The following is a 144179-nucleotide window of genomic DNA, read 5'->3' as shown; positions in this document are numbered from 1 at the left end:
CAAAATTATAGTTTTTTCCAGTAACTATTACTCTATACTATAACTCAATGTTTGCTTGCGTTAAAGCATCGATTATTTTCTAATACCTCCCATTTATAATGTTTATAACAATGTTTGTATCCCATTTATAACAATGTTTATTTATATATGTTTGAGGAACAAATACTTTTTAACTTTAACTTTCAAAAGAGCGATACAAGTTAGGAGTCGATTAGTGCATGATTATGGGCGATTACTTGCCCTGGAAAATGAATACTAAATTCTAAATTTTTTCAACTCTTTTAAAATCATTGATATCATTGATGGAATGATATGTTAGAGTGACACCAAAGAACATAGACTGTCCGATTATGTCGAGAGAATACGTTATTTAAAACCGTTTGCATTTTTGTGTCTGATTTTATGTATTCATCCGTAGTTGTGATGATGATCAATTCAGTGATATCAATTCATATAACTCAATGTCCAAAATAATCGCTTAATACTTGTTACAGAATGTTTTCTAAATTCCGTTTAACCCCTTAGACTAATGCATAGCACTGACCAGGAGGTCGTTTTCTTAGAATTAAATACCTTATTTATTGCTTGTTATGAGATAATATGTTTTCATGAGGTTATACCTCAATTAACACTAGATGATAAAGTGAGAAATGCACTCCTCTGTGCGAGGAGTCAACATTTCCTTGTGTCCATATAGCTATACTAGGCTGTTACTCTAACATATAGCCATAAACCCTAAACTCTCACTCAGGGTTGATCACTCTGGCGACTAAACCTGGGATTGATTCTGTCTCTCCTTTGTTTAAATAAAACTAAATACAAAACTCTAAATGAGAAAATAGATCATTTACAGTGGTTATGCAATTTATTGTTAAAGTGTTCACATTATTAGAGCCAACATTTTAAATTTTATTCGAAAGATATTAGGTATTGCATTATTTACAGAATGTATTACAAAACTAGCGTGCGCGTCTTATCTAAAACTGAAACTATTTATAGAGTTGGATAAATCTAATTTAAGTATTACACATTTTGGGGATTAAGACACAATTTAACACTGTTAATACCGGTTTTAATTTTACGGTTAGAATATTAAAAGTCATTAAAGTATATTTTTGACTGTAGTAAAATTTTTTAATGTTTAAATTTGAATTTTCCGATTATTTCTTTATTATTAACAGTTTTATTCATAGAAAATATATTGAAATACTCTTACTCTATACACAGACATTTTACAATATTACTGACACTGTGATTGCAACAATGTTGTATTACATTTATTACAATTACGATAATGGTCGGTAACGGATAGGGAGCTAACTCTATAGTTTTAATTTAATTATCCAATTTCACGAACAATATAGTTATTGGTGTAATAATTCGTTTTGAAACTCAGCAACACGACTACAATTATGTAAATAATTGTTGCGCAAACTCAAGAACGTAGCCAGGAAAACATTTGGGGCGGGTGTCCAGGCAACTGATATTTCCCGTATTGGACAGAGAGTAAGGCTCTATTTTGTTCCTTAAAAATTTTTGACCCGTTTCTTTATTGGGAACGATCCTTCAGCAGTACATGTCAGTAATATTGAATTATTTTAAATTATAATATGGGGGGGTGGGGGGGGGGGGGGGTGGGGGGGGGGGGGGGTGGGGGGGGGGGGGGGTGGGGGGGGGGGGGGGTGGGGGGGGGGGGGGGTGGGGGGGGGGGGTTAGTAGCTACAAGAAAAAACAAAGAGCCAAAGAGTGATCACTGAAGGACGCCACACTTGATAGCTTGAATACAGAAATGTTTCTCCAAACATCGTATATATACTTATAATACAGTTCAGTTGCCGTTAACTGTAAAGTAATCTTATAGGTAGAACCAGTTCTCGGCGCTTAGCTCAGAAGGTGTTATAATTACAATTTCAAGTGATACGTGAAAAAAGATGTTGTACATACAAATTAAGACTGGTATAGAGTGGTCTTGCTCAAAATGGTCAGATCCCATATGTATGAGATTACGTAGGTAGGCAGTGAGGTTAGGTAAGATTCGTGATGAATCAACAGTAACACAGGGACACAAAGCTTTTGCTGGTTAACTTTTATAGGAAATTGGGGTCGCTTTATCGTCCGAACTTTTTGCCGTAATGTGAAGACGAACTATTGTACGAGAAGAAATAATATTCTTCAGTAATAGCTGTCATGCAAACAGTAAACTACGAACTATATTAACACTTATTAACCCGTATAATACCTTATGACTCTACGGAGGATAAAAGAAGAAAATCTATCACTGTTTAATGGTAAAAGACTAAGATCAAATTTGTGATTGCTTTTAACTAAAAAAAGTAGCTATCACTAACCTAATAGCAAAACTTCACACCTACTAAGCCTCCAGAGAAAATATTACAAATTTATCAGTCAGGTGAAAAAAATTACCCATGGTTTTGATTGCTTCTGCTTCCTAATATGCACTGTAATAAACAGAAAAAAAACATTGAAGCGAAAGGCCAGACTGAACGTAAGTTTACGCATGTCTTCACTGAGTTAGTTGTAGCTTTGGTGCCATTTTCACTCCACAATCAATAGGGTTCTTCAATAGATCAATAAGAACTTAAACACTAAGTTCCAAGGTGTTTAGGACCGTTCTATCAAGAGTTATCACATTGACTACGAACTGGCAGACAGACAAGGACATGACTTTAAGTAGGATCTATAACTATACTTAAGGTCTCACAAATCGAACGCCAATGGCAGATCCGGATGTGAAGTTGGGGAAAAGATGATTGAGCGGGTGGATTGATGGATATCCCGCATAAGAACCAAGAATTCCACTATTTAGCCATGTCACTGAGTTAATGATATCTATAAGTTAAGCTCTCCTTTATATGTCCAGTTTGTAATGTCCATTTTCAAAGAGTCGTTTTTAGAATTGGTAGGACCCTTACGCTGTCCTATCGATATAATACTTCATCGACGCAATACAAATGTCTCAAATCATGCCTTCTCGGGGAAATGGGGTAGCCTCCGCCTACGCCCCGGATGTGACGACAAAAGTTACACCCCTAGGCGGACTGTGGTGAGAGGCCGTGATTGATACTGGTGATTGTCGTGGACGTGGGAACCTAACCGGACACATACACAGGCCGTAGTTTGGCCAAAACACCTGCGAACATAAACCCCACAATGCCGCGGGTGATATTGCACGCCTGCCCCCTGCCCGCCCCTTCCCGCCCCTTCATTCATAACTGATTTAATCCGGTGACAAATAGCTCCGTTTATTTCTCAATATAGTATTGTTGACACTTCCTGAAGCGGTAGTCGCTGGTTTTTGCTCACCAACACCACGCCGGACTGTGTCCTGCACTGGTCACGTTTTATTCCACATCACCAGATCGCCAAAAGAGGGTTATATTTAAAGTTTACTTTACTACTACTTTAATAGCAACCAAAAGAATAAACCTCAATTATCTGGTTATTACATTTATCAACAACAAGGATTCCTAATTGAAAAAGTAAATTACACAGATAACAAAACTGTGTAATACAGTGTCCATCGCCAAAATACGGAATCCATAAAATATTCTTATTTAATCATACAATTAGTCTAATTACACATTTCATCAAATAATGAAATGATCGCGTATATTTTTCTTAGAATACGTGGGTACATTAAATCTATGCGGTGTACGTGTTTTATTAAATTCACTGGTTAGTTCAAGATGTAATGTTTGCAATATACCCAATAGTGTAAATAATGTTATCCACAGAAGTGCAATCATTGGGAACGTGAAATAATTGAATTAAGATTTAAATTTGTTTCTGAATAAATACAATTCCTTAGTACTTTTAGGATTTTTAGAGTATAACCAAACTTCTTATCGCGATGATACCCAGTAAGAATGAATCCGATTGGACATTTTAAATGAGTGGTACGAATACAATAATAAATAAATCGATTACAATAACAGAAACCAGAATCTGAGAGAGAGTTACACATCTCCGAACGTTGAACTAATATAATGTTTACATCATTCGTTGAAACATATAAAGTAATTTCTTCACTAACTTCAACGTACTAAAAGAGAAATGTATTTTCAAATAAACTAAATTGGATCATGTATAATGATTATTATCAAACTTAATAGATTTCAGTGTTGTCAGGGGAACATAGACATATCCAGGATTCATACAGAATCAAACAAATTTAGAGTATATTGCTACTAATGATTTTGTTGTTGCAAATTCTAAAGTAACGCTCTGAAATAGCATACTGTTTTTTCCGGAAATCAATCCTCTTCTGATAATTAACAATGAATAAAACAGAATATGCTCCTTGCAGGTTTTCCCAAGTACCCATATATGTAAACTAGGATAAGTGGTCAAAGACCGTCGTATACCAATAAAACAGTTTCAAATATTACTCTTAATGTAGAATAATGTTAACGACTTTTAACAATGCGTTATAGCTGCGTTTAAAATGGCAAGACGTTGCGCAAGTTTTGTGTGCGACAGTAAGAATTGCAGTTTAAACGGGTAAAGAGACGCAAGTGCTGTCGCAGCCAGTGTCGAACAGTTGCACACACGAATTGGAGAGCACAGGAGTTTTCCCCTCACTCCTAAAAATATCAAAAGTAATCCCCAATTTTCAATAAAAGACGGCCCCACACGCATCAATAGTTATCGGCCTGTCTCGATTTTACCAGTAATAAACTAAATATTCGAAAATCTATTTTTATTACGAATGCTTCAGTTTCAACAAATACAGTCGGTTCTCAAACGAAAAATTTTGATTCAGAAAGGAAAAATCGACGACAGACGCAGTTGACATTAAATTGCCCAGTATAAACAGATTCGTTCTGCGAGCGATGTCACAACCAGTGTCGGACAGTTGCACACAAGAATTGGAGAGCAGTGGCTGACAGGAAAACCGCCCAGTATAAACAGATTCGTTCTGCGAGCGATGTCACAACCAGTGTCGGACAGTTGCACACAAGAATTGGAGAGCAGTGGCTGACAGTAAAACCGCCCAGTATAAACAGATTCGTTCTGCGAGCGATGTCACAACCAGTGTCGGACAGTTGCACACAAGAATTGGAGAGCAGTGGCTGACAGGAAAACCGCCCAGTATAAACAGATTCGTTCTGCGAGCGATGTCACAACCAGTGTCGGACAGTTGCACACAAGAATTGGAGAGCAGTGGCTGACAGGAAAACCGCCCAGTATAAACAGATTCGTTCTGCGAGCGATGTCGCAACCAGTGTCGGACATTTATCTGTGAGAAAAACTGTCGTGTGTGAACACGATTTGTATTGTACTTATGATAGTGCTCGGAGATAAAATTACTAATCCTGGTTTACATTATGCTACAGCAGTTGTGAAGTTTCTTCGCAACTTTACTCTCAGTGTAAACGGAGATTTACAGCGTTAACAGTGAAACTAGCCGAGTGAAAAGTCTTATCTTATCAAAATAACGGATTTGCAACTGGTCAGTCACTCATTCGAGAGCAAAACAAATTTATTAGTTTTGTTAAAACAGCTATAAAATATTTCGAAACCTGGATACATTTTTATTTACACATTGTGCAATTGTTATTAAACATGTTAATGTCTTAAGGAACTAAAATATAATTTAGATTGAATTTATTGTGTCACAATCTAGCTTGCAATAAAACCAATATGACAATATACAGTTTTTCCAAAAACCACTTCGTAAACTTTGAGTGAAGACTACAAAGTAACAAACGAGTAATGTTTTGGTATTCTGATTAGGTGTGAGAAAATTGCAGGAAGGTCTGTCACTGATAAAGGGGTCAGTATCAGAGGTCGGTAGTTAATGTGATAAGCGATAAACTTACTACAGTAGTTATACCCGAGTTGTATTATTGATAGTTGTCATAGCCACGATACACAGTTGACATACGTGACTCCCTGCATATACCCAGTGTGACTGTGGTGCAATGTCTGACTGACATTTCATCGTTTATGTGATAAATAGAAAGTCACATAACCAGTTAGATCGCAGTGTTAGACAGTGTGTTCCTTGCATCACCTTTATCGGCAAACAGTTGCTCGTTAAATATTGAAGTATGTAAAGTATGCAATTCAACAATGTTTTTATTTCATTCCGTTATAGTCTTTTGAATTTTAACTCAAATAACACTTATTGAGTAATTGTTACTTCAGATACGTTCATTCTTCCTGAACATGCCAGAGCGTTTAGTCTGATTAAAGTTTATTATTGACTGTTGATAATTTCAAAGAAATACAGGATTTTTTGTTTGAAGGTTATTTTTGACGATGGAAGGATTGTGAAGGAAACAGGATTTTTCCGGACATTTGCCATCGTTCAGTGAAACAATAAATCAGTAACACGACGTTACGTATTAGGTATTAGTTTTTATGTATTATGTATTAGGTTAGTTCTTTACCTGAAGAAGAGATCAGATTGCAGATCTCGAAACGTCGTGTTACTGATTTATTGTTTCACTGAACGATGGCAAATGTCCGGAAAAATCCTATTTCCTTCAAATACAGGATTTCGGAAATTGACCGGTGCGGTGTGTGTTACAAAAATAGAATGCAGTACAACGTTTCTAGGACTGGACTTCACTCTCTTCTTCGAGTGAAAAAATGCTTAAGTTAAACGTGCACAAAAAATTTAAACGTGCCCTGACATTTTAGACTCCTGAAGAAGGCGATAGATTCCAATCCTCGAAATGTAGTGTTCTATTTTTAAAACAGAACGATTGCATGTCCGAGATTCTATTACAAAAATTCGATGCAGTTTCTAACATTTAGGACGTTCTAATGAATTTAGTACTGGTAGTAAAAGACGCGTGGATACAGGAAAAAAATTACAGTTGTGGAGCTCTGTAAAGTGGCAGTGAGATTTAGATGCCTCTATAAAATCATATGTGGTTTTAGCGTAAATATTCCAATATTAAACCTCTATTTTGTCCCATAAACCTCTTTTCAGTGTTATATACCCAGAAAAGGGATAGATTTGAATTTTTCATGGTCTTCTTATGGACATCTTCCTGGGGATGCGGGAATGTGGACATACACGATTTCCTCTATCACCAGAGTTCGTGACTGAGAGTTAGAATTGCAACAAATCCGGTTTAGTTTCATATATTAAATTAGAGGCTATTTTTTATAAATGTTTAATCCCTTTAATTTATGTATTATTAGGAGGACATAACAGAGGTGTCACACATCCATGTGGAAAAAAATATACTTTGCAAACGACCTGTAAAAAAAGTTAAAAACGTTTCAAAATCCACATTGAGCAACAGCACTTACTTTGTCAATGTGCTGAAATGTACAATTGTTGTACCTTTAGAAACAGTTAGCCGCGGTAATGTTTTTGCAACTTTTCACGTTCGAACGCACTAAAGCAGTTAGCAATCAAACTGAAATGATTAACCAATTTAGCCTAAAGAGATCAGCGTCAAGCGTGGGGCGGGTAGGCACTTAGGCCTACATACGAATGCAACTTTTAATCAACTGGCTTTGATGCGAGTAATTGGATCTATCTGAACAATGACTAATGAAGAAGGGGCGGTATTTGCCAGATTTGTTGACAGAGGCTTGGGCCTGAGGCCTGCGAGGCTTATTGCCCCCCTCCCCCACCCCGCAATATAGAGGCGCCAACCATCATTGCCCTAATCAAACGAAATCCGCGCGCCCCCACCCGCCCGGAGGAAGCGACGGGTTATTGAGTAGGCTATATGTGCCCAATTATTAGTCTGGAGAGGTCCTGAATTTGAGAGTTTTTGGAGATCCCAGCAATATTGCGGTACAATTTGATGTAAAACTTTGTTTGTTATTTCTAGCCTCTAAGTGGTTTCGATGTAGGCTACGTTGAAAGTATCTGACGAATTAATATTTTTAAAGCTCTGTCAAGGATTAAAGTTGCATAATATTACAAACGTAACAATAAAAAGTTTTCTATGTGAGTACCAGATCATAACGGAATCCTAGCAATATTTTGGTACTATTTATGTAAAACGTTGTTTGTTATTTCAAGCTTCTAAATGGTTTCAATGTACTTTAAAAGTATGTACGAATTAACATTTGTAAATCTCAGTGAAGGATTAAAATTGTATACTGTAACAAACTTAATAGTAAAAAGTCCTCTTTGTGACTACAAGATATTACATCAACGAAATCATTAGTTTAATATTAGTATAATATCATATTTTACGAAAATAACAATATTATTTCATAGTAAACACCTCTTCAGTAGTAAACGTGAGGGGCGACAATAATGGTTGTTTTACATTACTTAAATTACTAAAACTAATCTTATCTCGGTATATATACAGTGTAATAAGAGATCAAAATGTTGCTTTAACGCACATTCCCCATATTGAGAAAGTATGTATTTAATTATTTTGAAAATATTGGTAAATACTATATCCACATTACACTTATTCTGAACCAGTTCACATTTCGGCAGTATTTTTGTATAAGATTACCTATGAGTATACCTGATAGAAAAAACAAATAGAAATTGCGGGACATGTTCACGAAGTCACAGACACCATTTGATCCTTGACTGTACAACTCAAACCCAATGTCGATGGCTGGACCGCGCGACAACGGCTCTCCAAGTGGGATAGAGAAAGGTAAAAATAACCAACCATTTCGATACTTCATGAAGATGTAAATTAAATTAAGTTAATGGCAAATGTAAAAACTATATTTTATTTTGATAATGGACATTACAAACTGCTGTTGATTAAGAACACTGTAACGTAGTCTTGTTCATTACTGAAGGTCCAGAATAAATCAAGAACTGTAAACATAACGCCCCAAACGCCTTGAAAGGTCTACACATCCAGAATGAACTAAAGGAGATAGCGATTGCCCGTGAAATGGTGGTCAAACAGTGCCGTCCCTACAATGGAACAATGGGGGTCCCCAGCTGGGCCCCCGGCCGCCACCGGATGTCGCACAACTGGGGACAAACAACTCATGTTCCGGCCTTTGCGATTTCACGCAACATTGTTCAGAGTAGCCTTTGATGGCCGCAGGAAGATCCAGAAGTCGGCTTTGTTGAAAGTGACTCGGAAATAGAACCGCCGCCCGACACAATGGTGAACAATGTTGAGGGACAAATTGGAGAGGACGGATCTAACGTAAACATTCCGAACTTTTACACAAACACCTGGCTTGAACAGTGTGTTTTTGTAAAAAAAAGAAACTCTAACACTATGTATAGCAAATAAACTATCAAAACCAATGCTAATGCTACTGGAGTACAAATCCCGTATCCTTATAGAATGATGTAGGCTATTGTTTTCAAATCTTCACTCAGGCTACAATAGTTAATCCTATGAGTACGCAAATTCAAATGAATGATTTAAAACTCTGATTATTGAACTTTGTGGGTGTTTATATGTCTTGTACAAAATTGAAATTTATTAAAATAAACTCGTTGCTTGATAGTTGAATAGTCCATCTTATAATAAATCAGTTACTTATGTTATAACTTGTAACTACAGTTATCTATGATCTCTTTCATCCACAAAGAAAGATGAGGAGTACCAGTAGTACCAGACAGGCCACTTTTGAGGTCTAGATGTCTGATTTCAGAACGTTGCACAGAGCTCGATTTCAACGTCTTTTAGATCTCTTCAGACGGACTTGGACTCTAGATTTCATGAGTCAAGTCTGTTACAGTGTCGGATTTCTGACGCTGCACTGAGCGAAAGGTGAATTGAACTCGACATAGTCTGGAACATAAGGTTAGAAGTATGAGGACCACAAATCAACGATCTGTCAGCTGTGATTTTCCTTTGAAGTTTTTAAGTTAAGTGATAATTTAAATTTTTTTAGTATATACACGTTTTACTTTACACAAGGTGGGACTAAATTAGTCAGCGATGCAGTTACGAACTTGTCCTGTAAAACAAATAAGGTAATACATATAAGAAGACAATAAAACATCAGCACCATAACTGTTTCACACATAACCTTTGCCAATGAAATATGCTTATTGAAAATGCTTTATTATGAGCAGGGCGTGCCTGGGGCAGAAAGGAGCGTGGAGGGTGACTATTAGATATATTGGGATGGGACAGTTTGGGGAGGGCCCTCTCAATTCTAACTGAGAGAGGAAAACTCCCGGTGTTAGACGAGTGCACAATGACGTATCAATTATTATTTACACATTTATAGATGATAGGAATAAAAATAACTAAAGTTTATAGCTCATTTCATGGAATATTACGTAATATTAAAGTTGTTCTTAGTTCAATTAAAATTTATTGCTAAATTATCAATACATTATTGGTAAATATTTATTTGAACCTATAATCTTATTTTGGGATAAATTGGAGTAAAAATGATGAAGCAAATAGTTGGAAAGCTGTCTTTTTCAGTTGTGATAGCTTTTTATTTCAATTAATCTTACACCACTGTACAACACTTTTTCTGAAGTGTTTTTTTATTATTCTATATGGAATGTAGGTGCTTGAGGTAGTATTCAGGGACGGCTGGAGACAAGAATATGAAGATTTTACATTATGTATACAGTAAATATCTGAATGGAATGACATTTTACTTATATAACTTTAATGTTCGTAATATAATAAATTTGCCATCGTTATGTGTTACAAAAGGTTATAACACAACGTTTCGAGGATTGGAATCTATTCTCTTCGACAGGTGGGGGGGGGGGGGTATTAATACAAAAATAAAGAACGGAAAGAGGAAAAGATGGGAAAGAAAAGGAATCAAACATACCCGAAAGCTGCTTGGAGTCCAGCCTCCAGTCTCCTGGCATTGTCACTATACAGGATGCAGTGAATGCAGTGAATTCGGGTATGTTTGAAACCTTTTCATTCCCTTCTCTTTTTCTTTCTGTTGTTTAATTGTGTATGTATTATTAATAACCTCCCCCTCCCATCTAACGAAGAGGATAGATTCCAAAACTCGAAACGTTGTGTTTTACCTTTTGTAATATACAGGGTGAATAAAAATTCAGGACACTCCCCCCTCCTGTATTTTGTTCTAAAGTTTATATAAGGAGAGTAGTGGCCTAATGTGAAAAGAAAGGTTTATTTCGTGACTTTGAAATGTTGTTATATGGGATACGGGATTTTGGGGCAACTGAAAACTTTTAAATGTAAACCCCTCGCAAGTGACCCCTCATTTTGAAGAGCATTACAAACCTTAAAGGTGGTTGAAAACCAAAGGTCGCTATCTCTCCCATACACTATATAAAAAGTGTCATTTACACTTTCATTTTTGTTGTTGTAAAGTTACTGTCTTCGTAGAAACAGGTTTATTGGTACATATGTGTTGTGTTCTGAATCAGTTAGGAATGCAATGGACGAAGGATCCAAAGCAAATGAGAAAGTACAATGAAAAGAAGTTTATTTGGAAAGAGTGACCAGTTCGAACTACGGTTTAGTACTAACTAGCCCCCTCTTTGCTTCAATCCGTCAGAATATGTCATACTTTTAAAGTGGTTACTATCAAGTGGTATCATTATTGTGTGGTTACTGTTTCGTGAAGAGTTTTGAAACATTTTTGTGTGTTTTAGTGTTATTACAATTAATTATTGATTTTGAATCGCTTTATCATTCGTGCTTTCAAATAATATTCTCAAATTATTTCTACCTACGAGTAATATACGAGTAATGCTCCGTAGTCACGACGATAAAGCAGAAATGGTATTTATTTTCGGGGCTCAAATAAAAATTATCATGAGGCAGTAAAGGCGGTTTAATGTTGTACATCCTAATAGAACTGTGACAAGGAAATACTTAAGAACTTTAGTAAATAAGTTTCGAGTATCTGGATCCATTTCAAAAGCTCCGCGCTCAGGTCGGCTTCTTTTAGGGGAAGACAAACAGTTTGAAATTGTATCACAATTTATTGAAGATCCGCAGCAGTCCACCAAATCAGTAGCAAATCTCTGTGAGGTTTCCCAAGGGTCTGTGGTACGCTTACTGAAAATAAAATAAACTTCACTCTTATAAAATTCAACATGTACTGTATATGAGTTAAATGAAGACGATCCAAACCGTTGCCGTCTACAGTTTTCTGAGGAATGGAAGTACTAATTTATGCTCACCTATTCTTTGTTCGTAACGTTGTGTTCAGTGATGAATGCATTTTTTACCAATGGGGCTGTAAAAAACACAACTGCAGGTACTGGGACACAGAAAATCCCTGTCTTCAGTGGATCCTGCCTCCAATACCCAAAAAAAGTAAATGTGTAGGCCGGGATTTTTGGGAATCACATTATAGGACCATTTTTTATTAATGGGAATCTTAATGGAGCACTGTATTTGCAAATGTAACAAGAATCAATTTTTCTCGCAATAACGGAAAATGAACATGAATTTGATGAATACATCATTCACTTCCAGCAGCAATTTGCCTGAGCACTTTTCCACCTTGATGCACACACACTAACTTAGATACGTGATCAGTGAATTGGTAGGCGTGGCCTAATAGAATGGCTTGAGCGGTCTTTGGACCTTACACCCATGATCTTATTCTATGGGTTCACATTAAATCCATAATTTACAAATCACAAGTGAAAACGTTAAAGATTTAAGAAACAGGATTGTTGAGGCCTGCAACCAAATACCATTTTAGACTTTTAAAACGTGAGAGAGAAGCTCACCCTAGGCTTGTCTCACTGTCAAATAGTAGGATGACTTCAGTTTGAAAATCTGTTTTTATTTAGCAACGTAGTGAATTATTAAAAATGTTTTTCTGGTAACTCTGGCTATTATTTTAGGTGGGAAAGATATATTGTTCTATAGTTTTCGCAATTCCTTTATGCTATTCATAATGAGAGATCACTTGCGAGGGGTTTACATTTACAAATTTTGAGTTGCCCCCCAAATCCCGCATTTAAAATCCCGAAATCCGGTGGGGGGGGGGGGTGGAGACACAAAATGTTCACAATCTCCAAATGAAACTTCCTTTCCTCATTGCACCTCTACCCAAAGCATGTCTGCTTATATAAACTTTAGAACGAAATAGTGGGAGAGGTCCTGACTTTTTATTCACCATCTATGTTACAAAAAGTATAAACACAACGTTTCCAGGATTGGACTCTATCATTATTTACCCTGTATAACGATGACAAATGTCCGAAATTCTTGTTATCCTTTTAAACCTTCCATCGTCAATAGCAAACTTTGAACAAATAATATAAAAAATACCATTTTCTGGAATGTAGTGTATTTAAGTTACAAATCATAAGGGAATAATCAAATCATAATCAGTTATAAGTTATTACATATTGAAAAAATATCGTGTTATCTTCAGTCGTTTTTATTTGGGGCTGGATGTATAACAACCCAAATGTTCCACTTTGAATCTTTTTTAATTCGTCGTGGAAAGATTAAAATGTGTTTTAAATTTTTTGTCTCTATGAGAAGTTATATTAAAAAGCTGATAGGTACTAGAGTGTATTTAAAAAAATCATCCCAATAAAAACAGTTTGCACCACCTTCATGTATCTCGGATTTGTTGAGCCGTGAGTAACATTAAGTATTAAGACCATTATTAAAGTTATGTAATACTAATAGCAACATTATCATTGACAAAACCTTAACATTTAAAAATTAGTAACATACTAGCAACATTTCATTTAATTCTTCGTGAACACGCAAGGTGCAAATTGAGTTCTCACAGAAGCTTCACTCGCGAACTTTAGCCCAAAAAACTGCAAACTGTTTGACATATTTGAACAGAGCTTTCGAGGTCCAGAAAATAAAGAAGCTACGACCACAACAAAGGAAGAGATCCAGGTCGGACCGGCTCCTTTACCGAGTGCTCGCTGAAGGTATTGTGTCCTAACAAGATTACACGTTCTGTGGTCACGCTAGCGTTAGCGTAGGGGCTGCCAAAGGCTGTAGCGTAGTTGCCAGTGGCGCGTTGCTGCGGCCGCTCGGTAAAAACCTGCCGCCGTACTCGCGCGCGGTCGGCAAACAGCGACCACAATTCCCTGAATAGACTTTTTATTTGTTTTGCGTAGTGAATGGGGCCTCTGGGGACTCTGGGCCGCAAGGAGAGTATGCAAACACCCCCACCAGCCCCACCCCCCCGTCTGCACCCTCGCACATCCCCTCTGCTTGGTGAGAAGTGACGAGCAGCGATACGTGGTTTCCGCCACGATGATAAGTAGAAAACGAAGTTTTTCTCGAACCAAATAACTGACAGGGAATCTCTTACGTGTTTTTTGTGCTAAATCATTACTTTTCATTTATGTTTTTGTATTTCATAATGTAATCGTTAAAAATTTAATATACGTACAAACCTTTATTTGAGATACTTGAAGCCCCATTCCTGAAGTCCTCGAGCTGCAGTCTTCGGTGTTCAGTAGCTGGTTCTGGCCTCTACAAACTCTAGGTCTCTCGAAGATCACTTTCAGACCCTAGACTTACCAGAATCTTGTATCTCTGTTTCTGGTTTCATGTTACTTTTCATTACTTCTGGCCACAAGTTTCTCCTTTTTTTTTGCCGCCTTTCGTATCTCCTGATCTCCACCTTGTTTCGATCCAACCTAGCAGAAGTAATTTAAAATAAAACATGTATCCTAAAAATGTATTTATATAATTAGAGCAACATCCCTTTTCTTTGCGCATCCTCTTTATCTATAATGGATTAATAGTACAGAAATGGGGAAGAATTGAGACTACCGTGATAGCGACTTTACTGAACAGACGGTCTTGGGTTCTGCAAGTTTTTACTAAAATTCTGTGCCAGTAGCGCAGTTCAAAATCTAAAAGATTTGATTATACAAAATTGTCTGAAATGTAATGACAATTTGATTGAATTAAAAACAGCAGGAATTAGATTTGATGTGATTAGTAAATTTATACAAATCCATGTAAAGTTAGTAAAGATTAGTAAAGTTACCCATCATGATGATTTCCTTTGACTCTTGTTCTCAGTAAATATTAATTAAATGGATTTTTGTAATTTTAAAGTTATAGCCTGCTTCTAGTTACATTAAACTAGATTAGTACAGTTCGTAATTTAAAATCCTTAAACATTGAACTAAAGGTTCTCCTAGGTAACACATGACATAATCGACACAATTCACAATTATAATGTATCGTGGGTGACAGTCCAGATTTTCCGGTCATGTCCAAACAAACCTTGTTCCAATACTCGAACACAGTTTGGAACTGGAACAAATGACAACTTAATCAAACCCAGTGTAAAATCCCTAAACAATATGTTTCCGGCAGACAGTTTGGTTTAGAGCAATAAACGACCAGCACAAAGTGATGATTGTCGTATTGTTGGCCGGATGCAATATGCAGCCATGCAAATAGACCGGCCGTGGTGCGTGTGCGAGTGCGCGCGAGTGCTTCTGTTCGGTCCTCAATCACCACAGGCATCTGAGTATTACAGATAACTGAATATAGGTTATCGCGTCACAGCATCGCGTCTTTCGGTAACAGGCAATTAAATGTTCGCTGTTGTTATTTCGCGTTACGCTCTATTTATTGTAAGATTGGAGACACGTGATGGATTAAAAATGAATGTGTAAATTTAAACGTTCAATAGGGTGTCCCATAACTCTCTGGACAAAGGTACACACGTTATTGCTCAAGTCAAGACCAACACTTTTCACCATAAGAACATGGGTCTCCGATGTTTTGTTTCCCATCTGGCTGTCTGTATGTTTTTTTTTTTTTATTAAACAATTAATATATCAAAAACCAATATATTAAATTATACCAAATGTGGCCCAAATGTTTATGATAACAAGGCCAGTTACTGAACAAATCATGAAATTACCTTTGGTATTTTCAAAATGGCCCCATAAGACCTTTTAAACATTGAGTATCTTAAAAACCAACTGTTTTCCTCAAGAACTACAAGAATAACAGTTCTTAGAGGATATTATTACAAATATAATTAAACCAAAATTATTTAAATCGAATAAAAATAAATGATTCAGAACATATTTACTATGCAAGACATAGCCTACATTGAGAGCTGCCTTTCATTGAGTGTTTGTATTGTTGGATATTCCCTGAGAACTCTTAGTATACCTTAGTCCAGAGAGTTACGGGACACTCTGTATATTTTATTTATTTGTATACAGAGAGGAAATTAAGTTTTGTTGACAATTTTGAATATTCAACTTAACCGATTTCTGTCATTCCTTCTTCAAATTAAAGCTAATTAATTTTAAACGTGATTTGTAGAAAAAAAAGGCTAACTCTCCTTCGAAAACAAATTTTTACATCGCATTTATGGGTTTATATATAGAAACCAATCAACAATTCTATAACGTAAACAAACATTTTAACTAAAATAAAATCCGTTTTAATAGAAGATAATACCGGTACAGGTGGAGTGGCAGAAACGAAATTCATCTCAAATTCAATGCCACTCGTATGGGAAATTTACATCCAGATCCAAGGCTTTTAAAATCACTTGAAGACAAAAACTGTTATTTAATTTCCAAGTATTGCAAAGTAACGATTGGTATCTAGGTTCATTAAACTGTAATGTAAACAAAATAAAATTATTACAGTTAGGAAAATAAAACATACAAAAAATAAGTTAATTTACTACCAAAGGTTTTAAAAGATGGTTTCTCAGTGATTAACCCGTTGTGTGTCATGTTGGAAAGTGTTGGAAAATCTCCAGACTCATCTTCATGATATATAAAATAAGCCTACTATCTGAAACTTAAATTATAATATGACATTGCCTGACCTTTAGATTTCCAGTGTTTATCTTATGGCAATAACTGTATTAGTGTTTCGGCGCTTGTATTCTGCGCGGCAAGGTAGCCAGCCAACTGTCCTGATTTTTTCGAGACAGTCCTGACTTGTCAAAAGCGTCCTGGGTCCCGACATAATTCCCATCGCTAATAGTTCCGATTTTTCAAATATTTGAGTAAGCAATGCTGCAAGCATTCGTACATTGAACTAAATGTCTGGATCAAAAGCATTCCCAGCGTTATGTATTGGACTGTACCGCGACCGTGGTGCGGAAATAGAATTACAGTTAATCTGTAAACCATTTATTTAATTGTCCCACTTCTCAAGTTTCAAGTTTTAAAAGTTCATAATGTTATAAGTTTTTAGTGGATGTTTTATATATAATATAACATAATTATAAAGAAACATTCGAAGTAAACTTTCCATTACCTGGATTCTATTCCATCATAACAAGTTAGCTGTAAAACAATGTGTAGCCTGAGTTATCCTCTGGAAAAATTAGTGTTTTTTTTCACTTGTATGTTTATTTAAATGCATCCTTACATTTCAAAATTCTATTTAAATCGAATATGGACAATTTTAATTAATTTGTAATTTGTTATTTACTTTACTCTAGAAAGAGAATGAGAAAAAAAATAAAAAGGCAACTAACAAAACACATGTAGATGTAAAAAAACTCGTAGTATTCAATAACTAGATTGATTGTCTGGTAACACTGCACAGAGCCTTACTAAAGAAGGCCTGATTCCACATTGGGAATATAGTAAGACTAAGAGAGGAGTAAAACTTTACTACTATAAAACTAAAGTAAGAATAAAACTCTTCTGATAACATCAAAAGAGCAAAGAAGCTTTTCTTTTTTTAATGCAAGAGATTTAACTAAATGAGTTCAATAATAACTGCAATTTTCTTGTACAACAGTTAAGATAAGTATTGCTATAAATATTTTTATAATATTCTATAGAAATATACGTTATGTTTTAAGTGTTTTGTAAAACGTTTAACAAAAGAGTTGCAGTTTTTGTTAAAAGGTATTCTTTACATTTCTTAATTTAATATTAATAATTATCAATGAATGGACACAACAATTTGGCGACGAGGTATAATTTTTTTGTAACTATAGTTTTTATTCTATGTGTCATTAATTCTTTTTATTTGTTGTTGAGCCATTAATTGTAGCAACATCACGGCGGAAGAAAATGTTTTAGTTTTGACTAAAGCAATTGTTACTCTTGTAAACAAACTTGATGCTGTACAAAAGCACAAGCTAGGACTAGCTCTACTTAAAGAATGAGCGATACAGGATTGTTTCATTTTTAAAACGTAAACTCTGGAGCTTTCAATGATTCAAAAGAAACGTACACGTGTTAAAAAAGGTTAGAATACTTTTTTGAACTTAAACTTAGTTCTGGGATAGGAAAATAATGGCGAACTGAAGGCTCGCATACTAGTTAACTCTATTGAAATTAAGCATTATCTACTTCTTTCTAGTCTGACAGCAAATATCCCACTTGCTACTAAATCATACTCTGAATTGCTGGAAAACTATTTATGTCCTGCCACAAATGTTCATAGATAATTTTACTTTAGATCTGGAAGGGACATCTGCTTATTTTTATCACATAATAATCCAAGGATAAACATTACAAGAGTGCAAGAACAGACTCATAAAGTGTTTGCAGCGAATGAGGGAATTAAATCTTCATTTAAATCTCGAAATGTAAGTTCTTTGAACAAGAGATAACTTATATTGATCATGCAATTAGTGCTGATATTCTGAAGAAATCTCCAGTTAAGGTGAAAGCTACAACAGAGGCTCCTTGCTCCAGGAATATCGAGGAGCTTAGGAACCTTTTGGTCTTACAGAATACTACTCAATAGCTAATTCCTAATGCATCTACACTCCTACTTAAAACAATTTTTAGAAGAAGAACTCCAAATGTATATGGAATTCAGATTGTGAGATTGCATTCAATAATGTGAAACAGGAAATAGCAAGTGATAAGGTGCTTGTTCTATTTGAACCAAATATTCTTCTTACTCTGGCTACAGATGCAAATTCAATTTGATTATCTGGAGTGTTATCACACATCATAGACGGAACAGAACATCCTACTGCATTTATATCAAGATCACTGTCATCAGCTGGAAGGGGCTATTCACAGTTGGCCAAGGAAGTTATGGAAGTTCTGGTCCTTACAAAAGTGTTAAGAGTATTTGTTTGGGAGGAAGTTGTGAATAACGAAGCATTACAATCTATGTTTCGTCCAAACAAGGCTCTGCCAGCAACAACAGCTTCACGTATACTCCGCTATGCAACATTCATAAATGGTTCCAATTATAGAATTTTACACAGGGGTTAAGATGATTAAAAAAAATGCTGACTATTTCTCTAGACCACCTATGATTGCTAAATATTAAAAGATCAATGAAGAAATCCTAGTGAATGAACAGAATTTAAATGCTATTTCAACGACAACAATTACCCATGAAGTTATTGTACAATTTACAGACGATGGATTTTCTAGTCGATTCTATTACGATTGGAAAGATACTTGTAATCTGGTGCAGAATGGAGCACCGAGTTTAATGTTCACAAAGGAGCAATTTTTCGTGGACAACGAGTAGTCTTCCTTTAAACGTTGCAACCAGAAACACTTTCTGAATTACTCGCACATATTACTCATCCTGGAATTGTAAAAATAAAGGCCCTTGCTCGGAGATATTGTTATTGGAAAAATATTGAGCGTACAATTAAAAGTGGTGAAGCATGTTGTGCAATCAAGAAAACCCCAAAGAAGGTGCCTTGCCGTGTGTGGGGCCAGCCAGAGAAGAACTGCCAGCACGTTCACATAGACTATGCAGGTCCGTACAAGGGACATCACTACGATCCTTGTAGATGCTAAATTAAAGTAGCCAGAAAACACAAGTAGTTATTGTGATGGGAATGGAAATAAACAAAGATTTATTGCTCCTGGTCATCCTAGTACCAATGGACAAGCTGAACGTTACTCTAATACTAAAACAGAAATTATCATCAACGGAAAGTGAGAAAGAACCTCTCCATCAGAAACTCGAATTGCTACTCTTCAAGTATTGAGCTCCTCCTCTGACGTGTGGAAAAACTCCATCACAACCATATTTTGGACGTAATGTTTGAACAAGACCTAACTTACTGAAACCACAGACTTCTGATAGAAATAAAACATTTTAACCCTATTTTTCAAATTCATTAGACGTGGGAGAACGGGTGCAGGCACGAAATAATTCTCCATTAGGTTCTTTGCTCTATGGCATAGTTGGTACAAAACTGAGAGAATTCCACTATATTGTCGAGCTTGACATAGTTAACACTATAAAAACACGCGTAGAGCAATTTCGAAAGTGAAAGTGTGGTGTAGAATATCAGAAAAGAAACTTAGACTCAGCTATTACTCCTACAAGGAGTTATCGACTTTTTCTACACCTTCAGCAACGTTTTCCTTTAAAAAAAAAAAAACCAAGAGAATGTTAGCGCCATGTTTCAATGAACGACCTTGCACTCCTTCAGAAGCGACATAAGAGGCACTAAGTACAAAATCAAAAGACCTACCTAATTCGACTACAAAACCAAACCAGGCATCACAGGTGATGAGCCAACTTCACAGTTCACAACGAGGGAAACGTCCAGTCAACGAAATGTCTAGCAAGGGAGAATTGTTATAAATAAGTTTATACTACTCTATGGAAACATATGTTACGATTATCTCATGACTGCTATAAGGTGATGTGTTTTGTAATATATTCAACAATAAAGAGTGAGAGTTTTGTGTTAGAAGTCATTCCTTATGTTTCTTTATTTAATATTGATAATTATCAAGTAGTAGTATGCGTATGTGTTTTAGTTTTACTAAAATTAAAATTGTATTAATTATGAAACGCGGCCGTTAAAGTAAGATGGTTTGATGGTAAATGTAGAAGGCCTGTAGTACATGAAACAAAGCCGTTGCTTCGCGCTGTCTCTCGACGATACGACAGGCGTTGAGGACGAAAGATAAAGAATGTGGGATCGATCAGTGAGGGGAGACAGACCGTCATGTTGACAGAGTGAATCACAAACTACACAACGCTGGAGGGTGGACGTCTGCCGTTACACATTTACAGTCGGAGACAATTAACAACTAGTGAGGACAGAGCGCAGGAAGGATAACTGGTACGGGTACCTTATGTGGAAGGCTGTATCCTTTGTGAGTTAAATCCTCACTATACTGATCGCGAAAATATCACAAACTACACAACGCTGGGAGGGTGGACGTCTGCCGTTACACATTTACAGTCGGAGACAATTAACAACTAGTGAGGAGAGAGCGCAGGAAGGATAACTGGTACCGGGTACCTTATGTAGAGGGCTGTATCCTTAGTGAGTTAAATCCTCACTATACTGATCGCGAATATATCACAAACTACACAACGCTGGGAGGGTGGACGTCTGCCGTTACACATTTACAGTCGGAGACAATTAACAACTAGTGAGGACAGAGCGCAGGAAGGATAACTGGTACTGGGTACCTTATGTTGAGGGCTGTATCCTTAGTGAGTTAAATCCTCACTATACTGATCGCGAATATATCGCAATACTACCATTCGCTGGTCGAATTTTAGTAGAAATCTTAGAAGTTTGTTTCAGAAACCATTTCTTACTAAATACTGCCTTTTAGTAAGTATTATTGGAATATTAAAACAAATTTGAGAATTGTGAAAAATTTTACTTTGATTTGGTGTGGGTGTTATATCATGTATTTTTCTAAAATGTGTGTACATTACCTTATTGAAAAATATAATTTCCGTATTGAAATAAAAATAATTTATTATAACATTATCGAACCAGAATATTTTTGTGAAATAAAATATACAAGTCATATTTTTTATAATTTTACCTAAATTAATAAAATTTTAACCTATAAGAAAATTGTTCCGTTTCTAAAATGTGACTATGTCATTCAATTTGGATAAAATCAATACTGATAAATTAATAAAATTTAGTTACGATACAGGCTACTAAAGTAAACATTAACTTGCTTCCCTAATAGAGTATGCAATTCAGAATAGTGCTAAACATATTTTTAGTTTGTCGTTTGAAGTTCAGGGAATGTATAAACGTGGAAGCTCCAGCACCTCAAGACGCTTTAGAAACGTTGAAAGCCAAATAGTAAAATTACACCCGGTAGCTTGTTATTGTCAATAGAAAGCGAAGTCTGAGCTCGTTTCTTTCACTTGGCTGGATTTCTGCTAAGGATGGTAAACTGACGTTTTTTTAACTGCCCACTTCTGTTTTAAAAGTACATTATTTTAAAAATCTTTCTCTCATAAAACAAAAAACGTCCAATGTTTATCTTTGGTTTCGATTATGTATTATTGCTGCAATATTTTTAAGAAAAGCTATGATGGCATTCTGGCATACGTAATAATAAACTTGCTTTATATTTTCGTTTTTACCTTAAAAAAGCACAGCATTTCACAGTTGCGCCCATAAATGTTGTTAAACATTGGTAAACAAAACCCATCTCTCAAGTTCAGCGCAGTTGCTTTTGACAATGTCACACAGAGTGCATTAAATAAATAAGAGAGAAGTACGGCAGACCAAATGTCGCAAAACGGGTTTCGCTGAAGTTTCATTCAAATTTCAAGTCTATTGGCCATCAATGACCAGGTTAAGATCCTGCCATTAAGGGGTGCTACAAAAACCTCACAAACATTTGTATACAGGTATGTTCAAACAGTTTCAAAAACATATTTTTGACGACTTTAAAGTCATCAGTTTTCCAGGAGATTCTCGGAGCACTCGAACAGTCAAATGTGTCAAGCCTTCGAAATAATCAATACACGCTACTGTTTGATTTTCGTATGATCGGAAATTATATTTCTTTTTGTAAAACCAGGAAATCGTGTCAACATGTTACCCCGACTGTTATGTATGAAAATCGGTTAGTCCGTTGTAGTCTGCGGCTGTCTCAGATTATGTGCGTTCGTGGGAGATTAGTTAAAGAGAGAATCGCCAAGCAAGAATACAACAAGGGTTAATAACAGGTTAATAACATTAGCAAGGGTTGCCACATTTATTCTTATGACGCGCTTTGGTAAAGGTGTAGTCATAAAATACCAAAGATTCATTTGCAAGTAAAAAGGTAAATTGATTCATGATACGTACATATATATTTATTAAATTTTTACTAGTGGCAATAGCATAATTTAATTTCAATAATCATTGTATTACAAAAAGGACTTGCTACGCCGGGACTCGAACCCGGATCTCTCACTTGCCGGGTGATTCTTGTTCATTGAAATTAAATTAGGCTATTGCCACTCATAAATATTAATGAATGTAAGTAAAAATTGTTTGCCAGATATTTGGTCTTCCAATCAAATGTTAGTTTGTTTATTTTAACACGCATGTGGCGGAAATAGCCAAATACAAAATAAATGAATCGTAATAAGTAAGGTCTGTGTGATTTAGTGGTAGCGCACTCAACCGGCAAATGAGAGATTCGGGTTCGAGTCTCAGCGGAGCAAGTTACTTTTTGTGATTCAATGTTAATTAAATACATATTGTTCTTAGAGGTCCTTTGCGCCTCCGTTACTTTACTTTTTGGCTCTCAGAATCTGAGGCTTTTACAGAAGAACCCCCTTTAAAGATTTGAGGGTTCGTGTTCTCGCATATCCTTACGAGTTGCTAAAGCCACTGAAGCATCATTGTACCAAACCCCGAAGTTTACTCAAGTTCAAAAAGTTGCCAAAACAGGAACAGCAAAGACTGTACTGGCTTCATCAATAAATGGCCGTGCAAAGTAAGTCACTGCACGGATTTATAGGGAGAAAAAGAGTTGACAAAGTGGTGGAGTCTCTTGATTGAGTCAAACATTATAAAAAGCTCTTGACTTCTACTAAGCCTTGTTTAGCTATCGGGTTCTTCAACACTCTCACCCTACGTCAACACTGTACGCCATTTTTACTCGTATAGCTGATCAGCTGTGTACATCTACAGCTACAACTACAGTGTGCAACTGTCATGGACGGAATCAACTAATCATTATGGCAGCGTCACGTGGCGCGGCGTCGTTGCTAGGAAACGCCGTGCTAGTACCCCGAACTGCCACCAGGCCTCGCGACGTCTGCTCCTGCCCCTACTTACCGGCGCAGCGGAGACATTCGATCCTGCAGGAGCGTAACGCTTTCATTACAGAAAATTTTTTTTAGAATTGTTCAACAATAAAATTCAAGCTTTACTTATCTTAATCTATCGCACTTTATCCTGGCCCTAGATATTTTATTTACAATTAATTATCATTACTAAGTGTAAGCTTCCCGTAATATATGTGAGTGAAAAAATTTTTCAACTTAAAAAAAAAAAAAAAACATTAAAGTACGATTCCGCCGAATTTGATGGCACCAATATATATTTAATTACACGAAATAAATTGTCCCTTTTGTAATGAAAAAACGTAGTAAGCATTAAGTGCTATTTATGTATGTATTGGAGATACATTAAGCTTTCTCTCTGAGTACATTTTATCGTAAGGTCGTTATTTTATTTATTTAGAAGAGAAATACTAAAAGTTCCTTTCTTGTTCAGAATAGATTTGGCTAATAGATAATAACATACCAGTTAATTGCTCTAGTGCATATAGCCTAAAGTATAATATTCCACATTTATTAAATATTTACGGAACGAAAACTTTAATATTTATAGTCTGATAAAGTAGCCTACTACCGCTAATAATAATAATAACAATGATAAGTTGTTTGGGCGAGCACAAGTGAAACAAAATTTACAGAACTACGAACCCGTGTTGACAAAATTCAAAATTTTATTTCAAGTTGGTTAAAGGTATTAAAGGTATCATTAGTTGCTCATATCACCACATATTAGTCTTATTTGTCTAAATAGAGCAATTTTAGCCGTAGTGTACTGCTGCAGCCCGTACTGACTGCCTGAGGCATTCATCATGAACTCCTCTGAAATTTGGTCTGTTACCTGATATACTGTATGTATTTTCTCGAAATAAGTTTTTCACACGTCGCCGCACAACGGGGCAGCAACGTAAGGTGTAACCACAGACAGACTACACTAATAGCTGATTCCTGAACAGACTGTGCCGTAGAGAAAATATTTTACCAACAATTGGCCCATTACTAGGTTCCTTTGTATGAATAAAGAAAATTTGTGTCTACTGTTTGTCAGCGGCCGATGCTAGCGAACGAACCTGCTCGTTTGTTTCTTAATTCATGTTTGATACAGTCCTATAATATAATAGAATAGAATAGAATAAATCCACGCATTTCATGTGACTTTAATTTTCATTACAAATTCCACAATTTTTGATTAAATTCAAATAACTGTGTATCGTAAATTATCATGTTTATGGTACAAGACCCTAAAACATTTATTTAATACAATTTAATACAAACTAAGTACTATCTGGATGGTTCCACCGCCAGCAGTGGTGGTAGATTTGGTAAAGCTAATACACTAAGAATCGTATTGAAAAAGGTGTAAAAATCCAAAAAATCCATTAAAGAGCCATTCTTCCCGTACTTGGACAATCAAAATGTCAGCTGTACTTACATTAACCCATAAATTGTATTCTTGTCATTGAATGTTTATTTACAATACTAGTAATTATTATTAAGTTTTATACTTTAGTTACATAATCCTTCAATTTGCCAATATGCGGTTTTGGAAAGATTACAGTAGTAATGTGTTCACAGTTAATATAAAATTTAAATAGAAAAAAGGAGTAGAATTAAAAATAAAATGGATTAGAACGATCATTAAACTAAGTTTAGCAGTTACGAGTTTCTAGCACTTGCACATCTGTTTCAGTTTCAGTTACTTTACTTAATGATCTATTTAGTACTACCTTTCATAACGTAGTCTATAGGCGGTAGAAAAATTTGTTTCATAGCACAGGCAGTATTTAACGTCAAACATTCATCTGAGATAGTCTCTAGAGATTTGCGGTTTAGAGCCACCAGTATTATGAAGATATTCCTTTCGTGATTGGTTGGAAGTTTCGTGAGGCGGTTGTCCATTTGGTCTTTTGATTAAAAAACATCTTGGTCTACTTTAATTTGAAACAACTAATAATACTTACATATCATTTTATCTTTATAAAAATAAAACGTTTTTATTTCTGATGCAATATGTAGATGTTTTGAATTTCAGTAGGCCTAATAAAATAATAATCCCCGACTTTCAAGCAATAGAATTTGTTTTGTGTAAAGAGACTAAAAGCAATACTTGTTTCCTTAAAGATTCTCAACAAATCTTGATTATATTTTTAAATCAAATAATTTATCTGATACCTTACGATAAGGCAAAGTGGTAGTGAAGACAAAGTGGTAGTGAAGACAAAGTGGTAGTGAAGACAAAGTGGTAGTGAAGACAGTGGTAGTGAAGACAAAGCCATGGTTTTTAAAGCCTCCCCTCTAAATGTGCTGATTTTCAGTTAACTAAATACCTTAAAATAATAATTTCACTTTAAAAGTGGGTATCAACGCAAACAATCTTTTGCAGTTAAAAACACTACGTCTTCCGCTATAAACTGGAAGTTTAAAAACACCCCTGCTGTAACAACATTAAAACCGCAAGGTCTAAAACTACCCCTACTAGCAGTCAAGTGGTGAACGCTCCCTGTAGTAGGTACTGAAATAAATTAGCGAAAGTCACATGTAACAAAGCTAAATCACACCAAAGAGGTGGGTGCGGGCATAAAAACAACAACAAAAAGGTCATTGTTAACGTTAACCGGCATAAACAACGGGACGGTGTTGATTCTGTTAATAAATGATAGCGTAAACACCACCAAGGTCGTCACTTTGTTGCCGGTTTATCAAAGATCTCTCATTCATACTGCTGCTTGCGACCCAGTCGCAGTCGCTAGCTGCCGTTCTTTGGCAAATACCAATATTTGTCCTCCCCCCTGCCCCCCCTCGCGCGCACAGTAGAACCTCGCAATCGCACGCACATCGCCCCGACTTCATTCTTAGCGCAATATTTTCATTAGCTACCCAAACACCAAACATGTCCCCTTGCTACTAATCGACCCTCGGTGTTGATTTGTAGGTTTGACACCGCCAGTGTGTGTATTGGGTGCGTTGGTCAAGACAGAGTGTATGCGTCCCTAAGTTTTTAAAACTTGGCGTCAAATTTATTATTTGTTCACCTATTATCGATTTGTTTATGGAACGTTATACCTAATTTCAATATTGAAGTAAGCACAAACTGTCTCACAGAGCCTGTCTGTAGAACTGTCTCTGTTTACATAGAGCGCTCGTTTACTCAGTAATGTCAAATTAAAACGGAAATGAGTTCTTGTTTGAATTGATTACTAACTCCAAAGTAACATTTTTACCGTTAGACACGAAAAGTTGTTAGATTGAAGTAGCCTACTTTTTTAACTTTGCTAATATTTTCTTTTATAATACTTTTATGCTCTCCTACAATATGCATCTTTTACGTGTAATGGAATATTTAGCACCTAATAACGATTACTGTTAATTATTAAGTGATAATTATTTCCTTACACCTAACAGATGGAAAAAATAAAAGTTGCTTATTAAGGCCAGGCTTAACAACGCTACGACATACACAACACCCCTATTAAATCAAAATACGAAGGAACGATAAAAATATTCTTCATTTATGATCGATTCATCCTCGTTATCGGCCTTGATTACACAAGCTCTAGTGTCAGTCACTATGAATTAAAACATTTGGCTCGAAGTAGTACGCAAAGGAAATTTTGTATTTACAAATTGCACAGGTATTAAACAAGTTTGATGACATTAGCCTGCTGACATTTTTTAAATTATAATTTCATTGAATTAATTTACTGCATTAGTACTATTGGTTACCAAGTAACCACATTCTGATTCTAGGAATTCTTTATTTCCATTTAACAAAAACGCATCGAACAAATTTAGAATTGAGAAAAGCTTTTTAAATAAAGATTAATTTTTCAGAAACAAACTTATTGGCACTGTAAAAGGGATTCCTATATAGAAATTCATTGCTATTTTCACGAAAATAGTGTAGTATTTCTTGAGGTCGGTTGGGAGAGAATTGAAAAGTCTTAAGCAGTTAGAAATTATATTTATCTGAAACGTTATTTGTTGTATTTGTACGATAATATTTAAGCTATTGTGAAGTAAAAAAGTCTAATTACCCATCAGACGTTCAAAGTGATGTGAATATTCTAATTGAATGGATAGAAGTGATAGAAGTGATGAATGAAAATAGTCTTCACCCCCTGGAAGAGGTCGGTGCGGTGGTTTGAATGACGTAGAATCGAGTATTCCTGTACAACTTACAAATAAATCTTCCTCAAAGCTTCCCACCCCAGCCACGAACGAGACTATGCCCAGTGCTAATACATAGTTAAATTATTTCACATAAGTTTCCATGAAATAAATCCAACATTCTGAAGGTATGGTTTGAGAAACACGTTTAAATCCACGGTACGAATATATTCTGTTTTAAACCCCTCCGTGTGCCCATTATATTTTCTTAAATGCCCACCTGTTTTGATGGGTTTTACAGACTTCTTTGTGTAACTAAACATTTCCAAGGTAATGTTATTTTTTACCATATGCTGTCCTAATGTGTGTTGCATTAGAGAAATCTGCTGAAACATAAACACATTAGCTGAAGAGGTGAATTAAAGTTGAAACAGAAAGTCATCGCAAAAATGTCGGAGCGTAAGCATAAAGAATAAGTTTGCTTTGACGTACTCTCGAATTTGCGTTTTGGCCGTCACTTTGAGCAACGAATCCCAAAAGGGTAACCGAACTCTTTGCGACAAAGGCTTTTCGCTTGAGAGCCTGTCTTTACGAAATGGGAAATAATTTTAGACCCTGTTTGCGACTGATCCTTGTTTTCGTTCTTTTTCGGAATTCATTAGCATGGTGAATAAGCCATGAAATTTCGATATTTGCATTACAGCTGGTACTGTTTGTTTTCCTCAAAATGGCAAAGTGAAAAGACAAAGTCTAAAGGACAAAATCAAAAGACGAAGTCTGAGGATCGACTTCAATTCATCTCTTCAGCTAAGGAGTTCGTATGTAGAAGCAGCAGATGTCCGTTGCAACACACATACACATTACAATAGGATGTGGTAAATGATAACATTACCTTTGTCAAAATACCGCATTTTGCAAATCTCAGATTTTGTCTTTTGACTTTTTCGTTTTGAGGTAAAAATTTCAGTTATAATTTTGTTATAAAGTGTTGTATATAATGTTACTTGTAAAGAGACAGAGAATCAGATTGTATAAATATAAAATATAACGTATTCCATTAATTAGAAATTGTAAGGCTATGGTTTCAAAATGTTACATGGAGTATAAAGAAGTACTTGGAAAAAAGTATCCATACATAATTAAAAACTACATCCATTCGAAATCCAGAATAACCAAATTGTAGCATACGTTTTAATGAACACATAACTACAATTATCAGATTTTGTAAGTAACCTTTTCTATGTGTAAATGTGAAAGTCCAAAATTGGAAACTTTTGCCTGGTTGCAGTTGCTAAGCATTATCACAATATATAATAAATTTCAATCAATAATGTGTTTTTACCTTTTGTTTTGAAGATACTTTGTACATAAGCTATGCAAATGTAAACTAAGATGTGCCTGTAGAGTGTTGTGATCATGATGATCGAATACCGTTAATACAACACACCGAGGTGTCCTATATAGGCACAAGGTGGATAATAAGGGCTAATGAGATAAATCTGGTCTAACAGAAAAATACTCTTTCCTTTCATACAGTATTGAACAAAGCTGAGAAAGGTTACTAGAAAGAGAAGCTGGTAAAAACAAGATAAGCCGATACCTGAATAGAAACTATGACAAAACAAAACAAACACGAACATGGAAACTTATGAGCAATAATTGTGGTTTGAAAGGAGGACAGGATTTCGGACATTTTCCATTGTTATAGGTTATAAAAGGTATAACACAACGTTTCGAGGATTGGATCTATCCTCTTCGTCAGGTGGGGGAAGTGTATACAAAAATAACGAACAAAAAGAAGTAAGGAAGGGAAAGAAAAGGGTTCAAACATACCCAAAAGCTGTTTGGAGTCCAGTCCAGGCGTTGTCACTGCACAGGACGTAAGTTCCAAGCACAAATGAAACGTTGTGTTATACCTTTTATAACCTATAACGATGGCAAGTGTCTGAAATCCTGTTATCATTTCAACCCTTCCATCCTCAATAACAAACTTTAAACGAAGAATTGTGGTTTATTGTATCACCGTTGGGTTTTTTCCCAGGCATTGTCTATTGTCGCTATTTCTAGTTTTTCTATATTTTGTGTGAATGGTTCCCTTAAATATGACGATGGACGGGAGAAAGGTTCAAACATATTACAAAAAATTTACATGACAAAAAGATAGTAAAATTATTTCACTCCAAAACGGAATTGATTGTATATTATATGCAGTGGGACAGACACGTGTAAAGCGGCCCATACACTAGACGTGAAATGCACGCCGTGCAAGCACGACGTGCCAAAATTGGACGAAACGTGCCATTGTGTGGAGGTCTCCGTGCTAAGCACGCCGTGCATTGCATGGCACGATGGCAATCAAGATAGGTTTGATTTTCGGCGTGCCGTGCCACCTGCCGCCGTGCCATCCTGCAAGTTTGTGGACCAGTCCCGCGCTACGTGCTGAGAGTGGAGTGTCTTTTGAGGTTATTTTTCGTTCTCTCGCGGCAAATACTCTCCTATATTTATCACGTCGACTGCTGTCACAAAAATTTTTCGTGACACTAACCGTTGTTCCGCCGTTATTATAGCTTTTCTCAGATTAGTGTCTTGTCTTTCGATGCGTGGCCTAACCTTTTCAACACATAACTAAATGTTTCGTCATCCATTCGCAAGTAGATCCTGTAATCATTTTTATGATTTTCACGTAAGTCTTTCAGTAGTCTCATATCAGAATACATTTCTCTCTCTTTTTAACCAATTTTTCGTCCATAATTGTCTTTTTCTCTTCTTCACTTTGCTATCGTCATGAATCGCACCAATCAATAATACTGTTAACGCTTTATGTTTAGTAGTAAAATATAAGAAGCATAGTAGTAAAATATCACAGCACGACAATACTTCACAATATCACAATACCACAACCAACTTCTAGCACGTCACGGGACTGACTAAACTGTCAGTGTGTGGGGCACAAAGTGCCATGCCAAGCACGGCGTGCCAGTATAAAAAACTGCACGGCGTGCAATGCACGTCTAGTGTATGGGCCCGCTTAAGGGAATCGAACAGCTGATCACTGCAGACAGACAGATAGACAGATAGACAGACAGACCGACACAGAGACGGACTCAGCGTGTCTGGTCGTCTGTGCCAGTTTTAATCCTAGTCCCTGAACTCGCATTTGTTGCTAAATAATATAAAATAAACATGAACCGATTTAACTGATGCATTTTCACTTCACCTCGCTGTGGTTCCACTCACATCCTGTCTCTCCAAGGCTTAATTTAAAAATTTCCATTTGCTTTTTCCATTTTGATTTTTAGAATTATAGAGTAACGTGGGGCAAGAGTGCGCACGGGGCAAAAGTTCGCATTGAGGGTATTTTAGTTTTTAGAGATGAACAGTTAGGTATCACTGACCGTCCATTTTATTCATCTACCTAGTAGTGTCAGTCACGTGAAGTTTCGTTGATCTCTGCATTTTACCTAGGATAATATGAGGTAAGTTTACTTTTAACCTATTTTGATGTAAATATTGAGAATCGTAGAATCGTGTTTTTCATATATCACATAGTAAATAGGGAGGTTGTGTTAGGCATTAGTTTTCAACTAGCATTTTGACTAGTTATCAAAGATATGCTTGAAATAGTTTGCAGTCTGGCTCACCGACAGCAGCACCATGCAGGGAACGTAAAATGTACAATTGGGATAAAAGTTCGCCAATGCACAGTGGGGCAAAAGTCCGCGTGCGTACTCTTACCCCATGCATTTTACAACAAATATTTTAATGTTTTTAGTTTCATTTTAAACAAATATAATGATGTTTTGTTTACTTTAAAAAACAGGTAAAATAGTTCATGTAAATTATTTTGTCAGTGAAAAACTTTTAATTAAATACTGGTGTATAAAAATTAATACCTATTAAAAATAATCATTTCAGTTGTCGACCTAATATCATGGTTGAATATAGTAATTGTTAGCAATATTTGTTATTTTATTTCACTAATACTTATGTTTTCACTTTTTTATGAATTATAAAGAGAAAAACGGAACGAAACCCATGCACTCCAGAAATGCTAGAATCAGCCAAACAAATGCTCGAGGCTGGACAGTCAAAACGTAGTATAGCTCGTGATTTGGGAATAAACGGAAGGAGCATTGAGAAAAGAGACTAAAAAATGGTAAAGCCATCATATCACGTTTTAGTCTATGTTTAAAAACTGCTAATTCAGTATTTTAACGCTTAAAAAACAGGAATCACTTAATTAGCTACTATTTGGGCAATAAAGGTCCTGAATTTTGCTGTTAATAACTTGATTTCGTTTTCAACTATTTTTTTTGTACTAAACAAATTTTAAGGTCTCGTGTGATGTTTCAGGGAGCTGGAGTTACCAAGCTCGGGCGGTTTGTCTCAGTATTCACAAGTGAAGAAGAAAACACAACTGAAAGAACACGTTCATCGATTTGGACTCCCATTTTTATGGTTTGACATTCAAGGATTTTCGAAAATTAGCTTTTGAATTTGCAGAAACTAATCAAGTTAGTAATCCCTTTGATAGAGACACTAAAATGGCTGGAAAAGAGTGGGCCTTAAGTTTAAAAAAAAACACAAGTTATCTCTTCGTGTACCTACAAAAACAAGTCTTACACGAATCATGGGCTTTTCAACAAACCTCAAGTTGACTTATTCCTTTCAAAATCTAGAAGAATTGATGACAAAACATAAGTTCCCCCCTTCAAGAATGTTCAACATGGACGAGTCGGGAATTTCTACTGTGCCAAACAGAGCCCCAAGGGTGGTATCAGTTCAAGGTAAAAAAGCTGTCGGAAAAGTTTCATCGGCAGAAAGGGGTCAGTTGACAACAGTAATTTGTGCAATGAGTGCGAGTGGGTAATTTCATTCTCACCTGCTAACGTTTTTTGCCAGGAAAAGACTGAAACAAGAATTGTTAAATGGTACTCCTAACAGAAGCTGTCATGTTTTGTTCAGAATTCAGGCTATAGCAATTTAGAAATATTCCTAGAATGGCTAAAGCACTTCCAAACACACATTTATTCTTCTAAGGACAACCCGGTGCTCTTGGTAATAGATAACCATGCATCTCACATCAGCATTAACGCTGTAAACTTTTGCAGGGACCATGAAATTTACTTATTAACAATTCCCCCACATAGTAGCCACAAGCTACAACGTCTGGACAAATGTTTTTTCAAACCTTTAAAGGACTTCTTTGCTCAAATGTGCGACCAATGGATGATGAACAATCCAGGTCGTGTTATATACTCAATTTCAAATATCAGACTGTTGGGTGAAGCATACCCAACAAGCTGCTACAATGGGTAGAGGAATCAATGGCTTTAAAGAATGCGGGATTTATCCGATCAATAAATACATATTCAGTGAAGAGGACCTTCCTTCCAAGCTCAGTAACCGATCAAGGTTTTCCAGTTGACCCAATTATAGAGGACGATATGCAAACTCTTCAGACACCAGCACAAAACGGAGGTGAGACACCCACAACATCAATGCCGAACGCACCATCTTCGTCAGCTCAATCAACAAGAAAAACATGGGTTTCTCCAGCAGACATTAAGCCGCGCTCCCAAAGAGATATTAACGAGCTCACCATTTAAGTTGAAGCTTGAAGAAAAGGAAAATGAAAAGAACGAAGGGGAAGAGAAACGCTTGAAAAAAATAGATAATAAGAAAAATCCAGCAAAAAAGCTGTTCCCTTCTGACTCCGCTACCAAATCAAAAGTAAATAGGCCTACTGGATCATCACAGAATAAGGTCCAAGCAGGCTCATCAAAAGAGAAAATTATTTGTCCAGCCTGTGAGGAAGAATATACTGACCCACCAGAAGAAGACTGGCTCCAGTGTTCTTTGTGTATAGAATGGTGGCATGAAGATTGCTCAAAACTATGAAGGTGTAGGAGGTTTTGTGTGCGATTATTGTTGACTTCCATTGTGACACTTTACCAATTTTAAGTATCATTTTGTCAAATGGTTTGTTTGTAGATTGATAAAAAATAAAAAAATTTCAACCAAAAAAGTGCGAACTTCTACCCCACTACCTGCGAACTTTTGCCCCACTTATGGGGGCAAAAAGTTCGTTTTTGCAATGTTTTGTAATTTGATGCTTATTGCAAAAAATATATTTTAAAAGTAAATTGTATTAATGTTGATCGAAAACTATATAAATGTAGCTATTATTTTAAATTTTTTTATTTATTTTTAAAGAATGCCTTTTATAGCTAAGCTTTGCTTGAAGCTTAGGTGCGCACTCTTGCCCCCACTCTACTCTGATATATATAATTATATATATACATATATATATATATACATATATATATATATATATATATTGTTTACTATGTATGTATGTATGTTTATATATATATATATATATAATATATATGTACGTACTGTATGTATGTTATAACGCACACCACATATATGTAAATGATACATGTTCAAATGTTTTGTTGTTATTCTGCAGATTAATTTTCAATAGCCTTTAATTTGATACATAATTTTCTGCTTGGTTATGGATTAGGTTTTTTTACTTAAAATCGCATGATTTTCCCTTTGTATTGTACCGCAATGCGATTACTCCCTTTTCAAAAAGTATATTACGTGTAACGGTGTGTTGCATATAATATTATTCAAGTACTGTAAGTATAATCGTTCCTTGAGTAATGAGCTGGAGTGAAAATAGTAGTAGTAACGGATTTATAAATCATTAAAAGTATTTGTATAATCTACAACACTACATAATAAGCTGTTTATTTGTGGGTTCTTAAAACCCCAGTGCACGTATAAAAGCAATGTGTAAATTTCCTTTAAACATTTTTTACACTATCACCTATTAAAATATTATTGTTATCTATTAAGGTCTTTTAATATTGAAATTCACCTTAAATTTCCTTTGTTTGCCCCGCACCACAGGTATATCCATGTTTAGAGTTTTTATTGGGAACACTTAGTAGATGTAGCTGTTAGTAGTAGAAAAGGGGTGGGGGGGGTGGGGGGGTGAATTAGCTCTACAATCTTCTAATTAGACATTATATCAACATTCTCGGTCACATGAAGAACCGTAAAACCAATTTATGTATTAGAGTTCTGTTACGGGACAAAGTGGTGGGGGGGGGGGGGGGTGGGGGGGGGGGGGGGTGGGGGGGGGGGGGGGTGGGGGGGGGGGGGGGTGGGGGGGGGGGGGGGTGGGGGGGGGGGGGGGTGATTATAAATAATTAAAGAAAAAACATTTTTAAACTATGGAACTATAACAATAATTTAAATAAAAAACACAAAAAATCCAAATAAATACATAAACAGAAAAACACAAATTAATATGTTGCAGTTGTATAAATAACTCAGCTCGACCCAGAATTACAAAAACTCTAATGAATATAGAAATAAAGAAATGAAGTATCACTCAATTTTTTTGTAAACTTAAATTTAAAATTAAAAAAAAATATTTTTCTCTGCAGTTATTGTTAATGGTATTTTAGTTTAAACAAATTTTCCACGTAATTAAGAGTTTTTTCTCATAAAACTGCAGTCTATGTTTGTCCATAATTACACTGGTAATACCACATCTTGTTAGTGTTTGTTTTTATCATTGAACACTAGATTGTTCTAATCACAGTAATGTTGTGCCATGTGCAAAGCAGTAGGTACCTAGGTACAATGGCAGGTCAATTGTAAATAATAGAAAGTGAGCAGGACGTAATATAGAACCCTGAGGGACTCTCCTTCAATCTCTAGTTTGGATCTTGTTGTATATACAACTCGATCTTCTGTTTGCTTTGATCTCAACAGAATAGTTACGATCTTTCTTTTGATCTTGCTGCACAATTATGTATTCCAAATAGGTTAAGTTCTGAATTCATCTGATCATGGTCAAGGCAGTCAAACACTTTAAGTAAGTCTAGGATGGTGCTTGATACAGTGTTCCCAGCTTCTAAATTGTTGCAACAATCCAAAATACCACAGAACTATAGAAAACCCAAACATGCAACACAACACCTACTCCCGCGCTGATAAGTACACCTCTACTCTTGGATATAACTCAGCTGAAAAAGAGGCAGGATGAAATGGAGCACAGAATAAAGGAGCTCACTGTTCACTTCGACCATAACACCTTACCTAAACATGTCAATTACTTAATAAATCATAGTCCTTACTGCAGTAAAACAAAGGCACAGACTCAAGGACCAAACTACTACCAGCTTTATAAAACCAAAAAAAATTTCTGGTTAGAAAAGAGAATATTTTTAGCGGTATCTCTGCAAAGTGGCCAAAATAAAAAATACACAAAATAAAGAATTAAGGCTGAACAAAGGAAACAGTCATATTTCAACTAAAACATTACCTACAAACAGCACTTTCAGGTGAATCCAACGGAGCGGACAACTTCACAGGGCAACAAGCTCAACAGGGGAATCAGCCAAACCCCGCCAGAAAAACTGTCTGTAACAGCACTGACAGGGGAACTCAGCCAACTGACAACTTCACAGGCAAACAAGTTCAAACAGGTGGGAATCAGCCAAACCCCCGCCAGAAAAAACTGTCTGTAACAGCACTGACAGGGGAAACTCAAGCCAACTGACAACTTCACAGGCAACAAGTTCAACAGGGGGAATCAGCCAAAACCCCGCCAGAAAAACTGTCTGTAACAGCACTGACAGGGGAAACTCAGCCAACTGACAAACTTCACAGGCAACAAGTTCAACAGGGGGAATCAGCCAAACCCCGCCAGAAAAACTGTCTGTAACAGCACTGACAGGGGAACTCAGCCAACTGACAACTTCACAGGCAACAAGTTCAACAGGGGGAATCAGCCAAACCCCGCCAGAAAAACTGGTCTTGTAAAACTGCACTGGACAGGGGAAACCCAGCCAACCGACCAAATATTTAACAGAGGGAATCAGCCAAACCCCACCAGAAAAACTGTCTATAACAGCATTAAGCGACGATGAAGATTTTAATATCATAGAGGTGGAAGCTGATATTCACTTTCCCGGATCCCTCATCTGTATTGGACAAACCAATTTCTCAGCTCAGAACTTTATCATCTGCTAGATGTAGCCGTGAAAAATCTTCTGTAACTGCAAAAAAACTGGATCCATCTGAATCCATTGAAGAATTTTTTAATAAAAACATTGACTGCTACAGGGAAAAACCAACGACAATTAACTAAATCCTCTGACAACAGTAATAAAAGCACTCATTTTTTTAGACATGGGACAAAAACAAAAAGACAAAGAGAAAATACACTACAAAACCAGGACTTTTGTAAACAAAAAATATATCCAAGCCAAAAACAGTAAAAGATTAGTAGTGGCACACCAAAAATGTAGATGGACTACAGAATAAAATTGAGGAGAGTAACACACTTTCTTCACTACACTAAGCCCGACATAGTAATACTATCAGAACATGGCCTAATGTTTGAAAAGTTAGAACATACCAGACTTACAGGGTATAGCTTAATTGGAGGGTTCAGCAGACAGAATCACAAAAAAAGGAGGTGTTGCTGTATTTGCAAAATCCAATGTGCAAAATGACATAACATTTGTCTCAACATCCAACCCAAGCCTCAGAATGTATATGTGAAACAACCCTTCTTAAAATAAAACTGAAAAAAACAGCAAACTGTATATTTCTAGGGGTATACAGATCACCTAGCAGTAATCTTGACCAAGCCATTGAAGTACTCATGGCTCAACTAGACAACGCTCTTACAACAAATAATCCTATGATTGTAATGGGTGATATAAATGTAGATGCCATGACAGTGAATGAAAACACACTGAAACTGGAAGAAGAAGCACTCCTAGGATATGACTTGAGAAGACTTAAACTGCCCCCCACAAGAATAACGCATAGTAGCCAAACCTCCATCGACTTTATATGTACAAACATGAGTGTGAAGCTGACATATCTACCCAAGTCCTCGACACAGGAATATCCGACCACTGTGCCCAGTTATGTAAAATCAATACAGACAAAAGACTCATCCCAGCACAGACACTGACAAGAAAAAATAAACAAATATACAATGGAGGACTTAAGACTTTTACTGGAAGTAAAGGACTGGAGTAAGGTATTACAAACAAGCAATGTTGATGACGCATTTGAAATGTTCCACAAAACACTTCAACAAGCATTAGACATCTCCTGTCCTCTCTCTATTATAAAACTAAAAAAAGAACAACCTCAAAAAAATATGTGATGCAGAAAGCAATGAGCTCAAGGACAATTACCTAGAAGCCATAAACCGAGCAATTCTCACAGGGAAACCAGAGGATAAGATGGAAGCAGCACAAAAGAAGAAAGCCTATGATCTGAAATTAAAAACACTTAAGAAAGAAGAGATCGCAAACAGATTTGAGGAAGCAGACAACAAGACCAAAGTTTTATGGAATATAATTAACCAGGAAAGAAAGTCTCGTACCTCAAACATGCAGCTAGACACTCTCATCGTCAACAGGGAAACCATCTCTTCACCAACAGAAATAGCAAATCATCTCAATGAATTTTTTGCAACCACAGCTGAAAGAACACTCATGAACAGTACGCAGAATAACAAGCACACGAAAACAATAACCCAAGACACCTCAAAATGCAATTTGTACTTCTATAAAACAAACTGTGATGAAATTGGCAAAATTATCAATGGACTAAAACAAAAGTCCTCAGCAGGAGAAGATGATTTTTCATCAAAATTGGTTAAATATTGCAAAAATGAAATTCTCATCCCACTAACAAATTTAATTAATAAATCTCTTTCCCAAGGAATATTTCCAAATTGTTTAAAAAAAAACTTCAAAAATATATCCTAAATATAAAGACGGTCAAACGAATGAACCATGCAACTATACCGCCCCCATTTCACTAATATCAACCTTCTCAAAGATTCTAGAACGTGTCATCTTGAAAAGACTTCTAGGCCACCTGAATCAAAATGAACTTCTTACTCCAAGACAGCATGGCTTCAAGAAGAATAAATCAACAACCACAGCAATAACTCAGCTAGTTGAATCTATTATCGACAAACTAGAAGAAGGTTGTATAGCCACAAGTATCTTCCTAGACTTCAGTAAGGCCTTTGACTGCCTAGAGCATGGCTTAGTAATTGAAAAACTCAGATCATTAGGAATTGAAGACAAAGAGGCAGACTGGTTCAAGAGCTACTTGAGCAACAGGAAACAACTCGTAGAGCTTACATCATCAAGCAACGGAATAATTCATAAAATAAAGTCGGAACTGTTACCAGTAACAAGAGGCGTACCTCAAGGATCTGTGCTTGGTCCAGTGCTTTACACTCTTTTGACAAATGACTTCCCACAATATCTGGAGAAATACTGCAAGGTTGTGATGTATGCTGATGACACTGCCCTTATTATTACTGAGAAAGACAAAGAACAACTTGACATCAATTCGTATATAGCTTTTGATATGGCAAAGCAATACTGCCATATCAATGATCTGGTACTAAATGAGAAGAAAACACAGCAGCTAATTTTCACTGCCTCCCGAAACCATCACAGGGGTCTCCCAGAGCTAGAGGTAACAACATCAACAAAATACCTAGGTCTGACTCTAGACAACAAACTATCCTGGGAGCCTCATGTGGATAAACTCTGCAAAAAACTTAGCTCCTGCCTTTATGTAGTACGACGAATTAAACAAATTAGCAATATAGATATGGGTAAATCAGCCTACCATTCTCTCTTTGAGTCCCACCTTAGATATGGATTAATTGTATGGGGAAGTACAACAGCAACAAATTTACAAAGAGTATTAGTAATACAAAAGAGAACCATCAGAGCTCTTACTGGACTGAGACCACGAGACAGTTGCAGGGAAGCCTTCAGAGAACTGAGGATTTTAACAGTAGTAGCTCTTTATATAATTGATACTATTTTGCACTCTGTAACAACTGGACAGACTAGAACTGGAGACCATCACAGCTACAACACAAGAAATAGACACCACTTTGCTCTTGAAACACACCACCTAAGTTTATATGAGAGGAAACCATCATACAAAGGAGCAATCTATTTCAACATTCTACCAGACTCACTGAAGAAAACACCAGCCAAACACCTGAAGAACTCACTCAAAAGTTGGTTTCTCCAGCAACCCTTCTACACTATTCAAGAGTTCATAAACTGGAAATCAATTGCATCATGAACTGATATTTTTAATTTTATGTTCTGTATGTCCTTTATTGTATTGACAAAAATTCTAAACTCAACGTTTATGAATAAAGAATATTGTCTATTGTGAATGATTTTTTCATCAAATCTGTAAGAGTTTTTTATGTAGATTTTCCAGTTAAAAAACAATTTTGTCTTTTTTATATAAGCCTCTTAAGTGATTAATAAGTTGTAATAAAATCACTTTCTCAATACATTTGGACAGAGGGAAATAGGGATACAGGCCTGTAGTTGTGGACTTCTTCTTTATTTCCCTGTTTATGAAGTATTATTATTTTATAAATTTTCAGTTTAGAGAGAAAGGCATCCTGCATTAAAGATTTGTTGGTTATGTCTGTTAAGAAACTCAAGTAAAACACATCAGAAATCTAATATTAAAGTAAAAAAAAATCAAAGCTTACCTTTTTCCCTCCAAAATGTTTATACAAGAGAGCTTACTATAGTAAAAACATATTGTGTATTGTCTTTATAATGATTTTTTACTATATTATAACTTAACCAGTGTATAAGCTACACTTAACCCTTTTAGTGCCACAGCGCCGCGTAAGACGAAAAGGTGACAATGTCCTTGAGTCCTGGGATTGCGTTACACGGTCCACTATATTTGTACAAGAAGTGCCAGAGTCGCGTAACAAGACTTTTGGAATAATATATTTTAAATTTTTTGCTGAAACCATGGAAACTGCGGTACAAAAGTCCAAATTAGAAAAATTTTGGTCCATTTGCTTTTGTACTGTTTGTGATGACGTAAATACGCATCTGAAAACATCTATCTCAAACCTCTGTCTGTTATGTAAATGGCGTTGTATTGTTTACGTTGTGAATTAGTAAACTATAAACATTTTTTATGTTGTGATTGGAAAGTTATAAAATGACCGGCAGTCAAATGATGTGACCTAGATGAGGTTAGTGCCGAAGAAACCACTGCTTATCCAACTGTTCACGAGGAAAGTGCTGATTTTGTCGAGGAAGGCATAGGCTTATTTGGTGTCCAGTTATTGAAAAATCTTTGGAAACTCCTAGTTTAGAGCCGATTGTTTGAGAAAATATTACATCAGATATAGACATTGAAATGCCTGGACCTAGTAGCCGTGTTTTCCCAAGAGACCTATTTAAAATGTTTCACCTGTGGCATTAAAAGCGTTAATGGTGGAAAAACTGGTAACAATCGTATTTTCTTAACAAATGTTTTCTTCAAATACTACAACCATAAGTACAGTAAGTTGAATGTGATGCATTAAATTTTAAGTAATTTACCAAAGCATACAAAATTCTTTGAATTAGTAAATTGTATTGTCAGTAAAATATTATTGTATTGTTAATTATACATAAAATAGAAGTTTGTTAACTTGTCTAAGTACAGATTTCAGTATGGCTATTGTTACAGAGAATTCAGTGCGGGAGCAGAGTCAGTGGTGATTTGTCACACACCTGCGTATGAAGAACCCTTCTCTTCCATATCTTCTGACTCATCTTGCCCTTCTGGGTAGGTATTCAACAATCTCTATTTTTAAGGAATTTCATTGACATTCCCCCCAAATTTTATTTTTAATTTTTCACAAAAATAATAAAATTATCAATCAATTTTCAACAAAAAAAATAAATTTAGATTAAAAAATAAAAGTTTATTTTCATTATAAGAATGAGTATAATAAATTACTTTACTGATCAAGTACTGTATTAAATATACATTAATTGCAGTATGAATAATTAAATTGATTACATTTTGTTGGCAGAATTGATGGATGGACGCCTGCAAAGTCAGACCTTGCTGGAAATCCAGTGGATATTCAGGGAATAATTTATTCAGATCAAAAGGAGAACGTGACAGCTAGGAGTATTAATTCTCACAGGCCATCACTGGTACATAATCAGTTTCCCCCGTGGAGTAATCCGTACTGTTCAGAGACTGGCCAACTTGAACAAGATTCAAGACGACATTCAAGGTCACGCATGTCAGAATTGTATAATGCTACTTCTGCATCCTGTGATTCAACTCTGAGTGAAATGGAATTCACAAGTTGTGTTAGTATGCAAGAAAGAAAAGCAAGAAATTCAACAAGATACTCTGTTGGAATGGATTTAACAAATTGTACAAATGTACATCAAGGAACAGTGAGAAATTCAACTAGGTTTTCCTCAGGAATGGATATGACTTCAATTGTTGGACAGTCTATGGAAAGTACACACTATTCATCTGGAGGCATGGATTTAACTAAAGCTGCAATTTCTCAGCAGCACTTAAACAATCAATATTTGTCACTGCACAATATTTCAAATGCTACTGGTATTAGTTTGAATGATTCAGATTGTTTGGAACTTACTGAAGCTATTGATAATCCAAAGCTGGCTGCCATGTCAACAGTATATCAAGACAACATGGAATTGACAGGGAATGTTATCTATTCTGGGAACAATACTAAGTTCTCATCATCAGGAATGGATCTTACCAATGCTGCAATGCCTCGTCGTGCCTCCGCTATCAGAAGATCAACAAGATATTCCCTTAACAATATGGATTTGACAGAAGCTGTTGGTGACGTTGATAGCAGCATTTTGGATTTCACTGAGGTTGTTGGAGAGCCAGTTATTGCTGAAATAGATCCAACTGAAAAAGAAAACCATAAAGTTTACACAAGATTTTCCACAAATCTTGAGAATACCAATATTTTGGGAGATCGTCTGGAATACTCTGCTGATTCAGAAACCAGCATGGACTTCACAAGGCCGATACACAATATCTACCAATCTTGTAGTAATAGAGCTAGTATGGTACCGAACAGTCACATGGAGTTTACTGCACCCGCGGATTGTCAACTTTTAGAGGATAGGAAGTCAAGCTGTTTGATAGAATCTCATGAAGGATGTCATGATAAATCAGCAAATAAAACCAAGTCGATTGAAAGATTGTTGAAAGACCATGAATCTGAGATGAATTTTACCAAACTCATCCATGACATCAAGAATGCTAGTAGTTGGGTGAGTATGCTGCCAAGTAGTGAGATGGAATTCACTGCAGTGGTAGAGAATGAACCTTTAGATGCGAAAAAATCATCAACTTTGATAAGTGGTGATCGTGACTTTACATTGTCGGTAGAAAAATCTATAAATAACATTCACATGATAAAAAATATAGAAACCAGTATGGACTTGACTAAACCCATCCACAATATGCAAATTGCCAATAATAGGCCAAGTATGTTGCCAGATGGTCAGATGGAGTTCATCTCAAGAGTAAAAAATAACCCTTTAGAAAGAAATTCATCTTTAATAGAAGAATCTGATGGCCATGTGCTAACTTCTAACATATCTACAAATAAAACATATATAAGGGAAAATTTAGAAGCTGATACGAAATTGAATAAATCCATAGCCAGTATTCAAACTGCTAATAATAGGAATAGTATGATGCCAAATAGTCAGATGGAGTTTGCCTCCATGGTAGAGAACCAGCCTTTAGACACAAGGAAATCAACCAACGTTTCAACTTTAATAGAAGAGTCTGAAAGCCATGTGTTACCTTCCAACAGATCAACAAATAAAACCTATCTATTGGAAAATCCAGAAACCAGCGTTGATTTATCTAAGCCTGTAAATAATATTCCAACTTCTAGTAGAGCTAGTATATTACCAAATAATCAAATGGAATTCGCCTCTATGGTAGAAAATCAGCCTTTACACAAAGAGGAATCAACTCACAGTTCAAACTTGGTAGAAGATGATTGTATTTTACTCTCCAACAAATACACAAATAAAATTCACTTAGTGCAAAATCCAGAAACAAACATGAACATCACTATGCCCATACATAACATAGAACATGTGGACAATAAAATCAGTGTTTTATCAAATAGTAGCATTGAATTCACTAACGTAATGGAAACTCATTCTTCAGAAGGAAATCAATTTTCTTCAAATACAACAGAAGCTAATGATAATTGTAAGATGTATAACAACTCAGGTGATAAGGCTACCTCTGCCACACTCAAAACAACTGATAATAGCATGACTTTGCCACAACAAATGACTGAAGAGATGTCCATAGTAGAGGCTGAAAATAAGACTTTAGATGCATCCAGAAGCAAAGTCAATAAAAATCAAAATGACATAGAAAATGATAGTTTGTTGTATAAATGTATTAAACCAACTTCAAACATTTCACCAGAATTCATAGCATCAGTACATGCTGAAACAAAAAATGCTAGTAAAGAAGATCTTGGCATTGGAGGGCAGATTTCTATAACTCAAAAGCAAAATGAATGTTCTTTCACTTCTAAAAGTGTGGTTTTTGACACGCAACAAGCTACCAATATATTGGCTGAGACAATGAATGTGTGTGAATCTCCTGTTTCAAGTTCTTCTAATCCAGATAAGAAAAGTTTAGAAATGGCAGATTTAGAAAACACATTTCAGGTAGTAGATAGTACTTTAAGAGAAGAAGTGTCAGAAATGGATATATCACTTCAAAGTCTACGTGTTAATGATGAAAGCGATGACTCTACAGATGATGATGACGAACCAAAATTGAGAAATGAAAATTTGGCCTCAGAAATTGCCCCACATATCAATTCTGAAGAGTCTGATCTTGATCTTGTTAAAAATGTAGATGGTATAGAAATTATGGAAACTTCTCTTACACAAGATACTATAAATAGTAATCAATATGAAGTATCAGAAAACATCATCACTGAAAATAAAGAAATTGCAGCAGTAAAGTTAAGTGAAATACAAAGTGATGTTTTGGGTTCGAACATTGAAAACAAAAATGAGGAAGCAAACTTAGATCTGCTTAGTATTGATTACAAACTAAAAGAACCGATTCAAGAAGTTCAATCTAATGAGAATACATCACTTGATTCAGAAGATTTCTGTCAAGATGCAGTCAATGAGACTAATATAAATGAAACGGTCTCTAGCAAAAACATTACGTTTACTCGTGGCAGTGCTATTAAGTACAATGTAGCTCCAACACTTTCTTATGATTCCTTCACCAAAAGCAACAATGATAATAGTGTGAATTACCCTCAGGTTGAGCACACGAGCATGTTGGAATCAATGCCATTGATTCAGCGCATTGAAATGACAAAAGACACTCAGGACTGTACCAGCGATACAGTGAAATTAACTAATTCAGTATGTTCAAGACAGGATAAAGGTAAGTGTGTTTTCTTTTTTATGTATTTTATATATGTATAAAAGATTAAATATCTGCTCTCACTCATTCATTGCTAATATAACTAATTGTAGTACTTCAAAATAATGTAGAGGTATAGTTTGACTTATATATTGGTAGTGGGATGAATGTCTTATTACCTTGTATAAACTCTGATACATCAGCTTACAAAACTACTGAACATAAATATTTACTAACAAGAAATCCTTATAATAAGCGTGAAGTATAAAATGAGTAAAATAATTGAAAAAAAAAAAAAATAGCTGTGTTAAGGTTATTAATAATACCAACTTTAAGATGAATAGTTAGTCCTTACTTCAAAACACCAAACCAGTCGAGACAAACTTTAGAAGTTTGTAAATAAAGTTACAAATTTTTTCCTTAAACGGCTAATTTAATGAACGTTGGTGGTTTTAGCCTGAACCTCGGCAGTCCGATCAATCAGGCATTAGTGTCCAAAGATTTAACGCTACAAGTGGCAGTTGGAATTTCCCTGGATGACGGGCCAATTTTTATTGTGCAGTGGTTCGCCAAATGTTTTAGATTGTGCATAATATATTAAAACTTGGAGTTATATATATTTTTGCAATGTGTATATTCCATACATTTTTAATCTGGCACCAAACTATTTTTAGAATACTTTTTATCACTGTTTAAACCGAAGAAAATAATTCTGTTTTTCAAATGTCAAAATCAGATGGTAATAAAGAATAGTAAAACATGTTTCTAATTAATTTCAGTTTTAAAATTTATTTGTTTCTATAGAAACGTTTTGTTTTTTAATGCTCATATCAGTTTTATTAATATTTTGATATTAATTGAAATGTTACAAGATTACTAAAAATTTTATTTTAATCACCTATAGAAAATCTTAAATCATGTATATTGCTCATAAATAATTTATTTTTATGCAGAAATTAAAGAGGACAACACGTTTTTGATGGTTTGAATTGTTATAAATTGCAAAACCTTAAAAAAATGTGTTTAAAAGCCATATTTAGTTCTCAGCTGAGAAGTAGTCAATTCAACTATGATATAAATTTTCAAAACAACCATACTATAGTTTCAAGATATAATTTTTTTAAGACAATATTCTACTAAAAACAAAAATTATATATATTATATTTATTCCAACCAAAAAGTACTACTACAAAATAAAATCTGAAAAAGTGATTTTATCAACACCTTACAAGTATGAAGAAAATATTAATTACTTTACTTATTTTAAAATGTAGATTAGTACTTTACTGGTCATTCTAAAGCTAAATTAAATTGATGAATTATGATGAATGAAAATATAAACCTCAACACTTGAAAACTCAAAAAGTATTAGTTTGTTTTTCTAAAGAAGGTTCCTGACGGAGCCAGGTCCCGGAGACCTCTCTCACACAATGTCTGTCACATTAAATTACACTTATTACAGTTAACATTTATATTACCTCGGAAACAATTTGAAAATTACTCTATGATACTAAACGTTCTGCATGTGAATACTGATTTGGATTTATACCCATTAGAAGTTGTATTTATGTAATGGTAATGCAAAACTCAATAAAATAGTTGCTTTTGAAATAGCTGTATCACACAACTATTATTAAGATAGTCAAACGAAAGTACAGATCTTAGGCTTTTGTGTAGTATAAATAAAATTACTAAAAACTGTTTTATATATGTAAAAATACAAAAAAAATGTATTTTTTTAAATAAAGACAATTTCAAAAATTTGTTGCACAAACTCTTACATACAAATTACATAATTAGTTGCTCCAGAAAATGGAATTCTTCATTGGTGCGACTTTGAAGTTTCTACAAACAGTAATAGCGCATATGGAATTTTTCAAATTTACTGATTTCGTTAATCCAATTGGTCATTTGCTGTGAATCATGACTTTTACAAACTATATTTGTACTTTTTCTTTTACTATTCCTAGACAAATAAAAAAGGTGTTTTATATGTGAAAGTTCAGAATCTCGTCTTTTCATAGATATAATGCTGTGTTTGGATTTAATGTAGCTATACACTTTGAAGGAAAATAATGCACAACTGTTGGAAAACCGATGGCTGCCACCTCACAAACAAAAACATAGCCGGAAATCTGATGAATGCCACTTATATGAAGCCTTATGTCTTTTTTAGAAAGAGCACTAAATAATACCAAAAATATATAACACTTACCATAATTTCCGTCACATGTAGACTTGAAACACTTGAGGAAAGTAAAATGAAATGTTTTTATTCACTTTTTTGTTTCAGTCCGCAAACACATGTCAAAGAATTTAAGGTTAATCACATGTAAAAGATGCTCAACTTAATACTGAAAAAGTATATACAACTCTTGGGATAATTGCTCCAAAATAATAATTAAAAATATGTTTGCATATGGTTTTTCTGGTTGTAGCTGTATGTTAATGTGATTTTAGTGGATTGCCAACATAACATTTTAGTGTAAGTTTTTTAGAATTTGTTCTAGAATGTTTATAGTATTGAACAGAAAAGTCTATACTATTACCATATTTTATTCACTCTTTTGCTAAAACAAATTTTAAAGGTGGAAAAAAAAATGATTTTGTTTGCTTGCTTGAACATCAGTACATAAAAGTGAAAATGTTACAAATGTTTTCAATTATATTTCTTCTAGGTTACAATTAATATTAGTATGCTCTAAAATATACAAAATGTTTATAAATAATTTATTTGAGTATAATATTAAACATTGAAATTGATGTACTATAGTTAATCTTGAAGAAGAAATAATTGCAGGCCTAACTAAGTGAAAAAAATTAAACTTGTCACTTGCTTGAACCAATTTGTTCTTCAATCACATTGTAGTAAACACAAAATATTTACTTGCAAAATAATAGCATAATGTGTAGTGCAAGTTGTCAACTGTAATAACCAAAACAATTGGAGTAATATCGCAGCTGCAGGTCCAAACATAACGAAAATGCTATTGGAAAACTCCTGCTGTACCAGGTAGAGGCAGGAAAGAATAAAAAACCTATATTGGAACATTTGGATTATAACCGTAATACTGAAAAAGAAAGAGAAAAAAGTGTGCTATTACAAATTTGTAGTGTTAGTGTCAGGGACTGTAGGACTTTTACACTAGTACGGATTATCGCTCTTAGCCATCCTTCAGCATTAAAAGAGTTAATGATGGCTTAAAATAAAACCGTGCCAAGGATTAGTACTGAAACATTTTACCTCATGTTCATGCAGAATTTCATAAAAGTCTAAAATATTCATTTGGTTTTTATCATAGTTAAAATTAACCAAACAAATTGAATGAATTTTTATTTTGAACACAAATTTTCTTTGAAGGCAATTTCATGTCTAGTTGTTTCTTGAAAAAACCTTACTAAATGTATAATTGTGAAATGGAAACAGTTTTTTGAAATGACTACCCATTTTAAACTGACTTACAAGAGTTATTTATCTCCGTCAGTATAGTATTTATTTTAAAATTAAACTATTTATGTGTAACATATAAAGATTATAGAGTATGTCAGCAAAGTTTAGACGGCTAATCTGTAGGCAGAGATGCAGAAAACACAGCAACTGCTATCAGCTGTTGTGTAAACTGCAATAGTGAACGTGTTAATATTAACACTAGCTATATTATACTATGTTAACACCTTGATTATTATGTAGTGTCTGATGTGGAGAGCATAGGAACTGTCAGTTTTTGTGTAAGCTGAGGTAGCGAATGTGTTAATAACACTTCTCTAGCCATTTTATACCTTGGTCAATCAAATTACTAAAAATAAAAAGAAAATCAATCCGTCAATTTAAAAAAAGAAATATTCTTCTTTTTTTTAATACAGTAACTTAAAATGTAATGAAAAACACTTTGTTGATTATTATTATTATGTAAGTAATATTTAATAAATAAAATAAATTTCAATTGATATTAAGTATAAAGTAATAAGAATTATATGTAGCATAGCTCTAATTTCTCTATCATACTGTTTGCAGGAGGTAAAAGAAGTTTTGAGGCAGCATTGGAGCCTGAAAATGATACAGAAGAAAGTCCTGTCAAGCAGATTTGTTTATCGAAATCAAGCACAAATTTCCCTGAATGTGACTTTGTGGCTAACACAACTGCACCTTCTTTTCTTATGGACACATTGGTTGCTACAGATGAAAATATTCAAAATCTATAATCAGTCTGATGTTATGTCTACTAGAGGAGACAAACCAATACAAAGCCTATCACATACTCAGGCTGTAGATGAAAGAAAAGGCTTGTTTGAAAAAAGAGAAGAGATTGTAAGTTTAGTAGACAAAAAAGGATTGCTTGATAATGACTGTAGGAGTAACTTTAGTCTGAGAGTGGACATTTCAACTGACCGTGATGTCTCGTCAGTTTCCATTAATGATGATATGCGGCATATCAGTATGGAAATAAACAAAGAACCTGATGGGTCTAAACTTTACAACCAAAGAGTTGGCATCTTGACTGATGATACTTGTCCATTGACGCATGATCATTTACAAAAAATCAGTGTAGTAGTTACAGACAATAAAAACCATATAAGTTCAGATTATTGTGAAAAGTTAACAATAAATAAAGAACCTATGGGAACACCATTAAATTACTCTTCAATGGAAAATACGCTGACTCAAAATATTCATATCACTTCGTCAGTTCAATCTTCCATAAAGACTCCAGCTACCAACATCCCTGTGAGAAGTTTCACCAATCCAGAAAACATTAACTGTGAAATAAGTACTGAACAAGCAAAACAATCAAAGTGGTTAATCGAGAAGAAAAATTTGGTGTTTGGAAATGAGAAAGGAATGAAAATATCATCAGAACATCCAGACTATAAAAGTATTTTTAGGTTAGTATATTATAAAATAAAGTAAAACATAATTTAATTAAATATTACTTTAGGTGTACTAATAATTTTAAATGTATTTTTAATTAATATTTTTACTCAACTATTGTGATTTGTAACAACAGAAAAACCCCTGTTGGAATAAATAAATCTTGTAGTTTTCCACCTAGGAGAGTTTCAAAAGTACCTTACAATGAAAAATTTAAGTAAAAATAATATAATTTTTAATGTAAATGGGCATGTTGTGTTAGCTTTGTATATAGGCCAGTGACCCATGAGGACTGAAAGAATAAGGCTTAAAAAGGGACCAATCTCTCTTTAATTTAAATAAAATCAAATTTTGAAAATTTAGTTCACAGTGGTTACAACTCTAAAATCACAGAATGCAAATGTATAGGTACATTTTGAACATTGATAAACGTATAAGTACATTTTGAATATTTATATGTAGACCATCATCTTGTTGATTTTAAATCTGTCACCAAGATGCCTTCATTAGAAATGTTGTAAATGAATGAGCATTGTAATAATATTCTTTAACAGTTATTTCATAGTTGTTATTATTCTTTTTAGATAGTGGCAGAAATAGTGTCAATGTCGTTTAATTTTTTCCAATACCTAGTATTTTAATACCCATGGAGAAATTGGAGAAATTTTAAGGTTGATGACTAAACAAGATTTGTATTTTGTTGTAAAATAATAAATCTTAAATACATAAAAAGGCTATGGTAATCATCTTATTAAAAAATAACATAAGTAAATAAATTAGACAGTTTGGAGTATCCTTGAGCAAAAGAACAAAATTCAAAACTTGAATTTGCTAATGATGTTATGGCCGTAATCACGGAGGCAACTCAATTACAGTAATGGTGTATATACACAAATGAACGTGTGATAAATTCATGATAAAAAAATGTATTTGTTTATTGTTTTCTACCATAAGTAGTTTTATATAGACTATTTTTAGAAGGGTTCAAGGAACTGATTGAAAAATTGTTATTAATGTTTGAGCTATCAGTGTACGACTGTATCAATTTTAATATTATTTGTTGAAGCAGACCCTTTACAAACTTTTTAGAAAAAATGTACTGCTTTTTAGAGCATAATACAGATTAAAATGAAACATTATTATCCAAAATTATAATGCAGCATGTTACAGGTTGTTATATTAATAATAATGACCTATCCTAAATTCCTCAAATTTTATAGAACATTTGTAAAGGTTATTATACAATAATAATAATAGTTTTCATTTGAATTTATGATTTGCTGAATGAAGTGGGCCTGAAAGTACTTGTGGGGATATGAAGTACAAAGAGGACAAGATCAGATGTGTCTGTTTATTATTACAGTATCTGTGTTATCATAGCATAATAATTTATTATATTCTTAGTTAAAAATTCAGAAGTAAAAATTCTATTTATTCTAATTCTATTTAACTGTTGTTTCCCTCATCATTTCAAAATATTATATCTACACAGAACAACCACGTTCTAATTTTATCTCAGCTTTCAAATAAAACTATTGCAAATCTCTAAATAAATACACAGTACTTTATAAATAAAAATTTTTAGTTTCATTTTAATCTTAAAACTTTTTTAGATCTTGAACACAATACTAATATACAGTTATTATTAAATCAGGTTAAATACAGATGAATTTTTCTACTTGTACCTTGTGTGATAATATCAAATAATTGTGTAAGTTTTAAAATCTAGTATATTTTAAGATTTACAACATGGAGGTAGTTGATAGCAATGCAATAAAAATCTACTAATAAATGTAGTTGATATCTTTGTACAGGGTACAAGTAGAAATATTCAACTTGAGTTCAAAATTCACGAGGGGCAGTATATTAAGGTCTTCAACCGTTCTATAATCCCTTCTAAGTCTCTGCTTCTCACTGGATGGTTTTTCATCCCTTTTTTCAGTTGTTGAAGCGAGCGGCAAGGTGCAGGGGTGTGTGGAAGCCCTGCAAAAAGCAAAATATTTAGAGCATTTAATCTGACTATCTGCAAATGAAAAATTATTTTTACAAATTAAACAATATGGATGTCTACAACCATACAGTAGAGTGAAAATTATCTGGCTAGTTCTAATTGCTCAATTTAAATTTTCTACTAACCAAGAAACGTTTTTATCTTGAGATTTTACCTTACGTATAATATAACTTTTCCTCCTAGGTGTTTTATTCTTGTAGGTCTTAGCACGAGTAAAACAATGTTCTCATCTATAAATGGTTTGTTTTTTTTTTCTAGCAACACTAAGAAAATAAAACACATTGGAGAAGGTGTGTTTGCTTGCGAGCTCATCCCCAAATGGATTGAACTTCAGTTTGGGTTGGAGTCCAACATCAGCATCGCCAACACGGTGTACAACTTAGTGTGTTCAGGTGATTGTTTTCACACAACACAATCAATTATGCTTTAAATGTGTGAATTGCTGAATGAAAGTGGACACAGAAGTATTGGTGAAAGAAATGTATGAAGGAAAAGTATTTTAAAAGTTATAAAATGGATAAGTAGCACTATTTTCTAATCTTAAAATAATTCTGTTTTTAAGTGATTTTGTACAGTTGATATAAAAAAAATAGTTTTGAATACATAGTAGGAATGGCCATATTTGATATAATTTGTCCTGTTTTAAAATTTCAATTTCAAATCTCTTTTTTCATACATTGTATAAAGTTATACATTGAATAGTGTTGTATTGTACATGATTTATTACAAAGGTATACAGATCGGTGTATGTATATTGTACCAGATCAGTAATTAGGCCCCACTGATTAGTGCAGCCATTTATGTAAGATTGGTTTTGTCCCTCGCTAATTGTGCTACTTGTGTAAGATCGTTGTTGTTGCACGTTGATTACCTGGTGTAAGATCGGTGTTGAGTTGTGATATATGTTGGTAGCCACATGTTGGTTACAGCACTGAACGGGATCAGTGTGTCACAGTCTATCCCATTGTGGTTGTAGTAGTTAGAATGTGACCGGTTATATGTCGTGGACACAAATAGTTGTAGCCACTTGCAATGTGTCGATTCTGTGAGATATTGTTATTGCCTCATATTGTCTGTGCGATCTGTGTGTGATTGGTCATATGTTCGTTGTTTGTCACATTAATTAAATTTAGATAATTTCACTTTGATCTGATAAGTTTACAATAAGTCACTCTGTCAAAAAGTTAACGTTGTATTTGCTTGTGATAGATAATGTTTAAAAGTCTCAAATGTGGCTAAGATTTGAATTATTCACCTATTATACTCACAACTTGATGGATATGTTTTCGGAATATTAACCCTTAGCGAGCCACAAATAAATAACCAAAACTACTCCTAAGAGCCATACACCTTAAAAATAAAAAAATTCCCACATACAAAACCAATTTTTTTTATATAATTCTTATAACATAAGAGGTACGAAAAACGACAAAATATATTTTTTTTTTACTCTTTATTGTTAATTTACAGCCAAAAAATGGTAAAATCATAATTTCACTGAAAAAAATTAAATTTTGACATTCTATGTGTCCATATATATAAAATTAACAATAGTTGAACACAATATATGTAATATTTTACAAAAAAAAACAAGCATATGGTAATTTTTATTTAGAGAAAATATAAAGAATATAGTAAAAATTTATATATACAAATTAAATAAAAGCAATGAAACTACAAAAAATTTCAATTTTCCAAGTATAAAATAAAGAACACACTACATTTTACAATATTATAACATTAGAAAACTTATAAATGATACTTATTGAAAATGAGCTACATATATGTGATCCTTAGGCGTAGGTTTGTTCTGTGTGGTACAGTTCAAAACACAGGTCAGGATGCAAGGCAGGCTTCGACGCGCACGTTGCGCACAATAAAGCCCTACATCACGATAATAATACATAAACTACACTGTACATTGTTTAAAAATATTGATTAACATCAAAATTGAAAAGATAAATACGCGGATCGAAAATAGAAGGGCGAATAAACATCTACCTCACGGAAGGCTACAGGCAGACTGAGCGCTCGTCAGTAGATCGTTGGCTCTGCGGGAGACTGTGAACATCCAGCCACCTGCCATTTTGTCGCTCGAACAAGAGCCGTGACCTTCAAAATAGACACAAACGGTTGTCCCTTGTTTAAATAAACCTTGTTTAACAGTTTTTACTAATTGTGTTACCCAGAAATGCTTTTAAATAATATATTTAAAAAAATTGATTTTGCGTCAGTGGACGTCGTTGGCTTTTAGCGCTAGTTTAGGCATGACGTCTAGTAACGTCATTGGCTCGGAAAGGGTTAACACTCATTCCACTTTCAAATAAATTAATTTTCTTCAACTGAATATGTTGAACCACCAATTTTACTTTATAATTACTCTGAGTTACAAGTGTTCACAAGAAAATGTTTCATTATACATTTCGATAAACATACTTTAAGATCACTACAAAGAATAAATTTTGAAGAAATTGAGCTATTCCTGTATACTCATATAATCATGGTAGATGCTTCTACCTCGAAAGCCAATGAAGAAAGGAAAGCGATGGGGCAGAGCGTGGACACTGGAAGTAGGTCCCTGCACTTTTAATCTCCAATCGTTTAAATTTTAATATCTTGTAAATGCTGTTCATAAAATATGAATTTCTTGTGTAGACAATAGACAACAATTCTTTATTAACATGCTCATTGAGAACAGTATTAGCGTCATAGTAAACAATACAAGTGTTTTTTTACAAAATATAAAGTTTTGTAATGATATAAAAGGTTACATTGTAAAATTTAAATGTCAAATGCTCTTTGAAAGAATTCTTCTATGGAGTAGAAGGGGCGGTCAGCAAGTCATTTGTGTAGTGCTGGTTTGAGTTCATTCTCTCCTTTGTCTCTCAGCTCTGATGGCAGGTGGTTGGTTGTGAAGCTTCCTCCCGATGTATGTAGGCTTCTTTTCGAACTGTGACAGTCGGTGGGCTGGAAGGTCATACAAAGTAGTGTCCCTGAGGTTGTACTGATGAACTTCACCCCGCTTTGGTAGGCCCTCTCTTACTGCGTGCATCACAGGTTCTTGAATGTATAGTGATACAATAGTGAGGATCTTATGGGTTCTAAAGGCTTCTCTACAGCTGTTTGGTGGTTACAGTCCTGCAAGTGTTCTGACTGCGGTTTTTTGTTTTTTGAGAACCCTTTGAATCTGACCAGCTGATGTTCCTCCCCATGCTACTAAACCATATCTTATGTGAGCCTCAAACAAAGCGAAATAAGCAGCTCTTGTAGTTGTTTCATCAGTAGAAGCTTTGATGTTTTTAATTGCATAGAGGCTGGAACTTAACTTCCCACAGAGTTTGTCTACATGAGAAGTCCAGGATAAGTTTTTATCCAGAGTTATGCCCAAAAACTTGACTTTGTCATTCATTGCAACCTCTGGTATACCTGGCACACATTCAGATCTCCTTCCAAAAGCTATTTGGGCAGTTTTGGTAGTGTTTACTGCTAAGTCATTGTTATGACAGTACTGATAGGTCATGTTGAGGGATAGGTAGGATGTGATTGCCATATTTTCAGTTGAGGTTTCACTAAACACCAAGGTTGTGTCGTCAGCATACATCAAGGTTAAGCATGCATCTCCAATGTATTGAGGCAAGTCGTTAGTGAAAAGGATGAAGAGTACTGGTCCAAGAACAGATCCTTGGGGGACACCTCGGTTTACAGGTAGGAGACTAGATCTTACATAATTGGATATTCCATTTTCTGTTTTGCTTAGCTCAACCAGTTGTTTTCGTCCTCCAAGGTAACTTTGGTAATTGTTCCTGCTACTTCCAAGTTTTCTAGTTTCCGGATGATGAGATCATGGCTAAGACAGTCAAACGCTTTACTAAAGTCTAGGAAAATTCCAGTTGTTAAATTCCCTTCTTCAATACTATCTATAAGAGACTCTACCATTTTTATTATTGCAGTGGTGGTAGACCTGCCTTTAGTAAAGCCATGTTGACAGTTTGTCAGTAGATTATGTTTTTCACAGTGGTCCAGTAGCCTTCTGAGAACAATTCTTTTGCACAGTTTTGAGAAAGTGGATACAAGAGAGATAGGTCTATAATTACTGGGATCTAAGTAGCTTCCATTTTTATATTTTGGATACACTTTTGATAGTTTTAGAGCTGAAGGAAATTTACCACTTCTGAAAGACTTATTGAATATGTCGACGAGGGACAGTGCAAGTTCTTCAGAGCAAAATTTGAGTATTTTTGAAGAAATCTCATCTAAACCTGATGAGTTTTTTGATTTGAGGTTGTTAATGATTGTTCTGACTTCATTTTAATTTTTTTCTCGAAGGTTTATGAGCTGTTGAAGTGTTGGCTGTACAGGTGGTAAAAAAGTTCTTATTATTCCATTATTTTTTTCTAACGTTTTTTCAGCTATGTGTAAAAAGTGAGAGTTTAGATGGTCTGCTACTTCTACAGAGTTGTCAATGATTTTTCCATTAACTTCTAGCTTTATTTCGTTCACTGACTTTCCTTTCTTGGACCATGTTGTGTTTATAACTTCCCACATAGTCTTGGATTTATTGTCGGCACGGGCAATGTGGTCTGATGCTGCTTGTTTTCTGAGGAGTTTCAGTCATAGGTCATAGTTTTTTTTTACATCTTATTGATTCTTCCTTGTCATCAATAGATTCTGTCACTTCATATTTACTAAGGGCTATCAGGTATCTGTCCTTTAGTCTATTGGCTTCCTGGTCAGCAAAATATTTAGGTTTTAGTTCATGGCGTGTTTTAAATTTCCTCTGAGGGCATGCTGCATCCATGGCAAGTCTTACAGTATAACTCAATCTTTCAAAAGCTTCGTCAGCATCTTCAGTTTGCAGAATGTTTGACCAGTTCTCTTCCCCAAGTATGCATTTGAGCTCTTGAAGATTTTTTCTTCTGAGGCAGCGACTCATTCTGAGTGGATTATCCTGTATTACTGCGAAGTTGACCTCACAGCTTTGGGCAGTATGGTCTGAGATGCCAGCATGGATAACCTTTGTGTCGAGCTTCTCAGTGTCAATATTAGAACAAATCCAGTCGATAGAGGATTGTGTAGTTGGGGTAATTCTGGTCGCTGGAAGTTGTACCCTCTTGCTATTATGAGAGGCCAGAGTCTGACCATGCTCTGTCAGAATCAGTACGTTTGGCTTAATTTTTTCAACTAGATGTTGAAGTCTATTAATTTTATTTGAAATTTCTTGTGTGTTTTGATGCAGATTGAGACTTGATGGATTTTTTAAAATATTTTTATTGTGTGATGATCCTGGATCTCTCTGCTGTGCTACACTGATATTTTGTTCCAAAATATTTTTGTTTTGTATCTTTTCTTTTTTTGATGATTCTCTTCTAAAAAATGAGAGTTTGGAAGATAAAAAAAGGTGATCCTGCAATGTTGCTGGAGTCACTGTCATAATTGTCATATTCAGTAGTATTGGACAGTTTTTCAGTTGGAGTTTGACTTTGATTGAGCAGTTTTTTTGACGGAGTTTGTCTGATTCTCCCTGTTGTTGCATTAGTCGAGAGTGTAACTGTTACAATTTAATGATTTGAATTTACTTCAATATAAACTTAATTTATCTTTTCTCTATTAATTTATTTTAACCTTCAAATGTAATTTAGCATCACATTCAACGACAAGACTATATTATCAGAATTGATTTGACTTTATCCGCCCGACAATTTGCCACGAACTCGTTTGAAATTTGAACTGTGTAATTACCATTGTGTTACAATATTTTGAGTGTTTTTAAAAATTTTTCACTCACTGAAATTGATTGAAATGTTAATAAAGATTAATTGAATCAAATTATATTTTCTATTGCAATTGGCCGTAAATTGTCCTAAATATCTTATTATATAAGTAAAAAAACTAAAAATAAGTCAAAATGTTTTTTAGTTAGTTTTTAGTCAGTGCATCTTGGAACTTTATTCACTAGCTAGTTATCATAACTAACTAATGTTTCAAAGTGCAGTCCATGTATGTATGAGTCATTAAACATATTAAATGGTTGGTAAGAAGGTAAAAACACAACACTAATTTATAGTCAAATGCAAAGATTTTAGATGTTTAGAAATTTATTTAACTTATTTATTTAATTATTATAGTTGAGTATAACATTATTCTAATGTTGAAATTACAAATATTATTGCATAATGTTTCAGAAAGGGAGCAAGACGTGGGAGCATATTTGTTGACACAAGTGAAGCAATTTGCAATGCCTGAATTAGTATCAGATCTGCTCCTTCATGTGGAAGAACCTGACCAGTTTTTGGTTCATTTGGCTTCCAACCTCAGCCTTATATGTAAATATCACAATGGGAAATTGAAAGGCAACACGTAAGTTTCATAATCCCTCTCTTTTTTATCACAAGAGTACTTTCACCCAATTAATTTGTTTACCTTTGATATTACCTTTTTTCCAATTAAAAGCTCTTGATTTTGAATGCATCAAGTTGCTCTTGATTTTCACATTGGTTGCTTACATAATCAATTTAAATCATCATTACTAAAATCTCAATTGTGTCTCAAAATTTCAAGTAGGAGTAGGCATGGTAGTAGTATGTAAATTATTAGAGGTTGATCATTGTTGGAAGTTGTCAGGAGGATTAGATTACCCTATTGCCAATGGCACTCCACAGAGATGTACTGGTGGTTGTCGTATTATCTAATGGAATACATTAAAAAAAAAACAAACTAAAATTATTATTCACCTATAAAGCTTTGTGAAAACCGTCTAAAATTGCACTTCAATAATTTTGGTACACTTTTGAGTTGTTAAGTAAAAATGTGTTTGAATTCACCTTTTTAAGAGGACAACCCATCCAGTGAAGATTACATAATTACAATTACTCTTGGTAGTTGTGATGAGTATTGGATTTACATTGGAAAAACAAAATCTAAATACAGTATATTATGTTCAGAAACAGATATGGAAAGGCTATTACAAATATGATGACTGCTATTCCTCCTCATGGGATCTCGACAGAACGTGGTCCCTACCCCCCACAATACCTATCCTGTCACTTCGGGAACAATCACAGTTTCAAATATCCTTTTAGGACCGAGTGCAATGAGATGAAGTTAAAAAAAAGGCTTTTTGACATAGATCATTCTCTTATTACTGAACACAGTCAATTCAGGAAACACTTTAATACATTAGAACATACTACTGAAAATCCTAGGTGTAGATTATGTAATCAGCTGGAGAACACTGTTAAATTTATTTTAGATTGTGAACTCTAATACAAAATACGAGAACCTTATTTGGAACCTCACAATCAGGTGATGAATTCAATGTCAGCTTTTGGACGAAACTTTTGAATCTTGGTGAAGGTATAGGTAGACAGGCTCTACTAGGAACTTGGGGTGTGTAATAGGCTTAGGTTGACATGTTGGGGTCCTTTATACCCTCTTTTTAATCTAATCTAAGTGCAATGATAAGTTTCTGAGCTTCTTGTTTAAAGTGAACAACAAGTATAATTAAAACTGGTATAAACCAGTTAAAAGATAAAACCACCAGTAAAAGATTTTTCATGTGGATAATGAATATTTGCTTCAGACACTGCTTATGACATGTCAAGCAGCAAATTTAAGCACTGGTGTTCAAAGGGTTACATAAAGAATTAATTATTAACTTGGATATAAAATTGAGAAATGTAAAAATTTTAATTACAATATTTATTTGGTACTATAGAACTATTTTGTGTTACAGACTCACAATTGAGATTATGAACTGCAGGGATCATTATTGGGCATTTGTTGATGTCAATATCAAATATCCCCAAAATCTATGTGCTACTGACATTACTATTTCTGAACAGAGAATTGGGAAACTCGAGTAAGTATAAAACCAACATATACCTTTTCTACATTTTATACTTTAATTATCCTATATTTTGAGGTTTCATAAAGGTTAAATAAAATTGTATTTATCTGATATTATGTTCATGTCCCAAAACACTCAATGTAAGTCTAATATCCAAAAAGTAAACATACCAATTATGTAAGAATTCAGTAGACTCCTTCTTGGCACAAAACTGTTATCTGGACGAACCTAAGATATTCTGTAAATGTAGAATACTGCTCTATAATTTCATACATTTACCTGAAACTCAGTAAGTGTAACCAATCACATGGTTTACATTGTTTATGGTTTAATCATTTGAAACTTCAATATAAAATGGGATTCCTATATAAATATCATATTATCAACATATTTATATGGACTAAACATCTCAACTCAGTAAAATTTTCCATGAGATGTATATCAACTTTTGCCTCAAGGGAGACTCTGAGACTGGGTTATAATGATTTGTTTGAGTCAAAGGTTAGTTACTGTATTATTTCTGAGGCTTCTGTAATGCCCCAAAATTTCTTTAACAGAATTTTGTGCATCCAGAAGAGGGCCCAAAACCTTGAGGATCATCTGGTAGCTGTTATCCATTTGAGTAATCATGCTGTCCTATTCATAGACACTGGGTTATAAATATAGTATATAGACAATGCAGATGCCAGGATTAAACATACTAAACAAACAGGTTGACCCCTGTCAATTTCTGTCATGTACTGTTCTGTGGATGACAATGTAAGGTTTTTAAAGGATAACAGAATTTCTTATATTTGCTATCTTTATATGTTACAAAATGTATAACACTACTTTTAAAGGATTGACATCTACCCTCTTAGGTGTAAAGAGGATTAATACATTAAAATAAAACTTGCCACAATAGACTGCAACTAAAAAAAAATTCCTTTTTTTTAGTAGCAGTCCATCGCCTCACATTGTAGGTTAGTACGTCTTTATGTATTAATCCTCATTACGCCTGACAAAGAGAGTAGATGTCAACCCTTGAAACGTAGTTATTCATTTTAAAATATATAACGACTCATTTCCATTGCCAGATCAGTCGGACAGGAATGGATTAGTCCACTGTGTTAGATTTCTGCCTGTACTCAATTAGTGTATATAATGATCTAAATTATGATCTTTACTTTTTACAGGCTTTCCCAGGTGCGAAAAATCTTTGACAGCTCTGAAAAGGGTCCTGATCAACTGTTTAACTTCGCTGAAGCATTAACAAAGTTGCAATATTAAATGGGCAAAGTCTACTTCTTCAAGTTTACATTTAGTGAAGTTTTAATATCCAGAAATATATAATTTGTCTCTCATTGTACAAAATAATATGTGCCTATTGTTTAGTATTAAGATTTACAGAGAGAGCTTTTTATTACATTTGTTATTATTTCATTATGTTTTGTTATTAACCCTAGGAATGCCTATATTGTTTACTCACTGATAATTACTATCACAGTAAATTTTGTTTATATTGTATTTTTAAAATTGAAGAAAATTACTTTCTGATAGTAAATATATCTATATAGTCACTAATTTAGTAATGTTTAAGATGATAACAAGCCTCTTGCTGTATACTCCTGAGAACAAAACCGGGACAAAGTAGAATGTTATTTGATCAAAAGGAGTAAAACACATTGCATTACACATGAATAGTAACACCAATAGATTTAATGTTGGTGTGTTAAATTTCCCATCAACTTTTATAGTGCAACTTGGATAATTTGAACATCAAGGGATCAGTGGTAAATTTGAATTATCCACACATTTTAATCTGAATTATCTACATCTGTGGTGAAAACACTAAATCTTCATTAATAAAAACCAGGACTAAAACTTAAAAGTTCAGCTGAAATAATCTTGGGTTGCTGTTACTCACCAAGTAATCACACTAATATGAATAAAAAACAATATCAACAGAAGAATACCTTTCTAGAAGTATAGGGTCAGTAAATGCCAAGAAGAATATTTTTATAGATGAACCAATGAGCAAATGATTGTATAGAACTGAGACAGGTAAAAGAAAGCTAGTTTAAAATTGAATAAAGGTTAAACAGATTTTAAAGACAAAGACTAATTATAATTTCTTTGTATTACACAAATAAACATTGATAGTCCTCACAAGAAAATTGAGAGACTATCTCATCACCTTGAGACCCTAACACTTAGTCTCTTACACAGCACGATTTAAAGGCAATACTAATCTTTATGGACAGCTTTCTATAAGAAAAATTATACTGTGGGAGTTGTAGCAATCTTTATGGGAAGTGACTTAAAAATGAAAGAATACAAATATTTCATTCTTCTGTAAAGAGTTAATTTGTAAGCTTATATTGTGCCATGCAAGTCAACAATCTTCAATTATACATCATAGGCACATATAGATCCCAAAGTGTAAAGCTTGGAAGAGTTTTAAAGCGTTGTCTCAAATGTCTTACTGGATAAAAAAGTATAAGTTTCGGTACTTTGGTATTATCTGGAGGGCAATGTTTTTGGAAGTTTCTCATCATGGAGATGTAATAAAACTACATTATTAGAAAGAACAGACTTTATTTGACTTAATTTAAAATGACATGCTATTATGACGATTGGTTCTTGTTTTCTGCTTCCCAAAAGGAAGCGATATCGGCGAGAAGGAGGCGACTCTGTCCTTGTTTCAGCTTGATTGTAGCCCCATAAGAACATTGTTAAACGTCATGCACTTTTACAACCTTATTTTTTAGTCTTAGAATTGTGGTAGCTGCCACACTGAAAATATATCATTAAAACGTATCCTAAAGCTGTAACCTTCCAATAGCCAGGCTAGCTCAGGTTATGGAGTGGTTCCACTAGAGATATTTATGATAGGAAGGTTGAATATAAATAATAATTATTTTTTTACACTTTTTTTTAGTATAAAGCAAATTAAAATGTTTTCTTAAATATTAATGAATTTAGATTGTGATAATATTTGAGATTTAGAGAACTATGCTCATATAAAGAAAATACTGGAGTGTTCAGAGATAATGATTTAAGTCTTAAACAAGAAAGGAAATTTATTACTTTATCCACAAAAATTAGGCTATACACAGTTTAAGAAGTAAAGTTCTATATAATTTTTTGTATCGATACCAACATTAATATTATTGATGTGAGTAGATATATATTTAGTGCTTCTACGCCACTTTATGAGCAGAATGGACTAATTGAAAAACGAAACAAATTAAATACAATTACCATGTAAAAGCTATAAAAAAACTCTTTAAGTCAAACATTTAAACACTTTATTGAACAATCAAAAATTCATTGAGAGCCATGAACAAATTGAATAAAATTTTCATGTCAGAGCTATAAAAAACTACAAAGTCAAACGTTAAACAATTTCGGAGACAATAAAAAATTCAAATAAAAATAACTACAAGTTCAGAATTATTTTCATACCAGTCCATCCAGTACTGAGTAGTGCAAGTGATTATGGTAGCTTGTAGGGGAAGCGTTGTAGTAGTGAAGCTTAAAAGTGTCATTAGTAAGATTGTTAGTGGTCGGCTTAAAGCTTTTCAACATTTATGTCCCCCATAATGATAAAAAAACTTAAATACTTCGGTATTATCAGGACGTCACTATTTTTGCAAATTGTTCTTACCTCTTTTAGGTCTTACAAACAAAGCCTACGTCAGCTACATCGCTTTTGTAAAGAATTTGATACTGCTTTCTTTTACAGAACAGATAGATACTGTTTTTGTATTTCATCATTTAGGTTTGGTCCTCGATTTGATTAGTTTAACTGCTTCACTTCGGTCGATGCCAAATCTATGTATTCTTGCAATCGACAAATTTAATTTACGTGAGAGCCAATACAAACCCTAAGTGTAATAATAATAATAGACTAAAATGCGAAGGAAGGGTGGGTATAGCTTTGTCAATTATTAAATGATGTATTCAAGTTGTAATTATAATTACTTTTTATTGTAAAGTAGAATCTCAGTTAAATAATACGATTTGTAGGAAAAATTAAAAAGAAGAAATTTTTAGTTATTTTTGAGAATTCCTTAACTTATATTTTACCTTCATAGTAACCGTATTTGTACTAGACAAATACATGCTATTTTTCGTATGCTTCCTAGAACTCTAATAAACAAGGTAGGAGTACGCACGCCAATCTTAATTTTTATGCAAAACTGAGGTTATTTTATACTAACGCTTGGCCAACTGCTCACAAAAAATGTTCTTGATAAAGAGGAGTTTCAACAAAACAAACGTCAAATGGGTGAAGGTTAAGTCCAACTCATGCATATAAGGATAGGGAGTTCGGATACCTGGCCTTAACATGAAATGTGCTCTTGGTTGGGTTAAACTTTTGTATGTGCCTCTAATAAGAAATAGTTATTTCTGATTTTCTATTTGCTATATCAGTGTTTAGGAAAATATATTGGCTGGGTCAGCTGAAGGTAAATAACACAGTATTTATAGGTCAGTAGAGTTTGTCTAGTGTCTAAGAACATGCAACTAATAATCATTAATTCAATGAAACATTGTGATTTTGTGTTGTTCACTTATGCCGTTTTAATCAATTAAATATGGAGATTAACTTCCTAAGCAAACTATATATTGTTCTTTTTTCCTCGTTTTTAACACAAACAAAAATTATTTAATACAAAAAAGATATCTTTGAACACTGTCCCCTCTTTTAGAAATATAGTTACTGTACTTTTTCTGTATTGACATTTTGTTGTTCATCATGGGCGATCCCCATTCAAATATCCAATTGAACATAAATTCGAGATTGTTTTCTTTTTTATTAAGTAGGTAGTAATTAGCATGAAGTAGTGTAACTTTTTTTAAATATTTACCCTGGAGAGGTAGTCAATAGAAAATAATTAAGGCAAACTGAGACAAAATTTATGATCAACTTTTTCTGTCAGACTCCCCAAGATGAGGAATACCTGAACAAGACACAGTTAGGTGTTTTACTTCTCGTCACAAAATCACCGCAGCAATAGCACTTGTACAAGAACACATTTTCTATGGACTTATGCAGAAATAAATAAATAAATTTCATTCCTACAGAATCAAACTGTTAGGTGAATTGAATGAGGATCCTAATTACGCAAATAAAACATGTTTTGGTGATGAATTCACTTTATTGCTGTGCTCTAAATATGAACAACTGCAGGTACTGGTGCTGAGAATGAATACCGTGAGAATCACACAGGGGTGGATTAAGGGTGCCATTGTGTGGGGGGGGGGGTTTAGCTTAGTATATCAGGGGTTTGTGGTGGGGGTTAAAACACTCCAATCAATTTGGAGATCAAGGGGTCTTTCCCCGGTAATATTTTGAAAATTAGACACCAACATGATTTTAAAGTATTAACCCATTCGCTGCTGAAAAATTATATCAAGACGTACCTAGGTGCTAAAAAATGTTATGTTACTAAATCCTACCTTATGTGTTGAAATGTCTGGAAATGGCATTAGAGCCACAAATCCGAACTCCTGGGCGTTCTGGCCCATTAGAGTCATCAGTCGCCGGCGGACCCCGCAGCACCTGGCGTTGTCACTCCTGTACTCCCGCGCACAAGCTGCACTGCCGAACGCGCTCAAGAGCGTCAACAGCGACCGCATTTCATCACTACGCACTTTTATTGTACATTGTGTCCTAAATTTAAAAAAATTAAACTATTTACACTATATACAATCCTCCCACTTATGTTCAAATTTAGTAAATTGTATAGCTCTCATTCCTGAATTTTTTTATTGTCCATTGTGGAGCTGTAGTGTATATGTAGGGGTCCTCATCAGCATCATTTACCGACGACCCATCATCTGATTCCTCATTCGATACGTCATCCACAGCGCCTTGAACATCTACGTCAACATAGTCTAGATTTTCAGGTTGTAACTCAATGCGGGTAGCTTCTGAGGCGTTTCCAGACGGTCCAGGGATTGAATGATCGTTTGTACTCATCGTACAACAATTGTACACACTAAAATAACAGTGAACACTCTAAAATTGAACAGACAGTAATAAAAACTAGGGGTCGCGGGCGGACCCCGTAGGGTGGCGGCGAGACGCGAACGAACCACGTTTCAAGACCGACACGAACCACTAGCCAACTGCTGTTGCGTACCAACTTACTCCAGCGATTGGCTGAACCACACTAAGCCTTTACACAATGCGAGGCGCGGTAGTCCGCCCGCGCACCCTCCGCACTCAGGCTATGACGCGCGGGTCCCGCCGGCGGGCCAGCCGCACCGAATGTGTTAAACAATGATTTTGAAAAATAGATTAGTTAAGTTTTTTTCTAATTTGATAAACATACAATACATGTACATATTAATCAATGAAACTCCTCGCTAAATTATAACTTTTCAAAATAGCAGACATTGCATAAGATCAATTAAACTACATAAATATCAAAATAAAGCTTTTAACAATGTCATAATTGCATAAGATAGCATAATAGTAACTAAACATGAAGTAACATTTTCTTTTTATTAACGCTTACTAGCGCAAAAAATTTTTGATTCGGGGAAAAATGTTTGTAATCCATCAGAAACAGTACTACTTTTCCTTTGAAACAGGTCTTGTGGATGAAGACATCTTAAAAGGTCTTATTAAGAAGTATGAGAGTCCAAAAAAAAATAAAGATTTACAAATCAGAATCAGATTTTATTCACTGTTAAATAATATCTCGTATTACAATAGGTTTCGTCATTGGTACATAAAAGTACTAAAACTAGGTTAAAATATCTAAACAATCAGAATTTAAAAATTCATCAGTAGTATAAAAGGCTTTAGAGGTAAGCCACTTAGAAATAGCAATTTTAGACTTATTAATAGGCTGATTCTTAACTAACATTGGTAACTTGTTAAACATCTTAAACTGTTGGTAGCTAAAGCTCTTATGGTTTTAAAAAGTCTTATTCTAGGCAAGACCAAGTTATGTGTCATATTCATTTATTGAACTCTGACTGTCAAATTTATTTATATTTTCTCTAACATGAATTAAATTGTTAGAAATATATAGGGAAGCAAGGGTCACAATATTCAAGTTTGTCAAACTGACTCGACATGAATCATTGTAACCAAGTCAAGCTATAATTCTTACTGCTTTTTTCTGCCATAGAAAGAGCTTTTTTTGCAGAACTTCAGTTACCCCATAGAAGAAGAAGAAGAAAAAGTGCTTTATTTGTACAATAAACATAAACAAAATATTACCCTCACTAATCTTAATAGGAACTAGCTTTAGCTCTCTAAAAAAATAAGTATTTATTTATCCTAAGTAAGGAACAAAAATTTGCACTAAATACAATGGTCATTTCGACCGTCTGTCTGGTTGGCACTTCTGTACACTTCTTATAACTACAATTAATACAAAAAATGGAATTAACCAAAACTATAGTCATTTTAAGTTTGGCGATTCAAATAAGGTTCAAAATATCAGAAAAAAGAAAAGGAAAGTGTAATATTTCACGCGCGCGCACAAACACACACACACAATAATATAATACAGTATTTGTTTTTATTTTATTTTGGGATAATTACAACTGTCATATAAAAGTTTTTCATCTATATTTTAATATTTAAAAATTAAATTCATAGACTAAATCCCATCGCATTTTCCACGCATCTCTCATATATTTTCCAAATTGAAGCCAATCCTTTCCATCAAGGTAGTCAAAAAAAATTCTTTTTCGCTTAGCACGTTACTCCCAAACCATTTTCTCCGAATCGTTGCCAGAATAGGACAAATACTCACAAAGTGAAAGACCGTCTCATACTCATTCCGGTTACACAAAGAACATACGTGATTTTTATCAGGAAACCAAGGTTTGTAATTTCCCTTTTATGCATGACTTTTTCTTTTAGGCCAGAAAATTTTTAAATGTTGTAAAACATTAGTACAAGACATGGAAAAATAATTAAAAAAAATCATAATTCACTTAATCCCTAAATAGTTAATTTTTTTTAATGTCCCTTTTTTGAGTGACATCATGCGTTATAGGCTAAATATACAAAAATATTGTATGTTCCAGTTGGGTGACATTATGAAATAAAGTAAACACATTCTGTACTTAATTTCAAGTTGTATTTAAAAGCACACTGAATACATTTAAAACAATTCTCTAAGGATATATTCTAAAAAAACTAACAAAATAAGGTGAATGGTAAATTTAAAAAAAACACACTTTTCACCATGTGAAATAGTCTGAAAACAATTTTTTGTTGCATGGAAGCATAAGTTCAGTTTACATTTGCTGCAAACAACGTTTAGCTTTCCCCTTGCAGTTTTCCACTTTGCACCGATTCCTCTTCTCCTTCCACACTGGCCAATGATCAGTTTTGTCTTTTGTAACTATGTGAGGTGGTCTTACCGCAGCTGATTTCTTCGGTCTTTTTTCCTCTGGTTGTGGAGTGTTGAATGGTCTTCCACGTTTTGGAGTATCATTCTTTCCCAGTTGCATTAGAGCCAATGCTACCTGAGTTCTGAACTCTTTTTTGGCTAAGAGAAGTATTTGATACAGTTTTATGTAGTATCCACGAGTTCACAACGGCCATATCAATCATATGGTAAAAGAGGCGAAAGTACCACTTTTTACTCTTAATTTTTTTATGTGGTGCCTCCCTATGCGAGTCCATCAGGTCCGCACCTCCCATGTGCTTGTTGTAGATTTTGACAATTTTGGGGCATTATATCACAATATATTGCTTTTTCTTTTCTGTCATACCTTTGAATGGTTTCCATCGGCAAGGCACCACAAAACGTTGATCCAATTGTCACAACGTCATTGTCATGCCATGTTACAATGGAAATGCAAGAGTCGTTTTCTGTGGTAGTGTATTCTCAGTAGAACCCCTGTTTGTTTTTCTCATCTCTTTTTTAGGCGGTAAGGGAAAATCAGGTAATCTGTCTTGACGAAAGGTTCCGAGCATCAAAATACCTTCTTTATTTAAATACCCAAACAATGGGATACTTGAGTAATAATTGTCACAATATATGGTGTAGTTTAGATTTCTAGGCACTTCTCTTGCCAATCTGACTACTATATTTCCCGTAGTACCAAGTTGGGGTTCGTTCTGAAGTTTAGGAGGCTCTTGGCCACAATAAATTTCAAATTTATAGGCATACCCGTTATCGTCGCAAATAACGAACAACTTATAACCCCATTTATGTGGTTTCCTGGGATTGTACTGCCGCATGTGATGCCTGGTTTTAGTGGCGCATATTTGTTCATCCACAGATAAAGTTGGGCGCATTGGGACTGACAGAAATCTTTGATTTAGGTATTCAATCAACGGCCTTATTTTGAACAGGCGATCCCTATCTGGGTCAGTTGGCTCTTTGGCCGTAGAATTATCATTGAAATGAATTACTGAGCGCAACGCCTCAAATTTATTGACGCCCATGCAGTCTTTGACAACTTCATATCCTAGTACAGGATGCCACATATCTCTTAAACTACTGCAGCTAGTTATAGATGAAAAGATCAAAACTCCTAAAAATCTTTCAACATCTCTTGCGGTTACTACTTTTGGTTTATCTGGATTTTGTTGTGTCGAGTACAATGCACTTTCCATAGCAATTTTTTCAATTAATTTCATTTCCAAAGAAATATTTAAAATACTCATATGGGCTATCGAGGCTCATTATCTCTGATGAAAGAAAAAAACTCCCCTTGAATCGTATTTTCTCTTCGTCAAATAACAACTGATTGTGCTCCCATTTTCGTGGGGCCTTTTTAGGCTTTCCCCCCTTTTTTGGCATTTTTTTATTTAGGCCTTCTTTTAACAATTTTCCCCCTTTTTATTTTAGTTTCAGAAAGAGAAGAAATAGGCTTATTCTTGCTAAGTTGAAGGTTCATTAGTAGTAGGTATGGGTTGGTCACCATCATTACTATCTCCAGACAATGTTTCATTTCCTTCATTGCTTTTCTGGTAAATAATTTATTAGAACTTCATCTAGTTGTGAGAAAAGTTGCTCGTCACTAATATCTACATCGAATTCATTCTCGTCAATTACTTGACCAACTTCATCTTCACTTTCATATGGCATGTCAATGAGATGCAAAATCTGTTCATCCTTTCCTGCATAATTATCTTCCTTTTCAATCGGATCCATTTTTCTGGAAAAAAAAAACTCAATGTAGGATACTGGATTAGTAACCTAATGTTTTTGTGCTTTTATGTACATAATAGTATCTGCACAGTAAACAATGATAAACAAATTTGGAAATATAAATGTAAGGGTAAAATGGCACTAAAACTGTAATATTTGATTATTTAGGTTAGTTCATTAGGTTATCTTAAAAATTGGTTAATTTTGGCTTTATTAGTTTCATTTGTAACTTTGAATGTTGTAAAACCACACAGTCATAATGGTTATTAAAGGACATTTAAAATACAATATTTAATTTTTAAATGTCTACCCTAAAAGGTTATATTTACTTTCCTTTCCTCATGATGTCACTCCTGAGGGTCACAGCTAAAATTACGAATAACTCACAAACGAAATATAAATAATAGTTACCTGTAGGTTATTTTTGAAGATAAACAACTAATAGTCACTGCTGTATTATTCAATTAGATAACTCATCTCTAAAACACACAACAAAGACACTAAATCTATGGTAACAGCACAAACTTCACAAACATTGTACTCCAACCACATGTTTCAATCCAACTGTCGAAATAAATGTAATATAGGTTAGGAACCACATCTAAGCCACTACTGCATTATGTCCCAGCTGAGATACACGAATTAGTTCCATGAACAACCAACAGAATGCGTCAGAATGCTAAAAAACAATTATGTTCCTCCTGAGTGACACTATGCATCAAAGGGATCAACCAGGCCTGCCCGCGCCTTAATTGCCCAAGACATAATATTTACATCATAACAATCTTTCAGGAATGTCTTATCTTCAAGGTCAAGTTTTATTGTTAAATAATGTGGATGATAGACAGACGTACAAGCACGGCCTGTACGTTCCACTCGCCAATCGTTAATAAATAAAGAAAATAATAAGGGAATCATTGCACAGCCCTGCCTTAAACCCATTTCAGTTTTTTCTCAATTACCCCATAGTCTTATTCCATAAAGTAAATGAGTATTAAAAAGGCCAAAATATGTCATTAACAAGGTTCATCTAGACTTACAATAGGTTTTAACTTACGCAACAGGTAGTTTATCCTTGCTAATGTCTTACAAATATTATTTACATGTACATCCCACTTTAATGTGGTGTCAATATGTATACTACCTAAAAGTTTGACATGTTTGGCAAATTCGCTATCAATAGACAGATTTTTATTTAAAGAAAAAATATATTTTCTATTTTGCTTTCATTAATAACTAAACTATTACCGGTAGCTAAAAACTAAGTTTTTGACAGTTCAATTGCATTAGATAATTTACCTTTAACGTTATCTGCATTGTTACCCTAACAGAGTAACGTTGTGTCATCAGCGTACATTACAGAATAGGTACAGTAGGTACATTAAAACTAAAATCATTCACAAAGACTACAAAAAGAAAGGTCCAAATACTGAGCCCTGAGGTACACCAGCAGAGACATTTAGAAATTCAGATTTACATTTATTTACTAGTACCATCTGTTTTCTATTGGAGAGGTAGCTTTGGATTAGTTGCAGTTCTAAGCCTGTAACTCCATACAATTTTAACTTATCAAATAAAATAGTATGATTGACTAGATCAAAGGCTTTACTTAAATCTAATAAACTAGATCCAACAGTTTTTTTTTTATTTTCGAACTCACTTAAAATATACTTAACAACAGTTTCCAGAACAAGAGAGGTGGAATGCTTAGGCCTAAAACCATGAATGAATTGAATGTGTTAGGGTTTATATATCAAAGTTCGATTGTACCATTTAAAAAGAAATAAATCGTAATACCATTTTACAAGTTTTAGTTTAGCCTTTTCAATGATAAGACTAGGCCTCCTGATATATATTTTTAAATAAATTTAATTAACAAATAATAAAAAAATTATGGTTGCCTGTAAAGTCGGTTTTACGGGCGAAGATTTTACGTGACAACGTCTTTTTCTCGGTAGAATATTTATTGATATGAATATTATTAAATTGCACAATAGGAACAAGGAATTGAATAAAAATAAGAATTGCACAAATTTTAACTATAGAAATATATTTTTTTTTACTAAAACATTGTACATAATTTGAAATTAATTAAAATTTGTTATTGTAAATGGTAAAGTTGAATAAAACATTTAATAAAATTGGAATTTGAAATTCTTGCTAAACACAGTTAAATTCTAACTCCGCGCGTGGTGATTGGTCGGTTTAGTTCGTTTGTTTGGTCGCACTGTTATGACAGGTTAGAGGTTATAATTTGTTATTTTAAAATGTTTGACTAGCAATACGCGCTGTTTCTTCTCAATCGACTGAATTACGATTGATTGCAGAGTGATTTAAACTAATAATTTACTTAACACTATTAACATTTGTCAATAGTATGACATAACCTATAAACTCAGTTTCTCAACTTTTGTGTCAATCTAACAATTAATCAATCAATCATAGTTTACGATAATGAAATATCAGTGTACAATTATTTACCTTTATTGTTGTAGTTGTTGTAAATGACGAATCTAAGCACTCCACATTTTCACGAATAAACATAGTTATCTGCTTTATCCCGTGCGGCGGACCCACAGTTATCTGCTTTATCCCGTGCGGATCCCGTGCGGCAAACCTACTGGACGGGCATCGTAACGTTACCGGGCGTTACACTTTTTCATGAGTGACTCCGAGCCGCAACCTAATTTAAGACGTTGTCACGTCAAAAAGGGAGAAAAGACATACAACAATATTTTAGAATATAAGTAGAATTGTTAATGCACAAGTAAATTAAAAATGTAATCTCAAGAAACGGTCCGTGAAGGTAAGGTAATGGTACGGAAAGACACCTTATTCTCTGGGAGTCTACTACGATAACTGATTACAACAGGTTAAGAGAGTTGACAATTAATTTTTCAATCCTTATAATTAAATAGTTGGAGGCCTATTAAGGGCGTCGGCTATGAGGTACCTAATTTAGGTTTGGAAAGGAGGCCGGTATATAAGGCTCTTGTTTAGCTCACAATGTTTGCAGCTGTAGTCTTTGTTATATTATTTTGTTGTGTTTCATATTTGTACTGTCCAAAAACCGTTATGCGTGGGATTTTGCCTAAGTAGAATTTTATATTCGAATTACGATTTTCGTAAGAGAAGTTGTCAATGAATTATGTTTTACTAGGGACAGGAAAAATTTTTAAACTATTTTTATTTCAATTGAATAACAGATGTTTCAAGCTAAATTATTAAAGCTTGCAAGATATTACCAGTTCAAAAACAAGATTTTGTTTAGATAAAGTTTTAAAATTAAACATTATTGAAAGGTTGTTTGCAATAGAAGTTTAATATTCAATAATAAGAAAAAAATAGGTATTATATCAAGATTTCGAGGTTTGTGCAGAAAATCATTTTGAAAGGAATAGTATAATTACAGTTGAATCTGTATCTGAACTGTGAATCTATGCCAATTGAATAAGGAAGTTGAACACTGTCACAACGAAGTTTTTAATAACATTTTATTTGGTTAGTGTCATAAGAGAGAATGAGTTGATTTCTTCTGAATTAAATAATTTAGAAAGGTGTTATTTTATTTTAATTTAGTTCGATTTTTAATTTTGAGTCTAGAAGGGTGCATAAACTCCAAGCTCGTTTTTACAGGTACACAAGATCGATTCGGTACAATCACAGAACCTTTCATCTAACAATATTTTAATCCCTTAACGAAATGTTACTAAAATTAAAACCACTTATAATCACGATAAAATACTTTAAATTATAAACCTACATTTAATTTTATAAATAAAGTATTTATATACGACTAAATCAAGTACGTAAAATAATTTAATGCGCCGAGCAGATGGACATCCGGGTATAAAGCCATACAGGCTGGCACTGCAATATCATAGGCATAAAAATACAAAGTTCAAATGAGTAAAATGTAATTTTAAAATCACGAAATTTTCATGCTTTGATAATCTACAAGTTTTTGCAGAAATTAAAATATGTTGATAAATAAATGTTAATAAATTATTATGTAACTACCGATATACTGGAATTTAATCTTTCTGATACAATTAGGTCCTACCAACGTCTAAAGTTTGCTACCTAAGTAATGAATTACATATATACATTTCGGTAAATATCATTAGACGCATGGGGAAATAAATAATTTAATGGAAACTTGTGTATGATAATTCAATTTGTCACATTTTAAAATCGTATTGCAAGTATTAGGAGTGCATTTTAGTAGGAACCTATAACTAACTTAGAGTTTTGATAATTGCTCTTTCGCGGTTGAATTGTAGTCGCCAGTTTACACGTATAATAAAAAAAACTGGACGCAGATCTATATTAATGTAATAGTACGTTATATTTAATTTTAAACATAATATAATTAATCGATTGGATTTATTATCGCCTTTACTACATAATGTGATCAATGTACTTCGTTTGTTGCAATAAATGTATAAACATTAATATTACAAACTCCATACCTAATCTCAGTTTTTAATTTATTATAAAAGGCCACCATTTTAAATATATTGTTGTACTTAGTTTGAAATAAAACTGAATAAGTTCATCAACACGATAACCATAAAAATCCGGTATTTTAGTTGTGATACCGTAGAAGTACCGTGGATCCAAATGTCACAGCGATTGCCGATTGATATAAGAAAAATAGGTACATCAGAAAGCTATTTGATATGGAAATAAATTAAGACCGGCCTCAAACAGGTCGAATTGTTTCGACTCAAAAAACAAATTGCTTCAAAACAAAACATTTTAACTAGTTATGCCATTTGCACAAAGGTCGAAACATAAAGTGTTTCGATAAACAGTCTCAGTTGCACAAGAGGCAACGGACTGAAGAGTGAATTTATGTGTGTGTATGTTTTACAATGAACGAGGATAAAAAGACATTGGCGTTCTGTAGTGGGAATTATAAAACTTTTGTCAAACCTACAACTGGAAAGAAAATATTTGGTTCATCCTATACAACAGAAGAGAAATATTGTACACTAACCATTTGCTGTCAACAATCTGGTGACATCATCACCTCCATGTCGTAAACCTTCATGTACGGGATTCATCAAATCCGAATCAAAATCTGTTAAGATTATTTCCTGTTTTCATAAAATATTTGAGACAAAACTATTGATATTTAGATTTTTCCGGTCCTACAACGAGATTCCCGGCCAATTCAGTGTTTTCCTCAGGGTGTTAAATTTCCAATTTTCCCGATCAGTTTATCACCCTTTCTCAATGTTACGGGATTATGGAGACCTGTCATTCTCTCAACCCCCTCTTAATCTACCATCGAATTCATACAGAATATTAGGTGCTAAAAGATGACTGTTTAGACGGGCATTTTAAGAGATCACATCGTCGTACTCTTTGTAATTCACGCAAATTCAACGGGTTTAATATATGGAGCACTGATAGACGACGCCATAATTCCGTGCATTTGGGATTAATGGTTGTGAAGAAACCTAAAACTACACTTTCCAGCAGGATGGTGCGCCCCACATTTTGTTACCAACTCAAGAGCTCTCATAGTAGAAAATGAGTTTCCAGGATAATGGGCTGGCTGCTGTAGGCGCCTTGAATGGGCAGCGTAATCACCCGTTATGTTACCTTGTGATTTTTCCTGTTGCACCATATAAAAAGAAAAGACTCGTCTCTGTTTTGGACGATATGCAGCTTCGTATCACCAAAGCGAGCAGGAAGATTACTTCTGAAATCAAAGAAATGTTGAAAAATTAGTGAGCAGAGTATGTGAAGAAGCTATACATACTACTGCCAGGTTAAAAATGGAGGACGTTTAGAGCAAAATCCCAAGAGAATTTTCAGTAAGAAATTTAAATTACTGCAATCTTAATGGTTTATAACTTCAGCGCAATTCACTGTTTTTATTCCATAAGTTTGATTTAATTATCATCCAGTCATCTTAAAAAAACTCATCCTGGTTCATTTAATTGCAGAATGTTCATTTTTTATATATGTGATATATACTTGAATAGGTGTAAGAGGGAACACTTAAAAACTTGGAGTTGTTATTAAAAATGTGCTGCACTCTTTTTTTAACAGTGCTCTTTATACAGGAAAGTTTGCACCCATTGTTTGGGTAAATTTTTAAATTGATTTATAAACTAAGACAAATATTGGTACATTTAGCTTTAATTCTGAATATCTTAAAAAGCAATAAACGTTAAGACATGGTTTGCACCGAAATCCTCCATTTTATACCTTTTATATAAATGGATTATAAAAGGGGGTTACAATTTAAAAAGTTTGAGTGGAAAGACCCTCTCCTTGGAACAATTAATTATCAAAGATTTGAAATACTCTAAAAAATAGTTTTTATAAACATACCTGTTATACTCATTTATTTTTTTTCTATCGGATGTTGTTGTGAATGAATAAGAAGAATGAATGAATGGAATTGTAAACAAGGAATGTTCCGAGTGGTGCAGGTGCTATGTCGGTGTGTTTAAAATTAGCAACAATAGCTCAGTTTAACGTTAGGATTAGAATTTTGGCTCAATTATTTATGATGTGATTTGTTGTCAGATTAGTATGTCATTGTTCGTAGCTTGTATTAATCTCTTAATAAATATTAGAATGACATGAAATTATAGGTTATTGTAGGTAATGTAAATGCTTTGCGATGGCTCCAACAAATGAACAACAGGTAAGGTACCTACTATTTCTAACCTATTGGTGATACAGAGAAGCAAACCTTAATTTATTGTATTTGAACCCTAAAAGGTTCTATAAGATATTCTAAAATGGCCACTATTTTGTTAATAATTTACAGTCTCATGTTCTATAGTAAAGATGAATGTAAAACCTTACAAACATGAATTGTTAGCCTATGCACAATTTGCTCATGTACAGAACAAAAGGGGCAGAGTGAAGTGGACTGGTTTTTATATTGCTTCTTATTATTATTATCATCATCATCATCATCATCATCATCATCATCATCATCATCATCGATATTTTGTATATTGAATAATAGAACTATCAGTCAATATCAACATGTCTAAAATTCTAAATAAAAGTCATACGTTTGAAATTAAAAGTGTTAATTTAATATATAAAATGTCTCCACATCATCAATCATAAAGGAACCATAACCATCAAACAAACAGTTAAGATAGGTAGGCCTAATTATAGGAATAATCTCATTTAACACATTCATGACGTCATTGTTTTTCCCGACTTTTTTATTTGCCGTTGAATTTTTCAATAATAAAGGCAAAAAAACCTATATCTGTTATCTGTTTTTTTACATCTAATGTCTAAGTATAATGAGAATGGTTTGTAGGCTACGCAGTTTTGCACAAAAACAATTATTTCATTATGTTTCTTCAATTTTCCTCTTGTGTACCCCAAGAGGTATGTAAAAATCAACTTACCTTAAAAAATTATGCAATCATGCGCCAGATGGGGTACACGATAGTTTGAGATATGTATTTAAGCGCAGAACAAATTTTACAAAACACCATGACAGACAAACAATAAAAACGCCATAACTTTAAAAACCAAAATAGTAATTACGTTTTAGTTAACTCAATGAGTATAGTTTAGAGATCTTCACAAAATGTGGAAATTAAATAGAATTGCTGAATGGTTTTAATTTTTGTAGGGAACTGTGTTTTGTTTGGTTAGATGTCAGATTATAAAATGAAGAGCTTTAAAGTGGGGAAAGGGGTAGTAGTTAGAAATATTCAAGGCAATGATCTGAAAGAAAATAATAAAACTTCTGGTAGATTGTATGTGAGTGATTGGCATGATAGAAATTAATACAAATACAGACAGTTCTGAAAGAGAAAGGCAGATAGTTTGCATTTGCCAGTTTATCCAGAAATAAACTGAAAACTGATGATTCCATTAATAATTAATTAGTGTATTAAACCAGAAACCACAGTAGTAATCAATTTATGGAAAGCTTCTTTAAGTCGGATGTACTAATGTCATAATGTCAACAACAAATTTTATAATTGACTTCATTTGTAATCTCTAAGATTATAAATAAAGATTATTCTGATTCTGATTCAATCCTGATTCTGATTCGTGGACATGATCGTTTTACTGGCGATCACTGTAAAAAATTTGTTGACCCACACTACCTTTGCAATATTTCAAACAATCGTATATCATTGGGAGCTCTAAAAGGTCATTCAAAGAACTGCATTCAAGATTGATAGCATTGTTGATCAAGTTGTGGAATACATTAAAGTGGAAAATTCTTAGAAAGTGAATAGGAAATCAACAGAAAACAGTGTGCAGAAAGTTAAAAAAAAAATTCCTTGAGAAATGAACCGTAAATGGTCCATGTCAGACTTTGATGTAGAGTAATTTACAGAGCTGATTTTTCATGAATGTTTGTCTGTTCTTTATTATTTTCCTTGAAGGTGTACTTAACCCTCCATCAGGAGTTTAAAAATTAGAAACACCATCAGGCGCTCACGGAGGTTTCCTCCAGGTTAGCGAATAATGGATATCATAGTCGTTTAAACTGTTTTTATTTGTTTTTCATACTGATTTAATTACAATATAATTATATTCATTTTTAGAAATTAAATAAAAATTACTCTCTTATGTAATGAATTTTCCAAATAAGAAATTCAAAATCTTAAAAAATGTTACTGTATCTGTTGACATATTATACAATTGTAATGTCAATTATTACTCTAAAATCAAAATTTATTCTTTAATAAACATTTTTTTAAACACTACACAAAGTTTCAAAACATTTTCCTTCTGGTTCTTATAACGACAATGTTCACTCCATAAACAGTACTGAAATGTTCCCTAGCACACGGGTACTGTACTGACAAGTCCTCTCGTCTTCATTCTCCATTTCACAAAATTCAAATAAAATATATTGTAAAACTTAAAAAGAGACCATCTCGGGTCACACATTTAGGCGCACACGGATTATTACTCCATAAAAACTAAACACTATAATGCGCTCACGGAGATTTCGTCCAAGCACTACAAACACAACATCGGGCGCTCACGGAGGAATCGTCCAGTCTCGCACGGAAGTAGACCTCATACTGACAGATTTTGACAAAGATAAGCGGGAGGCTATTGTTTCGCTTCCCCGAAAGATGCTCGTGAAGTACACTGCGGGAAACGACTGCCAACATCAGAAAAGTATTACTATTTTTAATAATAAAAAATCAGAAAATCAGAAATCAGGGATTCTTTATTGATAATCTTTAAGATTACAAGTAGCGTGAATGAAAATAAGATGTACATAGTTGTTAGTTAAGTCTTATTATAAAAAGTATTAGTGGTCTTGATTGAGTTGCCTCCAAGAGTAGAGTTCCTCTATTGTGTAGATGGTTCTCTGCAGTAGCCAGTTCTTCATTTCTGTCTTCATTTTCTTGAGATTATCTTTATTTCTTCTGGCAGAGCATTAAAGAGTTTCTTTCCCAGCGTAGGTAGTTTTTTTCTCAAATAAGGCTGTTCTGTGAAGAGGTAGTGGGAAGTCTTGACCATGTCTTGTATTATGCTCATGGAGATCACCATTTCGAGGAAGGTCTCTTGTTTGGCAATACAATATTGTTTCTATTATGTAAAGGGATGTTACCGTAAGTATTTTCAATTCTTTAAATGTAGCTTCTACAACTTTCTCTAGGTCCCTAGGTTGCCCATTAAACGTATTGATTTTTTTTGGATTTTGAGGACTTTTGAAAGGTTGAGTTTTGTTGTGCTTCCCCATGCTGCTATTCCATACCTAAGATGACTTTCAAAATAGCGCATAGTATGCTATTTTAGTAGATTCAAGGTTGCTAGTTGCATGGGTTTCGTCGTAAGGCATATAGAGATGAATTTAGCTTTAGGCATAAATTGTCATGTGATTTACCCAAGTTAAATTATTATTTATTGTTATTCCTTAATAATTCATGTCTTCTGCTTCTTGGAGGTCAGGGAGTTCGGACACATAGTTTTTTATTAGTTCCTATAGTGATTTGCTTAGTCTTGGAGCTGTTTAATACTAGATCATTGTATCTGCAATATTGTTAGGGCCATATTAAATGAGATGTAGGTGTTTATTTCCAGCTGTTCAACATCCTTTTGGGCAGATAGCAGAAGAGTATCGTCTGCATACACAATAGAATTTGTGTCGTTTTCCCAAGAAAGTTGGCAAGTCATTTGTGAATCAAATATATAGGATTGGCCCTAGGACAGAGCCTTGGGGGACATCTTGAGTCAATGGTAGCCTTCCAGACCTGATAGTGCAGGTGTCTCCATTTCTTCTCTGTTTGACCTCCACAACTTGGTATCTCTCACTCAAGTAACTCTCAAACCATTTCAGAGCTGACTGTTGAATGGCAAGAGATTGTAGTTTGGCTAGGATTAGGTTATGGCCAAGACAGTCAAAGGCTTTACTCAGGTCTAGAAAGATACTGGTGATGGTGTTGGCTTATTCTAGGTTGTCTATAATAAATTCAACAATAATGTAGATCTTCCTTTTATGAAACCATGCTGTTTATTTGACAGGAGATTATTGGTTTGCATGTGAGTGAGGAGTCTAGATAGGGTTATTTTTTTCTATTACTTTAGATACAGTTGGTAGTAGTGAGATGGGACGGTAGTTTGTGGCTTCGTCTTTATTTCCTTGTTTATATATTAGGATATACTTTGGCCAGTTTTTTAGTTTTTCGGGAATCTGCCTTGCATAAAGGATAGGTTAGTGATGTGGTGTATTGGTCTTAAGAGTTCAGTCTCACAAAATTTTATGATTTTGGAAGACATTTCGTCCAACCCAGAGGAGGTTTTATTTGCTAGTGAGTAGATTGTTTGTTTAAAATCTCCTTTACTGTGGTAGGGGTTATCTCTGTCATTATGGTTTCTATGTTGTACAGTGGATTATATACTATGTTGTCATTGATATTTGTTGTTGTTTTAGGGTGTTGTCAGCAATATTAATAAGAAGGTGTTAAGGTGGTTAGCGATTTTATTTGGGTCTGTTTTCTTGTACTTTATCAATTTTTAAATGAGTCAGGCCTGTGTGTTGTTTGGTTTTTAGCTGCTCTTTCTCTATTTATAATTTCCCAGATTGCTTTGGTTTTATTGTTAGCTTGATTTGGTTTAGTCTGCATTGGCCTCCTTCCTAAGCTCTCTGAGTTTTAGATCATAAGCTTTCTTCTTCCCGTTTTGCTTCAGTCTTGTCTTATATTCTTCCTGTGAGATTGAACATGTCCTGCGCTTTAATAAACCTCTTTCCGTAAGCTCAAGGCTTCTTCGTTGTGTTTATGTATTCCTTTTAGATTGATGATGTTTCTTGGTTTTGAATGGACCAGATACATCTAAGGCCCTAGTAAAGGTGATAAGGAAATTGTCATAAGCGTCATCAGTGTTTGTTTGATTGTGTCACATTTTCCCAAGTTTCCGTGGCTAAAGGGTGTTTTAGGTTGTTTAGATTCCTTGAGCTTGTATCCCTATACGTCGAAAGATGTTGAGTTTGTCAAGTATTTTAGGAAGATCAGCTGTGCAGTATTGATCGGTATGATCTGAGAGACCAGTGTTACAGACTTTTATATTTAGTTTAACTGGAGGGAGGTTAGTGCAGATAATGTCAATAGAGGAGTTAGAGGTGGCTGTGATTCTCGTTGGTGGCAGGGCAAGTCTCCGAAGGTCATGTGAGGCCAACAGTCCATTTAGTGAAGCTCGTTCTCTGTTATTGGTAAGGTTATCAATGTTGATATCTCCTGTGACAATGATGTAGGAGTTGTTTGTATGTACTTCTGTTATAGTGTCATCTAAAACTTGGAGTGTTGTTTCAATATTGGCGTTTGGTGGTCTATAATAGCCCAGTATATGTAAGTCTATTTTATTGCTTATTTTTATGGTTATTCCAGTTACCTCACATACCATTTCTACACTGTATTTTTCCAGGTTAAGAGAGGTAGTTTTGTTGGCTAGCTTATTGTGTTTATATATAGCAACACCCCCTTTGATATATTCTGTTCTACCATATGCACACACACTACTATAATTACTGAGCCTTAAGTGGCTGATGGTTTGTTACTTTAGTCCGTGCTCAGTTAGGATCACTATGTCGGTTGGTTTTGTATGCAATAAGTGTTCTAGTCTTTCGATTTTATTGCTTACTCTGTCTATGTTCTGATGGAAGATTATAAGTCTGTGTTGTTTTTTTATTTGATAAGTTGTGTTCCAGAAAGTCCTTGTTTTGAATTTCTTTTCTTTTCTCTGTCGTTGGTCTAAAAAATTACTTGTGTTGGTGTTAGCTGTTGTTTCTGTGGCAGATGTCTCTCCATCAGTAGATTTGTCTGCGGCATGTGCTATGTTGGCATTAAGTGTCATTTCATCCCAAGATATTTGCAAATTTGATGTTTGAGTTTCCTGGTTGTTGCTCAGAGTGTAGTGTTTAGAAATATCCAAAATCGAACATGAGTTGCCTCTTTCAATTAGTTGCCTCTTTCAATTAGTTGTCCCTCATAGTATTTTTTGTTTATTATTTTGTAGTGTTCTATGTGTTTGTTGAAAAACTCTTCTATGCATTCACTGGGATCTCGAAGTTTCGCAGAGATTGGTGGAGATGTGACAACTGCCGTTGTAGATGAAATTCCAGTAGTGATTTGGATTTTATGGACCGTCTCCATGGAGTGATTGTATGACCCTTTAGTTTCTTTCTCTTTCTTGTCGTTATGATGTGCGATTTCTTTAGCTTTTGCCACTTGCAGAGATACACTGAAATTATTTTTTCCTCGGCTTGCATTCTTTTTTGTGACTTGGGGGAATTGCAGTAACTATAACTCAGCCTTTTTGTAGTAGCGAGGGTCAATGTCACTGGGTTACTTTTTATATCATTCACTTGTTCTTGATAAGAGTTGAAAAGGTGTTCTAAATGGTCTTGGCGGACCTTCATTTTTGTCAGCTCAAGAAGGAGGGTTGTAGTCATGAGTAATAGGGTGCTGGACTCTGAGGTATCGGTTTGTGTTCCTGAGTGTTTTACAGTTGTTAAGGCTTGTTTTGGATAAACTTGACCAATATAATTAGTTTTCTGTTTTTTAAGTTCATCTTGAAGATTTTAATTTCTTTTTCATAATTTAAAATAATTTGTTCCTTCTCCCGGTCCTGCTCCTCAAAAGTTTTGACTAATTCTATTTGAAATTGTTTCTCTTTGGTGAGCTGATGTTCAATTTGATTTAGAGTTTCAGTTAAGGCCAAATTTCTATTGATTAGTACGTCTTTTTCATTTTCCAAATCTTCAATTTTCATTTCATATTTAATTTAACTGTATTTTTTTAGGTCTGTGATCTGTTGTGATAGTTGGACATTTTTGAGTTATAAATTATTTAGGTCTTGTTTTAGTTTTCCATTTTCGGCCACCAAGGCATTTCCTACCTCAGCAGCTAAGGTAAGTGAAGTTTCAAGGTCATCGTCTTCTAAGTTTTTAATTTTTCCTTGAACTTCATCAATTGTTACTTGCGACAAGGAAGTGAATTCATTATTAATGACTGGTTTGTTTGAGGTGTGGTCAGTTTTATGGTCAAGGATGTGGGAAGTGCTTGGTAGTTGCTTATCTGCGAGGAAGTAAGATTGATGAGTGCCTGCTTCATTGGCCGTAATGTCAAAATTTGAGGTGTCTTGATCTAATCTTTTACAGTTACTGCATTTCCACACATTAATTTCTGTAGTAGTCAATTTTTTAAGGGTTTTCTCAAATATATTCTGACATCCAGCGTGGTACCACATATTGCAGAGTCCAGAACATTTTATTCCTGAAAATTTAACTCCTACGGTACAAAAGCCACAAGGATACTTTGTTGGCATTTCAAATCTCAGTCAAGTTAAGACTAGGTTATAAGTAAGGATTTTCAGTTATTTTTGTTTACACCATCATAATAAATATAATTTGTATCTTTAATTTTGTCACTCAAGAGTAATGAGTTGAAATATCATTGTTAATTACATTGCTAAAGCAATTAGCAATTATATTACATTTAGTGTAAAGGTATTATGTTTTAGTAGGCGTCACTGATAAGTAGCAGCCGTTACTGATGCGTACTCTCAACACAACTGATATATCATTTAGTGTAAAGGTATTGCATTTTTAGTAGGTGGCACCGATAAGTAACAGCTGTCACTGATTCGTCCTCTTAAAACAACCGATGTATCACTTAGTGTAAAGGTGTTAAGTTTTTAGTAAGCATCACCGATAAGTAGCAGCCGTCACCAATGTGTATTCTCAATGCAACCGATTTATTGAAACAGTACAGCACAATTAAAATAATGTATACACGTTAAAATGATATTATATTATAATTAATTACTGCTTTTAAGTCTACATAATTCTTTTTTATAATATTTCTTCCATAATAACAAAACCTTTGAACAAACAAAGGAAAGATGAACTGATATGTCATTTGTTAATATAATGATTGCAGTAAAGATACAATAAGTTAAAGTTAGGTTATAAAAAGACCATAAAGGGTATCATTTGTCTAGGTCTACAAGAAACAAAAATTAAAGACATAACTAACACAATATTTCAAACAGAACACACAAAAAAAAATTAGAATGTTTACAAAGCTTTCTTAAATCTAAAATAAACCGCAAACGTTTGATTGGAAATGTCAAAGTGTTGAGAAGGATTGATTTAATATGAGTGTTGAGTTTAGCTCCAGTAGTTCATCTTCCTCTTATGAAGCCTCTTGAATCTAATGTTACATGCTTGATTACAGGCTTGACAAAGTAGCTCAGAACAAACTATTTACATTGTATCGACATCAGAGATACCTAGATTACAAAAAGTATAGTGAAATCCAGGTGAATTGGTATTCTCATTGCCTCATCAGGTGCACAATTGAGTGAACTATGATGTTACTGACACAATCTCTTAGTACACTGGAGCAACCGAGTTTTCTACACACAACGTAGCCATAGTGGAAAGGGATGATTTAATATGAATTTTGAGCTTAGCTCCAGTTCACCTTCTTCTTCTTCTTCCTTCGTTATCGACTTTTTGTCAATCTCTTCAGACGAACATGCTCCAGATTCCAGGAGTCAAGTCTGTAACAGCATCATATTCCAGATGCTACATTAAGGCACAGATTGAACATTGTTTGCATGTGTTTTATTTTTTTATGTATCTTAGCTGAATAATACAAATAATTAAATTTCATTTTTCAGCAGGCCGTTAAAGATGAAAACAGTAAGGAGAACAAAGAGAAAGGGAAGAATGCTAACAATGACATAGAACATGTTAAGTCAAGAGCTGTCGTCAAGTATTCTGCTGTCCAAGTGCCTTCAAATTTTGCACGTCTACAATGCAATACCGACCTCAATTTGCCGCCATCCAACTGGCTTACAAGTTCTGCGGAGTCTTATGGGCTTCAACATGTTCTCTCAAAATCCACAGGTTTTTCCAGGTAAATTTAAGATTCTCAAGGAAAATTGTAAATTGGATCTTGAATTCCACATCAATAGAGATGTTTATTTTAGTACAGTTGGCAATGTAAGATTCACCTCTTATTGTCATACAGATTTTAAATTTATCATTACTTTAGATTGTAAGTATTTTTGTTTATGGGTCAATCCATATTAAGTGGTTCAAAAGTGATTGCTTCAAGATTTTTTATTTTATTTCATATTTTTACCTCATTGAAAGTACAATTCATTTGGAAGTACAAAAATAAGATTATTTTAATTCAAATTCAGAAACCAAAAATGTTTCTTTACAACACAAGTCTTTCAAAACATTACTCAATTACTATTTTACAACAATACAAATTTATTATTCCTACAATACAATTTTTACTTACTTTAAATTTTCATATTACATTACTTTTCCATAAACTTTTAGTTTATAGACGTTATGTTTTACATTGTAGGCCTACCTACTTTATTTCCAAATGTGGATTTGAGCACTTTAATTTTATTCTTTTGTCATAAACTACTCTTATCTTAAAAGTTAATTTTTTAATTGTTTTAAGAAAACTTTTCATCCTGTACATTATTATCCAAAGCGTTCATTAATCTAACTGATTGTGTAAGGAATGATTTAGCATAAATATTAGTTTTGTGTACAGGAAACTGCAAGATATCATTTCTAAAACGGGTTTGTCTTAAACAAACATCTGCATAAAATTATAATTTACATGAATTATTTTAATCATAGATCATAAGATTTCTGTACTGACTAGAAATACTCAAAGGGTTTTTATTCAATGATTGTTTTGTATTTTTTACTGTCTTTAACTTTTATTTCTAATTTTTAATCTTGATTTAAATTAAAATTTTTTGACATGTGACTGATTTAATGTTTTATCTAATTGTTTATAAATCTATAACAGTTTTTCATGATAAATATTGTAACAAATATTAATAGGCAAAAATTGATTGTAAATTGTGTCTGTTAAATATTATAAATGGCTATGCAAATACATCTGTAATTTGCATAGTTGATTCATAAATGGATAAATAATCCTGCTCATAAATGGAATAAATCAACAAATTATATACTTTGTTCATTTGTTCATTGTCAAGTGAAGCGAACATGAATTTCAAATTATTTTAGAGCTTTAATAATGAATTTCATTGTTAATTTAATTACGAGGGCTGTCCAGAAAATAACACGTTTTGAAGCATGAAATTTATAAAGTGAAAGAAAAAACTCACTGTTACATTTGAAAGCTACATTCTTCTATTTTTCAACATAATACCCTTTCAAATTGAGATACTTCTTATAGATATGACAATAGTCTTTTGATTCTACCTTTGAAAAAATCTGCTACTTAAAATGTTAACCACTTGACAACACCAGTGAGAAGTTTGAATTGCGTTGGACTGAGATAGTGGTTATTTGGTGCTAGATCGGGGCTGTATGGAGGATCACTTGGTGCCAGATCTAGACTGTATGGAAGTTGTTACTTGGCACTAGATCTGGGCTGTATGGAGGTGATCACTTGGTGCTAGATCTGGGTTCTATGGAGGTGGTCACTTGGCACTAGATATAGACTGTATGTAGGATGAGTGAACATCTCCCATCTCCCAGCTGCCAGTACGATTGGCGTATGGGTACAGTGTTGTGGATATAGATTGACTTGAAGAATTAAAATTTTTCAGCTCAGTTATCCCCGACGCTTGTTTTGTATCACCCTCTGTAGTTTCTGCAGAGTTTTTCAAAACCTTTTTCTGCATTAATTGTCAAATCTTTTTCAGGGAAATCAAACAGAATTACAACTTTTTGTCCCAGAAAACAGTTGCCATGTTCTTTCTGGTTTTCAGAGTTTGAAGTATTTTTTTCTTGGTCTTTGGGAGAATGCGTGTGGTCCCATTCCTTAGATTACCTTTAAATCTCACAATTAACATGTTTCACTCATGTTTTATCTTCAGTTATGATACAATTGAGAAGTTCTTTACCTTTTTATAGTAGTCTTTTAGGACATTGTGGTATTCTATAAGGATTTTTGAAACTCACCTGGCACAAAATTTGTGGTAACCAAATTTTTTATAACAATTTCATGAACTAAACTTCAAATTTGGGGTAGTATTATAAAAGTTCTGTGATTGTGAAACTGCAATATTTTTATTAATAAGTCTTTATCAGGCTACCACTGAAATCTTCATCGCAAACATTGGTTCAGCCATTTTAAAAATCAATACATCACTCTGATTTCAATCACAATTCTATTCCCATCAAAGTTACAAAGTTGACGATGGATTTCAATCAGTTTGTATTTTTTTTCAACAAAAACCTTTGACTATTGACTGACTATTACTGAACATACTTCACAAGTGGTTGGATTTTCAATTGCAGTACACATTTTAACCAGTCACAATGAGAAAATTAGGAAAGATACAGATCACCACAGCTCGATATGTACTGAATGTCGGAATATTTTACCCCAAGATGGTGGTTCTAGCCCTATCCAGTGCTTAGCTAGTCTCAAGCATCTGTTACTTTCTGGATAACCCAATTAATTAAGAGGATACATAAGAAATAGAAAGACTTTGAAAGTTACCTTTCACCAACATATACTCTGTTCACAAGCTTCTTACGTAGATATATGTTACTAATTGATTATGGATTTACAAATTATTTCTATTAAAGTCCTGCCAATAAAATTATCAAACAGTCTGTTCATATACCTATATACATACATCTTTTTAGTTTCCGGATGGCGCATATGTTTCCGGACTGTATGGGCGAGGTCGATGTGGTATCTGATGCAGAGAACATCAAGAAACTTCTAAAAATACCATACAGTAGGGATGCGGTAAGTCATATTATTCATTCACTAATATTAAGGAAACTTAAGTGACAATTGGTACAATACTTGCTGGATAAATATAAGCCCTTGCCTAAAAACCACAAGTCCATTAAATTTTTATAGTAGTTATAGGATATTTTGCCTAAGTACAAAAAAGAGCATTTGCTTTGACACTTTGCTAGTTGAAACTGGTTGGACATTGGAGTTAGCTGTACAAATATAATTAAAATCATGGCATTAGGCAAGCTTATGTTGGCTTATTTTAGTTACACATTAATAATGGTCTCCTGGGATGTGGCTTTTTCTCACTTATAGAAAAAATCAACTGCAAAAAAAAAACATAATCCAATTCTAATAACACGTAGTTGATAGAGACAGAGAGGCCCTCCAGGTAATACCAAAAATATTACTTACCAAAACATGTACAGTTATTAATAATATTAGATCTAAATTTGTAGATAATAGCTGATGAAAAGATGAAAACCTAAATTAGTTACAAGAATCCTATCTAAAACCACAGTAGAGTCTTATTATCCGACCTTATGTTATCCGGCCTTCCGATCTTCCAGGGCAATATGTCATTTACGCAATATGTTGTGAGAGACAACCCCTTTTGTCACAACTGACTGTTCACAGCAGATTCCCATTCGAGACAGGCCCTTTCTTTTACAGGACTGTACACCTTATATTCGTGTGTCAGGCGACAGGTTGGTAACCTCACTTTCTCTTTGTTTTGGTGTGCTGCAGTCCTTAGTGTTTACATAGCTTATTCGCTAAGAGGTCATCTTGTGTATCATTTCCTTGTTTCATTTCTGCCGTTTTGTTAGACTGTTATTTGTGTTTTGATTTTATCGTGTCTAAAAGTTGTGTTGATGGCTTAAAAAGGTGGTTGTGTCAATAGTTCAAAAACTGAAAGCCTTGAAGAGATAAGACAATGGTGAAACTTTATTGAAAGTGGTACAAGATTATAACATGGGAGAAACAACAGGAGATTGGAAGAGGAACCGCAATGACATTGAAAAATGGTGTTCTCAGAGAGTGACAGCAACTGCTTTGGAAAATCGGAATAAAATGAAAAAAATGTGAGTATGAATGTGTGTAAAGCAAGCGAGACTTTATGCCTTTGGTTTACTCAACATAGAGATATCAAAGGTATATCAGAACCAATCTTACAACAAAAAGCCTTTGAAATGAACTTTACGAAGGTGAACCTGATTTCACAACTAGTGTAGGTTAGATTTGTAGATGGAAGAAAAGATACAGAATTTGGCAGCTTAATATCTATGGAGAGAAGCTTTCAGCAAACTGTGTCAATTCTTTAGTTTAGGGACAACAAATTTCATACGCTATTAGACACTGAAAGCGTATCAGGTGATCAAATATTCAACTGTGATAAGACTGGTCTCAATTACAAATTGATACCGGCAAAAACACTAGCAGAAAAGGCCGAAGCGGCAGTCCCAGGTTACAAACGTAGCAAAGAAAAAGTGACAATTCTTTCATGTAGTAATGCCACTGCAAATATGAGAATGAAACTAGCTATGATAGACAAGTATAAAGTTTGTGCGCATTTAATAATGTTTCCAAAAATGCTTCTCTAGTGAAATATTGCAATAAAAAAAATAATGCTTGGATGAGCTCAGGAATATATAAAGAATAGGTTTTCAAAGAAGCTGTGCCACAAACTGAACAGTTTTTGGAATCCAAAAATTTGCCACGGAAAGCAATAATGCTGCTTGACAATGCTACATACCATCCTAACGAGGACAAACGTAATGATAACAAAATAAAGGCCATGTTTTTTGCCTCCAAATGTGACTTCTTTATGGCAGCTTATGGATAAGGGAACCTTAGGGGCAACGAAGAGGAATTATCGAAGAATGCTTTCTTCTTCAATTGACGCTATGGACCAGGGAGAAGTCATGGTGAACAAATTGTGTCATCTAATTTGAAAGACATGGCTTACTAAGTGGACCAATCATAGGAGAGTGTTGGAGCAAACACCATTGCTAAACACTCATTTGGAAAGTTTTACTCCAAGAAAATGAAGATTCTCCGTGCGGTGAAAATGTACAGGAGACCGGAACCAGATAACACTAGCCTACATTGTTACAAGTTCTGGATTGCGCAAACACAACAGAAGAGGGTGTGAATGAGGATTGCCCAAGATGAACAATATGAAGTGACAGATGAAGAAATAGTGAACATGGCAAATGGAAAAAGGAGAAGAATACGATGAAGAGGATATGGTGTTGAACCAGATTGCACACACAGGGAAAGACACAAAGTTTTAGAAAAGGCAATAAAAGTATGCAGAGCAGCTGGAGGAAACATCGTATACTGAGGTTTAACTTCTGAGAAGAATGCAAGATTTGGCGGCCAGAAAACGACAAACAGCGAGAAAACAAAAGGCCCTGTGCACAGTCCTATACTTCTGCCAAGACCTCGATCAGGCATATGGTAAACACCTAGTCAAGGACACTTAACAGGCAAGTCAGCACAGGAAAGAACTGGACAAAGTTGATAGAATACCCTGAAACTTATCTAGAATTGTAGCAGTGGCTGCTTTCAAAACTACCACTGGCCACGATTACCTGGGAGCCCATCTGCACCTCATCAGAGTAAATGCAAATGCGAACTGTACACTTTGCTAATACCCCAGAATGGACGCAGCCCACCTGCCCCAGTGTCCAGCCCTAGCCATCAACCCCACAGACGATGAGGATGGCTACAGGAAGATCGCCTGCCTCTACTGGTATCACAACAACAAAAGACAATTAAAAACTCTTTTTTTACCCAAACTTAAATTTAGTTTTTTAGTTCACTGCACTGTATGCGAGAATGTACCTACTGTAATAATGTGTTTTATTACTTTATCTTAAGTGCATTTTGATGTGCAAATAAAATTAACTGCTGATCTGATCAGGCAGTTATGTGGGAATGACAGACCCGGAATCGGACGCCTCGACAGTGGTGTCCGTGAATTGGTCGGATTGTGTATGGTGGCCTTTACACAATTTTAACATTGTTTTTATCATTTTCTGTGTTGTCCGACCTTTTTGCTTATCTGACCTTGCCACATTCGGTTTAGGTCAGATAATCAAGACTCTTCTGTATAATGAATTCAATATAATGCTGTACTTTTGCATTTTTAATTGCTAGTGCCATTGCCGTTGCCTTAGAGGCTACAACAGGTAGGTCAGTGGGTTAATGCTGTTATATCTGTATTCATTTATCCACATCCTTGGCTTGCTAAGTGTTAATAGTTTGCTAGTGAAGTTTGCTACTTAGTTTTTTTGTCAAATGATAGCTATTACCAATTCCAACATGAAATCTTATAGCTAATGGTTTAACAGGTGAGTATGATGGTGCATTGCATTGAGAAGACATTGCTCATTGATGAGTTTGATATCCACAAACATCTGCTCCGCACGTCAGAGTCCGATTGGGAATGGTTACGCAAATTCTTTGTTGAACAGGTTCTTCAGACTCTAAGTGAAAAGGTATGTAATTCTTTGTTTTTAATTTGTTTTAAAAGGTATTTTTTTGTTATTTTTTTATGTGAAATTAATTAGCCCTTTCCCTTCCCTACATTCTGTAACAAATACACAAGCCATATTTTTTTAACCCTAGAGCTGGAAATGTATACTCTCTGAAGTGGTATAGTGTTTTAGACCAACTGCTCATGTATTTTTCTAATGCTTATTATCAACCTCAATCAATACTCCAAACTTAACATAATATATAATTTTAAAAAATACATAGAAAAATATTTTATATATATTTATATATATACAGGGTCTCTAAAAAATGCCGGGATTTTGAACTGCTATTAGATAAAAATTATTTAACATAAGTGAACAATTTAAAGTCAGATATAAGAGAAAAGAACAAATTTTATTTTCATAGCTTAATACATTTTTATGTGAGCTCCACTAGTTGCTCTGCATTTATCAAAGCGGTATTCTGTTTCTCACCAAGTGTTGTGCAGGATCTCTGGTGTCACAGTTGTGATTGCTTCTGAAAGTAACCCACGCAGATCCTGTGAACATTTTTTACCAAATCCACTATTGCTTCATTATGGACTGTAACAGTTGAGCCTTCTTCTTTGTATGTTTTGGACCATAGCTTTCGCCAAGACTTCTGAAGTGTAGTAGGCTTGACTTTCCTTCAATAGTCAATAGTCAAACGTCTTTATTCATGAATCATGTACATTGGTGGTACATGCCAAAGCGATAAAAAAATGTCGTCTTTTATGTTGAATTTCTTTTGAAAGTCAATCAATCATCATACGGGCTGAATTTTAAGCGTAACATGCTTATATTTTTTCACCACTTTACTTTTAAAAATGCATGGTTTAGAAAACATAGCACAGGAAGTTAGTCACAATAAATCAAACTGACGGGAAATGAGCAGTTTTTACTGTATTGTACACTGTTTAATCACTTATGCACAATTAACAAGCTGTCTAGCAGAGACAAAGGAAATCGTCAGACTGTCACAAAATGGTGGGTGTTTATCAGTCAGTAACCTACAGTAAACTCTCTTCCAACTGAATCTAAACTCTACCAAGCATTCTTTCTTATTTTAATATGAAACTAAACGTGTAGGCTTTGTTAGTCAGGACCAAATTTTTTAAAATTACCTTTTGAATGCGGCATACTTTCGCAAGATTGTTGCCGGACTGTGGAAAGTGCTGAACCCTTGGGTGCCGAATTAGCGGGCTTTTACTGTATGTGTATATAAGTTCCACAGGAAAAGCTCTGATATCCGAGTTCTTACATTACAGCCTGACCGAGCTGGAGTAGGAGAATGAGCCGGTGGCAGGTCTGTTGTCTCCTGGTCAACAGTCACTTCCATTAATAATCTTTATGTTGCATTATTGTTTCTCAGGATGTTGGTATCTCTACCAAGAACAAGAGCAGACATGCTCTTCAGCAGAGAGCTCTGGTATCCAAGTTCTTACATTACAGCCTGACCGAGCTGGAGTAGGAGAATGAGCCGGTGGCAGGTCTGTTGTCTCCTGGTCAACAGTCACTTCCATTAATAATCTTTATGTTGCATTATTGTTTCTCAGGATGTTGGTATCTCTACCAAGAACAAGAGCAGACATGCTCTTCAGCAGAGAGCTCTGGTATCCAAGTTCCTACATTACAGCCTGACCGAGCTGGAGTAGGAGAATGAGCCGGTGGCAGGTCTGTTGTCTCCTGGTCAACAGTCACTTCCATTAATAATCTTTATGTTGCATTATTGTTCCTCAGGATGTTGGTATCTCTACCAAGAACAAGAGCAGACATGCTCTTCAGCAGAGAGCTCTGGTATCCGAGTTCTTACATTACAGCCTGACCAAGCTGGAGTAGGAGAATGAGCCGGTGGCAGGTCTGTTGTCTCCTGGTCAACAGTCACTTCCATTAATAATCTTTATGTTGCATTATTGTTTCTCAGGATGTTGGTATCTCTACCAAGAACAAGAGCAGACATGCTCTTCAGCAGAGAGCTCTGGTATCCAAGTTCCTACATTACAGCCTTGCCGAGCCGGAGCAGGAGAATGAGCCAGTAGCAGGGCCGTCTCATGATCAACATTCTCAGGAAACTCTTACCAAGGTCTCAACAATTTTCTTGTTCATTTGTCAATTTCGTCCGATAAAATTAACATAGAACTTTTTACCAAGGGTATATTTCTTTATCCATAAAACTAGCAGACAATTCTCTGTTAAAATGTATTATAAAAAAAATAAACTTATATTTAAATTGTTCCACTTAGTTAATTTAAATTCATTTTTTGTAATGAAATTAAAAATACAATAAAAACAGTTTTCTGAAATTAGAGTATAAAAATATTCAATAGAAAATAAAATGAAATGGTTATGTTTATTTATCTGTTCTATCAATTTAACAGCTTACCAATTTTATATAAAACACCATAAATGTTGCTGTTTAAAAAAATAGTTATTATTTTATAAAAATAAAAATAAAAACAAAAACATTTTATTACACTACTCTGCTATAACTATTACACATTGTTACAGCATGAAGGAAACACGGCTTAAATAGTATTGTGACACTTGTTTTGTAATAATACAAAAATTAAATCTTTGAATGTTTAGATTTATTTAAAAACTAATCACAACCATAAAGAATAATAATTATCTATGACAAAATATTTTTATTTTTGTAAAAATGACTTCAAACTTTTTTTTATTCTGTGGGTAATTTGTGACAGAATATTGTAAAATAATAATTTATTTAGGTTTTTCCGATAGAACTCAAGATACTGTAGTGTAGGAAGTATCTCTAATATATTTCTAATATTATTTGTTGGTTTCACTTGTTCATAGTTTTTTTGTACCTTCTGGTTATCTTGTATGTGTACATTTACTTCCTTATCCATCACACAATACTCCTGTACCATATAGTGTAGTTATTTGAAATTGTCTTCATCTCTATACTAAACTGCTTAAATCCGATACATTTAATGTTTCATGTCAATTTTGGCAGTCACGTTGATATGAATGCTGTAATTTACAGATCTGGCCGCCTCTACCTGAGCCTAGACTGGAGGAAGAGACGCCGGATCCAGCCACTGAACACACCTTTAACCGCAATGTCGTTTGGACTTTCGAGGATATCCAAATGCTCTTGGGAACAGATCTCCCAATATTTGGTGGCCCCACCCATCCTTGCATCAGTCTCAGGCTCAGGTACACATACATAACTCAGCAAAAAGATCTAATTTGCTCAAATGGAACTAATTCTTTATACATTTTTTATACATTACATTCAATTCCAAGGCCTTAATTGTTTTGTAACTTTTAAGTTTTGTATAAAAAAATCTTGCTTTGGAAGGGATCAGCATTAGGTGGAAACCAACTAGCTATAACTAGAGGATAATATCTACGTATTTTGATGCACTGATTATAATTGCTCCAACATTTTTAATAGCCAAAAAATTATCCTCAAATTATGTAGACAATTCTACTTGAGGGAGATATAGCATTTCACAAAATTGCAAAAGTAGTGGTGGAAGTAAATGCAAAACCATAGGCTGATGAATGAGAAAAAACAGTCATCTAAATTTTCTGCTATACACTATGACGAAGAATTGCTAACATTATAAAAGCCTCAAGATAATTTGGCATTGTGGTTTTGTTTTAACATCTGATGACTAAAAATAGCTGTCCACAATGAGTTTGTAATGTATATTTTCATTGTTTTTCATTTTGTATCTTAGTATCAATAGTATTTAATAAAAATGGAAATTAATCATTCTTTGTAATGATTGACATGTGGTGTGTTAATTCTCTAATCACAATTACAATCACCAGTGTAGGATAATGAGCTGCTGCACTATAACACCTGATTCAGGTAGAATATCACTGACCCTGTTGCAGAGATATGGCCAAGCCAATCAGTGTATTGACTGGGATTGACTACTGGTTGGATAACCTGATGTGCAACGTACCTGAGGTGATTATGTGTTTCCATCTGGACGGAATTGTGCAACGCTATGAACTAGTCAAGACCGAGGATCTGCCACAGCTGCCTGACTCACAGTTCTCGCCCAATATCATCCGTGACGTAGCACAGAACATACTGTCTTTTCTCAAGACCAATGCTACAAAGGCAGGTCACACCTACTGGCTTTTCAAAGGTATGTTGTGTCTAACTTTTGTTCAAATTGGTTTGTGAATGATGGCTAGAACCTCTGTGGTGTCCGGATGTTTTTTAATATGGTACATTCCACTTTAGCTTCGTCCATGTTGTCATTGCTGTGGCAAGGAAAGATCGGAACATAGTGAAGTTGTATATTTTGACTAATCTAAACTAGACTAGAAATTACATTTCAAATAGTTTGAAGTTGGTTTGGTTGAGTTCAGTACAGGTAATTTAGTTTCTTTATCCAAAAAGTAATTAGTATTGGTGGAACTCAGTAAAAACTAAAAAAAATATTGTGTTATGTGTTTTTAAATGAAAATTTACATTTAATCCTGAATGCGAATAATGCACATTATTATATCATACCAATTAAAATTGACTACAGTTTTGTATATAATTGTCCCTTAGTTGTAAAATAAATTTCGTTCCCATCAATATTATGTAACATTTTATTTCCAATTTCTTTTTGTAAGTTTTAGATTGTCAATGAAAATAAGAGCTAAACAAACTTGACGACCAAGTCAAGAAGAAGACTGGTCTGTAAAACCATTGTAAGTAAACTTTAAGAAAATTATAAACTTTCGTGTCTAAGAACTCTTTTGCGATCCTTTCCATTCCTCAATATGCTCCAGAAAAGAACCTGCCAAGCTTACCTTAAATTCCTAATGGTCTGCACTTCACTTTTAATTATAGTATTACTAAGAAGTGTAAAAATATAATTGATCTTGAAAGGATCACAGGATTTATGACATTTTCTATCGTTATGTATATTACAAAATTGATCTTGTTGAACTAGACAAGTGTTATTTTGGTATTAGTGTCATTAAACTTAATTTTCATATAATGTAAGGAATAAAATATCTAAAATTAATCACAATGTAATTATTTTCATTTATCAATATCCTGCTATATTAGGCAAATATCTTTCAGTGCCTTATAATATATGTTTATTTTCAAACGTAGTAACTGAAAATAAGAACTCTGCTGTGGATGCTATAACTTATTTATAACTTAACTATTTTGAAATATTGAGTAACCAAGCTTACATAATTTAATGTGTGGAACTAGTGTCTAACATGACCACTAAAATTACTAATAACACAACTTCTGAAGTATATTGGATTCAACACCAACAACATTATTATGTGTTTGATTATACTATTTTTATACGTCTTTCTGACCTCAAGGGGTAGGTACTCTTGTACCCTAGAATAATACAAGTTCAGTAAGTTACGTCCAATTTAGGAATTTAAAAGAGAAACAATCCCTCAAACTCAGTCTCAATGTAAAAATGAAAAATCGGACTACAGTTACAAACTTAGTAATGCTAACAATAAAATTAACAGTTGATAAGAAACCAATTACTCTACTAAACAAAACACATTAGTTTACTCAGTGATCCTAACTAACTATAAGTTTGACAATTGATAAGAAGCTAGAAACAAAAAAATGACAAATGTTTAAAACTTTCTGAGCCCAAGCTCTTTTTTAAACCTGTTTTAGCAATAGATTAGATACTTCTTTAGATTTTTGAATTCCATGTAGATTGTGTAGCTCTATAAAAATTCTTACACATAACTAACAAATCCTTAATGAATGGTTCACTACATGTAAACCAATAAATTCAACATTTAAGAAATTAAAGTCAAAATTGAAAAAGACATAAAAATCATTTAGAGAGTAAGTTTTTTACAAGTTATTTGGTAAATAAATTTGAAAGTAACTCTCAATATATTATTCTAGGTATTATACCATTTAAAGTTACACCTTTATCATACTGATTACAAGCTTTTCAATACCTAGTGAATAAATTTCTGTTGTCTGTAAATTGTATTGACTCAACTACCCCTTTAAAGTAAAAAGGTCTGAAACAAATTTTAGGAAACAAGAAAACAAATATAATCTTAACTATAAAAAAAGTATAAAGAAATGTTCAAAAACAAGTATACAAACTGAACATGTTTAGAAAATAAATAATTCTGAGAATACAAATAAATACACATGTAATTATATCAGAGATTAATCATTTATGGAATAAAGAAAATTAAATTGATATCCATACAGATTGTAAATTAAATATAGCAGAAGATGCCAAAATGCTCTTACAAATTTCTTTGCCAAGATTGCTGATTATCTTATAAATCCTCATTATTGTACAATCAAGGGAGTGTTCATGAGTTTGGGATTTCGCAGATCATTACTATTGTAAATTTGGAGCTAAAGTAATCCTGGACTAAATATTTTCTTCATGAACTTGAGACCAAATCAGAAAATTTTTAGATTATATTAGCTTGGAACTATTGTAGTCCTGACCCATTGAAACGGGAAATCAAAGGAATAAATATCTTTTCCTGATATTGACAACAAGACTGCTACTGGAAAATTTTACAGGGTGTGGGGAAAAATAGTACCTGATGACTCAGTTTGCTTTTAATACAGTCTTTTGTGATGTGTCTGACGAAGATAGCCTTGCTATCAAAAGGCCTCACAAAAATAAAAGTTTTAAATATTGATTTATATGTTTGAATATAAATGAGTTATAGTATAATTAATGTTATGAAATTATAGTATTTAGTTGTATTGGATAGTTATATATCCTGGTTAAATGTAAAATTAATACATAGTCATGTGAAATATCAGTATGTTTAAAAATACTTTAATATCTTACACAAATTGATTTCACTAAAGCTATGCTATTTGTACACAATTATATTGCCACTTAATATAATATTCACTAATAAGTTAATATAAAATCTTTAAAATACATTCAAGCTAAAGTTTTGGCTTTAGAACAAATTGTTAAATACCATCTTATTACTTTATATGAATTGTTCTATTAAATCTTCCTCCACGCTGTTGCAGGTAAGGACCAGGACATAGTAAAGCTGTACGATCTGACCAGTCTGTGCTCAGATGGACTCATGAAGGATGGGCAGAACCCCTTTACAGTCCCAGTAGCTATGCTGTTCTACAGGGTGGCTCGCAATATGAAACATTCCACCGAGCCTTCCTCCATGAAACCGGGAACCATCAGGGCTCTTCTCAAGAACTGTGTGTCTCTCCTACCCAGGGAGAAATATCCTCAGGTATTCTTAACAGAAATTCAATACTTTCTGCAAGATTTATAATTTAAATTTCATATTTTATATTTTTATGTATTTTTTGAGTATAGGAATCTTTTGTGGGATAAAATTCTCTAATGTTCAGTCATTCAGTGTGTTTGTTATTGTGTGATAACTTTCTTACATTAATACGGGTATCACTCTGAATGTTTTTATATACAGGGTCTACAAAAAGTCCTGGAACTGCATGTTATTTTTTTTAAGTATTACAGATTAAGTAGGTCTCTATTAGGAGAACACAATGCCACATACCTGACCTCAAAAAGTTCACCCTATCCAAAATGGCGGCGGTTTAAAATTATAAACTTGATCTAGTTGAATGAAATCATTCCTTGTGTTAGATAAAATAATGAAAGCCCAATAGTTTAATGTTAAACCCGAACTATGTTCTCATTTAAGATTTTCTTCTGACTCCTTGTAGACCATCCCCAGTATGATGGAAAAATTGATATTTGCTTAAAAAATGTAGATTTTTTTGTATAGTACTTTGTGTAAAGTTTCATATCCTGCTTTATGCGCAATCGTTCAAAAAATAAAATACTGTTCTCAGACTTTTTGTAGACACTGTATAAGAAGAGCTTTTGTGATAGATTCACCAAACGTTAGGCATGCTTAAAGTAATACTCACCAGTGTCAATGCACTTTTGAAGTTAAATTTTCTACCAGTTAAAAGCATCCAGACACTCAATTTTTGGATAGGAGTCAAAATATTTACGTTTCATCATCACTTTTGGCTTCCAAAGATAAGTGATGACCGCACAAATGTTCCTTCAGATTGAAGAATAATCAGAAGTCGCACATAGCGTGAACAGCTTAATAAAGGGTATGCTCCACTGTTTTGATGCCATTTTCAGCCAAAAAGTTCAAAGTTTTTGCCCCAGTGTGAAAAAAGAATTGTCGTTGGTGGAAAATTAAAATCTTAATGTTCAAGTTATGACAAACTTCTGGCAAGTGTTCTTCAGTGTACCAACTTACTGTGACAGTCCTATTGTCTCTCATGATTAATAATCTTCACCAATTTTGTGCTCCTGAAGAAAATGGTCTGGATTACTTTCTTTACTGATTATTTTTGTGTGACCATTATGGGAGATGGCATGTCTCCAAACACCCATATGTAATTCTCTCCTCAAGTTAGAATGGCATGAAATGGTATGTACGTCTCATCAGCAGTGACATTTGCTGATGACCATTATTAATCAGCTGGAGTGTCTGATGACAGATTCTTATACGCTCAAAATTTTGCTTATGTATAAAATTGAGAAACAATTAACCTGACTTTATTAAAAGTTGTGCAAGATAATTCACACTGCTGCGGTTCTAATCCCTAGGGAAGCTTCAATCATTAAATAAGTGGAGTGTCTGTCCTCTTTGATCATAGTTCATACCAGATCAACGATTTCTTGAGTGATGGCAGATTGTAGTCTTTCCGAATGTTCATCGTCTTGGAAGCAAATTATGGGCCCTTTGAAATTCGAATACCAACGAAAAACGGTAACACAGGGTGGTTCTTTTGAACCAAAAGCTATTTTGAGACGTTCAATGCATTCCTCTTGAGAGAACCCAACTCTAAATTCATAGCCCGAAAATGCTGTCTCAAAAACTCCTTGACATAAAAGGATGTAGGGCATTTGCCATAGTTAAAAAATTAATTAAAAATGTTTAACACGTTATATCTGAAATCATATTTTTCTATCAAACCATCCATCGTCAAATAACAAACTTTAAACAATGAATTCCATGACTTCATGAAATTGATCTTTCCGAACAGACGACACAAGTACACTGAAGAACCCAAGCCCCAGGTACTGACTGGCATTTGAACAATCAGATAAGAATGATAAGATTTTTGTAGTATGTACTGTCTGCCTGTATCTCAAAACTTTCATAGTGACTCTCATAGTTAAGAAAAGGAGCTTTCCTTGTAACAAAGACATTTATTCTCTAACAATTTTATACTAAGTTAGAAACCTTTGAATTAGATTATTGATAACTTTGGTGTCTAGATAGTGACATCGGCCCACTACATGTTGTCAGACCTGTACATGCCTTTGACTGAGGAAATTAAGGATGAACCAGTGTCTCCAGAGCCCTCCGGTGAGGATGAGGATGAGGAGCAGAACACTTCGCCCATCCAGAGTCTGACAATATCAAACGACATGCAGCCACCTCCTTGTGAGTGACAAAAATCTATAAGATGTTTCTTATTAATTTTATTAACTTATTTTAAAACTTAAAAGATGCTTTAATCAATGAAATGGCCAAAAAACATATTGTGAAGATAATTTTTGTGTATATAAAGATTGTTATAACTGATTTGTGAATTAATGTGCTTTAACTTTCTTTGTTTTTCCAATTTCTAAAATTATATAATTAAATATTTTTAATTTTCTTCAATTAAAAGAACAGTGGTAATATAAAGAACTGTGTATATATAAAGGTTAAATTTGTTGTGTTTTTATTCTGTCTCTATCTTTAGTGTGTTGGAAAGTACAAAAAAAGGAATGATAAAAGAATATAAATTATTAAGTCGTAATTTTTCCCTAAACCAAAGGAAGAGCCAAGTCAAATTAAACTAAGGTTTTGCTATAGATATCTGCTTGTTGTCATCAGGGTCTGTTTGGTTCAAACATGACAAATTCTCAGATCTAATATTACAAGAAATGTGTTTGTGAAGTACAAGATTCACTCATAACTATCAATATGTGTTCTGTAATATTCACTCGTTCATTGATACTCAATAAACCGCGTTATACAGTAGCTTAATACAGCACAAAATGTTAATAACTTGAATTCAGAAATGGTATAAGAGTATATAAAAATCGTATCCCAAAAATTAATTACAAAATTTCTTATATCTTGTGAATAATATAAAATTGACAGAATTATCTTAATACTACACTTTGTCCATTTACTTGTTATTTCCTTAGTAATCTCCAGTAAGTTCTACATAACATTGTTAAATCATAACAAATGTGTGTATATATATATATATAAATAAAATATATGTATATATATATATATATATATATATACGAGGGTCGTCCACAAAGTAACCTCCGTTTTGAAATAAAAAATAAACCAGTTGAGATACAAAAAGTTTATTATATAAATGTTAAAACTACAGCTTTTCTCTACTTTTCTACATATTCACCAGACAAATTCAAGCACTTATCATATCTTTTAAACAGTTTTTGAAATTCCGTCTTTAAAAAAATCTGCCGCCTGAGAACGTAGCCAACCTGTCACAGCGTTTTGAAGCTCTTCATCACTCGCAAACCTCTGAGATGCAAGCCACCGCTTCATGTACTGGAAAAGATAGAAATCACTGGGAGCCAGGTCCGGGCTGTAGGGGGGGTGGGTAAAAAAACGTCCCATTTGAACTTTTCCAAAAGTTCTGCTGTTCTTTGAGCTGTATGAAGACAGGGGGTTGTCATGGACAAACACAACACCAGATGTCAGAAGACCATGACGCTTGTTTTGAATCGCTCGTCGTAGCCATTTTAAGGTTTCACAGTAAAAGGTTTTCAGGAAAATGATCCGAAAGTTCCGAGATTGTGAAGCGACGGTTCTTGCGAATTTTCTCATCCACTTTGTTCACCAAGTCATCACTGACGAGAGATGCCCTACCACTCCGGTCTTCATCGTGAACGTTCGTTCTTTCCATTTTTAAAAAAACGAACCCATTGACGGACTCATAGTGTTTGGGCCATACACCGCACTCAATTCACGATGAATTTTAGCTGCTGTGTAACTTTTCGATCACAGAAATCTTATTACACCACGAAGTTCACACTTGGCGGATTTTCTGTCACGGCGCTCATGTTTTTGCGTTGTAACAAAAGAACGCGCGATCGCACGATGCTCTCCCTTGCACAGCTAGAAGCGTAATGAACGGCTGCGCACACCGATGTGAGAATGGCGGCGCTACCCCCACTACTTATCGCGCCACGCCCAAACGGCGGTTACTTTATGGACGACCCTCGTATATACATACATTGTTTTGAATTTGATACTACACATTTTTAATCCAATTTTCAAATTTACTACTTCATTAAATTTAATAAAAAAAAATATGAAAAGCTTAAAATTACAAGCAAGAGCCCAGTGAGTTGAGATGAATATTCTGGCTCAACTAACAATGGCCAAGTATTTCATGAAACTAAAACATATTCTAAGAAAAGTAAAGATGGAAAACCTGTTTGTGAAATATTTTTAGGGAGAGTTGTTATGATATTTGACTAGATATTAACCAGTTATGATATTTGACTAGATATTAAACAATAGCGAAGGTTGCTTTGAATTAAAAACAATCTGTGCTTCCACTTATCTAACTTACTCTTGATCCTTGACATAGCATTACAATTCAGGTATACCCATCTAACTGTTACCCTATAAAGAAACTCGTGTTTACTGTAGCAATAAAATACAATCCAAGGGAATGTCTATGGTCATCACTGTGAATGTTGCAGTGCCGAGGTATGTGCCTCCTCCTCCTGTGGTAGGCAGCATAGCTCAGAGGGCTGGTCCTGCTCTGGAACATGTCTTGGCAGGACTGCAATGTTTGCCATTCTTTGAGATTTCAGACCCAACTGTAAGTAATGAAAATTTTAATGTAAATATCTGAAACAGTGGAAAATAACTTGTTCATTTTTTAGCCAGAACTAGACCTCACACTATTTTCAATATTGTACTGTGTCACTCTTTCATATTTTGAGTGACCGTTTAGATTTTAGTTATTGGTTAACAGTTCAAATTTTATGGGTACTATAAAATATTTTATTATATTAATATGTTTTCTGTAATTGATCTTAGTCTGTCCAATCCAATAGAGTACTCTTATTTCTTGATTGATCTTAAAGTATAATTATTAAAAAGTCTATTAATTATTTATGTTCTTTTTATTGCTTTTTAAATTTGTTAGAAATAAGCCTATTTCAAATTTTATAATTGGCTTCATCTTGCATTGTAAATTAATAGAAACAGCATTGTAAGTAGTGATGAGTTGAAGTCGAATCTGAATCCAAATAATCTTAATGATTTGTGTTCTAGAATTAATTGATAAGATTTGACAATTGAATCAACTGTCATTTCCTGTGTGACTAATAATTGGACAGACGTCGTGTTCATGTCCCTCTACTTTCAGAAACGTTTGTAGATCATAGATATTGGTCTGCATGAAAACTATTATAAACAGAATCCAATATCCCTTTTAACGATATTTCTTCTTTTTTTTAAGGAGAGGCCGATTTTCTCGATTGGTTGAGGGTAATTTAAAAATGTGATTAAATTACCCAAAATAATCTATTATCAGAAAACCAAATACCTGTCAAACGACAACCCACATATATCCAGGCACAAGCCACTAATTAATTATGCTGTGTTAGTAGAGGGACCATGCTGAAGTCTCGGACTTAAAGAGTGAAATATCGTATTAATGTCATTACATGTATATATTTACTTTATATATTATACTAATCAATCTTTAATAAGATTTGACATATTTATAAGTCTTCATTAGATTATTGCCCTTTGTACAAATTTAGTGATATTAGAAGTTCAGCTATATTTGTATAAATACATTGATTTAACCCTTGTTTTTAAAGCATAATTTAAATTTTGAAATAAAATCTATTTTCTTTTATTTAATTTATTGGAGCAATAACTACAGTGGAGTAGCTGTTTCAATATATATGCTAATTTATTGTAGCATTACTTTTTATCCATTTTATCAACTACTAGCACTATCAATAATTAAGTTTATCTTGCTCTAGCCGAGGAAATATCTCGTTTTTCATATTTTTAAGAATAATATTTTTTTAATTTATTGATTTAGAATTCTAAATATTTTAACTATTATTCATTTATTACTGAACAAATTTTTAAGCTGACTCTTGTTTTGACTTGCCTACCTGATTTTTATATTATTTGTCATTTGTTAAGTGTTTTATTTTTAATTATTTAAATTAATTTGAATATCTTGACCTTATGACATTATAAACATAAATGGTGTCTTAAATAGGTAACTTTATTTATGCTTTCAATTATATGGAGGCTGGTTAGAAACATTTTGGTTCCATGAAATTTTTGAAGATTATCTAATACTTTGTATCTAATTTAATACGCCAAATTAAAATAATCCTAAATTTTAACTTACTTTACGTACTTGCATTAGTGATGCTTGCAACTGGTTTTGTTTATGTAAATATAATGAAGTGTAAATTTAAAGCTTCTATAAATATCTTGACTCGATACTTATAGAAATCATCATACTGCTGCTGTATGGTACATAGCTAGATACTTAAGTCGGTGAATCCAATATTAATTAAAAACGATTTGTTGGTGCTAAACACTCATTTCACATTTAACAGATCTGTTGGCATTTTTGCCCACTTCTCTTCCGTTGTCTAGAAAATGTTTTATCTGAGTATTGCTTCTTTTGTCCAAGCCTGGGTAATTGATAGATTGTTTTGCTTGTTATTATTCTAGCTACATAATATAAAATATAAGTATATGTTGATACTTCTACATAATGGTTCCTCTCTGTTCTCCAATGTTTTTCATTGTCATCATCAAAATATATTTATTGAATTTATTTATATCACAGTATTAATTAATTAAATGTTTCTTTGTACTTCACAGTACTTGATATTAAATTTAACGCTAGAGCTAGGAAGTGCACTCACTCTAAGAGAGTTAGTCAAGGTAAATAAAAATGAAAAATAATATTAGATAGGTAAACATAAGTTAATTTTATTGTTGTAAAGTTCATTACTTTTTATGGAACCCTATATCTGTGTGAGTTCACATTTCTGTGAACTCAGTATAAATTATGCTGAAAGGTTCCTCTTTAATAGATTTGTTCATGAGTGTGTCTGATCTAGATTTGCTTATTACATAAAAACCTGTATTCCTTCAGGGTTTTATCTTTTCATTCTTAATTCTTTCAGACAGACAAGACAGAAAAGAATGAGCCAGACCAGGAGCCCAAGATGGCTCAATCACATCAACCTATACCGATGCCTTACAGTTCCTTGACACCAGAAAAGACAAAAGAAAACAAAACCAAAGAAGTAAAACCATCGTCAAATAAAAGAAAACACAAGAAGAAAAAACATGAAAACAAGCGATCTGAAAAACCAAGTAAAGTAAAAGCAAGTGAATCTTCTCCAGAGGAAGAAAATAAAGAAAGCAGCATTTTGGATCAGTTTCCTGTTTATTTTTGGTAAGCACAATTGTATACCAACAATTAGTTTTTAGAGAGAACTAGATTTTTATAGTTAGTATAAAATTCCAAGTAAAAAATAGGTGTCTTTTAATGTTATGTGTGTTTTGTAATATTATATATGAGAAATAGAAAGGGTAGTCAAGGTTTATAAATCCTTAGTGAAAAATTAATTTAATTTTGTTAACTTTAGATTTGGTGTAAGAATCTAGTTCGTGGACAGATTTTTAACCTTTGTAATTTAAATATTAACATTGTTAAACATTAAATGTCAGTCACTAAGTTTTATTTTTGCATAAAAAACTATTTCAAACAGGTCATGTAGATTATGTGGAACCAGAAACATTAAAAAAATCCAAGAACTGAGTGGGTTTAATTTTTTTAATTCAATATTATCAAAAGCCAAGTCAGCCTTACACACTAATAAAATAGCATCAGTGTGATATGTATTAAATTTATGTTATGATTTTATATATATACAAGATAGGAGCATACATAAAATGAGGCTCTAGGTGCATGCCGTGGTTTTCCCAGGCATAACTGAATTCTGTTTTGTAATCCACAAACAGACCGTATACTGTATGTGTATGCTAAGAATGTAGCCAAGCTGTCGCGCATGGGTGAAGTGATATTTATAAACGTAGTGAATACAGCTATTTATATATTTTATTTTATTGATTGGCCTCTTAATTGCCTATTTACTTGCAAAAATAAAATGTAAACTTTTACTTGGTACCCATAAACACAGTTTTTTTTGCCACAGTTTTGTAATGGTTATAAAAGATTTTCAGTTTTGTAAAAGTTTTGTGGTGGAATCCTTTCTTACCATTTAAAATTTTTGGTTTACGGATATTTTAATTTTTTTTAATGTAAATTTTACAGTAGTAGAAAAATTTTGAAAAATACAGCCATGTATGGAATCATTTAAAAATTTGTGTCATGAAGTATCGAAAAATAATTTTATTTTGGTTTGGGTTCATATCACAGGAATGGCAATAAAAAACAAAAATAAAACAGTTTTCTCTACACTTTAGACTGCCATTTTAAAACTAATAGAAATAATAAAAATTATTTCTTCACCAAAGTGTTAAGGATGCAAAGACCTTTAGAATAATGTACAACATGGCATGTGTTTGTATTTAAAAATTTTGAGATTAAAACATGGGATCCTCGGTATTTGAGGCAGCCTGTATTTTTTTACAGAGTTTAAAAGATTTGAAACAATTTTTTTTGGATTTATTTGTGGGTGGGGAATTCATTTAAACTAAATCTCTGCAGTAAGCTGTTTGAACATTAGTAATTTGAGACATGTGGTCTGAAACTCTGTATATTATTATATACAGTTTTTTTTTTTTAGGAAATTTAGGATGTAGTACTTATGTCATACATTTTTACTGAATAATCGTTTTACTAAATATAATTTATTTTTAAGATGCACTGAATTTCTAACTTCACCCTTCTTCTGGGAATAACTAGATTTGTTTAAAAATCGAAGGTGTAAAAATTAAAACAATTTTGTAAGGAACAACAATATGTACTGTGTTATGTTTTGTAATAGTGAATAGTAAATGTTTATTAGTAGGTATAATTTTTGAAAGACTTTGGTAAACATAATAAATGTTGAGGATGGACAAGTTTATTGTTTATTTTTTAGGAATGGAAAAATGATTCCACTACTGGGGTTGTCTTCCAGTAAAAAACTAATTTTTCTCTATGAAATAACGTTTAGTTGAAGAATGAGGGGACAGAATATAAATAGGAAATAAATGTGAAGAAGTGAAATTAAAGTTAATTGTTAAATATAATGTAATAAAATCTCATTTAGTTTTTGAATAACCATTTTTGACTTTTTTTACTCAATGTGTTATATGATTTATTTTTTGATAGGAATTCTGACAAGAAGGCCCTGTTGAAGAAGCAACAGGTAATGGCTATGCCTACCTGGGAGACCATAGACACAATGGACAATGCGTCTTGGAAAGACCATCTTAGGACACTCCTGTACGAGAAAGCGTGTCTGGTGTTCTACCAGTTGGCAGAAGAGGCTTACAAAGAAGAAAGGTTAGGTTTTGTTGTGTTTAATAGCAGCTGTACGAGTGTTGCAAAATAGATTCTATTATTCTTACTTATTTAGCAATTAGAAACATACTAAACATTCACTTCAAGTTTAAAATATACAGTTTTAATTTGTTCATTTATTTCAGATGGGCTGAATATGATATACATTTATTTTATGTAGATCATTGCATTATTGCCCTGAACCACATTTATTAACATGCTAGAATTCACACCCAGTATGGTTTACCACACTTTTTAGAATTTTTAAATGTATTTCCACCTACTAATATTACCTTGGAGTTTGTCCTATCTTTTATCATATATTTCATAATTTAACACTGGCAGTGTGTGAAGTGTATCTCAGATGCCTTTTCAGTGGATTTGGATGAAAGTACTATTTATTGGCAATATGTCAGTATGATATTCATAGCAATGCATTCAAGAAGTTCTAAACTTCAGACATACATATACAGGGTGTTTGAAAAGTATGGGTACGGCTTAATATTTTAAAAACCATAGGAGATAACATCTCTAAACTTTGCACAGTGTCATATGGCTATGTAAACTATTTTTCCTTGCTATTACCATGACATGCCAACCATGGGGGGACGGCCCACAGAGGAAAACATGGAAATCTTAAATTGAAGCATGGGTCGAGTGATACCTCATTTGAAAGAGCTCACTTAGTAGAGTTGAATTCCGCAAACCGCATCTCAAAAGGTTTATCCAATCAGAAATGGCGGCTTGTTTTAGGTACACATTGTGAAGTACATTATGCGCTGGCCATTTCTGACTGGAATCGTCGTATTCTGATGCGGTAGGGCGGCGTTTCACTCTACTAACCAATGTGTTTTTCACTGACTTTTTTTTAATTAGCAAATTATGTCATGATTTATAACACAATAAATCAAACACAATAAATACCAATGTTTTTTTGTTTTTTAGTTTTTTTGAATACGACGATCCAGTCAGAAATGGCATAAAGCAGCATAATGTACTTCACAATGTGTAACCTAAAACAAGCCGCCATTTCTGATTGGATAACCTTTTGAGATGCGGTTTGCGAATTCAACTCTACTAAGTGAGCTCTTTCAAAATGAGGTATCACTCGACCCATGCTTCAATTTAAGATTTCCATGTTTTCCTCTGTGGGCCGTCCCCCCATGGTTTTGGCATGTCATGGTAATAGCAAGAAAAATAGTTTTACATAGCCATATGACCACTGTGCAAAGTTTAGAGATGTTATCTCCTATGGTTTTTAAATATATTAAGCCGTACCCATACTTTTCAAACACCCTGGTATATATATATAATATACAGGGTGTATATTATGTCTGGAAACACCCAAATATAACCTTTAATAATTTAAATATAAATTTTGAAACCTCTTACAATCGTGATAGAGATTGGGCTTATCTACTTTTTGGAACAATTTTGGGGTTTTTTTTTTTTTTTTTTTTGTTATGTCACACCAACGGGGGACGTCCCTGCCGAGGGTATCGTGAATATTCTTAATGGAAGCCTATACCTTGTGATACATAATTTTAAAGGTAATAGCTTACTGAATTGAATGCCACAAACCGCATCTCAAGGGAATTATTCTATCAAAAAATAGAGCATTTTTTTAGTATTGAAATTATACTGATGTTCAACAATGTAATTTTAACATGGTTCTTGCCACAAAATGTGTTACACTAATTTTTTTAGCATTTTTTAAATGTTCAATTAAAATAAAATAAACAATTTATTTTTAAGCTGGTTTCATTAGTAACAAATTTACTTTACCAGTTTTTATTACAATGAATAAAACTTATGAGTCACTTTCTCTGATTACTTATGAATCTGTACTTGGTGTTTTCCAGTCAGCAGGAAGGTTTAAAGAGACAAAGGTCACTAATAACTACAGCCTATGAGAAACATTATTGAGTGTTATTAATCATCTGGTCTAACCAGGTTTCAGTTTGTTGAGCTTGGAGCTTTCCACTAGACAGGTCTAAGCTTGGGAATTACAAATGGACAAAGGTCATATCATTCCTGTCGAGTTAATCAATGTGTCTCTGAAGCATTGCTGTCAACAAGTTATCTAAATTACAGTAGTTCAGTTTTTATTTGGCATTTTAATGGAATTGTCTGAAAGAGAACGAATTTACTCTGTTGATGATGCGAGGATATGGCGATCGTCAAAGATCTTATCGGGAAGTTTGTAATTTGTTTAATGACACTTTCCCCAGAAAGGAATCCCATAAGTGTTTCAACAATAACAAAAACCTATTGAGCGTTTTTGAAATGACAGGAGTGTACGTAATCGGCCAAAGTCGGGTAGGATACAATCTGCAACAGATGAAGAACATGCACTAGATGTTTTGCAAACAATTTATTGAAGACCCACATACATCGCTCAACAGAAAAGCTGCACAGCAACATGATTATGCACCCTATGTCTGTGAGTAAGATTTTGAAAATTAATAAATACAAACCATTTTAAAGTTCATTTAGTCCAACAGTTAACCCTTCAACGCGTTATTTTTTTTTTTCATGGTCATACCACCCTCCCGCCTCCTGCGTTGATTTTTTCTGGCGGTTTTTTAGAGATTTTTGTGTTTTTTTATAAATAATATAACAAAATTACCACAAGTTTATAATTATTTTGTTGTTATTATGTTGTTAGTGTTTAGAATTAGCCAACTTAAACAAAATTAACCTACTTTAGGTTAGTTTATTAACTTTACAATGATTCAAAAACCAAGTAAGCCTAGGCCTACATTTAGGTATGCATCACCTCCACCTCTTTCAACAACATTGAACTCATTTTGTTCTTCTACAATGTTTTCACCTAGCCTATTTTCAATATCATCATCACTATTTTGTCCTAAGTCTAATACTTCAAACTCAGCTTGAGCAAAGTCATTGTCCATATCCATCGTCGAAATCTTCATCTGATTCAAGGTTCAAAAGTCTGTCAATTTTACTGTCTCTTTCCACTAGGTGTCCCCCTTCAAAGATTACTCATTTTCGATTGATTTTAAAATATTTTACAAAACCGATAACAGTTTTTAAAATAAATTCCCTAAAATATGCAAAAATATTTCCCTAAAAGCTAGCTAACCTACAAAACATTTCCCGACTCATGTTTGTAAAACACAACAAAAATGTTTCCTGTCAAAACGGGATTTCCTTCTTCAAAAACCATATAGTTTTTAGCTTGTAAAACTAATTACTAAGCATAACTAATAATAATAACTAAACAAAGGAACATAAAACACACAAAAATATGTCAGTAAGAACAAAAACCATCACACTAACAATGACTGTAAACAACAACAAACGTAAGCCGACAAACGATCGGGTGCACGGCAATGGACGTCGTCTTGAATGCAGCTGATTTCTCAGATATTTTTTCTAAAGATCGATTTTTCGAGATAATCGACTCAATTAATCGAAAGTATTTATGAATCTTCTACTTTCGATTGGTATACATTTTTCATTGAAAACATTCGATAGTTTGTCTGTTACAGCTACAAAAATAAAAACCGCACTACTCCATGGACCGTACTCAGTACGGCAAAACGCGATCTCAAGTTGAAAGTGTCATGAACGTACCTAGTACGGCAAAAACGCGTTGAAAGGGTTAAGTGAGGGATGATTACGCACAGAAGAGTTGAGTTTTGTGAACTTGTGATGCGCAAATGTGATGACAATAGAGATTTTCTGACCAACATACTATTTTCTGATGAGGCAACTTTTTTTTCCTAAATGGCAATGTTAACAGCAGCACAATTGCCATTACTGGGCTAGTGAAAACCCACATTGGATTACTGAGTCCCATTCACAGCAACCACAAAAACTGAAACGTAATGGTGTGGAATTTTAGGTAACAAAATTGTTATTGGAACCCTTTTTCCATCAATGGAAATTTAAATGCCGAACTTTAACTACAATATGCTCCAAAATGAAATAATCCCAGCTATTCAAATTGCATCAGGAGAATACTTTGATAATGAATGGTTTTCAGCAGGATGGTTGCTCCACCCCATTATGGGAGACAGGTAAGAGAGTATTTGGATTTAAGGTTTCCTCATAAATGGATTGGCCGAAGAGGAGAAATCGAATGGCCTCCAAGATCTCCGGATTTGTCACCAATCGATTATTTTCCTATGGGGTCATTTAAAATCCAATGTTTATAGAAGAAAGCCTCATAATTTGGAAGACCTAAGAAACAGGATTATAGAGGAGATTGCTTTGATAACTGAAGAAATGTTAGGCAACTCTGTCGAATCATTTTACACAAGATTTTTGGCTCATTGTCAAACCGTAGAAGAACACAAGTTCGAAACAATTGCTTTTGACACCAAATGCAGTAAAACGTTTGTTGTAAGACTTTTCTAACAGCATACATTATTTTTTATTTGTAATAAGAAATCAATAACATAAGTATTTCCATAATTGTACTGTAATAAAAAACTGGCAAATTTGTGCTAATAGAACCAGCTTAAAATGAAATTTTTTGTTTTATTTAATTGAACATTTAAAAAAATGCCTAAAAAATTAGTGTAACACATTTTTGTGGCAAGAACCATGTTAAAATTACATTGTTGAACATCAGTAAATTTTCAATACTAAAAATGCTCTATTTTCTGATAGAATAATTCCCTTGAGATGCGGGTTTGTGGCATTCAATTCAGTAAGCTGTTACCTTTAAAATTATGTATCACAAGTATAGGCTTCCATTAAGAATATTCACGATACCCTCGGCAGGACGTCCCCCGTTGGTGTGACATAACAAAACGTTGTTCCAAAAAGTAGATGCCCAAATCTCTATCACGATTGTAAGAGGTTTACAAATTTATATTTAAATTAATTAAAGGATAATATATTGGGTGTTTCCCAGACATAATATACACCCTGTATATATATCTTTAAAAAAAATATATATACGCTTTAAAAAAATATAATTTCAAAAGCTCGCACCAGTGGTCTGTAGAAACTATCAAGTACGTAATTGTTAACCAATCATAGGACATATATGATGTGAGTAACTCATCATTGCCAAATGTCAAAGAATGCTAAAATTAATTATCTTTTCAGTATTTTAACTGCTATTTCATTCCGTGTTCTTCTTTATTTATATTAAACGTTCTCCCAAACCCTTACACCTGGCCCAGTAAATTGCATGAAATACATTGTTCGGGAAAACAGTAAACTCCTTAATAATTTGATGATTTCAAACAAACAAATATCTCCTTGAAGATGATTTAATGCATCATAGGAATTTTCAAGAAGGTATTTTGTGCTGCGTGGTAGGCAACAGTTTCATAACAAAGTTGGAGGCCATTACTCTCTCCCACAACAGTCCATTCAGTTTGTGTTTTTTTTATGATTCTGGGTTATTTATATATTTTATATATTCTAAGAAAAAATAATGAATAGTATACTGGCCAGTGAAGACATATTATATGTACATTTCTTTAGCTATAAACTGCTTTGAATCTTTCCAAAAAAAGAAGGCTATGTTTAGGTTTTACATTATATGATTTTTTTTAATTTTAGGCATATCACAACATTCTATATGTGTTTATTTACATATATGTGTTCCAACAAAATATGCTATGGAAAAAATGTATACATTTTTTATAATTTATTTTTACAAAAAAACTTTATACAGTTTATTAGTGAAATTATATTAATGAGCACTATATTACATATTATGTTATATTTAATTTATTACTCATAGTATTTTGATTTTATATTCATTTTCAATTACCTAATTAGTTTCCTATGTGGAATGTTTCAATAAAAATACAAAAATGCAGTATAAGCTTTAATTTGTAGCTTGTTTTCTATTATCACTAAAAATTTTCTTTTCCACAGTATTTTTATTTTCTATTTTACTTCTAAAAAATTATATCTTTTTAGCTATGGTTACATATATTATCATTTTCTAATAGGCTATTCCTTTCATAATATAACAATAATTTTTTTGGATTTCTATTTTTACTCTAGGGTATAAAAAAATACTTAGCCAGCTGTTTACAGTTTTTGTAACTTGTTCGTTTATAAAAGAAAAAAACTTATAGCAGAAATTCCAATGTTATTTCTACTGAGAAACTAAGCACAGATTTTTTCTGGCATAATATTGTATACCATTTAGGCTATTTGTAATTTTCTTACTCCTAAAAAATGGTAAAAGTTAAAATTTTGGTAAAATAAAGGTTTTTTGATTCTTATTTTTCTCATGACAACATTAGTAAAACATAACATTTATAAATTATAGTAACTGTTTCTAAAATTAAATTTCAGTGAGGAAAAACATGATGCCCTACAATGTACATGTTAAAACAGGTTTCATATTTTTTACGTATTGTTTAAAAAAGACTTGCAACATGCACAAAAGCTGGACCCCATCTAAGAGATTTAGCATGACTGCAGTGTTAGGGTTAACTTTGAAACCAATTCGCCTTCTGGCATTTAGAAATGTCCACTTTGACTAAAATGTCAAACTATCAAATATAGTAACTTTCTTATTGGCTGAGCATTAGTGAAGCCTACCACTTGAGGGGCTGGCAACACTTCTGTCTGCCTGTCTGCATGATATCTTGAGAACATACTGACCTATAACTTGGAATTTTGTATGAAGCTTCATTTCCATATAAGCAGCAATGTTCTATGATGTGTATGTTATTCCATGGGATTTGGCTGAGCATTAGCGGTTATTTTTACAATTATATTATGGGTAACTGTAATGGTAATGAGAAAATCTCAGAACAAATATATTTGTAAACAAACCTAGTACAATAATATGACGTTTTAAAATGTGACATAGTAATATAATTAGCAATAGACTTGAAGTTTTGCATGCAACCTCAGTGAAGTCTTTGATGCAAAACGTGGTGTGGCGTATTCGTACCTTGTTATATAATAAAGTTGTATTTTGCATGTATTTCATATATTAAATATATTATTGTTTGAATTTATTAAGAACAAGTCTTTAATTAAATGGTTTAAAAATAACATGTGGCTCTAGATAGTGCAGTGTTCATTTTTGTCAGATTATACAATATGTCATCCTTCATACACTTTTAAAGTAAAATTTAACCCTCGAGCTTGGCAACCGCCTGTTTTCGGTAAAGAGGACAAATTACTCTTTATTACTAAATTACTCTTAGCGGAGTTTTCGTTACTGGTTGTATAATCTGTGACTCCTAATGCTAATTTTCTTTGGTCTACGACAGCCGCTTACGCTCTATCTAAACAAATGAATTCTGAGTTTGTAACATTTGTAAGTTGTTTGTTATCGTTTGTAACTCTACCAAAATGTGTTATTTTTAATTGAAGTAATTGTTAGTAGTGTAATTTATGCAGTAATTTGTTGTTGTGTATTGTGTAATAAGTGTTATCTTTGTGTAAATTCATAAATAATGAATTGGTGGTTTCTGGATTTTAGGTTTGTAAGCTAGGCTAGTTGCTTGGAACTTCTCTGCATGATTGCTGCCAAAACTAACATTATATAGTAAAATTAATTCTTTTGTTAACTATGCCAACTTTCTCAAATTAATAAAATAGAGCCATGGCTTAGGAAAATTATATGGCAGATCCTCAGATCAGTGAGAGCTTGGATTTGTTTTGGATGCTTTTTCATATCCGCACATTGTTACAATATTCTGAAATTAAAAATATTCAGACCCATCAAATAGTCTCAATATTCCTAGATAAAGTTAACAATTTATCTAGTTATATATTTCCATTAACTAGATAAAATTTCCAACAATTAGGCTATCTTGAATTTATAATTGAACATAAAAAATATTGTTTTCCAAAGGTGGTCCCACATTTTATTTTTTTGCTTATAAGCTTTTATGTTTGGTACTCTGTACAGGATAGTTATACAAAATATTTATTTTTATGAAGATATTTATTTTCTACAATTATTTATGAATACAACCATTTATAATATTTCATGGTTATATCGATTTTTATACTTTAAAACATTTCTTTAAAGACATCTGCAAAATGCCCAAAAGTAGCCCACCAATACAGAGTAATCTAACTGCCAGTTCTAGACTTAAAGAGGGGTGTGTTTGAGGTAATTGAAAAATAAATATACTGTAAAAATTAAAAAAAACATGTTTTCCAATTCCATGAAGTCCAGGTGTAAAGTTAGGGAAGTCTTTATAACAGTTACAATGTCTCCTCTTCCTGGTAGAAGTAGGCAACAATATATGTTACTATGAAAATAAAATTAATGTAGTTTAATCCTCTTATCATTACCTACATAGACTAACAGTAAAACTGTCTACTACAGAAAATAACATGTTGGATAGTTTTTGAAACCCCCCAAAATTTAAATTTTTACCACCTATTATTATAAAGGAGAGACGAAGAGTTGGCCAGTCAGAGCAGCATGGCTTTTGGCCTCACAGATAGGGCAGTAGTGGGTAGCAGATAGGTGGTAAAGTCTTTCACTTATTTTTATTATCAAACTAATACATCCTATGTACATTTACTTATGTTTACTTTAAATGAGTTGCTCAGTGAAAGTATTTTTTCTCAGCTATTTCTTATGATGGAATATTGTGACTGTACAGGCACGGTCATTTACTGCGGTACGTGAGACGGGTGTTACTGTGTCACACACACATGGCACGGGGCTGTGGTCGCTGCCACACACTGATCAGCGCAATGTTGGGTCGTGCAGGTGACAGCTGCTTTCACATAGCACAGAACTGGCTCCATGCTGAGGCTTACTTCTCAGACTACAGCCAGCAAACTGAGGTAGACAAGGCTCTTGATGAGGAGATGGCTTTGGACATACCCAACTGTGAATATCCTTATGGTATGTCATAACGAAGCAAGAGCCTCTACTCGAGTATACTTATAAATATTTATGTGTTGACTAACAATTTTTTAAGGCCTTCTTATCTATATGATAAAAAGGCTACAACTACTACAACTAAAGTTTTACACAGATTGTCACAACAATCCTTGCAAGCAGATATGCTGCTTCGGCAGGTTAGTCACAAACATCACTTTGTCAGAGGTTGTAAATGTACAGGTTGGCTGTCCTAAACTTAGTTTCAGGCACAAATCTTTATACAGTTATACATATAAAGATTTTTTATACATATATATATATATATATATTACATTTGATTTAAAAATACTAGTTAAAAATATTAACCACATACTATTCAGATTCATTTGTTTAAGTTAATACGGTATAGATAATGTAGAATAATAGTAATTAAAATATGAGTTCAAAATATTTTTAATTTTATATCAAATTGATAAAAAATATACATCAATGTATAATAATTTCTTATAATATTTTAAAATTGAAATGTGAATAGTTGGTAAAAAACACAGATTGTAATAATTTAAAGAAAAATACAGGGATAAAGTAAAGAGAATTAAAAAAAATCTTCAGTAATTGAATAATCAAAGCAACTGATTTACAATAAAAAATTTGCGACGAGGATAATATTTTATTCCTCATTAAAACTTTACAGAATCCACAAGGAATACAATTGATCTAATTTATTACAGAAATTACTATATTGAAATTTTGACATGTGGGATTTACTACTGTGCCTAAAAAGATTAGGAGTAGTTGATTTACAGCCCTCTAGTTGTAATCTGTAGCAGTTGGGATTACCAAGGGTGGTATGCAGCATATTCTTGCGTAACTCTTAGGGTTTCTAATTAAAGATCAAGATCAAACTTTTAATCGCAAGATGCCATCTGAGAAGTTGTTAAGTCAACATATGTTAAGTTAGAATAAATCAGCTGACTAATACAAAATCTAAACAAGATTTGTTAGACAAGAGAATAAACATTTTGTTGACTCTAACAATTATCCTGGCTCAAGATTATATTCTATAGGATTACTGTTTAGAAAAGGCATACCTCCAATGGCACCCCTATAAATTATATTCCATTAATATTATTTGTATACAATGCTTAAGCCAATTTAGATTATGATTAATGTGAATTCAAGCACAAGCAATGGTTGTGTAGAAAACAGATTTTGCTCTCTTTTTGACTCCTTTGGTCTGGTAGATCTCAACAACAAACTTGAGCTTGGCAATTACTTTTTGAATGTTTATGTTGATTTTCATGAAGATTCGTCCAGAATTCTGGGTCTAACTGGGGTGATATACAGTAGAGTCCCGGTAATCCGAGGTGAATGGGACCAGAATGTACCTCGAATTGTGAAGAACTCGAATTATAACGGAACACTTTGAGAAAAATTGGGTTATAATTAGAACTGAAGGCAAACAAAAGAAATATGCTTTTATTACAAATACCAGCATTAAGAAATTACTTACAGAGGTCCAAAGATGCAATGTTTACTTAAAAAAAACTGTCTAGAGTTTTTTGTTTCACCACACTGCAGCGTTTGCGGGCAGCCATGTCTCTCCACCGCCGAAGCAATAACGTGTCTGCCGCTGTCGCCTCTGCTTGCTGCTCTACGTAGCGCAGGGCCGCATCCAGTGCCGCGTAGCCTTCGCTGTGAGTCATTGCCGGGTCTGTCTCCTGCACACTTTCTTCTTCCTCACTCCCGTCAGCTGTCATGTCTGTGACCATCTCAACTATGGTGTCGTCTGTTGTCTCTAACTGTTCGTCCCTACTCATCCACTCTCCAATATCAGTTTGATTTGTCCCATTGCAACCAGGAAGTCTGTTTATTAAATTTATTAACGGTAGATCGTCATCTTCATCATCATTTTCAATTTTACACACTCCGATTTTTCTTCCATGATTTCTGGATTGTTTCTGGTTTAATTTCGCTCCAAGCTTCAGCGATCCAATAAATCACATCCTTGATTGTGACTTTTTTCAGGAAATCTTTTATGGTTGCCTCTCCTTCAATTGTTTGAAACATTGATTGCAACAAACGGCGTCTGTACTTTTTTTTCAAAGTTTCAAGTACGCCTTGGTCCATAGGCTGAATGAGGCTGGTCACGTTCGGTGGCAAAAACATCGTGCGTATGCCATTGCATTACAGTTCCCCTTCATCTGGGTGTGATCCTGCGTTATCAAGTGTTAAGATGGCTTTAGAGGGTAGGTTGCTTTTCTTCAAAAACTTTTTGGTTTCAGGAACAAATTCACTAAAAAACCAGTTTTTAAAAATTTGTTTGTCCATCCATGCGTTTTTTTTGGTTTGTATAAGTTGTGGGAAGCGTTGAAATAGACATGTTTTTAAATGCACGAGGCTTAGCAGACTTGCCAATGACAGTTAGTTTTAATTTATGGCTTCCCGACGCGTTTGAAGCGGCTAGCACAGTCAGTCTCTCTTTGCTTTTTTGTGACCCGGAGCAGCTTTTTCCTCCCGTGAAGCTAGAGTTTTTGATGGCAAAGTTTTAAAATTCAAACCAGTTTCATCACAGTTGTAAATCTGATCAGGTGTTAAATTTTCACTTTTAATAAGATTTTTTAACCTTTCACAGAACTGAACAACTGCCTCGGAATCCGCCGAAAGTTTCTCCCCACAAATTTCTAACTGCCTCACGCCATAACGTTTTTTCCAACGGTCAAGCCATCCTACACTTGCCGTAAAATCTTCCTCACCTTCATTGATTTCATTGCGAAAGTACAATGCCTTTTCCTGTAAAATAGGTCCGGAAATAGGACAACCTTTGTTTCTTTGTTGAAAAAACCATAAAAATAGGGCCTCGCTAGTTTTTTCATACTCTGCTTTCTTCATAGACTTCCGCTCATTAGTACACTTTTCCGAGCACTTTTCTGATGCAAACTTTTCAATTTTATCGTGATTCCTTCGCCAGTCACCAACTGTCACTTCACCAACTCCGTACTCGGCAGCTAATTTTTTTAATGTTTCACCTTTATCAAGTCTTTTAAGAGCTTCTAGTTTTGTTTTTATCGGTACAAACTTTCTTTTACTTTTTGAACTCATAGTTTACTGTACAATGAACACATAAACACTTCAGAAAATACTTTTTTACTAAAACTTAATATTTAGACAACAAGTACTGTACGTTGTAAATAACAGACGGGTAAGCGCACTGCGATCGTAATCTAGAACAACCGTACCGCAGTCGAACGTGATGAGCAACGGACTGATTTATTTTTAGACAATACGGGGCGCGATGTTCCGTGGCCTTGACAATAGGGTGGGGGTGGGGCGGTGCAAATGAAGTGGCACTGAGTCAGGCTGCCGGCTTCTCCAAGTAGCCTAGCACTCAGTTTACAGACATGCGCTCGAGTGTGTTGTACAAATATGTCAATATCACATTTTATTTTTTTACATGTGTTGGCTCGGATTTAACGGAACCTCGGACTATCGAGACTCGGAACTATCGGGACTCTACTGTATAGATAAATAGATACATAATAGATTTGTTTACATAAATATCCTTTAACACAGAAGTTTCCCTCTCTCTCTTGAAAATTGCAAAAGTCAATCTGATTTTTGTAAAAGACAATCCAATGCCCATTAATAATTATCGTCCCGTCTCAATTTTGCCTGTTTTGAAAAATTTTTTTGAAAAACTGTTCTCAATAAGAATGCTTCAGTGTTTAATTAAACACAACCAGCTTTCAAATAACCAATTTGGTGTTTGAAAGGGCAAGTCGATGATAGAAGCGGTTGTAAGTCTGGTTGATGTGATTGTGGAGGTGATAGAAAGTTGAAACTCCACAACAGGTGTGTTTCTCAACCCAACTAAAGCATTCAATTGCGTATACCACACCAAACTGCTTGACAAAAATTGGAATTCCATGGCATTAGAGTCATACCCCTATCGTGGCTTAGTTCTTTTCTAAGCCATCGATCACAAGTTGTTTAGATTGCAAACCAAGTTTCAAACCCAATCAAAATGGGGTCTCTCATGGCTCCATTCTCAATCCGATCCTTTTCTTAGTCTGTATCAACAATGTAGGATCACTTCTGCTGGGACAACTCATGTGGTGTGCTGATGATGAACTCTCTACTTCAGTGGAAAGTCAGAGACAGTTGAGGAACAACAATTTTGAATTTTTTCATTTTGTTCTGTAGAATTTAGAACGGCCTGGACATAATGCTAGCAGATTCCATGCTAGAAGAGGTCTATTACTCAAAGTTCCTTGGAATACACCTAGATCAAGGGTTGACTTGGAATACACAAATCGATTCAGTTTTTGCAAAATTGTCTTCACGCATGTATGTTTTGAGGTCCATAGGCAAATATTGCCCCTAATCGAGTATTGATGACAGTCTATTATGGCCTGATTTATTCAAACCTTTACTATGGATTGGGATAGTTTGATGTGTGCAAACAGTCAATTTTTAAGAGCGTTCAAATTGCAAAAAGAAACGATTCAAATAATTGAAAAAATGAATTAAAGGGAGAATCCTGAAAACAAGCTTTCAAACAATTGCAACTTGTTGACCCTACCGCGTCTACATTTTACAAACAGTTTTGTTCTGTAAATTGAAATGTGCTCTGACAAGGGGCCGAGACAGCTACTGAACTGAAAAACACAGAACGGTAGCTTATGAGCACTTGCCTTCACAGGTTGTAGTGTATATTAAAATAGGTTGTTCTGAATTTTAAAAACAATCATGCTCAACGTTTAAATCTTAAATGTTTATAAATGTGCAAGGTCTAACAGTGAAAATTATCTATGATGACCATAGATTTGTTATCATACAGGTTTTGATAGGGTAGGAAGAGCAAGGAGCCGACTTATCTTTAACAGACTGGGATATCCTCCACTTCCTAAGATATACATTCATAAGAACACAAAAATAGAACATTTTGTAACTAGTAAGAGCAGGATAATTGTTGATTACAGAGTGTATCCTGATTCCGAAGAAGTTTGAATCCAAGGAGCAGATGCTGTTGAGTGCTTGCAGCTGTTACCAGCAGGCTCTCATGCTTAGACCTTGTGATGCCTTGCGGAGTCGGCTTGGTAATGTGCACAACGAACTCAGTGGCATCTATATGAACAAGATAATGGGTAAGTGTTACAACAAATATTATCTTGAGAATAGTTTATTATGTTGGTTTATAGCTTGTTTTAGGCTCTCATTGCAATAATGGCCCAAAATTTTGCTTAAAGGTTGTGTAACATTGACAACTTATTAACCTGTCAGCCTCAGACTACCTAGGTCTTGACATGTACACCTATGATTCCTTTTATGCTTTCTGGAACTTTAAAATAAGCCAATATTTCAACAAAAGTTCCAAATTAGTATTTATATATTATAAAGTTAATATATATTAATAATCAGTGAAATATTGCTATATTTACATAACAAGAAACTTTTGATTTATCAAAACCTGTTCTTCTCAACACCAAAAAAAAAATGAGTTTATTATTTTGTAATGTATATAATTCTTTAAATTTTCATGTATTTGGAGACATTTAGTGTAGGAATTATATTTTTTGTATATTTTTGAAAATAATCGTACTCATAGTAACACATTTAGCCTTTTGTGTACTATTTGTGGAGTGGTAGTATATTTAATATTTCTCAAAAGAGAATTTGAATACTATTATATATTTTCTGAAAACCTAGACAAAATGAAGAATAAATTGGCTATCTTAGCTCCTATATTACAACACTTTAAAGTATTTAATTTTGAAAGTAGCATTTTTTTCCTAAGTGTTGATTCCTACAAGAATTGGCTTATCCCAGTAAAAATATTAAAAACTCTTAACTTTCGATTAAAGTCATATAAAATGATAAAACAAAAACTCATGTTCAAGTAAATTTAATTTTCTACAACTCCCCTTTTAACAAATGTTCTGTGGAATAAAGATTTGAGGCCCTGGTGACAGAAGTTAGGCGAAAAATGTGTTGTCAGTTAGAGGTTTTAGGAAAATTACCAATTTATGAGAGCTTATATGTAATTAATGGTAATAGATAATAAAACAACTATAAGAACAAACGATGTAGGAAATTGTATCAGCTTTAATTTTGTATGTGTATACATTGTCTCTAGGACCAATCTCTACTAAGATCTAGGTGAAAACCATAACAAGATAACAAGGACCTTTGAACCCCCTCTCCCTTCTTGCACCACTCCTAGGATTATGAAATTTTACCAGGTACCCTGAAAAATGTCCCATAGTTAGGTTTTAGATTGCATCATTAATAATTGGTTTTGTAATTGGTGGTAAGTAGTGTGACTCAATTGTAATTATTTTTCACAATGAATTAAGTGCAATCCAAGGTCATATGTTAAATTAGTAGTATTATAGTTGAATTGATCACAAAATAGGACTGGGACCGGTGGGGGAGGGGGGGGCGCGGTTGACGGCTGAGAGCAGCCAATCAGCTTCGAGTAAACCGCACAGCGTTGCCGTTTTCATATCCGCACGTCACTCCTCAGTCTCAGTCTCTGCCCAGTAACCGATTCGTGCGTTTCACTTTGTAGTCTCGTGTTCTGTGCAACTGTAGTGGTGTTACCGTTGTTTAACAGTCCTTTTCAGGACTTAGCTGTGACTTAGGCCTACAGTAGTGTAACAAACTATTTTGTACTTTCATAACCTTCGTACTGGTAGTTAATGATTATATTTACATCATGAATGCAGAAAATCAAACTGTGAATCGTCGTGGGCGTCCGCGCATTCATCTTAAGCATTTACATTATCAGAACGTAGGACGTGGTGTACCTCTGCGCACTCAAGCCAGAAAACTTGTTTGCACTGCCAAAGAATATTTTCAGCAGGAAAAAACAAACAATGGGTCACTCTTACCCGTTGTCAAAGTTGTACAACGAACTGCAGCGGACCTGGGCATAAATGAAAATACTGTTGTAAAAATTTGTTCAGAGAAGAAGAAAAACATTGATGAGGGAGGAAGTGGAGAAGTACATACCCCAAACAAAAAGAAACTTCCATGTCAGAAACGAGTTACAAACCTGGATAATTTCCAAAAAGATGCAATCCGTCGTCATGTGTGTGCATACTATAGACGAAAGGAATATCCAACTTAAAAAAAAAACTAATTCAATCATTGAAGGATGCAGATTTATTTAACGGCTGCAAATCTCCTCTTCCACTTGTTTTAAAACAACTTGGCTTCAAGTACAAGTCAGTTGGGAAATGGAAAGTACTTCTTGAAAGACCAGATGTAGTTGCATGGCGCTGTAGGTTTCTTCATCAAATGAAGAACTTAAATTTAGATGAAGTAGTCTGGATTGGCGAGACATGGGTTAACACAAACCACTCCCAAACAAACGCTTGGACAGATGACTCTGTTCAAGGTGCAATGTCCGTACCTCTCGGTAAAGGGGGAAGAATGGTATTGCTTCTCGCTGGTAGTTCTAAAGGGTTTATTCCAAACAGCTTTCTACTTTTTCTTCGAAAAAAACGAGTGATTACCATAAAGAAATGGACCACGAAAAGTTTTTAGGCTGGTTTGTAAACAATCTTATTCCAAATTTGGAAGAATCCTCAACCATAGTATTTGATAATGCTAAGTACCACTCAAAAGTATTGGACAAGGCCCCAACAATGGCTTCAAAAAAATGTTTGATGGTGGAATGGCTACAGAAATTCAACATCCCTTTTGAAGCAGACATGAAGAAAGCAGAACTTTTGGAAGTTATAAATTTACACAAGCCTCGCTTTCCCAATTATGTTAATGATGAGTTAGCCAAGGAACGTGGCCATACTGTAATTCGTTTACCTCCGTATCACTGCCACTTCAATGCTATAGAGTTGATTTGGGCCCAAATCAAAGGACACGTTGCAAAAAACAATAAGACGTTCACATTGTTGGAAGTAACAAGATTAACCAAGGAAGGGATAGACTTAGTAACAGGAGATGAGTGGAAAAAAATTGTATCACACACAAGGAAAACCATAGAGGATGCGTGGGAAAATGAGGGTGTGCTGGAAACTGCGATTGAAGAGCTCATGATCACGTTAAACAGCGACGACAGCAGCGCTTTTTTGGATGACCAAAATTTGGGAGAAGATCGCTTTGGCCACCTGCTATCAGATGAATCTCAAAATGACAATGAAGATGAAAGTGACAGTGACTTAAGTGGAGTGCAACAATTATGCCCAGAAGGTAGAGTACTACAATTTGATGAATTTTAATAAGTGTACGTAATAAACAATTTCAGAGTACAGCTACTAAACTATACCTAACTAAACGTTATTGTTTTGAATGACAGTAATATGTATGTAAATAAAAATATTTAACATTTAATGCTTGTTGATTGTTTTCTTATCCTGCTTACTTTGATAGATTTACTATTATATATATATATATATATATATATATATATCGTTCAATTTTTCGAAAAAATAAACCGAATATATTTTGAATTCTATTTCCGCATGCAAATACGACAAAACTATACACTTAAAACCCATATTCTAAATCATTTTTATTAATACTGGTTTAAAATTGCATCATAATTATTATCTACCCAATTGTAATGACATTTAAAATAAAATGTGCAACCAAATATTTATGTCATTATTGAAATCAATATTTACGTGAGTTTGTTTCATTTATGAACACAAAAACGAAAAGTATGAGCAAACAAGTTCATACAAGGTCATGAGTGAACTTGATCATAATTTTGTGTAAATGACCAAAAGTCAATCAAAAATATTAACCGTAATGAAGAAATTAATAGAATAATAATATAATCAATAAACGGACAGTGAAATGCGCGTGGCTAGCAGATCTGCTGTACCCTGTAACACCAAGCGACGTCTACGTGGCAACGCCGCTCCCTCCTATGCCGAGCGCCAGTCCTATTTTGTAAACAATTCAACTATAGAACACTAGAAATATTATTGTTTATGTTTTCATGTTAAATAAATTGAAATGGCACTTGTATAAAATTGTTAAATATACTTTTTACAAAAATTTTCTTTTGTTTCAGAGACAGACCTAACAAAGTTAAATGAGATTGCAACAAAAACTCAAGTAAGTGTGATATAATGCTATGTACTTCTTGGAAAGTTAAACAAAAATTATTATAGTTTAGTAATGTGTCAAAGCCAAATCCCGAATCCAACAAATCATCAACATTATAAATTTAATGTAATTAAACACTAGCTGTTGCCCACGGCTTTACACACAACTTTCAAAATCTAAATCCCTAGCCTAATTATTAAAAGCTTTTATGATGTAGTATGTTGGAGGCCTATGTTATTTTTCAAATGTTAGTAAACATACATCAGATACATATTATTTCAGAGTTCATGGTTAAAATTATCAGGTTAAGGGAAATTTGTGATGGGCTTATTTCAGGTTTTGGGCATGTAGGAGATTTTATAGATCAAATGAATTATTATATTCCACATGCCACAGCTGAATTTGTCTTGTTGCTACAATTAAGAAAATATTGATATAGGTCTAGGCAACCTACTTCTGTCTAAAAGTGTGTACTTCCAGCCCTTGTAATGTACTTCTGGTCTAAGATACTTCCAGTGCTATAGTGGAGTTGTATAAGACAGTATATACACATACATAGAACTGAGAACCTAATTTGGTCAAAAAGCGCCTACTTTCAGCCTTTAAAGTTAATTTCCGGTGTAATGAGTTTACAATATTACATTTCAGTTTTCTAATCAATAAAATATATTAATATGTAGATCTCGGAAACCTACTTAGATAAAAAAGTGAAGTAGACACTTTTCTTGTAATCTACTTTCGGTCTAAGATATTTACAGTGCCGATGTTGAGTTTGCCTTGTTGTGCTTATGAAGAAAATATACATACATACATAGAACTGAGAATCCTACTAATTGAAAAAGAATTTACTTACGTCTGTATAAAGGGAAATCCTTACGAAGTTCATGCAAAACTTAAATATAATAGTTTATAATCGCCTTTGCGTTATAGAAGCCTTGTTGTGTTTTTTTGGACAGTAGTCTGGGAAAGAATAGAGAGTTGAGGCATGTTAGTTTTCATTCCTCTGTTTTTTCTTAAGTAACAGTGAAAATACCATACCACAATATTAAGGAAGCCAACCTGTTTTGAGTACCTTACTCGTTTAAATTCATTACTGGTGCAATCTTTAATAAAAGTTAAATAGTAACTTTGTGATTACTATAAGCATTACACTACTGATCAATCACTGTGTGCCTAATATTTTCAAAAATTTAAACGTAAATCAATGTTTATTTTTTGAAATTCTAAAGTGTTCCAGGAAACTTTTCCGATTTTCCTCCTAGTACAAACCTTCCTCCTTGAACTTCAATGAATATTAAATAAATAGAATTGGCTGAATAGGTCCAGCCATTCTCATGATTAGCTCTTAGCAACACATTTAGTGATTCATTTTTATTTATAAAATTTGACTTAAGAGGCGGCTGTAGCGAAAAAACCTTGAGATTTTTAGTCCATGACTTAGTAATGTTGAAATATTACACCCTTATTTGTAATCTTAATTAAAACATCTCCTATAATTCTTCTTTAAAAAATTGTTAAAGAAAAAAATGTATACACATCCAAACTCTTTTTAGTTTTTGATATAAAATTTACTAACAGTTTACCTGCAGCTTTGTACACAATGCTGTAGGCTTTATATGTGTATGAGTACTTTTGGTTCTAGTGAATTATTCCTAAGCCAATGTTAAATTTGCTTTGTTGTCACAACAAAGAAAATAGGTCAAGAAGTGCATTGTAATTTTCTCCAATCTTCGTATTTTTTTTTGCCATGTTGATTTCCCCTTGTTTCTCCGATAAAGAAAATATATATAATTATCTAAGTAGATGTTCCACTCACCGGGTCCACCTGACAAACATTAATAGAATATTCGGTTTCCCTCCGACAAAGCATCAAAGGATATTGTAAGCTGTCTAAGATCTATGCAACTCTGATATTTTTTGCAAACTGTCATCTTGGCTGCGCAAAAATATATCCCTTTTTTCATATGTTGTCTAACAATCACTTTAAAAGTCGTAAGATATAGTCAGTATTAACAATAAAAGTACTCAAAAATATCAATTTTCGTAATATACAAACTTTTCTCTACTTTATGTGATTAAAACATTGATGTATCATACCCAGAAACGTGCCCTTGTTCATAATGAAGCTGTTGAAATTCTTTGAATAGTTAAGAAAATATCGATGCACAGGCCGACACAAAAAGCGACTTTAATTTATACTATGTATTAATGCTTTGTGAATATTTTAATGATGGAGTGATATTCTTTTTCTGAATAATCAATAAAAATGTTGAAAAAACCTAAAGTGTTTAGATGCATACTAATAATGTCTTTCAAATTAAACATATCCCATGATCCTGAAATTAATAATAAGGTCTTAAAAGTATGTAAGACTTAATATTGGTCTTGTGGGGCTAAAATCAAGATAGTGCTCAGTACATTCAGCTCTTCAGACAGAGCTACTAAAAAAACTAAACAGAACTTATTTTAAACTAAATCATCAGTTATTGTAAAATGTTAAAATAAAGGAATTATAGTCTAGGTTATTGATAATTCCCTTACACTATAAATATATCGCTGATTGTAAAGCATAATAAATTGTATTCAGTTGGTACAATAAATTTGATTTTACCACAAAAGATGTAATGTGCAGTTGGATACCCTGATCACTCTGGCCCAGCATCACTTGAATCTGGGTAAAGCACAGTTTGCTGAGATGAACCAGGCCAACAATCTTGCACTGCTGTACTCCAATGCAGGCCGACTCAATCGGTTGCAGGCTCATTTTCGGATAAATCCTCTCCAACCCAGCCTTAAACCCGTGGAGCGTATGTATTATGAAAAGGTAAGTTTAATTCAGACTAAAATAGTATTTATGTTTCCTTGGTCCTAAAGTAGACTCTGAGCTAAAACAATTCTTGGAATTGGGAGTATTGGTTCTGGAAATGATGATAGTAAACATGTAAAGCTGTTAGCTCATTAAGTTACAAGAAAAATAGGCACTATTATAAGATGTAATTTTTAATATACAAATATGATAAATATTTTACCTTGTAAATACTTAATTATGACTATAAGTTCATATCTAAGGATACTTACTTGTGGAAACAATATCTGAAATGTACCTTATGTCCTGTCAAGACAAAAATCTTACAAATGAATTTTAAGTTAGACAAAATGACAATAGACACATTTCTTTATTGATTTATTCTGTTAGAATGGTAATGGTCACATATTATTACAAAAATATACTGTAAAATGTACTATCATATGTTTGTATTTTGTTATATGGGTAAAACAAACTCAAGGTGTATTTTGCAGTCTCCATTCTCCTTTATGTTTCCTTGGTCCTAAAGTAGACTCAGCTATAAAAATTCTTTGGATTGGGAGAAGTATTGGTTCTGGAAATGGTGATAGTTAACGTGTAATTAAGGAACTCTTCAAGTGAGTAAAAAGGCTGGTTTACAAGGAGGTCATGTAGTCATCTTTCCAGGACACTCCTCTTCAGTCCTCTTACAGTTTCTGGAAGAGTTTTCCATAGGTTCTGGCTGATGTAGTACGGTTTTTCTTCCAAAATGGCTGTGTAATGAGGGTAGAACATAGTTTGACGCATGGCGGGTGTTGTTTGATTGGAAGTCTTTCCCTGTTTTAAGATTCAGGCTATGAGCATTTAAAACTTCTTTAATGTATGGTATAGTGACTGTCATTGTGCCAAGGGTTTGGAAGGCATGTCTACAGCTTTCAAGGTCAGCAAAGATTATGTTAGCTTTTTTCTGCAAAAAACAAGTACCCTATTCATGTTTCCAGCATAGTATCCACCCCACACAGCAAGCTCATATGGGTTTCTACCAAAGAATAGTAGGCTGTGTTTGCTGTTTCTAAATTTTCAAACCATTTTGTGCGCCGAACAGCATATATGCCTGTGCTTAATTTTTTCAAAGGTTTTTCACAAGCTCTGTCTAGTTGAGACTCCCATCATCCAAGGAATTTAACATGGTTTTAAATTTCTACATTAGGTAATTGTGGAATTTAGTCTTTTCTTTCACTAAAATTAATCAATTGTTTTCAATGGGTTGACCGCCAAGTAGTTTTTTCTGCTGTATGTTGAGTGCTTTGCTAAGGGAGTTACAGGCGGTCATATGCACTCTTTCTGCAATGGCATCTCTAAATTAGGAGTGTTGTATCATCAGTATACATTACAGAGGTGACTTGTTGACAAATAAAACAAAGATAACTGGACCTAGGACTGATCCTCGTGGCACTCCACAGTGACTGGTTTTGGTTTTGACTGATAGGAGTTTTTAAGGCCATGTTTAGTGCTTTGTACTTCAACTACCTATCTTTGCCCTGACAGGTAACTCACAAACTAGCTGTTTGCTACACCAATCAATAATAAGAGATTTAAGTGTTTTCTGTATGAGATTGGGTCCTAGACAGTCAATTGTGTCGCTATATTCAAGGAGGAGAGCAGAGATATATTGTTCATTTTCTTTTTGGTCAATGATGGATTCAACTATACTGATGATAGCTGATGTGGTTGATTTACCATTCAAAAACCATGTTGGAAATTATTAACTGTGTCTAGCTGCTCCAGGTGGGTCACAAAACTGTTAAGTACTACTTTTTCAATTATTTTTAAAAAGGTTGAAACACGTGAAATAGAAAGATAATTTTGTATTTCAGTTGTTGATCCTTTTTATGTTTTGGATACACTTTTGATTGTTTTAATGCTGTGGGAAACTAACCAAGACTAAATCATTTGTTTATTTCTGACCAAAAGTGGTATTACTTTGTCAGCACGATGCTTTAAAATTTTTTATGATTTTTATCCATCCCACTTGACAGTTTTGATTTATAAGGGAATTGATGACAGCTCTTACTTCTCTGCCACACATCGGAGGTTAATTAAATACAATTTGACAGTTGTCTAGTATGGAATGGTCATGTTTAGTATCCTCATGATTTCCTATTGTCTTCTCATTGCTGAGTTTGTGTTGCTGCGGCAACTTGAGTAAAGAAAGCGTGGAAATGTTCTACAATTTAGTTGGATTATTTACCCACTTTGTAATTTATTACAATAAAGGTATGAGATTTAAGTTAAGTTCAAGTATATGTGCAATGGAGGTTTACATATCTTCTTTATCTTCAGAGAAAAATACCACTGTTTGGAATATAGAGATGAAAAAAAGGAATCAATACAGTCTCAAGATACATGTTTCTTGCTAACATTTACTAAAATTTAAATTAAATTTTTAAATTAGTTTAAATAAACTATTACCTGATGTAAATAAATACAATACTGTATAAAAAGAACATTGAACATTCCAGAAACAAGGGCCACAGCAAAGGATCTAAGGTTCAAATTTAGATTATGTCATTATTGAATCTCTAGCTATAAATTAGTTTATTTACTAAATGTTTTATAAGTTTATGCATAGGCACGTATCAAATTACATTTTTTAATCCTGTTGTATTGACTTTTTTTAAGGCATGTGAGTTGTGAGTTGTAAATTCATACAAATATATATTTTATCCTTCGTTCTAGATTGTGCATACTAAATGTCTTGAACAGTCAGCTAAGGTTACATGCAGAAAGTTGCTAATGCTCTTGTTTTTCAGTTTGCATTGGTTCTATATATATTAATTTGTAAGAACCATATGCCAGCACTTATAAAGTTGCCACTTGGTTTTTTTCTTGCTGTGTGGTAAAATATTGTCACTCTTTTGATATGTTGTAGGCCATACAGCAGTATCAAGACGGGCTCAAGACCCTGGGTAACCGGAAGTCTGAACCGGCAGTGTGGGATACCATCATGTTCGAACTGTCGTCCACGGTGTATACCATGGCCACCCTGTACCAGGACAATCCTCCTTCCATGGGAGAAAAGGTTAATGGAAACCTTATTTTTAAACATTTGTAATATCTCTATTTTTAAATAAAAAGGTAACTACTATTATCTATTACCTATGTAAGTTTGGAAGTTCTGCAACTGAACAATATGGATGTTTGCAGTCGCAAGAGGAAGTCGAACGAGAGTCAATAGAACTATTAACTAGGGCTTTACAAGCGCAAGATCTCGATGACCAAGACCCAGTACGCCATGATATTTACCACAATCGGGCTGCTATGCTACATTATCGTTTGGGCTCTTTCTATCAGCATATGTACAGGTAAAAGTGTGTTTAAAGATACTATCAATTTTATTTTATTAAAAATATTTTTACCTAGTTAGGGTAGTCTTTACTTACATGATGAACTCTTACTGATTGTAGTTATGCATTAGTTTAGTCATTTACCTGAAGAAGAGATCAGATTGCAGATCTCTAAACATAGTGTTACTGATTGTATTGTATCACTGAACAATAAATTTTTGGAAAAGTCCTGTTTCCTTCACAATCATTCCATCGTCAAAAACAAATAATTACCAGTCTTGAATATATTGTGCACCTTTGTAACATAATTTTGCCTCGTTGTTATGTCAATTTTTATCTGCTGGTCCCAGTAATGAGTCAAAGATGTATCTATATATTAATTTTCACTTTGCTGCAAACAATTAATACTAACATAATCTAAAAAAAAAAACAATGAAATACCTATATGATTTGTTTTGTTTGATGAACGTCTGATAACATTATTAGTGAGTTATTTACTAAACTTTAGTAGACCCAATGTTGTACAAATTGAATAAGACTTTTTTATTGCCTAGTTTAATTTAACTTAATTACTATAAAACCTGTCATATTCAGCCTAATGTAGTGATGTAGAAGGCCGGATATTGTTTAAACTGGATGAAATGTGATGAACATAAGTTATAGAAAATGTACTACTGTTGTTGTGATTTTCTTTTTGAAGGCACTACATAATTATGTAAATGTTGAATATTGCTCTGGAACTGTTTCTCGTGAAAGCTTATAAATTTTTTTACAAAAAAAAAAAAACTGAATTATATTTAAAAATTTATATTACAAATAATTAAAACTAATGCCAGGAATATTTTTTTGGTTATGTACAGCCAAATACGAACTCCCTTATCATTAAACTATAATGTGATGGAGTCTCATTTTTTTGTAAAATGAAGTTTGTATTTGCATACAAGTTATTGTGGAATTCAGGTTAAACCACATTCAGTAGTTTCTCAACATTTACTTAAATGTACAGTATGCTACAGTAAAGTGACTTAAGGATCAACTGGATACAGTGAAAACTTGTTATAATATTTTCCTGCTGATACAACCTATGCCGATGTTATAACCAGGAAATATTTATAAGCAAACTTAAGGTTTTCATTGGGATTTGTTCCCCAAATCACTGTTTGAGGCATTTTAAAGATTGTGTATTGCCTGGGAGATGGCGGAGGGGTGATCTATTGATGTTATTATATTATATTGTTATATTATTTTGTTGATGTTATTTCATTTATGAATAAATATTTTATTAACTGTTGAGTTGTTATTTTATGATTTTTTTATGAATAATAATGTTTGAAATAAGTCATGCAATTTTAACTATTTATATTAACTAACTGACCATTTTAAAGCAAAACTTATTATAATTCAACATGTACCTTAATTTTAAGATATAGTTATTGCTTTTAAAATATAGTGATACTTAAACGGGTATTAATAATATTTTTAATTGGCTTAGCATTACAAATACTGACTTTCTCAATACATAACACAGTTGCATAATTGTGAATGTTATGTTACAATAAACATCTTGATTCTGGGTTACAATTGAATCTTGAGTCCACTGAATTAAAAAAATCAGACTCGAGATTGACAAATTGTGACAATTAAGTCTCGAATCTGCTGAAATTTGCATAATCACTAATTATTATAAAGAAGTTATGTTTATTTTCCACCATCCCAGCCCGGCATCATAGCAGCAGGTGAAATCTTCCTAATGCAAAACTAGTAAACAATTAATCATTTTCAAAAATAGTTTTGAATATTACGTTGCCTGTCGGTTGTGGTGGTTGATTGATCGTGGTTAAGAGAAAACAGAGGACTCCAAGCCGAAGCAAGTCCTTTGTCGTATGGGTGTTGTTGTCATTTGGCTAGTAGCGGTAGATAGAAAAAATTGGTGGTAGTCAACCAAAGAAAAAAAAATGTATAAACAATATTGAAATTTGCATATCTATGTTTATTTAGGCATTGGAGCATGGCTATTACGGGATGATAGTTGATCAGCAGTACTCATAGTAGTGATCTTTATACATGTGTTTGACGTACCTTGTGCATGAAAAACTGTACACTGGAAAATAAATTAACAAATTATTATAGTTTTGTAAATGATATTTAGCTAACAGTTTCTACTTTTTATGTTTAAGTTTATTCTTTGCTGTGTGTCAGCTGTTCGGTGGTAAAAAATAGATGATTACTAAATTTTTATTTTCATGTAATTTGTGTAGCTATTATTATTCATATGAAAAATAGGAACCAAAAGCCTTTTTAATCATTTTATTTTATAGACACGTTTTGTTGTTAAGCCCTTCAGTGTACATTTTTATAAACTCGAAAATAATAAATAAGTAAATGTACACAAAGGGAAACTTTAAACGGATGATATAATTTATTAGTTGTAATTTTTATCAGTGTTCTCTATTTAATATTTTTATTTTTTCAGAACTTGGCTTTTTCGTGTTTTTTTTTTTAGATTGATATTAGAATATTTTGAGGATCTTTACTATAATATGCAGTTCTTCTTTTGTGTTTAATTTTTCTCCTTTTTTCAATAAATCAGTTTTTAATAAATGTTCAGCGAATACCAATTGTGTAGTTATATAAATATGTTCACAGTTTAATATATGTATGATTATATCTTATCACAAGATCGACTTTGTAATCTGATATGCTCACACGTCACTTTCAAGCAAGTTTTATCGCTAATAAATCCACTTTTTTTAATTAACAACACAATGATTTGGTACCAATAGAAAGAGGAGATTTTAATGTGTAAAAATCAATAGGTTTTGTACTCCAATCTATGTTTGAATAAACAGAGTAAATGAAAGAAAACAATGAATATAACTCTTTTTCTGAAGTATCATATATAATGCAAAATCGTGACATTTGGCTCCTTGGTTTTGAAAACTATGATATAGTACGTCACTAACACTAACACAACAAAGAGAAATTGGTTCTCTTCTATTGCACTAAACAGATTGGTTCTGTAGTGAATACGTCATTATCCATAACCTTTATTGTACACCCTGACAATTGATATTTTCATAATGGTGTGTCCACTCATCGACAAGTTACCAACCTTCGCTTACAGGTTTATTTCATTGAGCAACTGTGAAAATACCACGGTTAGCTGTTGATACACTAAATGCATTTATCTACAGCAAAGTTATCTTGGGTTACAATTTGTCAGCAATGTATTATTTGCATTTTCATTTAAATGAAAGTGAATGGAAGGGCCATTCGTTAAACCAAGCCATTAGTTATATGGTAAAAACCTTGGTACAATTAATTGTACCAACCAACACTGAAAATAATAGTTTTTATCACTTTCAGCCAACGGGATAAAGAGACTAAGCATCACCTTTATACTGTTGGCTGATACTGATTTAATTATATGGACGTGACTGATGATTATGTTTAAGTGTGTCAATTTAAAAACAATGCTATCTGGGGAATAAGTTCTCTTATTCTCTTATTAGTTGATTATCTTAAGTTTATAGTTCCCTATCTTATTTGTTGGTTTTAAAACATAGGCCTTACATTTAAATAACTCCTTACATTTGACTTAAACATCAATATAACAATCTTAAACTAAGGTTAATTCAGAAAGAAACATTACTTAAAAAGAATATTGAATATAAATTCAAATATAAATGGTGTTTGAGTAATACAATCCAATAAACCTTGTTTAATATGCTACCCTATCGACTCCCACCAAAACTACAATAGGTGATAATCAATTAATTTCTTTATTCAAGAAAATAGCTCCATCGATTTCTAGAAAAACTAGGTTGTGTACGTATACAATGCATTTTGGCTCCTGAATTATAAAAAGTGTTAGTGGTCATGTGTTACACTGTGTACCGTACTTAAAAATAAAATTCATATAATGCATTTTTCTTGCAGAACAAAACCAATGGAAGATTCCAAAAGGAAGAATGTACTTCGCCTGGTCAATTTACACTATGACAAAAGTGCCTTACTGATGGATGTTTCTCAATATCCCCTTGAGAACCTGAGACTTTGGTTGGAACGTTTTGCCTTACAGGACTTTTTTTCTGAAAGTAAGTGACAATTAAGTAGTCACACAATTCTAAAAGAGTGTTACAATTAATTAGTTGTGTAACAATGAAAACTACTATACTACACTGTGAAACATGTATGAAACGTTTTATTTGGTTCATGTATATAATAATATTTATAATAATAATTTTAGTTTTACTATACGTATGTGACTGACACAATATTTTTCTATTGTAATGAAGGAACTTTACTCAATTAACATTTGTTACTAACTGTCGTAGTAGTGGGCTACGTGGCATGAAAAGTAAAAACATTTTTGGTTTTTATCTGAAAATTAGGTTTTTATCCGTATATGTACTGTATCTTTTTTTGTTAGAACTACATATTCTATAGGTCATGCTGATTAATACTATCTATTACACTTTAAGTGTATATATGTTTTATTAAATTAAAAGTTGTATTGTTTTTATTGCAGATAGTAACACTAACAACGGAAAGGTGAAAGCTTTGCAGCTTGGCCTAGACTACTTGCTAAGTTCAAAAACAGCAGTAGAGTCAATCATCAAACGTTCTAGACAAGGTAGGTTACAAAACTGAATCATTTTATGAAAATTTGTCACAAATCGAAATAATTTAACAACATTTGTTATAAAATAAAATATCTTTGTTCAATTGTAATACACCTTATGATGAGCAAGTCAGTAGTTAAAAGTAAGAGAGAAATTAAGGTTCTACATTTTTACAATATCTGCAGCACATAGAGTTTTAATACAATGTCTAACGGATTCTGTTGACTGCTCGTAATTAATTTTAATGACCTTGTTTGTGCTGTTTTTTGTTAAGTATATAAACTGTAATATCAATATAAGATGAAAATGGTGTTTGCCACAGCATTGTAATTGTGATTGGTTATTACAGGAAATGAATCGGAGACGCAACCACAATTGCAAGAAGAGAAAGATCTTCTTGAATTACTTGAGTCAAGACTTCAATTTGTTCTCAAGTCTCTAGCAAAGCTTGCTTTGTCCAGTACAAACCCCAAGTAAGACTTCATTCTCCTTCCTCCTCTATTTTTCTTGTTTGTTTCCATTTCTTTTACTGAATTATATAAAGAGATTTAAAAAAATTAATATTTGTTGTCTGACTTTTCAGAGTGTCGAGTTTGGCAGCTACTTACAAGGAAATGTACAGTTTTACCCTGAAGAAGAAACCACAAGTATTTCTTCCAAAGCACCTTCATGCAACACTGGAGGCCATAGAGCAACTTCGGTGATGTTCCGACAGTTGTAACCACCTCTTTTATTGTAATGTAACTGGTGCTCATTGTAGACTTAACTAACATATAAGTTTTACAATTTTAATTAGTAATAGTTAATGACTAAAGTTAAGCTTAGTTTATACAATGTATATTCATGTATACATGTAATATAATTTTTACACTGTCTGATTTTATACAATCAATACTTAATTTGTAATACGCTGTGAATAATGTTAAGATTTTACACTGTTTATGTCAAGCAATATAAGAGTGTAAATCGTTCATATACAAACAGTTATAGTTTTGTTTTAATTTTACAAATGTGATGGACTGATTAGATCTCATAGTTTTACATTATTTGGTAACTTTACCATTTATTTTTACATAATTAAAAGCACTGTTTTATGTGTACCACTAATTTTTGATAAAAACATGAATTATTAGTGTTGTGTTTTTATGAAACCCCAAACAAGTAATCTGCGATGCGTTTTCTGTAAAAAAGTAAATACTGTAAAAAACCTAGTAAAACAATCTTTTCAAACCAATTATATTTGTACTTGATAAAGCATTTACCAGTTTTCACCAATGTTAAAACACTTGTACTAGTAGGTAATGAGCTTTTCAATACCTTTTTCCTGTCAGTAGTGATAGTTTAAACTCTGTATTTTTCACCTCATCATTGGATAAAAACTGTTTGTTTACTAGCTCATGCTTTATGTGTAGGAACAAGCGGTAGTTGATGAGTGATCAAATAACTTCCAATGAAACTGTCGAGTCACCATTTTGAGTATCACCAGCAGTAACGGGGCTAAACATGTCTTGGACCAACACATTTACTTTACTGAGCATTCATCTCCTTTATTTTTAATTGCACGCTGTAGTTCTTAAAGTCTTACGATATTGTGCCATGTTAATGGTATCTTCTTTTGAGAAGAAATTCATGAAATAAAACTCAGATCATCGTTGACAACAAAAGGCTGACTACTCCAAGTCTGATTGTAGACGCTGACCAAACCAGTGGTACTATGAAACAATATCAATAACAATTGAGTTTCAACCTTAATAATTATAATACAATCCAGGTTATTAGGATATCTGCCTTGTTTATAGAAGATTTTAAACTAGTCCAGTACACAGTAACAATAACTGAACATTGGGTATCTTCACTTCCCATTACACAAACGTGGGTCAGAATAAACGTGTCTGCACCTCCTAGTTAGTGTGAACTGGCAAGTTTTTAACATCATGATTGCAATTTTAGACCGACACACAAGCCTGTTTCTTATGTCAGACTTGGGTGAAGTGATGACAGGTTATCCTGAAGGCTCTAATTATAATTTGGCCTGTTAAAATAGATGTCAGAAATTACAATGTAGACTGGTTTTCTTCCAACTAATCCTTGTCTGATCTTCTTTTACTGTTGTTCCTATTGAGTTTAACCCTAGAAGTGTGGAACCAGCATATTTTATGTCGGTTGTAATTTATGTGTGTTGTGCGGAACCAGCATATTGTGTGTCGGTTCAGTTTTTCATTAAAAATAATTATTTACCTTCAAACAATCACCATGTTTTTGGTATCATTGAAATTGTGGGATTCCACTCTACAATTTTCATATAAACTTTCTTTTTCTAACTTCAATATTACGGTTGTGGTGAAATGTTTTCTGAAGAAGTCATCATTTGAGTTGAATTTCGCGGGTGGCCGGGTTAAAGAAATACGTCATTTTCAACCAATCACAGCAAGTTACGTATTGCCTGCAAACAGTGCTGCCATATGTCAATAGACGCGGAATGAAATATTCTTTCTTCCAGTGCAAACAGAAAGTCATTAGAACGAATAGTTGATTTACTATGAATATTCTAAAAAGGGACAATTCTAAAGTTGTAAACCACCATATTTTATGCAGGTTAGTATAATAACATTCACACAGTTATTTATTGTCAATAAAGAAAATTAAAAAAACAGTGTAAAGTGAAAGAAACGATCTACCGGTACAATCTTTCAGCGGTAAATTTAGTTCAGTAGGTTTCCGGCAGTGCGAAACGAAAAAGATGAATCACGGCGTCGCATCAAGACCAACCCAACCCATCCCTGCCGGCCATTGTCTTGTAACTTGCACCACAGTACATTACGCTTGTGTTTTTGACGCACAACATTTATTTTTTACTCAATTTCAAAAAATTATTGAGTGTATTTCTTTCAAACATTATGTGCTAACATAATATAACAAGTAAAAAAATTTAAAAATTGTTTTCATATTTCTTTTTACATTGCAAACCAGATTATTTTTTATGAGTAAATTCTTCAACGTGCGACTGTTAACAAAAAATGTTATAACTCAGTTCCTTTTGAAAGTATTTGAACATATCTTATATTTTATTTTAGCCAAATAAACATACTTACTAAGTGTATATTAAAACATTACATAAACATAAAGTATTATTGAAAATGTTTAGCTTGTTTCTGCATTTTGTTACAAAATACTTTTTTTGGTATGCTTATAATAAAATAACAGTTTATTTTGTTGTTGTTTACTTTTAGTGTTTTCAAATAGCATGTATAATTTACAATAGAAAACTATTTTTTATATAAATATATAGTCACATTTGGAGGTAAAAAAAATTAAAAGCCCAAACCCTTGTACATTTTTATACATTTTCGCTTTTGTAAAAAAAAGTGGCAAAATTACGATGTTTGTTTTATAGAAATTTTTAATATATTTTCTAATTTGGCATAAAATTCTCTACATTTTGTAAATTTAAAATTTTGACCTTTCTGTAATATTTCAATTCCTTACAGAGGTCCAAATTTGAAATTTTCATATAAAACTTTTTGCAATTTCTCATTATTTTCATGAAAATATATACTAAACCAAAGAATATCAAAACATTTATTCCTATTTCAAATAGTACAACTCCTGAGAAGAAAAACGATATATAACAATATATGTTTTCTTGATTTAAGTATTTTTTACGATTTTTTTAATAAACCCTTGCAACACGTCAAAAATGGACTGACTTTTATCTTTGGTAACATGGACACACTTCTAGGGTTAAGAGCCAGAACTAATACAAATTATTTTACTACTAGGGTAATTACTACAGGTGTGTGTATTAATCTGCAAAAAGGACATCTTAGTGAGGGATTTCAGAGATTTGCTCTCAACAAGGGACTAAGCAGGTAAAGATTCTTAAAGGTAAATGTGGGAAAGGAGAGAGGATTCACGTTAATTTGAAACCATTCATAATTGTGTTTACAAATGTTTAAATAAAAGTTAATTTTAAAGTATGGTTTCTTTTGGAATTCCAAGAACATAATTTCAAATTAAATGCTGGCAAGCTTGTTTTAAAACATTTTGTTTTGATCTGTTTTTGGGTAATTGTCTGTAAAAATGTTCTCAGTGGTACATTTCAATTTATGAAGAAATCCTTTTAATTTATATTAACCCTATTCATAACATCTATAACATTAAAATAACTATTGAAATGAAACAGAAAAGTTTAGCCTAAGTCATAAACTCACAGTCATGCATCTTTGAAATATGAAATGAAGTCTTAACAGTTTAGAATCTCAGCAGTCCCTCAAATTTTGAAAACAAATGACAGTCTTCCTGATGAAACGTGCTATGTTTGTCTAATTTGTCAAAGATGGCAAAAAATCTTTAGTTAGCACAGCAAATGTTTTGCGATTTTGTCTTGAACATTGACAAGCCTACATAATTGACTATCCCAGGAGATACTCTGTTGAGATATTTATTGTTTGTTTGTTGTTGAGATGTTTGTAGTTTGTTCCCCTGACAAACCATAACAATCTAAAACAAGTCCTGAAGGATGAATCATAGTAAACTGTCTATAATGCTTTGACTGTTGAAGAATCATAGACAATATTAATCAAATACTTAACTTACTTAATAACTGGGCACTGAATTCTACATGCTTCTTGATAAGGTCTGGGCCAAAAAGAGGGTTTAGTTTAAAAAATACAACCAATCAGGAAGCATGCAGGTTTCAAATATTTACCTTCAGGCATTGGAAAACGAGATCCCAAGTGAGGAGTGGGCTAACAAGGTGATTACAGCTCTAGCAAAGAAGGTCTATGACCTTAGAATGAAGCATTTAAGTAAGGAAACCACATAAAACTATATTTAAAATTCAGAAAAAAATAAAAAGCTCTCCGGAATATAAATAATTAACCGTGAAATATGCAGAAACGGGAAGCATTCAACCCCCATAGATGAACTCTTCCTCAAAACTATTTAAACATTGCAAAGAGGAAATCACACCCCTTTAATACACATCATCATCCTTTAAGGAAGGGTGAAAATAATAACCATAAATATCTTTACATATCATAAGGCTCATGGTCCAGATATAGCTACAAGAGCATGAGTGAAAAAGGTATTGGAAATATAGCTTTGATAAAAGTTTAAGTGATTGTGTACTTTAACAAAATTTAAAAAATCACAAAAGTAGTCACTATATTAAAGAAAAAGGCCTTACTAGTTCAATTGAAAACTATAGACCTGTATAATAATAAATTGTCAGTTTTTTCAGTACTTTAAGAAAAGAGTGTTAATACAAGTCATTAGTTAGTTACTTACATTTTAATAGAATAACATTGTTCTCTATTTCTCAGTTTGGTTTTTAGGGAGGGTTTATTACTGATTTGCTATTACAAAAATTTCTTTCTCAAATTTATTTTTGCAATAAAATAAAAAATAATAGAATAATTTGCAATATAATAAAGGCAATTGACTTGTTGTAGTTATAAAAAAGGTATTCAATAAAAAAGAAATGGATGAGGCTGAGTTTGAAGAACTCCTGTTCAATGGTTTAGATTTTATCTTGCTAATAAACAACAGCCTACTTCATTTGGTAACTTTAACAGTACGTTAAGACCTGTAGAGAGCAGTGTGGCCTAGAGCTCGGTTTGGATTATATTGCTTTTTCATATGGAGCAGCCACAACACTGAATGAGTAATGAAATGCAGCAAGAAATGAATTATTTTAACACATGGTTAGTATACACAATACCAGACAGATAGGAATGTTAAGATTTATTGTGGCGTAGGAAGTTCATTGTTGCAAAAAAGTGTCGTTTATTTGGGCCTACATTGTGCATTGCTTACCAAAATTTATAAATTTGAAAGCTTGTAACTTGTCAATGCTGTGGTGAATAAAAAAATGTAATTAAATTATAAACCTTAAAGTACTGGTACAAGTTATAAATTTTAGCTTTAGTCCAAAACATAATTTTCAATGAGTATTGACAAACTAAAACTCTAATTTTAGCTAAATAGTTAAAGAAAATGTTTAATTTGTTCACTAGTAAAGGGAATACAATTAATACTAATAGTATTACAGAAGAACAGTAGAGAATGAAAATAAAATATATAAATAACATTACCTGATGTTGACACTATCTTCCCCTATTGTATGAGGAGAGGGAGTTCTAAAAGTCAGCTAGACAAAAAGATAGTTCAGATGTACATCCACTAAAATGCAGCGTAAATATTCCCCAGCACACGGAATCAAAGACCGTAGAGTACCTATATAACAAACGGGTATTTTTGTTTGTATTATTATGAGTATTATATTATTCTATAATGACATTATATTTATCCTTAAATAACACATAAAGTAACAGAATATATGTCACATCACACAAACATCTTTTCACATTATTTTGTTGTATTTTTTTTGTATTTTCTCATTAGTGAATGTATATTTAAAAAATCTCATTAAATGTGGTATATTGTTGGTTTTCAGCTTTTATTTTAAATTATTATCTACAATCTCTGTGTCTACAAATTATCTACAAAGTCTGTTATCTACAAATTAATGTTGAAATTTAATTGTTTCATCAATATGAAGCTTTTGATTCAATAAAACTGCCAACAGATTAAATGGGTCATTATTTGAGCTCGTACAAGATAACAAAAAACCTTTAAAGGCTTGTACAATTAAGTGTTCTAAATTTTGAAATTTAAAATTCATATTTTTTTTAATGGTTACTAAAAACTAGACCCATCAAATCTTTTCTGTAAATATGGTCTTTTTTGAAATACCAGTGGTAGGTAGTAGAGATAATATATATATATAAAGTCAAGAACATTGCAACATTTCAAATGTAAGAGAGAATCAATCAATTTTGTTTTGTGAGAAGTGATGGGTTCTGTGCAATTATTTTATTTTACCGAGCTACATTATGAAGTTTCTATGCATAAAAACGACAATAGTCACAGTGAAATTGTTTAATGTTGCAGTTGGGTCGCTATATTGTATACGCAGAACATTAATAATTAGAGTTGAGTTATGATGGGGGTGAGAAGCATGCTTTATCAGCACTAGGCCGTACAGTATAGCACCT

At 33.6% G+C, this 144179-nt stretch overlaps 3 protein-coding genes and 1 long non-coding RNA gene across 5 annotated transcripts; 3 read left to right on the top strand and 1 right to left on the bottom strand.

Moving 5' to 3' along the window:
* The first annotated feature begins 32715 nt into the window (after window positions 1-32715).
* Window positions 32716-49534, top strand: LOC124354097. The gene is made up of 8 exons (XM_046804307.1): window positions 32716-32815; window positions 36359-36502; window positions 38208-38543; window positions 38920-39539; window positions 39921-40135; window positions 41580-41678; window positions 41929-45347; window positions 49342-49534. Exons 1-8 carry the CDS (start codon window positions 32716-32718, stop codon window positions 49527-49529), a joined length of 5121 nt encoding a protein of 1706 aa, XP_046660263.1. The 3' UTR covers window positions 49530-49534.
* Window positions 49534-61475, top strand: LOC124352767. Its single transcript, XM_046802431.1, has 5 exons — window positions 49534-50210; window positions 52466-52599; window positions 58390-58564; window positions 59940-60065; window positions 61229-61475. Exons 1-5 carry the CDS (start codon window positions 49543-49545, stop codon window positions 61320-61322), a joined length of 1197 nt encoding a protein of 398 aa, XP_046658387.1. The 5' UTR covers window positions 49534-49542; the 3' UTR covers window positions 61323-61475.
* On the bottom strand, window positions 51527-70895 carry LOC124352768. The gene is made up of 2 exons (XR_006921535.1): window positions 70589-70895; window positions 51527-52179 (listed from the first exon to the last, which is right to left on the bottom strand). It is a non-coding gene; the product is annotated as an uncharacterized LOC124352768 (long non-coding RNA).
* Window positions 70896-76600: 5705 nt separating this feature from the next.
* On the top strand, window positions 76601-138253 carry LOC124352766 (erythroid differentiation-related factor 1). 2 transcript variants are annotated; one of them, XM_046802430.1, is made up of 22 exons: window positions 76601-76847; window positions 85340-85575; window positions 88320-88425; window positions 91776-91922; window positions 93865-94023; window positions 94948-95120; window positions 95811-96070; window positions 98938-99161; window positions 101201-101369; window positions 103667-103788; window positions 106145-106419; window positions 108307-108480; window positions 117060-117307; window positions 122269-122433; window positions 126330-126373; window positions 128997-129188; window positions 132082-132231; window positions 132357-132514; window positions 136436-136593; window positions 137028-137132; window positions 137471-137594; window positions 137705-138253. In XM_046802430.1, exons 1-22 carry the CDS (start codon window positions 76824-76826, stop codon window positions 137823-137825), a joined length of 3534 nt encoding a protein of 1177 aa, XP_046658386.1. In that variant the 5' UTR covers window positions 76601-76823; the 3' UTR covers window positions 137826-138253. The 2 variants fall into 2 exon arrangements, with proteins under 2 accessions (XP_046658386.1, XP_046658385.1); XM_046802429.1 differs by having other exon boundaries at window positions 85337-85575.
* The last annotated feature ends 5926 nt before the right edge of the window (window positions 138254-144179 follow it).

The sequence above is a fragment of the Homalodisca vitripennis genome, chromosome 1 (assembly GCF_021130785.1).
Source record: "Homalodisca vitripennis isolate AUS2020 chromosome 1, UT_GWSS_2.1, whole genome shotgun sequence".
Classification (NCBI taxonomy): domain Eukaryota; kingdom Metazoa; phylum Arthropoda; class Insecta; order Hemiptera; family Cicadellidae; genus Homalodisca; species Homalodisca vitripennis.
Note: the sequence above shows the minus strand (reverse complement) of the source record. Positions and strands in the feature narration are given on the sequence as shown.

Bases quoted from the DNA above. Each gene is read 5' to 3' on its own strand.
- LOC124352766 (XM_046802429.1), top strand. From the start codon at position 76,824: ATGGCTCCAACAAATGAACAACAG. The intron at 85,576-88,319 runs GTAAATTTAAGA...ACATCTTTTTAG, and splicing joins AAATCCACAGGTTTTTCCAG to TTTCCGGATGGCGCATATGT. The intron at 101,370-103,666 runs GTGAGTGACAAA...TGAATGTTGCAG, and splicing joins CGACATGCAGCCACCTCCTT to TGCCGAGGTATGTGCCTCCT.
- LOC124354097 (XM_046804307.1), top strand. From the start codon at position 32,716: ATGGACGAGTCGGGAATTTCTACTGTGCCAAACAGAGCCCCAAGGGTG. The intron at 36,503-38,207 runs GTGGGAATCAGC...TATGTGATGCAG, and splicing joins AGGCAAACAAGTTCAAACAG to AAAGCAATGAGCTCAAGGAC. The intron at 45,348-49,341 runs GTAAGTGTGTTT...TACTGTTTGCAG, and splicing joins ATGTTCAAGACAGGATAAAG to GAGGTAAAAGAAGTTTTGAG.
- LOC124352767 (XM_046802431.1), top strand. From the start codon at position 49,543: ATGTCTACTAGAGGAGACAAACCAATACAAAGCCTATCACATACTCAG. The intron at 50,211-52,465 runs GTTAGTATATTA...TTTTTTTTCTAG, and splicing joins GACTATAAAAGTATTTTTAG to CAACACTAAGAAAATAAAAC. The intron at 60,066-61,228 runs GTAAGTATAAAA...TACTTTTTACAG, and splicing joins CAGAGAATTGGGAAACTCGA to GCTTTCCCAGGTGCGAAAAA.